The 136,176-nt window shown below is 36.5% G+C and overlaps 14 protein-coding genes and 1 non-coding gene across 17 annotated transcripts in view; 5 read left to right on the top strand and 10 right to left on the bottom strand.

Moving 5' to 3' along the window:
- The window catches only part of LOC146169272 (uncharacterized), an 8,383-nt gene extending 5,050 nt beyond the window's left edge, over nt 1-3,333 (bottom strand). The window contains exons 1-5 of the mRNA XM_083386355.1: nt 3,081-3,333; nt 2,743-2,888; nt 2,456-2,615; nt 2,232-2,334; nt 1,777-1,835 (exon numbers count right to left, since the gene is read on the bottom strand). Of these exons, the coding sequence (XP_083242481.1) occupies nt 1,777-1,835; nt 2,232-2,334; nt 2,456-2,615; nt 2,743-2,888; nt 3,081-3,333 (721 nt within the window). The remainder of the gene's footprint in view (nt 1-1,776; nt 1,836-2,231; nt 2,335-2,455; nt 2,616-2,742; nt 2,889-3,080) is intronic.
- Nucleotides 3,334-6,242: 2,909 nt separating this feature from the next.
- On the bottom strand, nt 6,243-13,718 carry LOC146169271 (uncharacterized). The gene is made up of 6 exons (XM_083389150.1): nt 12,847-13,718; nt 11,484-11,774; nt 10,740-10,876; nt 9,063-9,228; nt 7,953-8,049; nt 6,243-7,382 (listed from the first exon to the last, which is right to left on the bottom strand). The coding sequence occupies exons 1-6, from the start codon at nt 13,592-13,594 to the stop codon at nt 7,172-7,174; spliced, it is 1,650 nt and encodes a 549-aa protein (XP_083245276.1). The 5' UTR covers nt 13,595-13,718; the 3' UTR covers nt 6,243-7,171.
- A 4,951-nt stretch (nt 13,719-18,669) lies between these two features.
- Nucleotides 18,670-21,950, bottom strand: LOC146169270 (uncharacterized). Its single transcript, XM_083389209.1, has 6 exons — nt 21,439-21,950; nt 20,878-21,168; nt 20,444-20,586; nt 20,056-20,218; nt 19,499-19,601; nt 18,670-19,153 (listed from the first exon to the last, which is right to left on the bottom strand). The coding sequence occupies exons 1-6, from the start codon at nt 21,929-21,931 to the stop codon at nt 18,886-18,888; spliced, it is 1,461 nt and encodes a 486-aa protein (XP_083245335.1). The 5' UTR covers nt 21,932-21,950; the 3' UTR covers nt 18,670-18,885.
- Nucleotides 21,951-24,540: 2,590 nt separating this feature from the next.
- On the bottom strand, nt 24,541-27,970 carry LOC146169269 (melatonin receptor type 1A-like). Its single transcript, XM_083386342.1, has 6 exons — nt 27,589-27,970; nt 26,829-27,119; nt 26,387-26,520; nt 25,847-26,024; nt 25,220-25,328; nt 24,541-25,031 (listed from the first exon to the last, which is right to left on the bottom strand). Exons 1-6 carry the CDS (start codon nt 27,968-27,970, stop codon nt 24,782-24,784), a joined length of 1,344 nt encoding a protein of 447 aa, XP_083242468.1. The 3' UTR covers nt 24,541-24,781.
- Nucleotides 27,971-35,137: 7,167 nt separating this feature from the next.
- On the bottom strand, nt 35,138-38,224 carry LOC146169268 (uncharacterized). Its single transcript, XM_083390092.1, has 2 exons — nt 37,521-38,224; nt 35,138-35,854 (listed from the first exon to the last, which is right to left on the bottom strand). Exons 1-2 carry the CDS (start codon nt 38,109-38,111, stop codon nt 35,336-35,338), a joined length of 1,110 nt encoding a protein of 369 aa, XP_083246218.1. The 5' UTR covers nt 38,112-38,224; the 3' UTR covers nt 35,138-35,335.
- Nucleotides 38,225-46,466: 8,242 nt separating this feature from the next.
- Nucleotides 46,467-51,990, bottom strand: LOC146169267 (uncharacterized). The gene is made up of 3 exons (XM_083381784.1): nt 51,138-51,990; nt 49,236-49,781; nt 46,467-49,007 (listed from the first exon to the last, which is right to left on the bottom strand). The coding sequence occupies exons 1-3, from the start codon at nt 51,271-51,273 to the stop codon at nt 46,831-46,833; spliced, it is 2,859 nt and encodes a 952-aa protein (XP_083237910.1). The 5' UTR covers nt 51,274-51,990; the 3' UTR covers nt 46,467-46,830.
- A 10,523-nt stretch (nt 51,991-62,513) lies between these two features.
- LOC146169266 (beta-1,3-galactosyltransferase 5-like) lies at nt 62,514-83,019 on the top strand. Its single transcript, XM_083388883.1, has 6 exons — nt 62,514-62,567; nt 68,675-68,750; nt 69,428-69,582; nt 71,451-71,779; nt 76,807-77,032; nt 81,128-83,019. The coding sequence occupies exons 3-6, from the start codon at nt 69,464-69,466 to the stop codon at nt 81,729-81,731; spliced, it is 1,278 nt and encodes a 425-aa protein (XP_083245009.1). The 5' UTR covers nt 62,514-62,567; nt 68,675-68,750; nt 69,428-69,463; the 3' UTR covers nt 81,732-83,019.
- A 701-nt stretch (nt 83,020-83,720) lies between these two features.
- LOC146169265 (uncharacterized) lies at nt 83,721-87,923 on the bottom strand. The gene is made up of 7 exons (XM_083388922.1): nt 87,589-87,923; nt 86,747-86,934; nt 86,172-86,566; nt 85,903-86,015; nt 85,317-85,529; nt 84,881-85,150; nt 83,721-84,432 (listed from the first exon to the last, which is right to left on the bottom strand). Exons 1-7 carry the CDS (start codon nt 87,808-87,810, stop codon nt 84,115-84,117), a joined length of 1,719 nt encoding a protein of 572 aa, XP_083245048.1. The 5' UTR covers nt 87,811-87,923; the 3' UTR covers nt 83,721-84,114.
- Nucleotides 87,924-89,914: 1,991 nt separating this feature from the next.
- LOC146169264 (uncharacterized) lies at nt 89,915-93,747 on the top strand. Of its 2 annotated transcripts, XM_083388990.1 has the most exons (3): nt 89,915-92,714; nt 92,979-93,085; nt 93,195-93,747. In XM_083388990.1, exons 1-3 carry the CDS (start codon nt 89,935-89,937, stop codon nt 93,431-93,433), a joined length of 3,126 nt encoding a protein of 1,041 aa, XP_083245116.1. In that variant the 5' UTR covers nt 89,915-89,934; the 3' UTR covers nt 93,434-93,747. The 2 variants fall into 2 exon arrangements, with proteins under 2 accessions (XP_083245116.1, XP_083245115.1); XM_083388989.1 differs by having other exon boundaries at nt 89,915-93,085.
- A 2,988-nt stretch (nt 93,748-96,735) lies between these two features.
- Nucleotides 96,736-106,370, top strand: LOC146169263 (rab5 GDP/GTP exchange factor-like). Its single transcript, XM_083391350.1, has 10 exons — nt 96,736-96,936; nt 97,799-98,031; nt 98,706-98,863; nt 99,229-99,377; nt 99,927-100,142; nt 100,865-100,967; nt 101,343-101,440; nt 102,038-102,202; nt 102,705-102,907; nt 104,451-106,370. The coding sequence occupies exons 1-10, from the start codon at nt 96,835-96,837 to the stop codon at nt 104,803-104,805; spliced, it is 1,782 nt and encodes a 593-aa protein (XP_083247476.1). The 5' UTR covers nt 96,736-96,834; the 3' UTR covers nt 104,806-106,370.
- Nucleotides 106,371-107,015: 645 nt separating this feature from the next.
- Nucleotides 107,016-115,814, bottom strand: LOC146169261 (uncharacterized). The gene is made up of 13 exons (XM_083389742.1): nt 115,701-115,814; nt 114,909-115,053; nt 114,473-114,566; nt 114,063-114,190; nt 113,826-113,903; nt 113,372-113,536; nt 112,327-112,434; nt 112,085-112,178; nt 111,665-111,810; nt 111,249-111,356; nt 110,585-110,734; nt 108,965-109,223; nt 107,016-108,068 (listed from the first exon to the last, which is right to left on the bottom strand). The coding sequence occupies exons 1-13, from the start codon at nt 115,772-115,774 to the stop codon at nt 107,692-107,694; spliced, it is 1,926 nt and encodes a 641-aa protein (XP_083245868.1). The 5' UTR covers nt 115,775-115,814; the 3' UTR covers nt 107,016-107,691.
- Nucleotides 110,099-110,173, bottom strand: Trnat-ggu (transfer RNA threonine (anticodon GGU)). The gene has a single exon. It is a non-coding gene; the product is annotated as a tRNA-Thr (tRNA).
- A 2,809-nt stretch (nt 115,815-118,623) lies between the features above and the next one.
- On the top strand, nt 118,624-121,983 carry LOC146169260 (gamma-tubulin complex component 5-like). The gene has a single exon (XM_083384104.1). It carries the CDS (start codon nt 118,966-118,968, stop codon nt 121,864-121,866), a length of 2,901 nt encoding a protein of 966 aa, XP_083240230.1. The 5' UTR covers nt 118,624-118,965; the 3' UTR covers nt 121,867-121,983.
- Nucleotides 121,984-122,228: 245 nt separating this feature from the next.
- LOC146169259 (zinc finger HIT domain-containing protein 1-like) lies at nt 122,229-124,255 on the bottom strand. The gene is made up of 4 exons (XM_083389057.1): nt 124,063-124,255; nt 123,829-123,927; nt 123,603-123,748; nt 122,229-123,423 (listed from the first exon to the last, which is right to left on the bottom strand). Exons 1-4 carry the CDS (start codon nt 124,207-124,209, stop codon nt 123,288-123,290), a joined length of 528 nt encoding a protein of 175 aa, XP_083245183.1. The 5' UTR covers nt 124,210-124,255; the 3' UTR covers nt 122,229-123,287.
- A 275-nt stretch (nt 124,256-124,530) lies between these two features.
- Nucleotides 124,531-133,416, top strand: LOC146169258 (uncharacterized). Of its 2 annotated transcripts, XM_083388927.1 has the most exons (12): nt 124,531-124,708; nt 124,815-124,874; nt 126,272-126,334; nt 126,918-126,977; nt 127,403-127,496; nt 127,914-128,059; nt 128,396-128,539; nt 129,277-129,333; nt 129,421-129,508; nt 129,780-129,908; nt 130,304-130,402; nt 130,702-130,740. In XM_083388927.1, the coding sequence occupies exons 1-10, from the start codon at nt 124,595-124,597 to the stop codon at nt 129,890-129,892; spliced, it is 939 nt and encodes a 312-aa protein (XP_083245053.1). In that variant the 5' UTR covers nt 124,531-124,594; the 3' UTR covers nt 129,893-129,908; nt 130,304-130,402; nt 130,702-130,740. The 2 variants fall into 2 exon arrangements, with proteins under 2 accessions (XP_083245053.1, XP_083245051.1); XM_083388925.1 differs by lacking the exons at nt 124,531-124,708; nt 124,815-124,874; nt 126,272-126,334; ... (3 more) ...; nt 128,396-128,539; nt 129,277-129,333 and adding exons at nt 131,266-131,920; nt 132,003-133,416 and having other exon boundaries at nt 129,422-129,508; nt 130,702-130,854.
- The last annotated feature ends 2,760 nt before the right edge of the window (nt 133,417-136,176 follow it).

The following is a 136,176-nucleotide window of genomic DNA, read 5'->3' as shown; positions in this document are numbered from 1 at the left end:
TTTTTTTTTTGATAAAATAGCAATTTTGTTATCACATAAGCCTTTCGAACAACCGATTGACTTTCATTATTTTTGGTAAAATTTGTATCGTTTTACCCTTAATATCTGTTTGTAAATCAAAATAATTCCCCCGTTTTGTCGTTTACTAATTAAACAAAATAGCTTAGGATTGGGTAATTTTACCAATTTTTTTGATTTAACATTTTTGTTTTTTTTAACAATTTTTTTTTTTTTTGAATACTGACCTGTTGTTTCCTTGGTTTTCGCGTTTTACAAGAATAACTCGTTTTTATAATGGTTATGGAAATTAACCACTAAAAGAGCCTGTTAATACGTAGCAGTAATGAATACTGTTTTGGAGCTTGTTTTTATATAATGATTTTATTGATTTCATGCTACGCATAGTGGTAATTCTGCTGTCGTGCTGTACTGTACTTTGTATTAAAAATACACATGTCAAGTTTAGTAACGGCAAAAAGTGGTTTATAATTTTACAATCAACGGTTTTAAGCTAGGTGATAATGATTCAAGTTTTTGGTGTTTTGACCCCTTTGATTTATATGTGCCACTTTTCACTACTGATTTGGTGGACTATGTTTAGTCAGAAAAATTTGTTTTAGCAACTTTAAAATATGTAATTATAATTTTTCTTACTATGATATATATATTTTTAGATAAGTCTTTGTGCATATACCACTCCATGTTTTTGTCTATTAAAATACACACACACATATATATATATATATATATATTTTATTACAATTATGAAATCATGGCAAAATTAGAGAAAACACGAAGTATTCAAACTAACAACAATTGACTGAATCTTAGGTTATTAAAAACTTTACAAATTACATAGTTTTTTTTACTGTTTATTTCTTTACAGTTCAACGGTCCCCCCAAAATATCTTTGTATACTTTCTTGCGACAGAACTGATTGGGGCTAGGGTAAATAGCATTCGGGAAATAAAACCTGGCATTAAGATTTGTACTGTTTGCCTCATTTTGCGGACAAAACGTGAAACAAAATTTGCAATAAAATTGCAATGGTATTTCATAGGTTTGAACTCCGAGTGTATGGATAGTCTCATTTCCCGCTTTGGTACAACTATTAAAACTATTGGTACATCGTTTAGTTCATAAAGTTACACTTCCTTTTTTTATACGGCCGAATTACTTTGCTTCAGTGTATATATTTCGTGCTAATTCTTCAGTAATTATTGAAAAATAGCAAGTAATGAGCCTCCCGAAACACACCAGTTGCCGCCAGACTTTTTCCAAATTAGATTAGAATTAGAATTACCGAATTCTTAAAAAAACGAATTTGAACTAGAATTTAAACTAAAATTACATTTTATTATTCACAATCAATTACATTTAAATCGAGAAGCATTTTAATAGGAATGAGCATGTCAATTATGTGTCTGCTAATTTTTAAGCATTTTAGCATAGCATATGATTTTTAGTCTGTGAAAATTACGTTTTAACCAAAGAGTTTGAATTCAAATTCTTTGTTTTCACTAAGAGACTAAAAATGTCGTTGCACAAAGTACCATTTTTGGTAAAATCCGAATTAGATTAGAACGAGAATTAGAGCACACAGTCAATTCACAAATTAGATTAGAATTAGAATTAGCCGCATTAATTCATTGAACTAGAAAACTAGAACTATCTAGTTGTCCAAGTCTGGTTGCCGAGCACTGGTAGAGGTAACCAATACACAAAGAGACGAGTCTTAAGAAGAACTTTTCCGACTCGGGCAGCAACAAAACAAACTTCGTGTGGCGACTTTGAAATCATTATCTTTCAAGCTGTATATCAACACGTTTACCAAACTGAAAAAGACAATTAGACATTTTAGGCATAGTAAAATCCTATATTGCAAATAATAAGTGTTGTAACGGCCTTAGAAAAAAGATGTGACTTAAGTGTCTTCACGCTAATTTGATTAATCTTTGTTGGTTGATGCGTGAAATTATGCTGGGTTGTGGCTATCAAATATTATATTTTAGAATTATTTTTACGCCTTTGAATTTGGTATTTGAGTTGCTCCAGGAAAGAGTTCGACTGGGATTTGACTTGTTGTTTGGTAAACATCACTTTAGTCGAATTCAAGTTACTTAAAAGACTCTGTTAATATCAATACTGAATATTTGCCAAGTTTTTTAAAACCCGATTTTTTTTAATTACAAGCAACATTAACGTTTTTCGAATAACAGACGACCAATTACCTCGTAGACATGCTCATGTAAAATCCAATAACGTAGGGCTTTGAATAGTTAGTGACATTTATTTGTCCCGTGTAGAATAAGGCAACGACGATCAACAGGGGCACTGAAACGGAACATTAGATTATTTCGTATTTTTTTATTGAATGCTTAAAAATCGAACATACATGAATCATAAGTTGTACAAATGCCCTATGTTTAACACTATTTACATTACGTTGTCTTACGCAGAGCTATTGTGAATCCAACCACCATCATGACAAATGTCTTATAGACAGCCTTCTCTTTTCTTGCTGCCTGCTCACTGCAGTTTCCATGTGAGAGTGTTTTTCGTGACTTCCTGAGAGATATGCTGATAAAGATACCAGTTGCGATTGTAAGTAGAGTCTGAAAAAACAAATTGTGATACTTTTTCACAATAATAAATCTTTCATCGAATATATGTTGCTTTATCGTTAACATGCTTGTAAACGTTTTCATTTGTGAAGGATTGACAAATTATTTGGTCACTCACCATAAGAACATAAGGGATGGCGTAGAAAATCACCATTAACGTGGCGACAATAGCAAAAGAAGTGCCGGTCCCGATATAGTGAATTGTCGGATAATAAAGGTGTAATAGGTGGTTGTAGGCCAGATGGATCTGACTGGGAACCATAGCTTGTAGAGAACAAAGTCAAATCTTACGTCAAAAAGTTAGTTTTTGCTATGATCAAGAAATCAAATTTTATAGTAAAAGTGTTAAAAAGTAAAAAATATTTGTCAAGACACTATTTAAGATGTCTTGTAGCACTTATTGGGTATGAATTAAGTGATAATGACTGTAAAATATATGAGAAGGGGCGTGTTTACCTGGAACTGCTGCTGCTATAATACCCAGGAGCCAAGCGATTGCAATAAGAACATAAATGTTGCGTTTGTTTTGTATCTTGTATCTGATCGGGTATCGAACTGCATAAAAGCGCTCGATGCTCAACAGAAGGAGGTGAAATAACGAAGAGGTTATTCCAATAACGTAAAAGATTCCACCAGCCCTTGCCTTATGAGAGTTGATCGATTCGAATACTCTCTTGGTCACTTCGTATGGCGTTTTATCAAGACTCATTATTAAATTCGGAATTGCGATTGCAAATATAACAACTCCTAGAACAGAAATATATATTATCAAGTCCTTATATATTTGATTATTCATTCCAGTCGAAACATTGGTTACACATTTAAAATGGCTGTTCTAATGAGTTTCAGAAAATATGTTATCAGGATATGGAGTGTAAGTCATTGGTAGCCAATATTGAGAACCATGATAAAAATAGTAAAATGTCAGCCTTGATTACAAACGTACCTGTTGTTAAATTTGCAACTGCCAACGACACTTTCATAACGTCAAAGTTGCTGGTGCTTTCCCTTTTTCTGCTGACCGACCAGATAACAAGTAAATTGCCAAACAAGATTAAAGCGCCGACGATGGACACCAAACTTACAAACAATGTAGCTAGCGGCATGCTGCAATCTCTGCAATTTCTTAACGTCGTTTGCTGACAATTTATCTCAACACCTTTGCCACAGAAGGCTTGTATTCCAATTAGTCTGATGGGTAAAGTGTTGTTTTTTTGCGGTAACAATTCGGTAATGTTTTCAACTGTGGGTTCGGTAATCGGATCAAATGGGTCTGTCAGCTCCCTATATTCAAAATCCGGTAACACTAATTCGATTACCATGCTTGAAAGTTTTGAATATTTCTTTTGTTTGTTTCTAAGCTTTACTCAAATTAAAGAAACAAAACATTTAAGACATTAATATTTAAAAATCGTGTACAATCGAGAGATAATAATTGATACAATGGCTGGCAGCAACATTATATTCATTAACAATCTTTGTCGGAATTTTCATCGTATAGTTCAAAAGTTAAAAATAAGCCCACATGACTGAAAGACAAATCATTTAATATTGAAAGCATTATACCACCTCAAAATCTACTATTTAAAAGATGAATATTTTTATTATTAAATCACTTAGCTTATACAAATAACTTTACTAAACCTATAGATGGAAATGTGATTAATTTTTACATTTTTGTTAAAAATATTTATTTTTTGGATACATGTTTTGGTGATTGTACTACGATTTTACATTGAATTTTATCCTGGCTGATTATTTACTACAGAAATAAGGTACAGCGACCTAATAGCATGGAAATTTAGAGTCTGTTGTATATCTGGAAAAAAAAATAGGCCCACACTAAAAAGTCAATTGTCTTCTATACTTAACGTACGCATATGCTCTGATTAGCTAAGTGTCCTGCAGCAATATCATCTTTGTTTTGTTTCTGATCAGTTGTATCAACGTTGTACCGCATTAAATAGATGGTGCATTACCAATAGAAACTATTACAAAGCGCAAATATGACATTGAGCGATATTTCAACGAGTCGTAGACGAACAGCGTCATTGATGGGAAGTTCTGTAAAAAGCAAACCGCATTACAGCATATTCTCTTGGTTAAAATAATCTAGTGAAATTACCCTGTCCGCACACATCCATCAGCTGTTGCGCAAACATGGATTATTACGTGAACGAACTGAAATCGTAAAGGGACTTTTCAGATTTTATTTACATCAATTGTTAAACATATTAAAGTACTTTTTCAGTTTATGCTGTCATAAAATTACATTGTAATGTCGCAAGTGTGCATGAAACGACAAATTATGTTAACTTAAAGTGGTTAACTATCCAAAAAGAAAACGTGCCTCAATACTATACACATTTTAAAATTTATCTTGGAAGAAATGAGAAACATGTGTTTCTCAACTGGTTTGTATCATTTGGGGTCCATTTAACAAATAAAAAGTCCTAGCTCCTCGTCTGGCCTGGGAAACCGCTATTTTGGATTTTCATGTAGGTTCTACATTCCATGTCAATGCACCAGGCCATATTATTCACCCATCGTTACCAACTATCAAAATTGCTAGTAAAGTGCGCAAAACATACACTTTCTATTTGCGATGGCATGGTATTTTGTTGTAAGTTCACTGTTGTGCTCATTAAAATTAAGTGAAAATGTAAGATTTGATGTGAATAAGTCCATTTCTTACATTTCATCTGTGATGTGACTCCCAATAAGGTTAAAATAACTTGTACACCAACTCTAGGGCCTGTACGTTTAAAGTTACAGCGAAATTTGTTGTTTATTAAATTATCTAGTAACTAATTGTTAATTTGTCCAATGTTTCCAATATAGTTTACGAATCATTCAACCGGAATAATATTTTAATTATATTTTATTGTAAAACCTATATTTTAATCTACAAATTGTCTCATTTGAAAAATATATTTACACTGAGTTTGTGCAATAAAACTTAATTAGAAAGCTGTTTTTTTGCAAGAGTTTTGTTTTGGACTAATTATTACATCGAAATGATGGGTACCGGTAGCTAAACTTTGCTGGTTACACCATTAAGATTAAAAGGATTGAAGCAGAACATAACATGATGCCCATAATATAAAGCAAGGCTATAGCGACCATGATATTAGGAATAACGACATAACAAAACCAAGTGCGCCATAATATCTGTAACGAAAAAATACATAAACTCGTCACAATCCAGTGGTTAGTATAATATGACCTTAACCCTTAGCCCGAATATTCTTTTTGATTGTCGTATTGCTGTAGTACAATGCGAGACTAGAAAGTTTAAAAAATCAGGTGTGTTCGACGACAAATTAAATGATAACATTGCAATGTCTTCGCATAACTGTGCCTCGTCAGATCAAAGTAAGAGTAAAGACTAAAATAAATTCAAAATTTAATCTCAATTCTTGGATTGCAAATTGCATGGACTGGCACTTAAGAATTGAAATCTCTTGGAACATGGCTTTGTTTTCGTTTCATTGCTAGCTATGGTTATAAGGCCTTGTTTTGTCGACTGTAACTTTTTAATTTTATAAATTTTAGCAAATAATGTTTTTGTTCTGAAATATTACTGTTTTACGACATAAAAAACAATTGGATGAGGCGATTTTTATTTTACAAATGCATGATGAAAGTTATGGAGAAAAAAAAATTATCAAAAACCGAAAACTCAACCTTTTTTAGAAAAAACGATATTAGATTTTCACTTATAAAACATTATAAAGGTATATCGTCATAGCAATAAAAAACATAACTGCAATAATCGAATAATTACTTACATCCAAGTACACTTGCATTTTAAGATCTATAAGACTTTGAGTGACGTGTAAAAAATCACAAAATTGAAACTGTCTTGAGAATAGGTGTTTAAAGTATGATCGTGTTAAATTAGATCTAACAATAGGCGTTCTTCCAAAAAAGAATAAATTGAATAATATGTACAACTTTTTATGCGAAAAAGTATGATGTCAAATTGTAATCTGGTAGTTCCCAAGAAAGAAAAAAATACTAATGTTCGGTTGGTGATAGAATGGTTGGCATAAATATCTAGGAGAAGAGGATCACTTGAAATCGATTTTTGTAAAGGACAAAAACACATTTTTCGCCGTGCTTGCAATATGTCGGTTTTGTAGAATTGAGACTGAACGACCTGATTAAGAACTCTGAGTGCAATTTCAGGAATAAAACAACCGGTAACACTAGGTGTTGCAAATGAAGATTTTTGTCGCTTGTGTTACAAGGAACTCGGAATCACAAAAACGCACAAACACTAATGCAAACACCAAAGAAAAACGTCGGGTATGAAAGGTACTTTTCACAATGGATTACTGCTGGGGCTGCTGGAATGGCAAACTTTTACAATATTAGTGGCCTTTTGTCTGGGTTCAATGGCTTAATTTTTATGTAGGCAAATTGCATAAACTTCTACCAGAGTAAAAACGAATTGTACAACGATAGACAACGCTTAACAAAAAAGGAGAAGGAATAAAACACACCAAAAATAACGAAGACGAGCCGAAGCTTTTTCCGCCCTCTCATGGGGTGCTTCTGGACTGCGATCTGCCGGCGCTGCTCGTTCCTGTGTTGGTGTAACTCTCCGAAGTGCTCCGGAGCTGTTTCCTCTTGGATCGACCTCCCATGGCCTCCTCCTGGCTGCTGCAGGGACGACAGACTCCGCAGAAGATCTCGCGGACCATGACGCGAAACGACGTGTCACGAATGCTGTACACCACCACGTTGACAAGACTAGAAAACAAATTCGTTTTGTTGAATGCTGCTGGTAAGTTCCACAAATAGCGCATGGAACTTTGTAGGCCACATAACGAAAAACTATGGATGCTAAATTAGACAAAACAATCTAAATGTGCCTTATAATTTTTGCAATTTTGTACTGTTTGATTATATTATTATTGTTATAAAGAAACAGTAAAGCACCATTTCGTATGCAACATTGTTAGTCAGTATGGTTGAAACTACTTTGACCTCCGTATATTATTGCTGTGTAAAATATACGTTGGTCTGATGATACAATAAGAAACAATATTAAAAACAGTATTCTAAAAAGCGTATATTGCTATTTTAAAAGTCAGGCCGTTTCCTCTAAATTACAGGCCTAAAACCGGGCTCGCGTTATGCATATTAGCTTTTTGTCGAGAAAAGGAACTGTAATAGAAGGTTTTTAAGTCACAGTTGCATGGGCTGTGTCAGTTACGAGCGACGTCTCGGTTGGCAAGCGACATCAAAACACGCTGCAAAAATGTCGCGTCCGAGACTGATTTCCAGCCGTCTGATCCTCGACCGCCGAATTGTACATACCTGTTCGACATCGTGACGTAGAAGCATATGACGTAGGCCGAATCGACGTCGGTACTTCCCGTCGCGTATTGGAAGACCAGCACGCCGAAAAGGGGAACTGCCAAACACAAAATGGATACATTTATTTCAGTAACCTGGATATGTAGTTTTTAAAGCTACCAATGCGTCGTACCAAAACGTTGAACCTTATGCTACGATGTTTTTATCTAGAATTGTGATTACGTTTGGTCTGGTGGAGAAACTGACTTGTGTATGTTTTACACAAAAAAATAGTTTTTGTTTTTATATGAGATGCGTTTTGTTACGTTTTGTGCGATTCAAACTACATTTTAAAATCTAAGAAAACTAAACTTTACACCTAAATCTGTAAAAAAGTTTTAAAACACCAACTTTTAATAAAGTTGCAAAACACCAATAAAATGGTATTAACTTCGGATTTGTTTTATGTCTAACACCCATTTTTGTATCTCTTTAATGTATACAATCGGACTCCAATCATAAAACCGAAATAAGAACAACAACGGCCTCGGAATAAAACACAGTTTGGAATAAGCCCAAAAAAGACTGATACCTAATAATAGCTATCTTTGTATATGGCCGTAAATACAATTTGTCTTTATACAGTGCCACCTGATTTCTCTAATAATAGCTAGTGTCTTAATCGGAATAAGATCTTAATTCTAACCAACTTTATAACCCCGCACGTTACCTACCGTAACCATAAACAGTGGAAACAATGCTGTGCTAAACCATCGTTCAATCTACAGGGTACCAAAATGGCCAGCCAGACATTTCCATTTAGTCTATATTTCGATGCATGTAGGACTTATTCCGATAGGCCTGGTCTTATTTACACGATTTAAGACCTTATTCTGTGGTGGAAATTATTGCGTATTTGTCTTTATTATTTCGTTGCTTTTAATACTATAATTTTATAGATTTTTCTCTTTTAGACAGTGTTGCTTTCTAGATATTATTGTGTGTTCCCATATTGAATCGAACTAAAAATAATCTGAATGTTTTAGCGATCACAGCACACTGTCGTGACAAATATTTACACAAAAATATTGTCCAAGATTAGTCGGACTACAGCTGAGAAACACTTCTTACTTGTTGTGAGCGTAAATCCAATGACCATGACCGCGGTGGTAATGAAGAAGGGAGTTTCCCCGGCTGCTGACTGGTCGTTTTTGGGAGGTGAATAATTCGTGGCTGGTTTTGATGACTTTCTGATATGCTTGGACACGATACAGGCCGAGAGAAGAATCATTACAACCTTTGCACAATAAACAGTTTTTTACCCAATAAATCTACCGTATATTTTCAATAAAACACTTAAAAACGTTAAGAAAAAAATAACTTGCTTGTTGAATCACTAACTTTATATTCCAATAAAACAATGGTTTTTGTAAGCGTATAAGAAAGCCTTTGCAGAAAAAAAGTTAAGAAAAAGTTTGATTTGCTTGGCGAATCACTAATATATGTCCCATTTGTTTTCATTTATAACCTAAAGGGTGGTAAATAAGGACACAGCGAACTTAATTTCCATTTAGTCTGGGCATCATTTCCTGAAGAATGGGGCAATCGAATTTGGGATAAAAATAAACCGTTCTACCAAGAACAATATAATGAGAGTAGGAAAGCGCAGCCCTTGTATAGCCTATGACAAAACACGCGCAAACCGATATGACTCGTTGTTTCAGTTCATTCATTAATCAAAACCGCTACAATCGCTACATGCACTGCTTATGCGGTTCCTCGCAAATATTTTTACAGCGTTGCCTAAAATTTGCTCAAAAACGTTGGTAACGTCAGATCATATATAGATTGGTAATATTGTCTTATTTTGGGGCTGCGATGTTTACTTTTTAAGAAAACAGTCATTTAGTGTTTTTCGGTCGTTGCCGTACATTGCTGCCTTTGACGCGTGTTGGCCCAAAAATATCAAAAATCGTGCTATTAAGCCAGTAGGTTTGGATTGTTGTCCCTTTCAAGTCAGGATAAGCGACACACTGCCATCGTAAAAATATTGGTTCTTTACACGGCAACGCACGAAACGAAACGCGTGTCTTTAGATACCATTTCTGAAACTTGTATTCAAATATTATGGTAGCCATACAAGGTACGTTGCAACGCGATAGGGCCAGGGATGTTGGGTGTTCTATACTTGTCTATATCATTTTTGCTACCTTTTGTAGTTTACCATGATAAATATGTAGATAGGCCGTACCCGTATATAGAAATTCTATATAATATACAAAAAAGTTAGTTTGCGTTTTTATTTTTGTACACCTTTACGAATCCCTAATTTAAAGGCCATATTGTCATCAATATAACACATTTGTCATTTAAATGTGTAAATCTTCGCAATGGGTTTTACTGCATACCGTCTTTTGTCGATACAGCCGTCATCTTAGTCTACAGAAATGTAGTATTGCGCAAAAATTGTTGTTCATTTGATTTAATAGGGCCTCTTGGCAGCTAAGGTTACATTGCCTTTGACGTCCGGCCATATATCAGTAATGTGTACTGCGAATGTCTATGCGCACTTCAAATGCATAAATATATATTTTTTCAAACGCAAATGTAAACCCGCACCTGGAAAATTCATTGCACTGAACGGTAATTTCTTGTTCTGTAATTTCGAGAATGGTGTTGAATTGTAAGCCAGAAACTCGGGTGTGATTAAATTTTACAAATTTTATAAAAACAAACACTGCAGAGCGATCTTCGTAGCAATCAAACAATAAAGGCATAAAATAACCGAACCGTTTTGTTTAAACTTACAGTAACGAAGTAGGGAAGAACGTAGAAGATGGTGAAGAGGGTTATGCTTGCCGTCATGCCAGTCCCAGGGCGTTGCTGAGGGCTAAAGAGGAAGGTGCCGGCGAAATAATTAAATGCAATTTCGTGTGGAATCCAAGCTGAAAACAGAAAAAGGGTGTTTATTGTTTAATGGTTTACATAGAAAAATAATCCGTTCGATGCTGATTAACTTTACGTTTAACAATTTGCGATCTTACCAAAATGAGTGAGACAGTTTCACCACCATGAGAGTTGCGTGACTAAAAATTTGTTTTTTCAGCCGTTCAACAGATGGAAAACGGTTTATTCTGTAACAGTTACAGTTTGTAAACTTCTTAGACTAGTTCCTAACCATGCGATACCTTAAACTGCAACACCACACATGTGAGCTGTGTACTGTATGCAAGGTGTGAAAAAATGGTCCCTATAGCAAAAGTAACTCAAAGCATACCTTGGGCCAAAATATATTATAGCTAAGTGTTTCTAACGATTGAAACAACACAACAAATAATAACTGTGCAAAATGTAGGAAGCTATTGTTTTATTGTTTGCGTTCTAATCTAAAACAAACAATAGTATTAGGCCTACCATTATATTAAGCCAAATTATAATCCTGGAGAATTCCTATATGATCTCGCAGTACCTTTTAGCATTATAAAACTGTACGATACCAAGGTTGGACAAAGTAATTATAAAACAATTGTAATATTTCCATGACTAGTCTACCTGGGATGGTGCAGGACACCACGGCGACGAGCCAAGTAATCAACAGGCCGACGCAGACGACGCGCTTGCCCTGGAACTTGTACTGGATCGGCCTCACGAAGGCGTACAAGCGTTGCGCCGCCAAGTAGAGCAAGTTGAAGAGGGAGGCTGCGAACGTGAGCACGAAAAAGGAGCCTCCGAACTTGGCCGCCGTTGAGTCGTACAGCTCGACCGACCTCTCGGCCACCTCCAGTGACGTCGACCGCATCATCCACGCGTAGTTGTACAGTGGGACGACGACTAGTTGAATGCCTGCGTGATAGTCAATTCAAAGACGTTGAATATGGCTCGAAGTAAAACAACCAAACACTAAAACATGTACCATTGAATGGGCGCTAACCCCGAGAAAACTGTGATTTTTTACAGTTTTAGAAACTATCTCAAATCACAGAATTGGTAATTAAGCAATAATTATATAAAGAAAAAACTGTACTACATTAACAAAATGATCAGATTAAAACAGCCTTTGTGTACTATTAATAAAGGGTCATATAAATCATACCTAATTAAGATTGTCATTCTAGGACCGGTTTTAATTTATCACCTTTATTCAAATAAATTATTGGATTTGAATATCCAAATTTGAAAGTTCTTATGATAAAAAATTTATTTAGGAATTTAATTTATTATAATAAATCAAATCGTATACATTGTCGTGGGTTGTTCTTTAATAACGTCCCGAACTTAAATATGTGCTTGGGAATCAATATAAAAGGGCGTCATGGAATCAAAAGCGACAAAGGAAGTGTCGGGTTGGCAGCAGCAACTGATTGGATATCGAGGAAACCATTGACATATACACCAACAGTTAAAATTGTACAAACGGAAAATTGTCCCATACCAACAGCTATTGCAAACAGCAAAAAAATGAAATTCAAACATCAGTCTGAACAATAAATGCCTGGATAGAACGAGTCTAAGTTTAGGGCGAGTTAAACAAATCATTTTAGTATTTCACTTTCCAATCATCACCATATATATTATAACATATAATTAAAATCAATTGGCCGGGTGTTGTGATGTTGCAAATAGAGGCATTCTGGCCAATGTGTGACCGCTTTGCAAAAATATATTTAAAGGGGGATAAAGGAATAGGTCGTGGTTCAGTTAGAAGACTATTGGACAGCAAAGTGGCGATAAACTGGGAGAGATTGGGACATTAACGGTATGTCGGTAAAAAGGGAGACGTTCTAGGTTCAGACCAAGATATCAACACCATTTTCCATAATTATAGTGAATTTGAGACATTAGACGTTACTTGGCTAGCAGACCGGACACGGGTAAAGTCTCCTAAAACAATGATTCCCCCTTTACTCTGGATTACCTGTGAGCAGGTCGGCCACCGCCAGCGAGACGCGATGGAGGTCCATGTTGTCAACTTTGCCCCTCTTTCTCTTTCGCCGCACGACCTCGAGCACTGTCAGGTTGCTTAGCAGGATGAGAAATCCCAAGATCACGACCACGGCAAGGAAGGCGCTCGACGAAGCGCTGTCGCAAGCCCTACATTGGTTCAGGGGAGTATCGAAGCATTCCAGGACCGTGTTTTTGCTGCAGAAGACCGGGTACATGCGATGAGCGCCTTCTGGCAAGCCGCCGGCCTCGCCGCCGACGCCTGACGCCGAATCTGTTTGAAGTACTTCCGCGACTGACGAGCTGCTGGTAAGCAACCTTGTGGTGATGTGCGAAGTGCTTGAAAGCAAGGTTGAACTGCTGAGTTGGCTCGCTGCTGGCGTGGAAGTGCTGGCAAAACTGCTGTTCGCCTGAACTGAAAGTGGCCGCAATGAGCTTGTCGCCGCCTCTGTGCTTCTAGTGATGATCGCGCTGATAAGTTTCGAAGTCGACGACAACAAAGTGGTCGTGGTCGTTGCCGAAGGCGTTGTGGTTGGCGCTAAAGTGCTTGCGACGGTAGTTGTCAACTTTGACGTCGAGGCTACAGCTTGGGTGCTGCTGCTGATGGATTGTGTCGTTAGACTTAAAAGATACTTCAACAGATCTTTGGGATCTACTTGATTTCCTCCCAAAAGAACGAAAGCCCTGCTATCAATCGTGGGTTCCGTGTCATTGCTTGTCATCTTTCTGTCAATATTTTGTCTTATACGACAAACAAACAAGTTTCAAAAAACAAAACAACGCTTGTGTTGCTTTTAAAAACGTAAAATAGCTATAATTTATAGCCCCACACTCTAGTAAAACGTATATTACCTAACGAGAAAAAAGGAAATTTTATTAAACACTGTTTAAATATATTTACACTCAATATTAGCAAACATATCAGGTACCTTTACTTGGCCTCAGTTATTTAAACTAATATGTAACATCTTATGAGAAGGAGACATAAATGCAATGCCAGATGTGGTATAAAACCTATTTTTATGCTCATCGGTAACAACACAGCATATTTCAGGCATTGAGACGAGAAAAATCACAATTCCCTTTGTAGCGTTCCACACTTTTTGTTGTTCTACCAAAAGGCTAATCAGTTACTTTCTGAGACCAGCTTTCTCTACGTCTACGCTATGTAAGGTCTATGCAGGGTTTTTTTAAGGTTTGGTTTGGGTGACCGCTAAGTAGTTTTAAGAGACCGCAAGTGTTTTATTTAAATACCAAAAAGTTGCAAGTCCAAAATTCGGGAAACCGCTGGAGAAATTTGGGGGACCGTTTCGGGCCCCCAAAACACCTTAAAAAACACTGGGTATTAAAAATATCCTGCGTTGGCTAATTTATCGCAAACAATGGTATGAACATTAACCAGCTAACCTAGGGAAGTATAAAATGGCTGGTTGCAATTATTTTGCTCTACACTAATCGCATCGCGGAGATTATATCCAACTAGCTATAAAACTTGCAAAGGATAAAACTCAGATTGGACATAAACAAACCCAGTCAACAAAGACCACAACTCACAACTGTATGAAAAGAGCCCTTTTTAATAACCTTCCTGTCGATAATAAATGAGCAATGATTTCGTAATTAGCGACCTGCTCTACATTCAGGATAAAAACAAACTTGTTTACAAAGCACCGATAGGAGCATTTCGAGGCCACAACGCGTCTTACCGGTACTGCACACCTCACACAACAACAGCAAGACCGACTGCAAAACTGTGTTTAAATTAATTACGCCCCTTCTAACGACTTCTCGAAAGAGCTATGACGACCAAAAGCAACAGGCGAAAGAAGCGTTTTTCTTGCGACGCTGGATGACGCAACTGTTCGAGCTTGGTTCGACAAGTCCGCGAACCTGCACTGCGTATTCACTTCCCTGGCTTTTTTACTGGTTACAGATGCATTAGGGGAAGTGCTGTGTTGCGCGCTCACCGTCGCAGCTGACTACAGTTGGGCTGCGACAATATACGAGCTCACTCGAGTTGCATCCTTTTGCGGATCAAAGCAAAACAAGTCAACTTAAACTGTACGTAATGTGACTGGTAGTTCAAAATGTTTTCAAAGCTTTTAAACCGTTCAGTTAACAGTATTTTCGAAATATTTCAATAAATAAACCTATGGGCCATGTCTAAATGCAACTTTTGCTCTAGTTTGAAACTATCCCTATCGTTTTTGCTTTACCCCAAAATGCATATTGACTGCAACATTTCAACCGTTTTCCAACTCAAACCTCTCGTACGTATTTTCTGAGCAAAACCGACAACTCTTTATATATGACACTGCAATAAAAAATCACAGTGTCTTATTTGTATTTCCTTACAAGCGGTTGAGCTGTTGGATAAAAAGATGCGCAGAACGTGCATTATGTTGCCGCTTTTAAAAATGAATTTACGAACGACTTACTTAGGGTTACAATAGTTCGTAAGAGGGACACACCGTTACTTGTTTACTCAGGGGAGAGTCATAGGCAATGAACGGTTAAAACTTTTAAACTTTCGATCACATGAGCTAAACGTGCCTCAAACTTCTTGCATTTTTCGACTTTTTTTGGACGGAAGTTTTCATGTTAAACTATTTTGTTACCTTAACGTTACGCAATATTTGAGGTGACGCAAATAAAAAGGATGTTACGAACTGCGTTTTTTCATTTATTTCAAGCTATGTTATATTTTGGGATTCAAAAGTTTGCAGAACGTATTTCAATTACTTTTTTTTATAATTAGCGACGCATAGTCACGATCTTTTATTTTGACATCGGAAACTCCCTTTAGTTAATCTAATATTTTAAAACGGCAATTCTTTATAGGTTTAAAGACTTTAAGCACATGAGTTAATGTTGTGACTCCTAGACTATATTATACTTATACAAGGTTGACGGTATTTTTGACTAATATCCGATTACTCTCAACAATAGAATAAGCAATAAGCAGTAGGCCAGAGTTCTCGCACCCCTTTTAAATCACCTACCAGTTCTTCCACCCTTCTAGAATTGCTTAAATAACAAAACCATTGTGATTTTATTTTTATGCAATTAACTGATAACGCAATAACGCAATACCAAATTGTGAGTTCGTTTTACATTTAATTAAGCAAATAAATAAATTACAGTAATACATTTTCTGTGTCTCATTCAGCATCCCCACACCCCCTTTGAAGAGTTCACCCCTGGTTAAAAAACCCTGCAGTAGACTAGTAAAACACGTAATGAGAAAGGCCATATACTGTTGGTTTTACGATAAGCTAATGTTTGACATATATTAAATATCTTTGCGAAACCCCTGAATTAATTTTCTCAAACAAAAATGCACACATATGCAGCAATTTAAAAGTTAGTATTGAGCATAAGATTTCGCCAAACAACTAAGTTTAGAGCAAAAGATTTCGCCAAACAACTAAGTTTAGAGCATAAGATTTCGCCAAACAACTAAGTTTAGAGCAAAAGATTTCGTCAAACAACTAAGTTTAGAGCATAAGATTTCGCCAAACAACTAAGTTTAGAGCAAAAGATTTCGCCAAACAACTATACAAACAACAATGAAAAAGCTTAAAACCTACTAGGAGCTCACCTAAAAACCGCAAACCTACTCCACTTTGAACTTGCATGTGACGACCGCTGCAATAATCTCTAAGGTTTACAATCACATGGCTATCGAAAGAAGCCCTGTCCTTATGCCCCCGGGCTACACATTAGACGCAACATAATACACCGGTACGACTCTGTATTTGTCTACATAATTGTGTTCGCCGAATTACATAAGATTCATGGTATCAATAACAACAGCAGCCTGGCCGTTTAGCTGTCTTTTTCTTTGCCATAAAAAATAAGTTGACGGACGTAGAATTCACATTAACAGCCTGGGAGTCAGGCAATGCGGGTTATATTTATACGTTCCAAGAAAGAGAGTTGAAACACAGTTGGCGGGTCGTAATCTTATGCTTTCGGGATTTTCCAAACGACCTTGTTCAGTGTTAGGGTAATTAGTTTATTCATATAGTCTTTTAAAATAACTTTATTTTAAATTGGATTGTTGATCAACCGCCTTTGTACTGATTTTCAACAAAAATAACTCACTATTATGAAAATATATTTTTATTCTACAATGAGAAGATATATATCGTGAGCCTTTTAGATAAACAAAACAATAATATAAAGAAGGTCTTGAGAAAAATGTGACTCTGTTGTGAGGTCAGTTTGCATTTCCATTTAGTAGTCATATACTAACAAGAAATGTCAGTGTTCATCACATTGATATTGCACGCAAAAACCCAGACTAATTGCCAGCGCTTTGATCTATGGCTTGCGTACAAAACTGTTTTTTCTTCGAAATTACTCAACAGGATGGAGGGATGACGCTGAGAAGTTTTTCAACGAAAATGTGGACCAAAAACCGTGCACAATAATTCGTAATCTAGCATAAAAGTATTAAGAAACTTTTTGACCCGTACCAGATAAAACATCGAACGAAGTTTTCCTAAAAAAACGAACGACAGAAATCGAAAACCCGTTTGAATAGAGGCATGCCTCTTTGACGTCATCAACAAGAGTTCGGAGCCTATTCACAGGTTTCGCTTGTCACTTCACGAAATTTTCCGACTTCAGTTCGCATAACCTTACCCAAAGCCAACTTCATGTGTAAAGGGAAAGTTCCTACTCAACTTATACGTAACAGAAGATCCATTTTAAAATACCTTTAGGACTTGTTGCTGTAAGATATTGGTATGTTGATGTAACTCAGTTTAAAGCACTGTAAGCATATTTTTTAACATTTAAAAATAAAATTTTTAATTAGTTCGGATTAAACAGAACGCCAAATAAAAAGGCATTTTGTGGAAAAATTAAACATTTAACCTCGCCAAGACCAAACAGAACAACGCAGGGATTTCAAGGAAAACTCTCCGAGCTATAAATGTCCAAACAAGGGAACAGCGCTGACCATGTTGACCAGCATCTGGCCTAGTCACCAGTTCAGCGAAAACATGTAAACAATCTCGCTTCGAGTCGTAAACAGGGCAAGGGACACTGAATAGTGACGTGTTCTTGCCTCGCACGCAACTTTCCGGCAAGTGTCGAATTGCCGATACGGCAATACAATCAAGTCGACCCCGTGCAGTAAATTACTCAAGGCTGCGCTGGTGCGTTTGCAAGGAAGCAATACAAGTTGCGCGATGTGCGTTATTGCACGCATGCAGCGCCGCTTGAAAAGTGCTGAGACACGCTACTGCGGTTAGAACAGCCTAATACGCCCATGATACTATATTTTTGAAACAGTCTATATACGCCCATGATACTATAAGGCTAGAATTCCTGCATGCATCAGGATTATAACGCGTACCGGATAAATCTAAATCACTTTTTTTTTTCTTTTTAAATACAAAAACTGTCAGAAATGCAAAGGCAAAAATCAAAACGATTCCATTTTCACATGCGCATCAAGTGATTAATATGAAAGCAATTGTTGCCTGGACATTTGACCACTTACTAGAACAGCTATAATATACTGTATATTTTCTATTTGCGTTATCCTTGGTTGATATATCTTTGTGTTTTAGATGCTGATAACGACCTAAACTAGTAAAATACAGTAGTCTTAATAACTAAACAAAGTGATTTTTGTTTTTATACTTTGTTTGATATTATTAGTTTGAACAGTTGTCATAGAACGTCTAACAAGATAAAGTGTTTGCTAACCTCAATCTTTAAATGTATAAAATCGCCTTATTAACCGAAGATTTTTATTAGTTGCAACTGAATTGTTGTCAACCTTCTCTTTTTTCTAGAAGATAATATCTAGCTCCAGCTAGCGGACAACGAAAATTAACGCAGTAACATTTCTTGTGATATCCGTATTAAGATGCGTGTAGTACGATAATAGAAAGGTGCGATAATAAAATAATATAATATCAAACTCATTGTTTAGTTAAAAGAGCGATGTTAATTCCTTGTAAAATAAAGCGACACAACAACGAAAACAGTATATTTAAACACTGCTAACAGAAGACGGGTGCTTTTTCGTCGTAAGGTTGGTGGACACGGTTTGGTCGTGCTGTTGTCCGCTTGTACTGGCCGCTGATGAAGAATCAGTTAGTTTTTTATCCTGAACGGCGTTTTTGGTTTTGCGTGAGGATTTTTTCTTTGATGGGGGTTTATGCGGAGGTTGATCAGATTTGCAACAGAAACACAGAAGAGATTGCATCGAAGCTCTGAACTTGGAATCGCGGACGCTGTACACAATCACGTTGACCAAACTGAAAGGCCATGACGAACATTTTAGTCTCGTCGCGTTAGAAGTTATACATATCATATGTCTTAATCAAAAACAGCAGAGGACGTTAATATGTCTGGTAGCACCAGTTTATATCATATTTCTACACGTTTGTTCTGGAAAGAAAAGGCATTTTTCTGGACTTCTCCAGTAACAACGCTGTGGCCAATTCTAATTTTAATATCAATAGGTCGCCATGAAGGGAGGCTTGATTTGATTTGCACGACCAAATGTCACCTTTACTACCATATGTTGCCGGATTTCGGCGAATGTTTCGTTCGCAATATCAAGTTATGGCTTTTCTATTTGTTTCACTTAGGTTAATTACCTGTTCGTCATGCTGACGTAAAAGCAGACGACGTAGGCAACGGAAATGTCGTCGAAGGAAACGACGCTTGTGTAATACACCACAACCACCACGAACGCTGGAACTGCGAAAAACAAAACTAAGTTTTGAAGCGCAAATTAAGGCGTTAGATAAATTTCTAGCACCATTTCTCTACTACAGGTTATTAAAGCCCAGGCCAACAAGTGACCAACGATATTACTTTTTGTTGCCCGTGGAACAGTGTTGAGTTTAGCGATATCCTTACTACTTTTATTTGCGTACTATTTGCCGATTTTGAAGTATTCTTGTATCACCTATATCCCAAAAAGTTTAAAAATAAACTTTAAATAGCAACCGACTATTATCAAACGTAAACACAGAAATTCAAACACTAATATGTGCTTCCCGCATAAAATGCATAATGATCTTGCTTGGACAACTCTGTCCTCTAAAATAACTGATCCTCTAGTAAAGGTTTTCAAAGCAGTAATGTTATCCATCTTAAATTTGTTGTTCGATGTCTAAAAAGATTGACAAATGGGATACTTTATATTTACTTGAAGTAACGGTGAACCCTATCACCATGAAAAGAGTTGTGACAAAAAATGGAATTTCTTCTTTGGTAACATTGTCGTTTCTTCCCGAATAAGGGGAAACTGGCTTCGCCGATTTTTGCACGTGTTTGTGAACGAAAAATGCAGAAACAATCAGAAAAATCACCTGAAAATCAAAACAACAGTTTTTCGGCATTTATAAATTTATATGTGTAAAAAACTGTCGGACGATTACAATAGGTAACATACGCAGCACACACAAGAAATTTTCGTAAGTAGGTTTTCGGGTTGGTTTGAGTTCCTACTTTTGAATCGGTAAAAGCATATATGAACATTTGCAGTTTACGAGAATCTATCATTAATTCATGAAATACATTGGTCGTTAACTTACTGTCAGGAGATAAGGTGTGAAGTAGAGGACAAACAACAAAGTTAATCCAACAGACCATGAGAACAGTGCATTTCCCAGCTGCCCGGCGTAGTACAGAAATGTGTTTGGGAAGTAGGCAAATACGAATTGGTCCGGAATCCAAGCTACAAAAACAAAATAAAAGAAAATGGCACTGGTAAAATTAATGTTTTGTATTTAAGCCTGTGATATAATGTGTCAATATAAAACGTATTTTTATACTATGTCTAGTAGCAGTTTAAGTTTGTTTTTTGATTTAGAGCGATTTTTGATTTTCGATGAATTAAATACAAAATCGGTAAATAAACTTGCTGCTGGCCTAGTCATCCGTTTAACATTGTTATTTTACATCAAACATCCAAATTTAAATCCGTTTTATTGACAGTAATCTTACATCAAACGTAATGGCCACCAACCTGGGACGGTTGCCGAAATAAGGGCCAGCATCCAGGTTGCTACAAGGCCTAGCACAATCGTCCTGGTACGTTGTAACCTGTAGTTAATGGGTCGCACAAAAGCGTACGCCCTTTGACCAGCCAGGTACACCAGGTTGTAGAGGGACGCCGTAAAAGTCAACAGGTAGAAGATACCGCCGACCGTGGCCTGCGGACTGTTGTATGAATCTCTTGCTTCTTTTGTGACCCCGTACATCGTGGAGTTGATCGTCCAGCTAAAGTTGGCAACCACTATGACGAGAATCTGAATACCTGGGAAATGCAAATTGGTATTCTTTTGACCTTTCATTCGGAGTTAGAATCACAGTAATCACATTGAATGGTCATATAACTAAGACTAAGACATCTACAGCGGAAAATTAATAGTTCGAATTGGTTTGCAGATCTTCATTACTACACAATTATTTCCAAAACGCACCAATGCTTGATTGCATCGCATAATAATTTCTCTTGGCTATGAAATAGTATTTTTTTTCTTTGTTGCTAAACAACACCAATTTAATAAAAACATAGGCAACCTACCGTTCAGCAAATCAGCCACAGCCAGTGATCCCCTGTGCATATCCATGTTTTCAGTTTTCCTGAGTATTCTTCGACGACCCACAACCCCCAAAACTAAAGCGTTGGCAATAACTATGCATATCGCTAGTACCACCACAAGCGCTAGGAAAACAGCAGCTCCGCTCATGCTGCATTGTTCACATAATGATAAAGCTGTGTCGTTGCATTGGTAGAGCGAGTCCTTGGTACAAAATATTGGTCTTCCGAAAAACAGCTTGGAAACGTCAACAGGTAACTTCGTTGTTGATTGCAGAACCGAACTGTTACCTCCAGCTCCAGATTCATCTGACAATAACGTCGAATTGCTTGTAGTTGCTGTGGACGTTGCGGTGGGCGTTGAGGTAAACCAGGGTGGAAAAACTGGCCTTACTGGAACACCAATCACCAGAATTCGTTCAGTAATGGGTGGATAAGTTGGAATAAAAACAGTTACATTCGCAGTTAAATTAGACATCTTTGAAGATCTTTCTTGCCTAAAATCAGTAAACTTCCTATGTTCTAATTCCTGTCGCTTGGACAGGCACCTCTTTCCTTGTGTTATGATTTCGCAGAACGTCGTCTCCAAACCTGAAGCGTCTTCTTCGAAAACACTTTGCCGCGACGAATTTAGCAAAGGAAACGTGACATCACAAACTCGTGACAAAAGCGGTGGCAGAAATAATACAAACGTCCTGTTAAAGAAAACAATTTTAGGTTACTGTGTTAGACAAAATTAAAAACGTGCCGTGACATATGTTTTTAACTTCAAACTGTGCTATACATTTTTTTAGCTGAAAAAAAAACATTTAAAAAAAGGTTGAAATTAGGTTTAATCTGTTTATGTGTCTTACAATAAACCAAATTCATGTGCTAACATAATGGTAAATAGTGGCAGTTTGTTGTACATATATTGTACAGCTTAATGCATATATACAAAAAATCGCCGAGGCATTTGTATGAAACTTGCTCTAAGAAATTAACTCTAGGTTCGTAAAGTCCTGTAACGAACAAAATACCGCCCATCTGTGTGGGACCAGCTCTTATTGGTAAACCATATACGGCAAGTCCCTAAATGCCCCTCCCCGACTAGGCGTTTGGCATTTTTAATATCATGCACCTCGAAAATAGGCGCAGCGCCACACGCGTGATGTCCGAACCTTTCCTGGCATGTCACGACATTGTACCGGGCTTGAGGCCTTCTAAGTAACCTTTTCCCTACTTTTCTTGCCAGTGCGGCAGCGTGCCTTGACTACGTGGCAACTAAGAATTGTATTCAAATATAGGAAACTGCTGGCGTTTAGCAGAATTCGACAAAGTTAAGTCTAAATTAGATAACTAATTGTGGCAAGCTGTGCTGGTGGCAAGCAACCGAAACCTTACGAGTTTTGTCCTTTTCAAGGAAGAATAACTAAACAACCCGCTGAATAGTTGAGTTATTACTATGCTGATAATATATATTTTTGTGAAGATATTTTTGTTGCACTGTATTCACACGGCTGATTAGAAGTCTATTTTAACAACACAGTTGAAATGCTTTGTTATAGTGCCTGTAATCTACCTGCATACCTTGGAATAGATAATTATATATAATATCAAACAATTAGAAGAACAATTTTAAACGTAACAATGCCCTATCAAAATAATACCTATAGGCGCGACCTTGTTAAAACAAAACAAATCCATTTTTTCTTAAAGAAAATGCTGACTTCTGCTATAAATATTAAATCGTATCTAAAATACTTTCTCGTTATAACAAATCTTTTACCGCAAACAATGGTGTTAGCATATAACCAAAGGGGATAAAAGATGCAGAAAAATAAGTTAATTACTTTTTATCTGCGTCACGCCCTATGATTTAACGCTCTTGCGCAACCATTGCCAAATATTAATATTTGACGACACGTAATTTCCCATCATTAGAAAAGGTAGTCCGTGTTTAAAATTCCCGAAAATACGCACTGCTTCAAAAGTTGCACTTCCATGCTGTCTGTACTAATCGAATAAATGATGTTCCGTGCGTTCCGGAAATAATCACTCTACGTAAATGTAGGTAAATTTCCGAGATTGAAAGCGACATAGACAACTGCGTGCAATTCATGAATGCCTTGACTTCACCGTGTAGATCGGTTTGTGTTACGTCAAACATACTGCATGAGATATCAGCAACCATGATCCAGCAATACTGAGCGACCATTTTGGAACAGTTTTATGTAGCCGGAGGCTATCCCATAAAAATATTCGCCATAACCTGCCCTTAAAGGTATATTTAATAGACACTTGTAAATATTAAATGCGGCATATCTAGACATACTCTGTACGCAGAAGAACATATACAGTACTCTGTAAGTAGACAAATGTAAGAGATGCTGACAAAACACAGAAGTCAAAAGCTTGAATGAATATTTTACAAACTCAATATCCATTAACGAATTTATAAATTCTAACATGAACTTTTATCGGTAGTTGACTATTCGTTTTAAATGTGCTTGCACTCAATGGATTTTTTATTATAAACAAGTCATATACTTTTTCGATTTCGCCGTAATCAATTTGCACGCGTTTAGGAACCTTTCTGGGCGCGTTTTTAGGACGACATCATCATTCACACAGTTAAACATGTGTTACTGCCAATTGTTCAGTTGTGTGAACTATAAATTAAAGATTTTCTTCTGCATGAAACAAATATGTAGACTTTTTCGAATGGTAAAGCTTTTGGGTCCATTATCCTTAATAAATTATATCTACGGTTTGATGAAACATTTATTGAAGAGTGAAAGGTTGCGCAATAAAAAAGTAGAAAGCATGAAAGTGTAGCAAAACAATAAAACAATTTTAAACCTATAGATAGAAAAATTGAAACAAATATATATAGTAAGTAAAAGGCAATGTCAAGATGTATTCGGTTTTTTTTGTTATTACAGATGTCAATGAATTTTTGTCAGGATGTACAGATTATTATTAGTAAACAAAAATGCATCATGAATAAGTAAGGTAAAAATCATTGAATTACAGAAAAAACAGAAAGTGGCTGTAACATTTTTAGAGCACAAAATCGACTATTTTTTATAGGTTTATTTTTACATATTTGATTTTTAAAAACTTTAAAAAACTTTTACAATATTTATCAACTTTCCGATGAACAAAAAGAAGTTGACCAGAATTAGACATACCCCGATTCGCGAAAAATACACCAACACTCGTTTTTTTGTGATATTGTGTGTAAAATCACCAGGTGCCAGCCCATGAACATATAAGAACGCACAATCGCCATGACTGGTATATCGTGGTCAACCGCATTCGCAGTTTTTTTTATTTGAAATCGCTTCTAGGTCGATGAGCTATGAAACTTCTTTGCGAAGTGTCCGTCTGTTCCGGAAGTACCGGTGGTTCCTGTGCTGTTCGTTGCAGAGCTTCCATTAGGAAGAATTTTCTTCTCCGAAGCGGCTCTTAACTTCCTGATGGTGCCCTTCCCGAATTCGGAGGAGCAGCAGCAACAGAAGTAAGAGGCGACGACCTTCCTTACCTCAAAACGAAACTTGGAGTCGCGGATGCTGTAGACCAGGACGTTAACCAAGCTGCGTGGAATTAAAACAATTATGTTTAATTATTGTCAACCCTTTTACGGTGTTTCATTTTATTGACTTATTTGACTATTTTATAAGATTGGATGCCAATACAGATCTTAATATATACTACAACTACATTCTTCAATGCTGCACGTAGGCTACCTATTGTTGTAAGTTATTACAAAACTGTGTTTCACCTGTTCAGCATACTGATATAAAGGCACACAGCGTAAGCCAGGTTGCCGTCATGTGATGCCGAAAAAGTTGGGTCAGCATAGCCGAGGATAACAACCACCGCACACGGAACTAAAAAAATAAAAGAAGTCAAGCTTCGTCCTTCATAGACACACAAACTACCGACGCAAAACAATGTTGTATAGAAATATTGTGATTGTGCAGGCAATGTTTTATGATTTTTGCAGGCAATATTAGCATATAAGAAGAAGTCTCAATATTTATTGTAATTTTGTATTCGTTTAGAACGGTAATGCCCAAACGGTGTGGCACGCATTATCAAGTGTGCCGCAAAACTTAGTACTTCAAAAAATATAATAAACGATATTTGAACTGATAATATCAAGCTATCTAACTATTGCTTTTCTGTGCGTTAAGGCCGATTGCCAAGCTATGATATTTCTGTTTTGTGGAAGTGTGTCGCGATTGTTTTTTCATGGTGTGTCGCAAGCTAAAAACTTCTTTGAACCACTGGCTAACTTGTTTGTGATAAAACTGCCTACAAATTGTGTAGTACCGGGTAAAATAAGGTAAATATTGGCCAAATTTCAACCCGCCGCAAGCAATACACTGGCAATACTTCTACGTACCGACTGAGAAGGTGAACCCCACTTGCATCAGGGCAGTTGTCACGAAGAATCCCATCTCGTTACTTTTAGAGCTGTCGTCGTCCTGTCCTCCTGCCGACTGACGATAGATCTTGCGCGACATTGCGGATCTCTTCAGGTGAGCGTGGACTATTACTGCTGAGGCGATCAGAAACGAAGTCTATGACAAAAAAGTGTCAAGATCAAAGTCCGCGAATCCGAAAACCACAAAGAATTGACTTTTGATATTTGCTTTTAGATACCCGATATCGTGAGGTAAATTTAAAGCAACATACGCATATAGGGTGTAATGCGAGGAATTGATCACACTATACGTAACTGTCAAGTAGTATAATTAGAAGATTTAGAATGGTTCATGATGAGATTTAAAATATATTTGTATAAAATAATTTAATCAGGTTAAATAGTGGGTTATTAACTAAGTTATTTCTTGTAGAGTTTATAGGTTTGAAAAATGTATATTAAAAAAACTCTTACAGTAATTAGGGTTAATATAAAAGGATCACATTTTTTTAAACTTACGGTCAGAACATAAGGTAAGACCAGAGTGACTGCAAGAAGACCCAAGCTCGCTGCGGCTGAACCCGGTTGTATGTTTGGGTAGAAGAGAAATGTATTTGTCGTGTAAGTGAACGTAAAGTGGTCAGGAAACCAGGCTGTGAAATAACAAAAGACGGGGTTAGTATATTGCCTTATGTGGTATTGCGATTTAAGGAAAGCTCTTCTGAGAAATGACATCATGGCTTCTTATTTACATGTGGAAAATTTCGTCAACGGTTTTCTAGTAATCCTTTTTTTTTCAAAGAAATCAATTCAAAATAACATTGTACTTTGCTCCTTATAAAATAGTCCAAATTTCTTGACAGCCAAACAGAGCTAACAGTGGATTTTCACCTTAAAGATTATTTTTTTTATAGTTTTAATATAATTACAAAACGTTTTAATAACAAAAACTCAAGCCTACCACAAGCGGTCGACGAAACAACGGCAAGAACCCAGACGACAAAGATCCAGAGACTGATGGTTCGTTTCCTCTGTAGTTTGTAGTCGATCGGCCTCGCGAAGGCGTAAAGCCGCTGTCCGGCGAGAAAGGTGAGGTTGTAGATTGATGAGGAGAAGGTCAGGGTGAAGAAGATGCCTCCGATGAAGGCGGATGATGTGTTCTTCATTTCCTCGCTTTTCTCCGCGATTAAGCCGGAAGAGGACTGGATGCTCCAAGAGAAGTTGTACGTTGTTATGACAAGGATCTGAACTCCTGCCAAGACAATTTTCAAAATGTTGGGTTAAATTTCCATAGAACTGATTAAAGCTAAGGTTTCTAAATGTCCACTGTCTTTTCCAAATTTGTTTGGAACAATCATGGTGCGATTTTGTAATGTTAAACTTAGCAATTTTTCTGTGACCGCGGAGAAAGCTGTATGTAAAGAAGCTGTGGGCTAAAAAATTAAAAATACTACAGAACATTACAGTTCATAACAATAAAGTACTTCAGCTATCGTAACAGTAAGTGAAGGGTCATAAATGATAACGATGGTTTAACATAATAAGAATGCCCCTGTAGCGGATACCTTAAAACACAAGTCCGAATCGATCCCTATGAATGTTGTTTCAAATATCTACACCTAGTGTTGCGGATACCTATGCGTGCTATTACCTCAAAAGCTCATCTAAACGGTTTCCCAACAGCACACGCAACCTATAACAGAATATTCAATTGCACAAACCTGTGAGTATATCAGCGGCTGCCAGCGACGTGCGATGCAAGTCCATGTTCTCGAGTCTTCCCTTGACCTTCCGCTTTCGCACCACCAAAAGAACTAGCAGGTTACCGATCACTATGGCTAAGCCGAGGAAGGCCACCAAGGCCATAAAGACGCTGGCGATGCTCATATCACATTCGTCGCATTGGTTAAGAGGGGTGTCTTTGCATCTCGTGTAGGTCCGGACGGAGTCGCCGCAGAACATCGGAAATTCAGTGAACGTGATATTTCCGGGCGTTGATTCATTCACCTTTTCTTGCGTTTGTCCGTATTTACTTATGAGATCGGGCGGCAGAAAGTAACCCGGATTGGGGAAAATAAAAGTACGGTTTTCACTGTCGGCCATTTTGCTATTTTTTTTAATTATTTAACAGAAATTTCAGAACACCCTTGAAAAAAGAAAACTTGTAAAATATCAGTCCAAACTTTGAACAAAAACAGTTCATTTTAGATTAAAATAAATTTCTCAAAACGATCTATGTATATTGATTAAAATTCAACCTTTTGTACTGACTGATCATACCTAACAACAAATAAATTAACACAAAAAATTGGTATTGTTAGACTAACGTGCTTTAACAAATCACCCAACAGTGAGGAGAGGCAAATCATTAAAAATGTAAATAAAAATCTACTCAAGCGTTTCAGATTAAACATTTAATTCCCTTTTTACAACTACGTTATGTCTAAGTCTTTTTGGTTAAAAGATAAACGAACTTCATTAAATATCTCAAGATTCTTCTCTTCCCGGCCATTTAACCTTTAAGACTGATAGTAGTTTGCCACCGAACTTGCTATATATCATACCACCCGCTCGCGCGCCAAATTTGGGTCGGCCGAAAATGGTGCGACAAGCGACAACAATACGCAAGTCTCGTCCTGCGACACGTTAACACGTTCTGGATACACGCCAGGCACCGTCATATACTGTACGTAACAAAATTGTCGCCAAGAAAGGGAAAGCGACCTGACGCATACCGCGAGCGGCGTGTCGCATTTTTAGAAGCAATTTCGGGCAGATTTTGGGAAATGGGAAGGATGCATTCATTAAGCGTTGGCGTCATAACTTTCGAGCAAAGCTTATTTTCGGACTCTGTTGTTCTCTGAAAAATTGCCGTTGGACCCCGTAATGGAACTGTTTGACAGCTCTAAACATCTTATGTCGCGCAGAACTGAGGATAATGTTTATTGTAATTTGAACGATTTAATGTGCAAGATCCTATTGTTTTTAATCAACGAAATTTTTTTTTAATATGTATTTTTTTATTATAAATAACGCGACTTAGTTAAGTGTAATGCGCAAACTGGAGACTACAATAACATGATAATTCAAAGAGTAAATATATTTGAAAACTTTAAGTAAAATGCAGAAAAGTTTGTTTACCAACACGCATATGATGACAACCTTTGTCGCCTGGGGCTGCAACTTTGTGGCAAATTATATCTTTGAAATTTGCAATTCTTTAGTCGCTACCAACCCTATTTAACGATGGGCGTGTTGTTATTTATAAGCATGTAAATAGTCAAAACGTCGCGTGATTCGTGTCAAGTGATTAAGCCAACGCGTTTTAGGAGTTGCTCCTTTGGCTAAATGCTGATCCAATTAAAATGATGTTACACAGCATAAAAAATGTATTTTTAATTTTTTTATTAACGAATGGCCCCTGCTCCAAAATAGAATGGGGCAAGCTGCAAACCTCCATCGGCCAAATTATTAAATAGGCTATAATACTTTCTTTAGAAATACCTTGATAATCAATAATGCGATAAAACACTACTTCTTTTACTTACATTATGACATAGCAAATTGAATAGTAATTGTCGACTTAAATGTTTGTTACAATAGGAATATTAATACAGACGCACTTCTAATAACTCTTAGCCAATATCCGCAACCGCTTTTCCTAGATTTTGTACTTTGGAAATTGTCTCCGAAAATACAAAAAAGGTCATGCATTCTAATTATGTTTAAAATAAATTATAATAAAATGCTTTGTGGCTAAGCGAACACTAGTTATTTTCAAAGTTCGTCATAGAAACGTGTGCTTTTCTAACCTCACCTGTTATTATATTGTTTTGTTGATAACATCTTTTAAAATGCACTTTACACCGATTAAACTGTGCACTAAAGTAGCTTGTCCAGTTACAAACAATAGTCATCATAATTACAACTACTAAAAATATAAAGGTGCGACATGAGCTTAGCGAACCTGACTAAAACCACATAGTAACTATACTAAGGTACGCTAAGTTTTTAGTTAAGCCTTGTCTAGAAAACTAACGCCTAAATTTGAAAAGCCGGGAACATCGGGACTGTAGTTTAACCGCCCGGCAGGTAATCGTTAGCTAATAAATGTTCGTTATCCGGATTGCTTCTGATAACTGTAGTCTGGAAATTTCACATGTTTTATACCCCTATCATCGATACTTCCAATACACAAAACGATCTCATATACTGTAATGCTATGACACAAAAGCGCTTTTAAATCTATATGTTACATCTTATTAGTTAAGAACCACGGACCACGACATGAGTCGTGTGTCGACCGCAATCGACCACAAACTTCAACCACAAATGTCAGTCTCGAACCGCGAAAGCATATGTCACAAACCCGGATAGCAAGTGGACATTCAATTTACCGGAAGGCGTCTTCAACGTCAGAGATGCAACACCAGACAAAACGGCTAACGATTTGCCCCCGGGCTCTTCCTTGGGAGAACAAAGTGCGTCATCAGAAGCAATTGGTTTTCGGGTAATAACTGGCCAGTTATATTTGGCCGGTGATTCAGCAAAAATTTGCTAATAGGAACAAACAGAAATTTGACCACGCGCCTTCGTACCATCTCGTGAGAACAATGTTTTGTTTGCAACTGCCCCTTTCTTTGGTGTTTTGATGATCGCGAAAGGTTAGCGCAATGTGGAGAAAGTACATACAGCCTCATTTTGTGCAAACTTTCTGTATTATGCTAGAGAATTGACAGAATTGTATGCAAATGCAAAGAAACAATTATGCAAGCCTTCTATAGATTGAACCTTATGATACAGGAACCTAAATGTAAAATTTAACCTTTAATATGTGTCAAGCGCGGAAATATTGAAGTACCGCATACGACGTTCGACAGTAATCCTGCCATAACAACACTTAGTCGTGCTATTTTGTCGGCGATTAGTACAGTTTGTTCTACAACTGACACATCCAAATCGTACTATCCATCTTTGCCTTTTCCTTGGCAGCAGCAAAAGTTTTGGCGGGCTTTCTGCAAATTTGACTAAACCGACGTACGGTATATAGTATCATTACAAAAAGACGTGTTTGGTCCTTTGGGAATATGCTTAGATCAGTGTTTTTTTACTGTTTTAGTGTTGTTGTCATGATAAGGATCTGATGGATATCAATTAATGTTTTAAATAATACAAAGGTATAGCCTGCCTGCAACACTTTAATGCAGAGGTTCTCCAGCAATGTGTTGCCCTGCTGAGTCGTTTTAATTTTTACAAACGGCATCGCACAATGATTTCGTTTGGAATACGAACTCAATTGCGGTAATAAATCGAAATGTACCAATCATTATTATTTTCTGTTAAAACAAAACGAAAATATAATATTAAAAATTGATAAAATTTTGGTCGAAAGGTGGGTCGCAAATCATAACTAAAACTCTCCAATCGCGTAACAAAAAAAAAACACTGCTTTAATGAATAAACACACCAAAATGAACTACTAATTTGCATTGAAATAAACAATAAAAGTAAAAATATACGAGTCTTAAAATTGCGTTTTCCTATAGCATCTAATACCGTTAAAAATTATCTTAAAATACTGTTGAAAGTATTTATGAACCTTATTTACCGTATGGGTAACAACAATTGACACCAACCTTTTGCTAAGACAAATATGCTGTAAATGTTGTTTGGCATCAAAGTATTCTACTAAACTTACCTTAAACCCCTGGTAAAATTAACCAACCCAGGCGTTCAACTTGTCATGCACATGTCACATTTACGACGTCCACCAGCGAACTTGTATAAGACGTTAACGTCAAACAGGTTCGTCCCAACTTATACGACTGTTGCGACTCTTCCGTATAATTGCTGTTTACTCGATTCAAAACGGCGGTTCGTATAATGCGCCCAAGTAAAGTGCGTATTGTAAACCAGTGGGAGACATTTAGGTCACGTCAAGGTATTTTTCCAAGTGACTTTAGTCAAGTCAAGGGATTTACTGAATTTATTTTATGTCATACTTAAACAGTTTAGTCTTTTAAAATACATAAATTAGTTTAATTAAATCATTTTATTCACTTTAGTCTTCGTAAGCCTTTGAGTAAACTACTATTTAAATCTTTCTAAGATCAGCAGTCCACTGTTTATAGTAAATAAAGCAGAAAACCAGTTGGCTATTCGTTAGCGATTTAAAATAATTTGACATGCTCTTCAGACACTATAGCAGACGAGTACACCAACAACCAGCGCAGACTCACCGAATTTGTCGATCAATGATGGAAGGAAGGCAGGCTAGAAAAACACTTAACCTGCAGGGAGTTTTGAACTCACGACCTCCGGCCATATTGAGACCGTCACTCTACCAACTGAGCTACTGTACATAGGCTCAGAGAGGAGCGAGTCGCGAAACAACCATACGCCAATAAATGCCTTTTAGTACAAGCAACGTCACATTGAAGGCGATCTACAGTACCACATCATTATTATCAATGAACGATGCACACGCATACATGTACAACTGTGATCTAACCCTTCTGAAGAAGATTTTCGACTAGTCAATCACAGTTGTTGAACTCATAGGAATCTTTCGGTGACTAGCAAACTTCTACTGGTTAAGTTTGGTTACTTTTCAAAGCCATAGTTCTGTTAGAAAGTTGTGCGTCGATTCCTTGGGTCTATTTCTGTAACTTGGTAATACATGTAAAATAGTTTAATTTGTCTGATTCCCAACTAATTTTATGTAATATTATTCTTTTACCTACTATCTATCATATGGCCAGCAGCAGATAAAATCTATATATATATATTTTTTTTTTAAATCTAAAATTTGTACTTATTAGAAAAACAACTTTTAATTGCATTGCAGAATTACATACATTAACATAAAAAATCATTATCGTAATCAAATCATTATGATCAATTTGGAAGAATATTTAATAAAAAAGTTTTCTAAAAGTCAAGTTAAAAAACTTTAACAATAGTTTTATAACAAAACTTCTAAACACTTTAAATTTGTTGACTCATAATTTTACCTTTTAAAATTGTGTTTGGGGTGAATTTCAACTTAGGTTGGCACCTAGCGCATTTTTCTCAACAATTTTTTTTCCCAAAAACGATTGTGGGAAATGTGATTTGCCACTTGGTGATGCTAGAGAATCGGTTTTGACAACGCCAAACGAAGCCTAACTAACTCAAACAGATTTGTAGAGCCTAATTCACATGCAGTAATTTATATTGTGTGAAAGGTATTAAAAAATATTTGTATATTTTAATTGTGTTTGAATTTGTAAAATATTTTTAACACCATTATAATGGAAGACCACCGGTAATCATTTAAGAAATCAAAGAGATAAAAAAGTATAATTTTTTGCATATTTTTGGCTTTAAATGGCAATCGGTTGAACCATGGGCTTGGCAGACTGACACGATGGACATAAATGTGAACCTGTTTTGCTTAACAAACTGTATTTCAGCTTGCAGAACGTTGTTTATTCCGCTTAGTGAACCTGCAGAACCCAAAGAAAACTCGGTCTGACCCATTACACGTTTACACAGCGCCGTTAAAGCACAACAACGATGTGCGCATTTAAAGCCATTCTGACCTTAATTCTATCGAAACGATTAGCAATTCTATTTAAAAAAGTTTCTACGAATCATTATCTCTCGCGGTAAACTGATGTATATTCGACCAGACCAATAAAAATTTTACATGTTTCTTAACAGTAAGACAGGCATTCAAGGGAAGAGAGGTGCAATGGGCCATGTCAGGAACATTTTTAGCCTGCTTTTACTACATTAATGCCTTAAATGTCACGTTTTCGCGTTCAATTTATTTTAACCACATTAAAGCCGATTTTTATATTCAAAGATATTTGCTTTCTCCATATAAAAGATTTCCCAACTTAAATTAGAAAACCTTGTAGTTTTCCCAATAACCGATAATATTATTTGCAACTGGTGTATGTAATATCACGCTAGTGCTGTATAGTACACATTTATTTTTTGTTGACCATCTTACCTATGTAAAAGCAATCACCACGAACACTAAACGAGCTGTCACAAGAAAACCAACAAGCATGTAGAGGTAAAGGAAACTAATTATTCCAAGGTCGCTTATTTGCGAAATATCTTTGAAGGGTGAAACTATTCACTCGTAATTTTACGTGGTCGCTAGAAAATCTATCGAGTCAATGTAAATCAAATTAACCTCCTCTGCCACTGGTTGAATGTTGCCGACGCCGAGGGCACACCATTCGCTAGAGGTAAACAAATGGATTCAACTGGGACTATATACAGTAAGTTGTGGTATGAAAAGTAAAGAAATGCAATACGAAATGTCCTACCGATACGTTCTATTTTAGGTATAAGTTTGAATAGTTCATCGGTTACCACAAAGATACGATTGGTCGAATATAACTTTTTTATTTAAAATAAGATGTATAATAGGCTTTTGTGCCTTACTTTTTGTTTGATTCTATATATCACAGGAACATATACTGTTTTAAATAAACACAGAATATATCTACCCTTACTTTCGATTATTCCGGCACAGTGTTTTTAACATAAATAAAATTAATAAGATCCAAATAGCGCAAGTACGATTCTAGAAATACTGTTCAATGTATTACGACTTCAAAATGAAAAGACAATTTTATTGTTTTGCAATAGTCTGTGAACGAACAATCATCGAACAAAATTACTCCAGTTATAGGTATTGAAATGAAAACCTACTACCGCACTTTTAAACAGATTTTGCATATATTTTTACAGTACGTAGCGCTTAAAACTTTCCGATTTAAGTATTTAGGCTACGGTACTTTAGTTACTTGTCAAAGGACGTTCTGGATTTCATAGACGTCATGGACTCACGATTTCATGGAAGTCATCAGTCATGGTGATAATTTTTTATAAAGAACCAGCAGAAAACTGTTCTACAGGTGAAAAATATGCATCTGTCGTAGTATGCACAGCATCCAAATTTTTAGGCGTTAAACAAAGAGTTTCGCGCAAATATACCGTTATCCAGTTAGCTGGGATGATGAAAAATCAGAAACTACAGCTGGAGGCGAACTAGGGTGGATATAATAATGTACCATACAGTGTACCAGACCTGTTTAAATTTATTTGAGATTTAAACGCAATGTTCACACTTATAGTAAATTTGCCACCAGTGAAATAAAACGATGGCTTAAAAACATAAATATACCGCTAATTTTTCAACTTCCAAGGAATGTTATATGATAGTAATCTACAGCTAATAAAAAGAATCGATTTCGGTATCCTAGTTTTCACGGGTCTTTGTCGACATTGTTCATTCTTGTGGGCAACCCCAGGTGATCAAGATTTTCGTTGACATACCATTGTCTTTTCCTCAAAGAACAACCTTGTATTTTTCCTGCGACTTGTAATTTGACGATAAGCCTTTGGACGAACTATGCCCTATTCCTGGAATTATTCATGCAACCAATACAAAGTCATTGCATTGTTTTAAACCTCACATCGGCGACTGACGGCCTTGTACGGAAACAGCATTACTCTGAACTCGTTGAAGCAACCAACCGTACACAGCACGCTAATCAGCATACTGACGTCATGCCACAGGAACATGTACGTCACGAGGCTCGCCGGTGTAATAGCGAGAAGAAAAACGGCGATGATGGTGGCCGAGATGACGTCAGAGGTGACGCAGATGAGGCCGAGGAAGAGCCAGCGCCTCATGCGGCGTTCCAGGGAGCGCAGTTTGTGAGCGTGGCTGTGTTTGTCCGTGACGGCGCTGATGAACTGTTTACGGATGTTTTCTATTGTTAGCGTGCCTCGTTTCAGGTTGTCACCGCTCCAGTCCAGTTTTGATTCTCCTTCTTGTGTATGCGTGTGCGTGCCTCTCGGCAGTTGGTTGACGTCTGGCGTGTGCATGATGGGCGTTGCGGTGGCCGACAAGGGTCGCGGAGAGCTCTTGGGGATGTTGCGCTTGTGAAGAGGGTAGAAATAGAGAAAGATCAAAGCCACCTAAAAAAAATTGGTTTGGTTCTACTGCTGTGGCTGGTTTCGAATCTGGCCAGTGCATCACTATACTTTATAAAAGTAACTGTGCAATGAATTAGACAACTTTTAACAGTTGGGTTGGAATCGAATTGAAACTTGACAAATGTGTACTGGTATATAATACTTGCATAGTTAATGATCTTTCTATGTTATATTTAAATTGTTAAATTTAATTCCTCATTGTAATATTTGTAGAAATACTTTAGCGAGATTTCTAAAGTTGTATGTCACGCCTCATACGAATAGTAACAGAGTTAGACCCTACTTATCTATCAATACACTTGTGTTCGGTAAATCTTTCAATTTAAAACAAAATCTTTGTGTTTTTACTACATCTAAATTGGCATGGTAAGTAAACGAATGTAGATAACTGCAAAATTGCAACAATGTATTGTTCTAAAACACTTACCAAAAACCCACAAAGCACGTATTTAAAGCATCAATCCCCTATTAAGGCCTGTGGAAGTTTTAATTATTTATATAAAAACGTACAATAATATCGCATTTATAAAGGTCGTTGATCGTGTTTCCCCCCCTTGCGGTTTTAACTAGCTTACCACATCCTCTTATCAAAAGCCTTCGCTCTAAAATAACGTGATTATCGTGTCCTAAAACCAAGGCTTAAATGGAAATGCATTAGAACGCTGCCTTACAGAAATAATTTCTGTTTTACTTTTCCTACTTATATCATATCTCCACTTTTCTTCATATTCATTGTTTGACAGCAACATTTACCGTAATAAGAAAAAGTTAAATGCGTGACATTCTTGTAATGCGATGTATACTGGCAACTAGTTTATTTATTCGATTAAATGTCAAAAAGTCTATATAGATGTATATTTCCATCACCAATTAATCCAGAAACATTCGTTCGTTAATATTAAAAACGCTTATTAGGTGTATACATGCAAGCATCCCACATTCGTTCTCATTATCAACAACCGCTAAATTCCTGTGTCAACAACCGCTAAATTCCTGCTGTAAATCGAAAACTTTTTGGCATTAAAATTTTGTTTAGTCCTTGCAAACGTTAAATTATAGCAATTTAAGCTCACTTCGAATTGCTGAAAATTACCCAATTGAGATAAAAGCCACAACGTTTTTGATAGCCGATTCTTCGCTTGGGTCAAACGACTTATTGAACTTGATGCGAAATGAAGCCTTTGGATACAAAAACGCTATGGGGGCACCTGATTTAAGCTAGTTAAGCAGTAAAATTAATGACAAAACATAATATGTTTTAAGGAAGAAAACGTTTTGATCGCATATTTGAACCAGGTAAATTATTAATTATCGCTTGGATACATATTTAATTGTAGTGCACCCAGTAAGTATTAAATCGATAAAAGTATCATTGGGGGCAAATTTCTTATAAAATTCTGCCTGACACGAGTGTTGTTGATGGAAACCCAATCATCTTCTTTCCGTTTAATTCAAATAACGATTTTATTTTTATTGCGTCGTTTTTCGTGTTATGCGCTATATTCAATCACATTAGTGGCCACTGATAATTTCAGCGGTAATTTTGAAAAACAAATTTATTGTTCGGTTAAACATTGAAGATAGGTAGCTTTTCCCTAAAGTTTTCAATGTGTCATTTTTCGTAATACTTTCTAGATCCACCACTTACCTGTATAAACGAATAGCTGAAAGCAACCGAGATAAAGGGCAATTGATCGACGATGGGAAGTCGAAGCACGAGACAAACTCCGTCCCTGACGTCATACAGTTTGCCTTTGAACTGGAAACCGAACATGACGCACGGGTTGATGATGAGAAAGGCCAGCACGATCCAAGTGAGAATCCGCATGGTGCGAGTGCGCAAATGGCGGAGGGTCGGACTGGAGTAGAACATGTACTGTCGCAGCCAGAAGAAACCGTACGTCCAGGTTACAACAGCGTTGTAAACGGTCGATTTAGTGACCATGAGCGCATTGCACGCTTCTTGGCTGTCACCGCTGAGCACCACAATCAACTGCTGGAGACATTCGTGCAGGAAGGAAGTGGCGACGGCCAGAAGGCAAAGTACTCGCAGTTTTCGCCCGGCTTTCGGCTTTTCGGGCATCAGCAGCTCGTAGGTGACCAGCGAAACGAAGATGTAGAGCTGTACGAGGAAGAACACGCCCGCTATGACCTGGTACACCCGCTCTGTGGTGACCGGAGGCGCAAAGTTGATTGACTGATGAATCGAATCGTTGGCGCCATGCCGGGAAACGTTCATGCTGGGTGACCACGGGAAGCAGCGATTTAATTCAACTAACACACGCTGCTACAGCTCAACACCGTGTGCTTATTTGCGCCAAGGTTCAGGGCGTTCCTCCCTCACCGTGCCAACAAAATTTACTTTATCGACGTAGCGAGAGTTCTCTAGAAAAAAACGAAGATAATATGTAAAAATATTCCTGAACGAAACAAAACTGAACGTCATTTTTAACAAATAAAGGTCTATAACAAACTTAACATAAGTTAAAGGGAAACCTTAAGTGTATACTTTGTACAGCACCAATAACTCAAAAAATACATATCTAAACCAGCAGTAATTTGGTAAAAATTAGTTTCACCCGTTTAGGTCTTTAACAACCCAACAAATTAAACAGGCCAAGGTAAATATAAATTTGAGCGGTAGTGTTCAAAAGGGGTCCTCAAAAATGTTTAACGGAATCCTCGCAACGTCTCAAAAAACTAATTGAGATATTTTATGTTTTAAAAATATATGGTGTCCTTAAAAAATGTAGGCCTATAATAACGAAAACCGAAACGCAAGGTAAAATTAAAAAAAATAGCTTTAGTGTCAATAACAATTAAAATATGAAACTGTTGTATTTTAACTGCATTGGTCAATATCATATAGTGCGGGTCGTTTAACTTTTTCAAGGTCGTCCCAGAATGGTTCCGTTTCGTATATAACTCAACTGCACTAAAATATTGCTTGCAAAAATAAGATTATTATCCCGCGATATGTGCATTTGAAATCAATGTTACAAGTAACTAGAGCGATTTTTTTGATTTTCTGCAAACAAATAAATATGAATTACCGAAATTCATATCGATGGATGCTCAACAAGCCTAATATTTTTTTACAAAGGCGTAGAAAGAAAAAAAGTGACAACTACTGGTATAACCATGAATAAATATCTTGATCATACAGTTAAAATGCCTAATCAAAGTTTTATTGGCTACATTTTAACTTGGGTTTGTCTGACGAACCTTCATTTGAAGCTGACTTCACCCTATACAACATGGAGGAAAAATGATATCAATAGTAATGGTAAACCACATCAGGTGCAATTTACCGCCATTCTATTCAACTGCAGATTAAAACAAATTGGACTTGTGTCTATCTAAACATAGAATATATATTGACGAACGTCAATGTTATGACACAAGGTTCTCTAAACACTAAACAGTCAAAATTTAGACTAAGACAAAAATCTAACTATTATCGCGAAGCTTCAACACAATTTTCTTTCCGCAAATTTTACATCTATGAAATTTTATTTTCAGGACTCGTTGGTCAATTTAGAAGCACAACCTCGTTGGCCAATTTAAAAGAGCCTATTACGCTGTTTTGCCTGTTTAGACGATTCTTATCGCTGTTCTTTCTACAGTAGACTGATGCTAACGCACTTTTACAAGTGACTACCTATAGTCGAAAAACAGTCCCTAGGACATTTTCTGATCTAGGTTATTAATAGAAACTTTATTAATTCGTACTGCTGTAAGTTAAGGTCAGTTGATATTATTTTTATGCGGGCCAGCGGAAAAAAGGAAAGAATACTTGGGCTGCCAATATTCGCTTGACAGTGTTTTTACGAGGTCAGCAACCCACAATAGAGCACGCAAAAAGTGGTATCATGTCATCTAGATATGCCACGGTTATTTTCAGAGTATTGCTGATGAAAAAACGAGCTTAGGTTAAGGTTCTGACTCATCTTCCGCCCGCCAAACAGAGAGGGCACGATATCGCAGTCCTGTAAGTCACGCTAAGTATACGACCTGTCATGCCACTAGCCTACACGCGTTTTGTTCGTAAGCAGTAACATCATCTGAATCTATTGCTGCCAGTTACACTAACTGAGTGAAGGCTTCAATTCGGTTCATACTTTAAATAATCTTGTTCCACAAACGCGTGACTTGTATGTATCTCGCGGCTAAATTCGCAAGCCAAGCTGTTGGTGTTTAATGTGGGCCTTTACAATTGCACATTTCGTGCTAAACGCATCGTCGTGGCTCGAGAAAGTAACCTTAAATGGGATTTTGTAATTTTTTGGCGAATTGTTTTCTAGTTCTATAATCAACTATCGCATACATAACACCAACAATACGTTTCTCCACGCGTTTGATTAGAACCAATTTGGTCTCGCTTCCATCATGTGAAAAACTACTTAAAACGTCCAAAAGACCCCTTAAAGAAACTGACTTACTAACACTACGTACATAAGGCTGAACTATAATACTGAACAGTTAACAAACCTGAATGTTTTTCAATCTAACAGCAGCCAATGGTCAACCCGACTGGCCCTCACAACCCTTTGTTATTTGGTCTGACAAAAGCATACACACTCATGCCTTTTTTAAATAATACACTTTAAATATATTTTATCCAGTTCGTGTGATTTCATCTTTCCTAATTACTACTAGTTTTTTTCGCTAGGTGTTGAGTCTCCGAGGCCAGAGAACGAAAATACAACAGCAGAATGCGCCCTCACAGTTGCAAGATAGGCTTAACGGATTTTATTTTATATACCCAAACTTGACAGCCTAATTCATACCGCCGCCACATTGTCGCGATCAGCAACATTGTGACATTCGCGAGCTCCAATCAGAATGCAAAGCAGACTAATCGCCCTTCAGTTTGTCACGACTCCTACTACATACCGTCGCTACTGCAAATCGACACTGATGCAGCATCTGACTAGAATATATATTCGATTTCCTCCATTTTAATCGAAATAGCAGGATGCTTGGTAATGTATTTGTTTACGTCTGCTCTTGGATTTGCTATTTTAGTTAAAATACGTCAAGTTCGTATCAGAACGATTATTATTATCGAGCAGCACTGACTTATTTTATGCTCGCAATCAAGTGTGAAAAATAAAATACAATTTACAAATTGAGACAACAAATCGAATCAGGACAAAAATTAAAAAAATTTTAACATCTTCTTAAATCTAAATAATATCGTCAATTTACTCTCTTTTTTTTTGCTTTAAAGACATTTTTGTCCTTGAATCGCTTTAATGAATCTGTGCGGCATTTCAAAGGCAGATAAAAAAAGTTCTTATTATATGCAGCCTCAGAATAGTTTTCAGGTCGCATGGCTTCAGTTTGCATTTATTACAAATGTATTTTACGGTATTCATGCCTTGCTGTAGATTTAATAACTATGATGCGTGTGTATCTGGATGTGATTAAGAAAATGTCAACATCTTAACAATAATATCGAATCGGGACAGGCAAAAGTTTTTGCAACTGCGCACAGGATTGTTAAATTCTATTTCAAAATGCAGTTTAAGAGCCAAAATTGAAATTTCACTGTTATATACCTATACCTGCAGCGCGTGCCTAAAGTAATTTATTGACCTGCGTTGATATTAAAGATCAGGAAGTTAGTCTCATGTCAACTGCCATGCTTGCTCTTGACAAGCGGCGACTTGAATGTGTCAAAAAAAACACTCTTCTAAAATACCGCAATACACATTTGGATGTTTCAAACCAACTTACGAGATGTTGAGATGTTACACAGCAAGTTTTTCGTTATTGATAAAAGAATATTAAATCAGTGTCTTAAACATTTCAAGTTAATTCACTAAAAAGCAAAGATGTCATTTATTTCGTGTATAAAGAAAAGTGTATAGACTTGTTAAAAGAAAACTGTTGATGGCAAACTAGTTCAACACTTCGTAGCTAATAAACATAATGTTTTCCTTCTTTGAGGCTGCATAGGCCTGTCAAATATAGGAAAAAATATTTACCACCTTTTGTGCTGGGTTGCCCTATTTTTTACATAATTCTCTGGTGGTTTAAGGGGCATAAAAAGGCCGCAAACGTCATAACGTTTTCAAATTATTAAGAAACTTGCTGTTATCACGCGAAACAGTGCGCAAACAAGCAGCTTAAGTTAAGTGTTTTTGCGCAAAGCGCACAGATGTTTTTCTAATTGTTTGTACCATGTTCATTGTTCGTATCTAAAAAACGGATTTAGTTAATTACGCCTCAAATAGTTTTGAGGGTCTATCATCTGGTACTCATAAAGTTAAACTTCAAAACTAACATATTCGGCTTTCATCTTTAAAATTTATGTTCATTATGTTAATTGGGATTTTAGGTTCAAATTATGAGCGGGTCCGTTTTTTTCGCTATAAAATAGTGTAACGTTAAGTTATTTGAAGCTCTCTACGCCTACCTAGCGACAGTAATATCTATTAATATATCTTCCTTTAGTAGTGGTCGTCAATATGCTGTTTACGTAAATCGAATCGCTAGTAAACCTTAAAAATGATGCTACGAATCACTTGTTTGTTTTTCCGGGGAGATCAACCCAACAATCGGGTTGTTTTATGACAAATTAATACAAAAATTCATTTATAAGAAAACTGTTGGTTTTACTTGATTAGAATTTTGATATAAAAAAAGATCAGGAAGGTTGTAGATTTTTGTGGTTTGGGCCCAAGGGTTGGGGTTGTAGTTTTTTTTAAAGGGGGGTTTGAAAAAAAACAAATTTTAAAAATATTGTTTTGGTAATGAAATATTTACTCCCGGGTGGAGAATGTTTTTTTTTGTTTATCGTTTATCTATAGTTTCGGGGGAATTAAACATATTCTTTTAACTGATTTAGGTTTTTTTTATTAATAGGGGTAAAACATATATATTTTTTAGTTTGAGGGGCGGGAGAGGGGGTTTAAAACAGTAAGCGATTTTTGTGGGAAAAAAATATCTGTTTTTGCTTGCAGAAAGAAGTCAAGAGAAAGTACAACTTAGTATAAACCGTAAAACGAATATAAGTGTAATATAAAATATTACAAAAATTAACCTGGTAAATAACCCTATTTATAATGATCCAATTATTGAACCACCCACGAAAATAAGGCCCTGAAAAATAGTATAATTTCTTCTAAGCAACCGTAGAATACTAATAGAACAAAAACTGGCCAAACACACGTTTTTTTCAAGCATACTAACTTACTATACTGTTGACGGTTGTGTTCTCACACAACTTACGCATGACAGAAAAGACCTCTTTCGATTCGTATTTACCTCAAAGTACCTACAATCTCGCATTCGACCGAAGGCTAAACGAACTGACAACAAACGCCTCCTGCCGCGTGGGGTGAAAGAAGTATGACAGGATCAGCGGCTGAACGCCACAGGTGACTGTGATACGCCGAACTGGCGGTTGTTTGTCGTCGAAACAAGTTCACTGGTAGGTGGATGTTACGCGGTGGAGGTACGGCTTGACAAGCGTTACGCCGGGGCGTAATTGGGCATTGAAGTGTAATGCGAACACAGACAATACGGATAACATATTTCACCTGGTTCAATAGGGTTTGTCTTGCTTGCAAAACCAATTACCCCTAATCAGCTTCAGGTGGAACATTTTCAGAAAGACGACCAATCTTAGAAAAAGGCGCCACAAACGGTATCAACTCCCAATGATGCAGTGGTGGTCCGGTAATTCGGAACGGCTTGAAACGGCTTTCCGGTAAAAAAAATCATTGCACGTGCGCGGCACGGGTAAAAAAATGTTATTGTTTAACCAAGTGATGTGCCTTTTTCTCCAATACAGTCCGCAATTTCCTTTAATGTAGTTAGAATAAGATTTCAGTTGCATACCTGTGCGCGACATCGCTTGAAGATTACCTTTTTAAGACGTCTCGTTATGACGAAGGTTTGTGCCATCAAATGAAATAGCCTAGGTTTTACGAAAACCTTCTGCGTTTTTATAACATAGGGCTTGGTCACTCCTAACAAGATTGATATCCTATATGGTAAAGCTAGTATCTGTGAAGTTTCTGGAAACCGAATGTTTGTTGAGAATTTTATTTCCGGGAAAACGCTAACTTTGGTTGTTTTTTAGAAAGGGTAGTAGTTAAATGTTTTAAAAACTCTTTTTCCGTAGATTTTAATGATACGCTGCTGATAAATGAAAGCGCACAGTCAAAACATTTTAGACTACATAATAAAAACTCTTTCGAGACACCGAGTGGTTGTAATATTTTATTTTCTATTTAATAGAGGCATACGTGAGCTAAAACTGATTTATTCAAAGCCTGTATAATTACTGTGGAGATGTCAAGCGAACAGCGTTTGAGGCCGCTTGCGTGGTTTAACCAAGTTCTTTCACAGCGCCGCGAAACTAAAAAAAATTTCTTGCCGTAGGCTACCGCATACCGCGTGCTAACTGCCAAGTAAATAGCAAAATGTTTTAACATGTATGTTTCACCTATTTTGTATAGAAGACCGTTCTTGTTTTTTTGTGTTTAGTGCTCTCTCTTATTACAACAAAAATGCTGTTTTTGCACAGCAAGAGCTTAAGAAAAACGAGATGCCCAACATCCATATTAGAACAAAAAAACATGATATCCATGTAAAATTAGTTCTATTTTTCCCCAAACTTTGCGGTGTAGCGCAGCTCAATATTTCGAAGATATTTTGTGGTACATATTCTTAGATTGCAGAGCGGGCACCGAACACAAATTTCGTCACGCACCACCTCCAAATTGCTGCATAACCAAATCACCAATATTTTTTCAGAGGTAAAAACGAGAAACTCAAGAACACCTTGAGAGTTGTTTTCCTTGCTGCCTTATTTAAGTGATTTATATAGAGCTCAAAGTGTAAATTGTAAACAATAACGTGCACTTTAAAAAAAAGAACATTTTTTATCTTTTACTGTTAAAAGTGATGCATATTACTACAAGTGTAATCGCGATAATAATAACCACCAATGAGAATTACTTTCGCAGAACAAAAAGATAACAGAATCAACCTAGTATTAGGATGTCTGCTAACACATATTGTCTAGGGCGCATAGACATGATATAATAAGTAATTTTATTTTCGTTTCAACCCTGTCATGAACTTTCGAACACAGACCGCATTGGAAATTCACTTTTGTGTTACATTTCATAAACAACGGTCGTTTTACTCAAACCGCTCAGACACATGCGAAGGGACTTAAATAACAAAATGTTGTGACGTCATATCGGCTTCCGGCGTCCATCGTGGGCCAACGGTCGTGCGTGCTAGGCCAATGTGGCTGCTGGTTTTTCTAAAACGAACCCTTCAAAAACTATTTTACCGCTATTACGTTTGCGTCACATACGTGATAGATGTAATCCACTACGCTGCCAAATTGCGTCAACGAGGTGACACATAAAATAACGTTGATGGAAAACTTTAACATGAACGTCATTTAGGCAACAGTTATATGAAGAATGTTCCAGATTTAAACAAACGACAAGGTTTTTACGTTTGTTTCAAATTGCTATACTGCTGTATACAAACTTTGAATATATGTCAAAATTATCTTGTTAAAATGGATGCCCCCGTGGGTAACATGAGCAAAAATGTGCATTTGTTGCATATTGCTTCCATCAGCCGCAAGTTAGAGTTAAAATATCGTTTACTGCGCATACGATTTGGCATTTCACGATTACTGCGTTGCACAACCGAACGGTTTACATTCAATATACTCGGTTGTTTGTTAGCTCATTCAGGAAGAGGCCTAACGGGGTGTTGTTTATACCACTGTACTATATCATCCTCTCGCTGTTTGTTTTACCCAACTGCATTTTAGTAAATATTGACTACGGTATTTTATTAACACAAACCGGCTATTTTATTGCAGGCATGAAGTTTGTGCTTGAAAAAGTTCAAGCTAAGAAACGTTACATTGTTTTATTTAGATGTTCTATCTAATATGATATAATATGATTTTATTCGGAACATCATAAAAAAAAGTCTGAAGGACCTAAAAAACTCAATCCATATGTTTTAGTTTTATCTCAACGTTGTCGATTACCCTACTTTCGACAAAAAGTTGTTTTGCGTATAAACAAAACTAAATGTTGCCCCAAAATTTGGTTCGGTCTACACATTCAACACTATGTATGGATGTCTTAAAAAACGTATGTACTTTCAAGATTGAGTTTGTTTATACGCTATTGTCGTTGCCTTCGTCCTAGTACCTTTTTTTGAGTTCATGTTAGTTTCACATCGTTATGCCGCGGTTTGAACCAATTTAAAATATAAGCCGTTGTGACGTGCGTAAAACCACTTGGCTATTTTTAAGCCCGCCGGCAATGACGTTGGCAAGTTTACGTTAACTCAAGACTGTCATGATGTAACCAGCGGAATAACACGAATGTTAACAACATTTGCTCATACCAATTGTTCGAGTGAATCACAACTGTTTGTTGTTAATATCTTACAACACCCTTTGTACCTATCTGCTGTGTTCTGTATCTATCTTCTCTTATCGAGCTACGTCGACAATTAATTTATATTACTTTGGTTAATACATGAAGAAAACTTCAAGTACTTGAAACAGGTGGGAATTAGAATTTTAATTTATAATAACTTTGGCGTTTGGATTTTATCGTCAACACACAGAATCAGTTATAATAAATGAAGTATTTTACTTCCTGTACTGTTCCCTGGAGAAAAATGAAGCACAAGCGAGAATGAATCCTTTCTCTAGGTCAAAAATGCAAATCAAAAGAAAAACAAGCAACAAAGGATTTATGCTGTGTGCATTTTAAAGCTGCGCTTCGGTAAATGTACAAATAATAAATACAAAACCCAGGACAATATCACTACAAATGAGACATAAATAAACACATTTAGGCACGTAACATGAAGTTGCTCGTTCGGTAAAAACACACAGCTTGGCATTGAATAAAAAAATAAATAAAACGCTTATCGCCCCAATAAAACAGTCACGTAGTCGGTGCATGTCCGCTTGATCTGTTTAAAGTAAAAGACTGGGTGGTCGACGGCAGCTGTTTCCACTTCAGTTTAATTGCCAAGCGAAATTGATTGCTCTTAACGCAATAGACGAGGAATACGAAAACCCCCTGGAGTCCATTCACGAGGCCGTGGATAACCAAAAACGGGACTTCGGCTCCCGGGATGTTGACGAGAAAGGCGAGAAACCACGGAACGCCCAATACTGGGAGGAGCATTAGAATCGCGTGGAAGTTGCGCCGGATCTGTGTGAGAAGTTGCTCCTTCCTCGGAGGTCGCGGAGCTCGAGTGCTGGTTCGGGATCGCTGGGGAGCAAACGACGATGGCTGTAAGCTCGGACGCAGTCGAATTGACTCTTTTGTCATCTCGTTGATGCTGACCGCAGCTTTGACCATCAAGCAAAACGTTACAGCGAAAATAAGTGCGAGCGGAGCTATAACGGTGTAGATGTATTTCGTTCGCTGCCCCAGCCAGCAGCGGTCGTACTTTGGCCCAGCGTGCTCCTTTGATTGCTTATCGTACGACAAGCTCACGTCCATGTAAATGCCGTAATAAAGCCCAACGGTGGCACATACTAACACGTAAAGAAATGGCAGTCCCCAGGCGACAAGAAGAAGCTTTAGGAGCGACCGTTCGACGGAGAAATTCATAGCTTTGCTACCGGTTTTAAGACACAGAACAACGCCTTCGAGGAGCATCCACAGACCGGATGTGAGGACGAAATACTGGGACAATACTGTGAAGGCTTCGCACAAGCGGGGATCTTCTTCATTGGCAGCAACCGATCCCATGAGAAAGAAAAAGTGAAGTAAAAGGAGTGAGGCTGATAAGTTTATCTGAATCCATGTCCGATCGCGATTCAGTCTCTTCCGAAGCCAAAGGAGCAAGGAAACCGTCACAGCAAGAGCCACAACGCTGAGAACCTCCAGAATCGTCATAAATAAGTTTAAGTTGCTTGGTACCTTAATGCTTTCTACTACGAATATAACGCCAAACGATGTCGTGTGGTTGCACCGGCATGTAACCACCCCTCTAGAGGAGCTGAAAACGTTGCAGCCTTCCTGTAACCAGGAAGTCTGACCTAATTCATTCGTCTTCAAAAACACACACCTTTCAGATTTTGAGGTAATTTGACGATTCTGTTTAACTCTGACATTTAAAAGACTACTGTCTCCCTCCAGGTCAAATACTGTCTTCACGGGAACACTTGATTTCACAACGCCGTTATGATCTGTACTGTTGATGTTGTGAAACACTGAAACAGAGAGAACTTTTAGAGTTGTGGGAAGCAGCGACAATTCAAGTTTTGATTTTGATTGCTTTTCATCGATTAGCGACAAAGGACTCAGTTTCGATAAATTGTTCTTTCGGAGCACTGTGCTTCCAAACGATGCAGCAACCAGCGCCAACTCATTCGGCAGTGATTGTAAAACTTTAGGGTCTAGTCTGATTTCGTCCGAAGAACCGGAATTGAAAGTAACCGTAATGTCTTTGCCTTGGCTAGCGTTTCTCAAAAAGCCGGGTCTGATCTTTAACATCTTTATTGTAACATCTGGGATGACATTAAAGGTAAGGGGAGTGGAGGATTGCGACAGCATTAACCTTGCTAGCATCCTGCTGCCTTCCGATTCCCAAGAACTGATTGAAAAGTTGTCCTTCATGCTTGACAAAACGTCATCCATTTCTTTCGAAATATTCCGACTGATGGATGAGGACACTGGATTGGTCGGTAATGTCGATAACAAGGCTATGGTTTCTGTTGTTGTCGTTGGGTTCACAGTAGAAGCACTTTTTGTTCTTGCTGTTGTTATTTTTGTAGTTGTGGAAGTTGTGGTTAGCTCTTTCGTTGTTGTTGTTCTTGTTGATGTTGTAGTTGTTGGAGGAGTTGTAGTCAACTTTTCTGTTGTTTTTGTTGTTGTATTTTTTGTAGTTTTAGTTGATGTTTGGTCTTTCGTTGTTGTTGATGCGGTTGTTGTTGGGGATGTTGCTGTTGTACGAGTTGTCGTCAGTACTTTTGTTGTTGTTGTTTTTGTTGTCATAGGAGTTGTTGTTGGCTCAATTGTTGTTGTTGTTGTCGTTGTTGTTGTAGTTGTCGATGCTGTTGTTGTTTGTGTCGGGCGGGTTGAAACTTGCGTCTTTGTAGTGGTTTCTAAAGTTTAAAGGTTTTTAGCAAGTAAGTCAGGCATATTTGTTTGTACTTAACAACAGATAATATTTTCTCTATGGTAAATTCGTGGCTTTTAAACTTTTCTAGCCGTGTAACAACTATAGTAGCTTTTTGCTGTTGCTCTGTACCACCTGGTTTCAGAATAAACTATTTAATTTGCCTATTCTCACTTAGTTGCGAAAGCTTTGTCAAGAAGTATTTGGAACGTACCTGATGGTTCCGTAGTGGTAGAGAGCTCAATCGAACTGCGTTGGCACATTGGATACCACATAGACGCAGCGTGCTTGTCGAACCAAAAGCCGAGATTATTTCCAGGGCAGTTGGACATTTGCACGAAGGGAGAGTGATGGTGCCTGTAAGTCGGCGAGCACTGCATATCTCCGTTCGGCTCCCCAGAACATGCATTGCCCTGTGATGACGGCGGTTTCCAATGGGAAAAATTTAACGGGGTTTCGTCCAACCAAACCCAGGTGTTGTTCATGGGATCCTGCATAAGCGATGACGAGCCTTCTTCGGGATCTCTTGTATCGTGAAGATCCTCAAGATGCCGGAGTCCAATTATGAAGAACGACCTGTTTGTACAGTTCTCCGCCTTTGGCATATTCATGTTGACGTGGCGCAGCGTGGCTCGGTCTTTTATCATGGCCAGCGTGCCGTTCCACAGCTGACATGTACACAGGGCCGGGTAGAATGTAACTTTGTTTTTGTAGAAATACCCGAATTCTCTATTGCCGAGTCGACTCACCTTCTCTTGGCCTAAACAAGGGAAAAAAATTCAATTACTTTTGGGCGTGTTGAAATTTTCGTAAATCCCCCCCAAAAAACGTGCATAACGTAAGTCGGGCAATAATAATCTGCCCATAAAACTAATCTAAAAAGTTCGTGATTTCGAATCATGATTTCCAACAATGCGGGCACCATGCAAAATGTTTAATTATTTTTTAGGTACAAGTGAAAAAAATCGATGCCATGTCATTATTAGGGAATATGCTACAGGAATAGAAATTAAGCTTAACTTGTAGGCTTCAAATACAAAAAAAATTATAAAACACTTAGCTGTATTTCGATTTATAAAACAACAGGACTTTAATTCTAAATGATAGCCAATAAACTATAACTGAGAAATGTTAAACAATTGAGCCGTTTGCCGTCATAGGACAATGGAAACACCACGTTGTACCGCAGCGTGGAATACCACGATGTTATTTTAGGCCTTTTAAACGAGCATTGCGGTACAGAAGCCAAAATCCGTGTGCGTCATATCATTCGTCATCCGCGTATTTTATTTTCATTCGGTAATCCGAGGACACGTCAATAGGTTACTTTCTTTGTCGAAAGAACAGGGTAAAAGTAAACTAAAAATTTAACGTCGATACAGCGATGTAGAAAAACATTAAGTTAAAACGCTTGCTTTAAAAATACCGCTTTGGCTCTTAAAAGACTCATTTAATCGCAGGTACTATATTTTCTAATCTCACGAAAAAAATGGATATCGCTTGGCTATGACGTAAATCATTTCATTTTAACCCATGGCTATAACAACTCGTGTAAAACGTGATTTCTGTCATAGCTTCTATTTGCACTGAGATGCCACCCAAAATATTCAGCAAAAGTTAACGCAAACAACATATCTTAAGTCGGCAAGAAGAAAAATTGTCCAAGTTGCCAAACTGATAAACCATAAAATAAGTTTTTGTATTGATCATTTTACTAACAAAACGTAGATTTTTAGAGTTTGCCTTTTGTTCAATAAAACGGTTCCTGTAAAGATTGGCTTTACTTGACCCTTACTTACAAAACTTGTAGTAAAAAATCCTATTGATTAAAAAACTTCCTTCGCAAAGAGATGAGTTGAGGCGACCACATTTTAGATCTAAGCATTATATTGATAACAGCGGAAGAAAACTATAAGACCCGCATCGCACGAGTAAATTAGAATCGTCTTAACACCATTGTTTTGTCATAACATAAAGGGAAGAACCAAACAAATGCATAGCCAAAATTAGCAGGATTATCGGGCCCCTTCTGAGGCTTTGGCGGGCCATATGTGCCCAGCAGGTTGGACGCCCCTGGTCTATACAATAGCAACTATAAAATAATGCAGTTAATTACCGTTCTTCAATACGTCGTCTGCTTTCGATTTTTCTGTTTCTGTCGTATTTTCGCATATTTTTGGCGAAGCAGTTTGACACAGGACTGAGGATAGAAGGCTTAAAATCGACACTCCTAGTACCAGACGTGATTCCATAATTTGACGTAGAAAACTAAAAATGCAACATTGGGGCGTAATGGTGATATGCTTTGGTAAGACGTATAGCAAAAATATTAAAGCCCATTTAGAAGTGGGTAAGATTTTGAACGTATTGCATTTACCTTTTTATTCATCATCAAAAAATATTTTTCTAAAGGCAATTCATATAATTTTGTGTATTAGTTGAATATTTCACATTATACAAATATAAGTTTACATATAGTACAAAACATACAATCTCAAACACAAGTTATCTGAACCTTCTTCTCGTGAAAAACTCTTTCCACTCGTGAAAAACTCTGGTTTAAACTGATTCTGTGGATCAAATAAATATATGCTAGCATAAAAAGTCTTTTTTACAAAACATATCAAACTGGCGCAATTCGCAGAATCATCACTGACAGGTTGAAGTTCTAGGACATAGTGTCCAATCCGGGGAAGATCAATACGATTGAATAAAAGCGAAATTAGCTTGCTGCGCTAACTCAGTTTCTCCATACATATACCTTCGATGGTTTAAATTTTGGTCTAGTAAATCGGAAAAGGACATAAAAATCCTCACGAAACCAAAACTGAATCTTAAGTCTGTTGGCAAACGCTTGCAGTAAATCATCGACGAAAATTATTGTCGCAGTTTAACGTAATCCCGCTGTTTTAACAACTTTGTGGCGAGGAATGTCACATGTTAAGCCCCAAGGCAAAGCAATTCTTGCTATCCGCTACAGGCAGCGGAATTTTGCGTTACCACAGTCTATCGTTTCGCAAAAAGTTTATAAAATTGTTCAGAAAATTTATTTTCTAAATTTAAATTCCAAGGTATAGATTTAAAATTGATGGTATGCAACGAAAAAAATTGTACTATGAAACGAACTATTATTGAACGTATTTTAGCAAAGCTTCACATTTTATTAATTTTGATTTATTGTTGGTTTTTCAAATTTGTACCCAACACAATTCAAAACTTCTTTGCGATTTAATTTTATAGTAATGTGCAGCCAAGCAATCAAACATGCTAGCGTACACAAGTGTATTTCTCTCTAGGTATTTGATGGAGAAAATGCCCTTTGTTTGAGTCTAATAATACGTTACAGACATCCACAAGCTACATGTTTTTCGCTGTTGTGGCTAGATGGCTAAAATAATTATAGTCGTTTTGAACAATACTTTCGATAATGACTGACTTGAAATAAAACTCAAATTACTGACCTTAACCGTAAAATAATGCCTGGCTTATGATGCTACTTAATTTTTCATTAGTCATATCCTATTTCGCTGTTGATATTAAAGCTGCTAATAAACTCCTTCCCTGTAACACTGTATTCGACATATTAAGCAAAGACTGCTAAAAATTACCTACGTTTTGAAATGTAAGTTTAAACCTCGAAAAAATAATACAAAAACATCTTTTTAACGAATTGCCAACAACCGAATCCTGATTTTCGAGATATAACTATACTAAGCCTAAAAGCAATCGATAACGGAAGCCAAAACAAGTTTGTTAAACCTAAAGGTGACCTGCGACAATTTCAAATGCGAAATCTATATCAGCCTTCGTTGGCACGCCTGCGAAGAACGCAGGAATAGTTAGCGAAAAGTACGTTATTAGGTCGCAAGGCGGTTTTCCGACTGCAGGAAATTTCGATAAAACGTCATTATATGTCACAATTGGCCGACAACAAGTCTGAGTGCTGCTGTCTGGGCACAGGGCCTGGTTCGTACAAAGGCCTTCTGTCGCAACTGCTTGGCCGGCGCAAAATAACTACGAACGTGCTTCGGATATGGCTTTTGCGTGAGGACGCATCCTGCCTGACTTACTTGTACTGTATACGCATGTCGCATTTGTCTCACAGCGCAACGATGTGGTGTACAGCGTTACGCCATGAGCCGTGCCCGGAATACGTGGCGCACACATGTAAGAATGATCAATACTGGGATCTTTATGTTTTTAAATAACACATATTTAAATCAACACGTTTTCCAACACAAATATCTTTTCAGAACTACTTTTTGTCCTGACTAACACACATTAGTTAATGCCAAATAACTTTGTTGGTGATATGATTTTTTTATCCTGGTGCTTACATTTAGTTACAGTAACTGGATGTGGCAGGATGTTAACTATAGCCTACACTGTAAATCAGGGGTTCTTAAACTGGGGTCCATGAATCCCTTGGGGGTACTTAAACTAGTCTTAGAGGGTCCATAAAGGCCCAATTGAACTATTAGTGAATATTTAAACAATCTACTTTTTGACGAAAATAGTAGGCTATACAATAAAACGTTATGCGCTGAATATACTAAGACTCCATTTCATTTAGTGTTATCAGATGGGTCTATATTCAGGGGCAGTATTTGGTGGGGGCACAGTGGCACCAGGCCATGTAAAATTTTGTCAAAATTTTAGTACGTTTTTGAGCCCGCTTAAGGAAATCGTTTCAGCCTAAAGGCGCAGTCACACTACGACAGTACGACATGTAGTTGTACCGCGTGAAAAACAACAGTCTATAGTGGAAATTAATTTTAAAGTTAAAAATTCTTATATCGAGCAATATGCAAATCTCTATTGTGCGCCGGATACTTGACTCCTTTCTTTAAATTAAAAGTTATTCTAATTAAACCGAAATAAATGCTATATTTTCGCGCTTTAGGCGATTATACTTCACGTTATGACGCAAATTTGTGACGTCCTATATCTAAAAATCGTGATGCCCCCAAAAATCCTTGATCCCACCGTAGTCCCTAATGTATCCAAGTGATACATTATTACTTACTCTTGAGTGTTTTATAAAGTTTTTATATTCGGCTCTGTTTTGTACTGAGCCAAGCGAATGTTACAACATCTTCTAGAATCTAAATGGTTTCTTGATCTTTGTTTTTTAAGCGTTACTATCACAAATACGATATGCATAACCCAATACGATATGCAAATATTGGCCTGAAATTGACTTTGAGAAACCCTGCAGTGTACTTTATGCGTTTAACAATGCAATGTTTCTTTTGCAACTTTACGCCCTTTAAGGAAATTGCGAAATTTCTGCACCTGTCAATACACGGTATATATAGTTGCTCGCCCAATAGCATTTGACGGACACTGATTAAGCGAAGGTTATCGCTGACGCTGCACTACATGACTACATAATAAAGCAGCACAGTAATTGTTTTACCACAGTGACAGGCCTTCATCCAAACTTGCCACTCGCGTACGTACGATTGAGCGATAAAACGATTATAAATATCCAATATTCGACTTTAAACATCCCTACTGACGAATCAAAAAACATGTCAGAAAATGTGTTACAAAACATTACAAAAAAAAAGTGTACAGTGATAAATAAAAAATGTTAACTGGCTAATTTTGAAAATGTAGACACTTTGTTTTGTTACCTAGCTAGAAAGTTATGCCCGTGGCCTCCAAATAACTTCTCTGTGGCCCCCGAGGGGGCCGAGGGCCACGGTTGAGAATCCCTGTCTTAGAGCGGTAAACACCGTTTCTTTTTGACTATATTGTCTGAGGCGCGTACAACGAACGTTATTGGTGGTTTTAACCCAAAAAACTTGTTTTACGCCTTCAAAGTAAAATTATACTGCGACAGAACACCCTTCTGTACTTAAGGTTGAGACATTGAGTTGCATTTTTAGCCGAATACTAATCCTGACACGTGAAATGTTTGAGTAAACTTGATAGTGGTTTTCGCATCACTTTTGTGTATACAAGTAATATAAAAACATTCTAGATAATATTTATAATATAGATTTGTCCAGCAAAACCATGTGCCATTTAAAAGAAACATCAAACTCTATTTAAAGTCGAGCGCATTCAATTCACTAACTTCTAGTTTAAAGGATTGTCTGTGGCAAGTAAATTAAAAGCTAAGGTCAGCATGTTCTTTGGGCGCCCATAAATTACAGCGGCAGCAGCAGTTAGGATAGTTACAGCAAAAGTCGCCAAGAAATGTAATGATTTAACTACCCTATACGACACAATAAACAACGTATCAATCTATTTACCTCCCCCAAATATGGAACCTAAACAAAGTTTTCAAAGTTTGAATTTAATTAAAATCCATTATTCAAACCTTTAACTAAATGCATGTTTAGTTTTATTTTCTATTTAAAAGCACTAATTGTCATTTTTCAAAATCAAACAACCGATATGTCTTGATCAAGTGTTTGTATTAAACTTAATTTTTAATAATAAAGTTCAGTTTTGTAGGCAATATGTCAAATATTTCTGTTTTTACTTGATTTTTTGAAGTCTACAAAGCTTTAGTTTTAAATCTTATCTAAACTGAATTATCCAAACATATTTACAATGTTCACATTTTCAGGAAAAGTTGTAAGACTTTTTTTTCAAAAATATTTGTGGGCCAAATAAGCGACGTCATATATTTTTCATATTTCAGTCTTTGTACAATTTCCGAATGATGTATAATAAAAAAATCGTCCGATACCGTTGCTAACCTCTTAAGACGTAAAGTAACCCACGATTTTTACTAGCTTTTGTGTGAATGTATATCTGTATAACATATATATATTTTTTTAAATTAAAGTTTAATTTTAAGTTAGTTGCACTAACAACTGTTTTAAAAATATTCTCGATCGGTGTTAGGGTTGTCCGTTAATATTGGTTTGGAGCAGGGGTTCTTAAACTGGGGTCCATGGACCCTCAGGGGTCCGTGAACTAGTTTTAGGGGGTCCATGAAGGTCTAATTGAAATATTAGTGTATATTTGAGTAATCAATTTATTAAAGAAAACAATTTAATTAAAAATAAAACGGTTTTGCACTGAATGTATTTAACTCCATTTCACTTTCACATTTTTGGACCAAAATTAGCAGATTTATAAAGTCTATTTGTACTGTGACGTCAATTTATAACATCATTTCTTATTTTTTTGCCTACAGTGGTCCACGCGAGATGAAAGAAAATTTTAGGGGTCCGCGGAAAAAAAAGTTTAAGTAGTCCTGGTTTGGAGCGTTATGTCAAGTGGGATGTATCGGTGCCGATCCGATACCAAATTATTAATAGAATTTCAGCCATCGTTTGTGATTCAATGCAGCGATTTCCACCTTGGAAAGTAAACAATTACAAACAATATGTAGTCAAACATCATTCAGTAAAATTGTTAAAGCCTAAGCAAATTTTGGCTTAACCAGCTGAAAAAAAATTTGTATAAACTTGGAAAAAAATGTGTTAAACGGGTATCGGTATCGGAATACAATGTTAAGCAGCGTACATTCCTAGTCAGTAACTTTAAAAACTATTTGTGGGTCACGACGTCCTTGCTTTGAACTGTTTTTATTATTTGTGGCGCGCATGCATTGTTTTGTATGATTGTCGCACATTTGCATTCTCATCTAAAAAAATATGGCGCTTAAAAAACTTCATTATTTAACAGTGTGATTTTCAACGTAAACTTATTTTTATGAGCTTTTCAATGCGTGTTTCTCACGTTCAACGCCGCTTAAATTAAATTCCGATTGATTTGGTTCATTTCCTCGTTTTATATTCAATATATCAGATAGCTCGTGCAAATAATAGGACAGCCTGAAATGCAAACTTCGTTTCCTGCGTTTGTATTTTCTATTGTTCTCTGTACATGAGCTAGGTGACCACCAACGACGTGGTAGGCCTACGCAGCTTGGACCTAATAAATATCAGTTCATCAAAGAGGCCTTAGATTGACCCAAAGGTTGTTTTTATTGTAGGTTTACCATATAATCTTGTTTGGTCTAAGTGAGTTGTTTAGGAGGGCGAAAATATATGTGAAATTACAGCCGATATTTTTTTTTATTTGAAAGCGGCGCGAATTATTCATTTCTGCTTTTATTTATTCGCAAAAAACTTGTTAGGAATCAGATTATTGGGTCAGTTGAACATATAGTCAAAATATTAGCACGGACCGCATGGTATCTATTCTAAAGTTTCCTTCAATTGTTATAAAATCGAGATAAGTTTCGCTCAATGTCCATAAAAATACTGGGACGTTTACAAAAAAGGTAAAATTAAGCGCAAATTTGCCACATCACAAATTGTAGGAAATAGTAGCAATTTGGCTTAGTGTTGCTGTAGAATTGTGTAAAGCCCCTGCAAAGCACACTCTACAACTAGCACACGTGCCAAAAGTCGCACGCGAGATAATTTTTATTAGGGCACATTAAATGATTTAACGCGCACTTTGTATTACCTTGAAAGTGCAAGCATTACATCACTACCATATCATTATATGGGCCGAAAATTTATTTTCGGGACATATCTTGTTTTTGCCGTTATTCTTTTTTGGTTTCCTATGGTTTTCTATGGTTTCCTATGGTTTCCTATGGTTTCCTATGGTTTCCTATGGTTTCCTATGGTTTCCTATGGTATGTTTCAGACCGATTTTTGTCCGAAGCTTTATAGAAAAAGTAGACATCGTAGAACCTTCAAATTTTCAGACATGGCGTAGAGTATTATGTAGGTGCTTTGTAAAAGTTTATGAGGCTGCACCCCCAGGGGCCTTTGCTTGGGGGGTAAAAACCTGAAATATTGCGTTTTAGCTCTTGGTAGCTCACGACTGCCATCTAGCAGCAGAAAAACTTTCATACAGAATTCGTTCATATTCGCTTGCTTTGTCCAGCTTGTGAAGTGACGAAGCGACTCACCGCCTGCTGCGCTTTATTGTCCCGCGCGTGAGACTTTCATTGTGCGAAGTGGCACGTCCAAAACTGGGCTCGTGCGACTTTAAAAAAAAAAAGAGGCTTCTCTTTAGTAAAATTACTTAATGGTCTTAAGGAACAACTTATTTTACCGCCGCAAATTTAAATGCGAAATCTGGTGGCAACTCCAATCCAACATATCAACACCAGGCCTACACAACTTAAAATTGTGTGTTGATATGTATATATTTTGTTTTTCATTTTCCTTAACTGGTTTCTGCAAGCAAAAACAGATATGGGCCGAAAACTTCCCCACTTAACTTATGCCTTTGATGCGAAAGGGGTTCAAATATGGCGTATATTTTGGGTAATGATCGAAACATATATTTGATCAATAGAAATTACGTAGATAATGCGTATGGCCATTTTATTACATTTTGACCAGCTTACGTGTTTGAAAAGCAAATATTATCATTCTCTTAAAGACTTAAAATGGTTTAACGCCTATGGTTTGCTATACTTTTGTAAACTTTTACTCGGTAAATTTTTACCATGGCTTTGTAGCAATCACTGTTAAAACAGGCTTTAAATCTGTAGTTTCAAACAATATGAAAAACACTATTATGTGCCTAATACGCAAACTATTAAATCGAAAGTTCTGCTAGTTGTTTAGGCCTGATATTGGTATGTTGGTTGGAGCAACTTTTACAACAGGTGCTAACAGAGAGGCGTAGACTGCCTTAAAATTTCGCATTTAAATTTGAGGCAGTAAATACACCCTATTGACACTTGATAATTAGGCGAAGCTTATCGCGATGTAATTGGTCCCCCGAAAAAAAGCTGACGCCGCATTGAAAGCAAGCATTATAAATGAGTCGCCGATATTCTGCTTTGAACATTTCTACTCGCAATGCTTCCCTCCGTTAATTGTACGGTGGGTGAAACTTTATTCACAGCCTTACCTCTTTGTGTATTACCGCGACAATACGATGAAGTGCAATTTGGAGAATATTTGAAAAAATCGTATTTGGAGAATATTTGCTATTTACACCTGTTCTGGTATGTTACTCCAATCCAACATATCAACACACAATTATAAGTTGTGTATAATAATATATAACTTACGGCTTTGAAGCGAAAGGGAAAAAATATGGCGTAGATTTTGGGAATATGGCGTAGATTTTGGGAAATGATCGAAACATATATTTGATAAATAAAAATTTACGTAGATAATGCTTACGGACATGTTATTACATTTTGGTCAGCTAGCATGTTTAAAAAGCAAATCTGTTCATTCTCTCTAAATGATTTAACGTCTATGGTTTGCTATACTTTTTCCAACTTTTACTGGGTAAATTTTTACCATGCCTTGGTCTGAGCAATCACTGTTGAAACAGAGTTTAAATCTGTAATTATGAGCAATATGCAAACACGTTTATGTGCCTAAAAAGCCACCTTTTATACTGAAAGTTTTGCCAATTTAAATCCAATAAACGCAATATTTATATATTTATGATGCCATGTTATGACGTAGCTTTGTAACGTCGTCGTTAAGAATGCGTTAAACTTAAGCTTTTGTTGTTGCGGCCCTTGTATAATTATATTTGTTTAGGCCTGGTGTTGAAATGTTTAAATGGTGCAACAATTACAACAGGTGCTAACAGAAATGTGTCCACTGCCTCCAGGATTCGCATTTAAATTTGCGGTGGTAAAATATTTTGTGTTGTAAGAGCAATAGGTTTTTTTACTTAGATAGGCCTCTTTATGAAAGGCAAGTCGCGTGCGCCTAGTTTTACTAGGCAAGCCACTTCGAACAAAAACGTTGCACGCGCAGGACAATGAGGTACAGCAGGGATGCCAACGTTCATTGTTCGAACTGGCTGCGTTAGTAAAACTGGGCGCGTGCGACTTACATTTAAGAAAGAGGCTTTCCTTAGTAAAATAACTTGCTACTCTTACAAAACAACATATTTTACTGCCGCAAATATAAATGCGAAATCTGGTGGCAGTGTACACCTCTCCATTTGCACCTGTTGCGCATGTTACTGTAATCAAACATATCAACACCAGGCCTAAACAAATTAAAATTATATAAGGGCCGCAGCAAGCAAACCACAAAGTTGAATACATTATTAGGGAAGACGTTACAAAGCTACGTTATAACAATGCGTCCTACAAAAATAAATCTTAAGAACACTGCGTTTATTTGATTTAAATTGACAAAATTTTCGATTTAAAAGGTGGAGTATTAGGCTCATAAAAGAGTTTTGCATATTGCTCGAACAACAGAATTGTGCGGACCAAGCCAGGGTAAAACATTATCGAGTAAAATTGACAAAAAACCTAAAATATTGTGACGTCATCGTTTTAGCTCTCTGTAGTTATCGACTCCCATCTTGCGGTTGAAAAACGTCAGGACAGGATACGTTCATATTTGCTTGCTTTGTTGAGTTTGCGAAGCACGAAGACAGACACCATGCTGCACCTCTTATTGTCACTGGTGAAATAACTCGCGCGTGCGACTTGGCTTTCATAAAGAGGCTACATTTGGAAAATAAATTATTGCTGCTACAAAACGACATATTTTACCGCTGTAAATTTAAATGCGAAATATGGTGGTAACGTAGACCTCTTGTTAACACCTGTCGTGCATGTTGCCTTAACCAACATATCAACACCAGGCCTAAACAACTAGCAAAACTTTCAATTAAGTAGGTTGCGCATAAGGCACATGAAAGTGTTTTGCATGCTGCTCGAAACTACAGATTTAAATTGTGCTTTAACAGTGATTACACGGACCAGGGTATGGCAAAATTCTGAAGAACTTCCATTCCCGGTTTTTAGTGTTTTTTGCTCATGTGAAAAGGAGAGCGCAAGTTAATAGTTAATCTTATCCATGAGTTATTGTGCGACAGTCAAGCGCAACCCGACCTGTTCAGTCGACGCTACAATTTAAGTTGCTGAGCCTTGTGTAGCAGCCAAGCGCAGCCGCAAGCGCAGCCGCACCTTACTATAACAAAGAGGGATAATATATTTTGTATGGGCTTGTCAAGGGATATATTTTTGGGGGATATTTTGTTCCCTTCGGCAGAGAATGAAATGAGACGCTATTCTGCGGAAGACAAACTTCATATTTGTCAACCCTAACTCGCCTGTGTGCTGACTCAATTTAGGTTAATTGTGTTTCGTACTTGCAGCTTATGCAGAATAAATATTTATGATTTATGAACAACTCAGTTTAAATATACCGAATGTAGTTTGCTGTAGAATACGTTTTGTTTCTTCTTATTATTTATATTCGAAGTTTGTCTAAACTAAACAGAAATAATTTCTGTTCTTAAATTTAATTAGTACGAAATGTTTTCTAGTTACAATTAAACAGCAAACACTTTATTTGCAAACGTTAAGTCAGAACGTTGTGAGTTTCATACAATAACTATGTAAACGCTACGCTAGACATAAAAAGGCAGGTTTATAGTCTTTGGCGAAAAACAAATGATAGAACGAAAATTCGCAGACGGTGTGCAATGTCTTTGGCAAATGTTATTTTGTTTGGGTTAGTGCTGATTGGAGAACGCAAATAAGTAGGTAATATTAACCCTGGGTCAGAGGCGTAGCCAGGTATTTGGGGGCAAACTATTAAATTTTCGCCCCTCCTCCATGTTTAACCACATTTTTTATTACATTAACATAATATACCTTACTTCATAGGGGAAAAATCAAATTTTAATCGAACAATTGTTTTTAAAGAAGGAGCAGTCTTATTTTGGCATTGGTAAGACTTATTTTGGCGCCCCTATACCGTGGCGCTTGGGGATATATGTACCTAACCGACTCCGTAGCTACGCCTCTGCCATGGGTTATAGTCCGGCAGTCAACCATAATCCGACCAGTTCAGTTTTCTCAATAATTAAATGGGCGCGGTTTATGTGTGACCTTAAATCAGCCAGACGTTATTATAACATCATGTAACGTGTAAATCAGGTTGTTGTGCAGCAGCCGAGCACAGCCAAACGTGAACTTTACCGTAACAAAGAAGAATAAGCTATTTTTTATGGGCTTGTCGAGGGATATATTTTCCTCTCGCTCGACCCTCGTGATATTTTGTTTCGCTACGGCAGAGAATGAAAGGAGGAAATGTTCTGTGAAAGTTAAATTTAGTTCCGTAATTTCAGCTCAGACAGGAATGCATTTACGATTTGCTGTTAACTCGATTTAAATATACCGAATGTAGGAGACGGGGATACAAAAGTTTTTTTGTACAATGTGCGCAAAAAAGTGCACGCGAAAATCTGCAAAACAATGCGCACTTTTTTTATAATGTGTGCACATTTTTTAATTAAAATTTTTTGAAATAAAAATGTCAAAATGTGCGCACATTTTGAGATAGGTAATGCGGGCACAATTTAAAAAGAAAACTGTTGGTTGTACTTCGAATTTAGATAAAAACAATGATCAAAATGTTTGGAGATTTTGTGGTTTGGGTAGTTTTTTTTTATTAATAGGGTGAAAATAAATTGTTTTTTCATTTGGTTTGAGGGGAAGGGGAGAGGTTAAAACCATAAGCGTTTTTTGAGTTTGCGAAGCACGAAGACAAAACGATGTGGTGTACAGCGTTACGCCATGAGCCGTGCCCGGAATACGTGGCGCACACATGTAAGTATGATCAATACTGGGATCTTTATGTTTTTAAATAACACATTTTTAAATAACACGTTTTCCAACACAAATATCTTTTCAGAACTACTTTTTGTCCTGACTAACACACATTAGTTAATGCCAAATAACTTTGTTGGTGATATGATTTTTTTATCCTGGTGCTTACATTTAGTTACAGTAACTGGATGTGGCAGGATGTTAACTATAGCCTACACTGTAAATCAGGGGTTCTTAAACTGGGGTCCATGAATCCCTTGGGGGTACGTAAACTAGTCTTAGAGGGTCCATAAAGGCCCAATTGAACTATTAGTGAATATTTAAACAATCTACTTTTTGACGAAAATAGTAGGCTATACAATAAAACGTTATGCGCTGAATATACTAAGACTCCATTTCATTTAGTGTTATCAGATGGGTCTATATTCAGGGGCGGTATTTGGTGGGGGCACAGTGGCACCAGGCCATGTAAAATTTTGTCAAAATTTTAGTACGTTTTTGAGCCCGCTTAAGGAAATCGTTTCAGCCTAAAGGCGCCGTGCACACTTCGACAGTACGACATGTTGTTGTACCGCGTGAAAAACAACAGTCTATAGTGGAAATTAATTTTAAAGTTAAAAATCCTTATATCGAGCAATATGCGAATCTCTTTTGTGCGCCGGATACATCGGAATAAAACGTTAAGCATCGTATATTCCTAGTCAGCAACTTTAAGAACTATTTGTGGGTCACGACGTCCTTGCTTTGAACTGTTTTTATTATTTTTGGCGCGCATGCATTGTTTTGCATGATTGTCGCACATTTGCATTCTCATCTAAAAGAATGTGGCGCCTGTTTCCTTTGACTTATACGACTCAACTGTTTAAGACATTGGCTGGTATTAAAAATGCACATCTTTTAACTTGTTGTGCTGCAAGGCGTACGTTTTTTCTACCAAATGGTTCACTGAATAAAACAGAAAAAAGTAAGAGTATGCCGAGTAAGAGTCAATAAAAAGTCAAATTATTTTTAGGTTTATGTGCAATCAAGCAGTTTCAGAGTTGCAGAAGTTTAACATTAAACATTATTATGTACTGAACCAACGTTAAACAAGAAAAAACTAGCCTGAAAAAGAGGACTTGTTTGACAACAAATATTTTTTACAAAGTTTTCTTTTAACAAGAATCTGTTGTTGCAACTACATGTGTTATATTGTGGTAGCATTAATCGCAAAAAGACGCAAGCTACTTTAGTATGAGTCAAGGAAAAAAGATTAACAAAAATAAAAGTAACGTTTTAAAAAAAAACTCTTTTTCTGCAAAGCAGTGTTCGTCGCGTCTAAGGATTAATGGTTTCAAATAAAAAAGGCCTTGCTCAAAAGATGGAATCTTTACATTTTCTTCATCCACTTTTGATAATAGTATACGAACAAACATTTTTGTGCGTGTATTGGTAATACTATTAAAGAACTAGCCATCGCCAGGTGGTCCCCTTAAAACTACAACTATAGAAGCATTGAATAAAGCTGTTTTGCCACCGCTTCTAAACTATATCTTTTGCGAAATTTAATTGTGGATATGCATTTGTTTGCTCAGTGTTTTTTTGTGGTTAGGGAAATCATTTCAGCCCAAGTATACCGTGCATAATTATAGCACACATTGTTGGATATGAACTCATAGAAACACTACATAACCATATCTTTTAAATAGACTAGAAATGCCATTATATCGAGCAATATTTATACCCCTTTATATGACCGTTGGGTCACTTATACTTGCAATTGAAAGCTGCAAATTTAAACCAATGTAGGCATTTTTTTCCATTAGACCGCGTTTATCTGCGTATTTTCTTCCCTGTAGAACAGCATGCGTTTTTATTACTAATTGTTTTACGACTGAACATTATGACGTAAATTTGAGACGTCATGCGTAAACAAATTCATAGCGTCTCCCAAAACAATTACAGATCCGGCTCTGTATGTTGCTAAAGTATGGTCCGCTAAAAGGTTTTTAACCCAAATTTGAGCCTTTTCCCTAATGCAGTGGTCGGGAACCTTTCTCGTTTTATATTCAATATATCAGATAGCTCGTGCCAATAATAGGACAGCCTGAAATGCAAACTTCGTTTCCTGCGTTTGTATTTTCTATTGTTCTCTGTACATGAGCTAGGTGACCACCAACGACGTGGTAGGCCTACGCAGCTTAGACCTAATAAATATCAGTTCATCAAAAGAGGCCTTAGATTGACCCAAAGGTTGTTTTTATTGTAGGTTTACCATATAATCTTGTTTGGTCTAAGTGAGTTGTTTCTAACTAAATAGTTGCACACATTTTCAGTTCGTTTCACAATTAGTGTCTTAACTGTTGTACTTCACGTTATTTTTTGTGGCGTTAAATTTAACCGTTCATACTACGTCATAATGCCCTAAAGTTGGCTCATGTTTACTGCGTTAATAAAGCAGGTTATGCTACAATAAAAACAAGCGGACTACAGCCATAAGACCGAGATAAGAACAAGACCAACGTCAGAATAAAACACAATTGGAAAAAAGGCCAAAATAATGGTATTAGTACCTTCCACATCGCAACTAAAAGCATTGAATAAAGCTGTTTTGCAACCGCTACTAAACTATATCTTTTGCGAAATTTAATTGTGTATATGCATTTGTTTGCTCAGTGTTATTTCCTGGTTAGGGAAATCATTTCAAGTATACCATGCATAATTGTAGCACACATTGTTGGATATGAACTCATTTAAACACTACAAAATACTATTTCTTCCAAATTAGACTAGAAATGTCATTATATCGAGCAATATTTATATCGCTGTTATATGACCATTGAGTCACTTACCTTAAATCAAAAGCCGCAAATTTATACAGATTGGGCGCCTTAAAACCCTAGGCCTAAAGAAAGGGTGACCAACAAGGGCCAGATAACTGTGAGGGTCGGCGATTGCGGACCGAATATAAAAAATTGTGTTGAACTCTATTAACTTGATTATTATGGTTATAGGCCTACTAAGAAAATGCAACAAAAACTGTAGTAAACTTTATTAAATTGTCGTTCAGTTTTAAATTTTATTGAAATTTAGCTTGGAATTGCATGCGCCAACATTTCAACTATACTTCCTTTTTTAGGACCTATAGGTCGCGGGCCGTTAGAATTTACTTTGCGGTTGTAGTTTAGTGACCTCTGCCCTAAAGCATATTTTCAACAGCTTTGTTGAAAGTTCACGACCCACCTTAAAGAGCTATACGCGACTCACCAGTTTGCTTGTGGCTAACCGCTTGGGAAACGCTGGCCTTAATGCTATTATACCGCAAAAATGCTTGCTTTTGAAAAAGATAGTATTTTTGCGGTCGTGCACTATCTTAAATTGCAACGCAATATGATCCTAAACTTTAGTCCCCTTAATTTCAAAGAGAAGCGACGTCGCTAATCTAATACAGCCGGTTGACAAGTGAAGTGATTTAAGCTCCAAGGCATGATTTTATTCTCTGACGAAATTGCGACCACAGTCATCGAACCGGGTTATCACTGCCTGTTATATGCATTAAGTTGCAGACGACTATAGGTTGCGTCACGTCCGAATTCACAAGTTATGATAAACCCACACTGAGTTTCAGCTTTACTTAAAAGAGGTTGCCTCGTTGTTGTTGCTGTGAATTGAGTTCTATTTAACACTGAACTTTTGAACTTATATACGGACTGCTTCTGTCAATTCTATTTTTAATAATATACGGCCGCTGTCCAGGGTAAGCAGGGTATTTTTGAATAATCTGTCCGAAGTCCAGAGTTCAGAGTGTATTACTGAATAGATAGGAACAATTGCTTCCTGACTGTGTGCAGCGCTTGCTAAGCCGTTATAAAAGAATTTTTAGCAAACCGTTTTTTCAAATTGGTGATAAATAAAAGATTTTTTATAAGTCAGAAAATGATCTATGAAAATGAAAGCGTGAAGGTATTTTTTTTTCTGGCCCTTAGAGCAGAACCAGAGTATCGTGGGGTTATTGTTCTGGATTTTTTTGGTATTATCCTATAGATATCAGAGTTGCCACGGCAAATATACACGGGTATTTTGACCAAACGCAATGGAATAGTCCATGTGTACCAGGGACACTACACCTTCGCTCGAAACTTATGCAATGTCTTTGTAAACTTCACTTTCTGAATGCAAGTATAAATTTTTACTTTAAAGAGTGTTAAGTGATATGCGTTTTATATTTCCTTGCGTCAAATGTGAATGTATTTGTTACGCCAATATAGCGCGTATTTGATCCAGTGGCTATAGGTTGCTAGCTTGCGCATTATCTAGTTTAGTACCATTATGCTAGAATAGGGGTTCTCAAACTGCGGTCCATAGACCCCTCGTGGGTCTGTGAACTAATTTTAGGGGGTCCCCGAAGGCCCAATTAAAATGTTAGTGTATATTTAAGAAGTAATCAAATTAAAAAAACAAGACCTAAATATGTTCACTGGGGTTCGACGAGGCTCAACGCGAATGTCCTCTGAAACATTACCACGCAGCCTAACTATAACGATTAGTTTTTGAAAATGGGCCATGACTCTTCCCAAACTATGTGTTTTCCGCAGGAACTTTCCCTTTATACTATTTTTATCCATCATAAACAAATCTATTCATTCCATAAGCGCTATTATGGCATGTTGCGCCGTGTGACTCACAAACACTACAAAGTACGAATTTATTTAATCTGCGTAAGGCGTCACGTATCATTTGAATTGAAAGTTTTGCAAATTTAACTAATTCATTATACCGGTTTCAGATGCATTTTTTCGCCAGAAAAGAAAACAACAGGTGCTTTAACTATAGCTTTGTGACGTCACCTTTGACCTAACTTGTGAGATAATCCCTAAAAGCTGTTATGATCCACACACAAAAATCCTGTATCCGTACCGTTTTAAAGGCGAGCATTAATGAAAGAAACGGATACTGAGCGAAAAGTTAGGGTTCTAAGAAAGCTTGAAAATAACATAAGGGCTTTTACAGGTTAGCAAAAGGTAAAAACCGCTGCTTTGAACTTTTCAATATACATTGTTGCGTCATAGATATCATTAATCACATAAAATGATTCTTGTGAAGTATTAACAGTTCTTAGTTCTAAGAGATCTTTTGACAGAAATTTAGTCCATGATGCAATGGTGACAGTTTCTTTTTTTCTGACTTGGCGAGATAATACAATATAGCGTTAATCAGTCAAGTGTAGTCAGCATAAATTAAAGTCAATTCCGAACTGTGACAGACAAAAATGTTAAATGTATACCTTGGCTTTTAGCACTTTTATGAGCTTTATTGACGGGGCCATCTTTTTCTTTCTTTTGTTCTAAACTAGAGCCATTTGGTTACCTGAGGGGACGTTTTCTGCGTATTTACAATTAGAAACCACTTAATTTAAGCATGAAGATGTCATGCTCTTATTCACACGTGAATATATTGTTCTGTACAGCTTGACAAAACATCGAACTACGCAATAGGCTTATCGTATACTGCACATGAAGCCTATAGGATAAATATTGCGAACCAAAGAGGAAAAGGCTAAATGATTTCCATTCGATGTGCCAAGCATGATGAAAACAAAATACTGTTTTATTATGATAGTGTGCCATTGGTTCAGTCTGTCTTGTTTCAAATTAGCAGCAGTCTTTCACATCTTCCAAAGCTGCACATAAAACCAGCTGTCATTTTTGCGTAAAACAGAGTTCACAACGATTTAAGTGAAACTAGAAACGAGAACAGAATAACTTCAGGTTCAAATATTTAAATTCCGTTCCAGTCGATGCGTCGAAACTCTGACGTCTGTTTCAGATTTTTTTAGTCCAGACGTTTGCGTTTAAATGGTACCATACATTAGTTATGCAGGTAGAAGTAAGTTTAGCAATTAGATGAACTTAAATTACCTCGATAGATCACGACTGCGCGCCATTGTCTACGTAAGGGGTACAAGTGACTTGTTTTGTTCTTACCGACATTGACACGGATTGTAAAACGCAGTGGTGTTTGAACATTTTCAATAATCCAAATGTTTTAAATAGTTCGAAAAAAAAACAGTAATACTTGTGTCGATCTGAGTATAAAAAGGTAACATATTTTTTTGTTTATAATTGCAGGTCTTATTGAAATTTGTTGCAACGACTAACTTGCGGTTTAAAACACTGGCATTTTCCGAATTCGACGCACTCCATGGTAACGGTTTTTTTTCATTGCAATATTTTTAAAAGCACGAGAAATGGTTGTGCAGACCACTTGTGATCTTTAGGCGAGATTTATTAAACTAACTTAAATATACTGAAAAATAAATATGTTACGAATATTTGAAGCCACAAAACCAAAATCTTACCGCGAATTTTATTCCTATGTTATGGAAAGTTAATCAATGATTTGTCCTATCGCCTATATCCGCCCACTTTTTCACTCAACGCAGCATTTTCAGTATAGTGAGTAATGTCGAATGACAAACCAGAAACGGCATCATCCATTAGTGGTCTCAACCAAAACGCAACGTCCTGTTTTGTTTCACAAAATGTGTTAAACTATTACTGTTTTGATTGGTTTCGCCCGAAATTTACCTGATCAATTCTTTGTTCGCTGCACATTTGAGTTTTTGGCTGTTACACAATAACTAAAAGACTAAACATAATTGTATCAGTAAATAAAATTGGTATAAATTTGTTTGTCTATACACGCCAGGGCGTAAAATACTATCAATGTTTAATTTTGTCATAGAGAATTGTCCCCAATGGGCAAAATATGAAACTTTCTTTGACACCCCCCTGGTTTAGGATTAAGGGAAGCTGTTGAACTTTTAGTAAAAAAATTTCTGAACATTCGTCCCACTAACTGACTTGGCTTTTGTTTTATAGAAAACTTGCATTTGAAGTCAAACTAAAGCCGGTTTGATGCGCTGCAAGCGAGGCAAGGTGTTTTGGGTGATTGTGCTGGTACTTGCTGGACACGGCCTAGCGATGCTGGTCTGGCAATATAGTCTCACTAAATACCACAACAGCTTCAGCAGAAGGTTAGTACAATATTATAACAGTGTTGCAAAACTATTGTTCTCGTATCCTGTATGCGAAGGCCTGAATGTGGGCTCCTTGGCTGAATGGCATATTCTGTTTATTGAAAAATGATAGTACAATTTTCGTTTTGGCGACATTTTTTAACAGGCCAAAAAAATAAAGAACTTTTTGTTTTTTGAATATGCATTTGTGTTTGTTTAAGTATTTAATTGTAACCGAACTGTATCAAAGTTTAAAGTTTTGCGGGATGGAGAGGGGGAAGGGGATTTGCAGCCAAATTAACAAAATGTTTGTAATTATTTGCTCACAATTAAGTAAATTCAATAACCCATTCAAAAGTTGTTTGCCTGTTCTATAAGCCTAAGGGCCTATCCACAACGCCTACGCTTCCGTCGCTGAACGAACCTTGTTTTTTACCGTTTTTTAAACTTTTTGGTGTTAAGCTCATTTATTTTGAAGTGTAAATCAAACGAGAAACAAATGTTGCTTTAAAGTTGGCGTCGCGTTAGCGAACGGTGCGAAATACATTTTGTGTTTAATCTGTTTGACAAAAATGGCACACGTTGTTGTAGATCGATTCATCGTCTGGCGCCCATTACGCCTATATGTGTACGTCCTGTCGTCCATGTTAACATGCTATTTTCTATTTCCAACGAGACCTGTTCTTCCGATTGTCAACAAGCAACGAATTATTATATTCATTAAAGACAAACATTGACCGCCCGTACCGCATGGCTTCCAGATGCAAACCAAACAGCGCCTTATCAACGATGGATTGATAGTTTATATTTATGCTGTGTATGTTAATACTAGGCTTGCGTTTCATATAAATAAAAGTCCGCAACATTATTCTTTAAATAACTTCATTTTGTACATGGATTCTATGTTGCAGCGGTCAAGCCCGTTTTTCAAATAGCGTTCAAGGTCCACTGGTTCAAGAACGCGTTTAACCACATTTGTCGTCAAATCTCTTGCTTTTCCGATTTGCTCTGTTTTTGCGGCTTTGTCATACGCGGGAAATCAGCACACCCAAAAAGAGCACAGACGCATGTTTCTTGACCGATGTATTTTGACTACGCTACACGTGTAATACGATTTGCACCGCGCTGTGTTGTGGTTGTTGAATAGCCAACCTGGTTTTCATTTTTCTTTTGGGCGAACAGCATTATACAACGGGACGCACTGTGATTTTGGAAATGTTATGAATTCAGGCACACTTTTTTGGATTACACAATTTCCAATCATTAAACTTAACATTTTGCAAGTAAACAATAATGCTTAATAAATGCTGACTGTTAATATACGTTTACTCAATAGCTACATAAAAACATACAAAATTAATGAGTCGGATTAGGAAAAATTTTTTGATATTTTATTTTATTTTATTCCAAAAGTCGATTCATTTAACTGTAAACAACTGCCTAAACCTAAATGGTTAGAGTTTAATCGGTAAATGTCTGAAAAAGACAACACAAACACCCGTTTCAACATTTTCATTACTCGGTCGGTTAAAGGGCCATAATATAGTTAAACAAGTACTCCTCAAGTAAACAATATAAGACGCTTACTGCAAGGAATGTCTAATATGTTTCATCCAACTTATACGTTTGTCAAAGTGTTCACTATTTTCTTGGTGTGGTTCATTTTCAAAGTCAAGACAGTTTTGAAACTGAAATAAAATTCGTATCAGATCGGTACCGATACCTAACATGTGTCAGACAAGTAGATAGAACAACCTGGTATTGGGTACAGGGTACGATCTGATTATATTCACTATAGTCTCTATACTTGACCACAAATCAAAGTGAAAGGTTTATTTAAAAAACTCTCAATACAAACATAACGTTTGTTTTGCATTTGTTCGCAGTTCTATGGGTGAAGCGGTACACTCCCATTTCGCTAAACCGAACGCAACTTCGCCCAAAACGACAGCTAACTCGAACGGAACCAGCAACGGCACCGCAGGAAAACAAATTGGAAATAGTTCTGAGATCTCCAGTATCGCTGAGAAACCCGAAGCAGGCAAGATAACTTCGTCCTCCGTTACCAGCGACGACAACGCCTTCGTAAAAAACTCCACCTTCAAGCGCAAGGAAGTTACATTCTTGATTGAGCCGCAAATGGATCGTCCTGGAGGCGCGCTGATCTACTCCGACGCCGACTTTAATTGCCGAAATATACAGCCTGGCAAACACGGTAAGCGGCGACTTTTCTTCGAACGTTTATGCTAGGTTTGATAGCTATGAGTTTACCACTTCTTAGTTTAATAGTAAAGATCATTTGTTGGTAAAAAAGTCATTTTTTGGTAAAAAACAACAACATTTTTTAGAATGTTGGAATTTGACTGATATCTAAACGGGGAAAACCTACAGGAAAAGAAACAAAATTAAAAAAACACTATGGAAAACTGCAATAGGCCCATCAAGACAATTTTAATGAGCTAATTGTCTGAAAGTTGAGTTTGTTTATACCATGTGGTTATCAAACTGGGGTCCGATGTCCTTTTGGAGTCCGCGATTTTTCGGGACCGCGAAGTACGTAACAAAAAATCAACACGAAAAAAATGTTTGTGCAATAAAATTTTCAGGCAACTTACTTTTCCAAACCAAGCCTAACAAACACAGTAATAATAACTATGCCGTACATAGGCCTACTTGTGGGAGAAAAGAAGGAAAGCCAAACTTCGGCTCGACCCATACGCGCAAAGTGACATTACGCTAACGTAATTCCACTCGTCATCACAAGCTACGATTAGTTGTTCATTCACGTGATTGCATACTTTCAGTTTGTGCATTGCGACATCATAGTGTTGCGTTGTGATAATGAGATTTGTGTTTTTACAGCTTGCTGTGCTGCCACTTTGGGCTCACTGGGCTGTACGGTTACGGTTTTAAAACTGTTCGTGATTACTTCTTTCAAATAAAGTGATTGAGTTAACGTTACAATACTAAATACGGTATCAACGAGCCTATTGATACCATTAAAATAACGTGTTATTTTGTAGTTATTTGTGTATATTTTAAGGGGACCGTGAGCAGTTTAAAAATTGTTAGGGGACCGTTGCGTAATTTTTTTTAAAAGTTTGAGAACTACTGGTTTATACTATAACGTACATATTAATTGTATACCTACGAAAACATTCCTGGATTGGCGTATATTTCTTAAATGACTGTAACAGTGAAGAAACAATAGACTTAGATTATGGGCCCAATAGACTCTTTACCATACCAATCATCACAGTTAAATAAGCTTTTTTTTGTATATAACCGATAAGTACTCTTTTATCCATTTTTGTTCACCAATTCCTCCCTGGAACAAATTTCCCTCCCAAATTTAAAAATTTCACCCTAAGGAATACAAGTGGCTCCCTTTGAAAATCACTGGTAACCGCTTACAACAGCTCACATTGGAAATGTTTTTTTTTTGGTTTTAAATGGCTCATGCCCATCTAGTTTGACAAAGCTGTTTTCGAGAATAGCTTGTGTAACTGTAAAGTGTATGAAAATATTACACCGTTACAATTACAATTAGTTTGCGGTATAAAAGTCTTGGTTCTTAAAATTCCCACTAAAATGTGTGATTTCCCGTATTCGGCATTTAAAGAACATGTTGATACGTAAGCCCCGTTGTAAAAAGTTACTTGTTAATTTATGCCGAATTTATAGGAAACTAGCGCCCACTGTTTTTGTGTGGTAATTGGATCTCATAAGGCGTTTTCTTTTGTTTCACTGGTAACGGCTCAACGGTTGGTTACCATTCTATACCGTAATCAAAAGCCAACTCCGGATTTACCTCATTATACGTTTTCCTTTTTGCGGCTGATATATGCCAACCAACCAACGTACCTATATGCGAAATTATATACCCACGGTTGCACGCAACAAATACGATGGTGACACCATGATGCATCAAAAAGGATTTAAATCCGCAAACGATATATTAAATAAAAAAATCGTTATTGCATAAAATGACATTCTATACGTAGAATACATTTGTCAACCTGTCGATATTCATTACGCTCTAAGTGAGACAGAGACCAGATGGTTTTTAAATTTTTTAATTTAGGAAAATTAAATGTGAAAAAATCATTGGGATATTCCCGGTTTTACAAGGAGCACTAAACATTCGCCGTTGGCTATTCTCCCTTGAAAGCCGTCTTGGGCGCGTAACAGCACCTATAGGCTGGCGTCGACAATCGATCGCAATCTTCATGCATTTCGTACAGCGGGAAGGAAAAAAAATTACGTGGGCCGTTTAACCCGTAATGCAGTCACAAACCGACACAGTGGAAATGCGTAGGATAACTAGACCGAGCTAAATATTTAAAAACTGGCCTTTGTTCAATTCACTTTATTCATCTCATCATTTCTTCCAAAACAAAATAAAGTTTTGCTTTATTCTAAACCAGTGGTTGTTAACATGTGGGTAATTACCGCCAAAGGGGTAATTTGACATTTTTTGGTGGTAATGTAGATTATTGTTTTCGGATTAAATTCCGTTACATTCCAAAAAATACAGTATTTTTAACCATATAATAAATTAAACAGAGACTAGTATAGAATATAGATACATTTTGTGTGCGCTTGCCGTTTGTATTTTGTTCCGCTTAAGACCATGCTATTTGTGACATCATTGTAAGAAACAAAGCTACAAAGAAACTTTTCTGAAGCTTGGTTTACCAAGTGTTGCTGACCGATCCATTTAAAAAAACACAATGTGTAAAAATCTTGTCATATCGAATTAGTTGGAAAAATTCAGAGCTTTCGAAAAGGCTTTACGTTGATTATACCATTAATGGACATTCGGATGTAAAAAATGACATCATTTTTGCGCGTGTGTAGGTTTTTATTATCAATTGATTGCAAGCTGTAATGTTTTTAACCTATTTTTCAAAATGGGCGTAATTTAAATTTATCATGTATTTCTCAGGAGTAACATTAAAAAGATCAAGAACCACTGTTCTAAACCAAACAAAAGTTGTGAGTAAAATTAGGGGTAGAGCGGTGTATTTTCTTACAAACTGAATAGATGGTTTAAGCGTGACCAACCAATAGCATTGCAGCCCTGTGTAAGCCATTTGATTTGCTATGTCTATGAAGACGAGTTTTGTGAAATTGTTGCTTAGGTTAAAAAACTGCTCTGTGTTGGCTGCTTATTTTGCTATAACCCTAACTTGTGACATTAACATAATGATTTGCGCTTTGACAAGATAATGGTGTTCATGTAAGTTAAGCCTAACACAAACAAAAATTGCACTGTTTTTTACATTTGTGAGATAAATAGGTTATTACTGTACTAAAAAGCGACGTAAAACCTGGTTGGTCAAACGTTTTACTCACTGTTCCATGTTGGTAAACTGTAGAAAACCGCCGTGACGAATTTGAAAACACAAAGATCCTACAATTTGCCGAAAAATATTCTGACGCTTCACACTAATGATAGGGCGCCTTTTATACGACAGGATGTGGTTTAAGATATACATAAACAGTTGAACAATAATTAAATCTTTATATACATGGTCGCTTATGGCCACTGGACTGACAAATTGCGTTATGCTCTATTCTTCCGCATAAAAAATCATGAATTTTCTGGTGACCATGCGTTAGCAAGCAGCTGTTGTGCAATTATACTTTGCATTGCTCGTATTCACAGACTTGGCCATTGTGACTTAAATTAGAATCAACGAAGAAGCAAATTATACTTTGTTATACTTCTTAACTTCAGCCTTTTGAACAGAACAGCTGACCTGTTTATACTTTCAAACAAATGACTATTGCAACGAAAAAATATACCTTTAATCATTCCTTCTCGATGATAATAACTTATGTTATACTAATAAAAAATTCTTTGGGGGGGGGGGGGGAATCTCAGCACTCAAGTGAACGACTGGTACAACCTGAAGTTGTACAAAAAGGTTAAACTTACACAAATTTAATAAGTCGTTGAACTGAATCGGTATAAGTTGATCAAACAAGAAACGCAATTCACTGTATTGGCGTTTTTGAGCTGTTTAACACACTGGTTCTCAATGGGAGAACACTGGATAAAAAACTTTTTAATTGATTATTTGCAATAAAAGCTTATTTATTTGTAATCATTAGTATTATAAAACAGAGTCTATTAGGCCCATAATTTAAATGATTTGTTTCTTCACAGTCACGAAATATACACCAATGTAAATATTTTTACGTAGGTATAAATATAATACCTATACGTAATACGTTCAAACGAACTCAACTTTCAGACTAGCGCAGTAGCGCATTCCAATTATGGAACAAATCTGTTTTTTGGCGCAGATGTGTCTAGTGCAGTTTTACATTTTGTTGTCTCCTTTCATATAGGTTTGTTTTTCTGTTCCGACGTAAATCGAAGAAATAAATAAAAAAGGAAGAACACATTGTGTTTTTTCTGGGGAGGAATTGGCAGTGGTTTGCACTTGTATAGGAAGGAATCTTAAAAAAATATTTTGAAAACCACTGGTCTAACACTTGTGGTCGGCCAACTTTATTTGTCGCTGCCCGAAATAATCTTTTAAGAGCGATTTAACCCCTCTACGTCCAACAGGGGCTGATCCAATATTTTGCGTTAGGGGGAGCTAGGAAATGTTTAGAAATACGTCACTAACATCATAAAACAAATATTTCTAAAAAACCTGTTGTTCTCGAGCGAACTTGTGCAAAAATGTAGCTGAAATCCAGTCTAATCGAGCGATAACGCCAAAAACAAACCGTTTATTTTTTTAAATCAGCAAAACGCCAATTGAAAGGATGCGTAACGCGTGCACATAAAAGCCATTCGACTGCTGCTCCAAATACCGGCATTTAGTCTAGTTTAAAATAAATTGGACTTTGTAGCGTTTATAAGTCACACGACGCATCATGTCATTGTCATTGTAAGTATAGTGATGTGGGGCTAAGTAGATTTTATTAAAAAATTGACAATAGTTTGCGCAAAGCGTGAAAAAACATTAAGTTTTGTTTTTACAGTGTTAAACTTGGCTAAAAGGAGAACCTAAGGGTTTCTGGTAGACATATGATAAAAAACGAGCCTGAATTAAACTTTTAGACGCTTTCACCGTTTTTGAAACGAATTACTATCAATGTGCTGTGCGGCTATCACGGTAAAACTAAAATAATAAAAAATCGACCGCGTAAAAAAAATTGCCGACCACAGGTCTAACAGTTTGAATTAGCTTTTACGGCCTACACTTCTACCACGCACAGAGACTCGCTGGAGTTTGGTGATCTTCGTAAAATCCAAGGCGTCCTACAGTGATCGGAGGAAAACGATCCGGACCACGTGGGGCAAGTACCTTATCATCGACGGAGTCCGGATGGAAAAAATCTTCGTGTTGGGTGTGACCGACGACCAGGAGCAAATGAGCAAGGTTGCAGAGGAGAGCACAAAATACGGCGACATTTTGCAGTTCGACGGGCCCGACGACTACAGGTGAACTTCTATACCAGTGATTACCAAACTGTGTGTGGCCCATTACAAATTATTCATATTGAGACATTTAAATATAGTTTGTCGTGTGTTAAGGGCGATTGTAAAATGGCTCTATGGTTGTTCTGTTAAAAGTGTGCCGCGAAATATTAAGGATATTTTAAGTGTGCCGCGAGCCAAAAAAGTTTGGGAACTACTGGTGAATACCGCACTACAGTTTTTCGGGGGGTCCTTGGCCCGGTATTTTGTTTGTGTTCAGGAATTTTCTTCAATGAAGTTGGTCCATCGCCTGCCCTTGTATCAGTTTATCGTGATGCTGGTTCGATTATATCTATGGTTTTCGTTGTTCTTGAAATGATACTTCTCCCATCAGCAAGATCATTCGTTTGCGCAGGATTATCTCGTATATGTGGTTCAATTTAAATTTGAATAAATATTAAAAATAAAAGAATAAAAATGGACAAACCGTAAAATCCCCACAACCTAAGCTGGTGCAATAGCGGTAAACACTGAGAAATATGCGTAATATACTTCCGGTAAGACTAAAAACCTTGTAAAGGCTGTGAGAACGACCTGAAAACAATGAACAAAATTGAGTACATTAATGATAAGCCTTTATATCAGCAACCTTTCGTATATAGTGTGCCAGTTTATGAATAATTTCAAAACATCAACAAATCGCGTGCCAAAAATTTTTCTATGTTTGGTTTTGCACTGGCAACCAGGGCTGCGGAGTCTGTTAAAAACAACCCGAGACCGACTCCGGCTCCATGTGCAATTTCATGGAGTCCCGAGTCCGGCTGAGACTCTACAGCCTGCAACCAATTTACGTAACTAAAATAAGATGGATATTCAGCAATCCACTCATAGAGGTCATGGGAAATATGCTATTCCACCTTAACAATTTACAGAAACACATGTGCTTACTTTTAGTGTAGAATGCCCTGCTTTCACGCAGTAAACACCACGCCAATTTTAGGGCATTGTGACGTAATACCAACGGTTAGTCTTAAACAGCAAGTTTGACGCCCACAAAAAATAATGTTAAATTCAACAGTTAAGACACTAACTTTAGGCATACCATATGTCATCTTTTCGGAGAATTTGTCTTCTTTTTACAAGAAAACTGAATGGTCCTCCGAGGATGCCCAAAAAGGTCCAAATGTCCTATTTTTTTCGCATTTCGAGTTACTTACTTATACTTTTAACAAGACTTTTAGGCGAGACGTTGTATTTAATTTAACGTATACTGTAGCCATGAAACATGCTGAATTGCTGGTTTAAAACAGGTTTTCCAGCAAATTGCCCTACCAGCCCTATCTTCTTAATTGTCATTGCATACATTGCGCCAGAAAAAAGGCAACAGAACCTCACACCTAAAAAGAATAAAGAAAATTTACCGTACTGTATGAGTTTTGTAGGCCTAGCCTATACCATCAGTGTTACTGTATGGTAGGCTCTGTTCTTATTTATTACAGAAGCTTGTCTAGTTAGTCTATAACAGCAGTTCTTAACTGGGGACGCGAGCTTTAAGTTAATTTTAATTTTTTGCAATGATTCCAATGGTTTCGTTTGAATTGTATACCACTCCTAGAGCGCTGTGCAAGCCCTTTTTTTGCCAACTTTAATATTGAAACTGCAAAAAGTTTCGCGCTCCGCGCGAATCTTGTTGTTTTCTACGTTTGTTAACTTATTTAGTACAACGTCTCTTTAAGTGTATAACGGCCATATTTAATTACAATTTTGCTAACTTTTAGATAAACGCTAAATCTCATCCACCGTTCGAACTATTTGATCCACATTTTATTAACAGGCTCGCAACGGGGGGACTTAAACTTTTTGCGCGAATCGATAATGTTTTTGCAATATTGTCGTTGTGTTGTGTGTCGTCACTCGTCACTGTGGAGTAAATAGTTTAGCGCCAATTCAACCAATTAAACTCTATTTTTTTCGCGCTTCGCGCGACCGACGACAAACTTTACTGTTCGCAGGGCATATGAAAATTACCAAAGGGGGACGCGGCTGATAAAAGGTTATAGCATACAGGTGGTTTTCAGCAGATGCTTTCATTTTTCTTTATTATATCTTTAAATTTAGACACCCATAAGCCAAAATAAGCTATAAATTATAATGCCGAAGAGGAAAACTCTATTTACTGATGAGCTACGCCAGAAGTAGGCTATCCTTGTTTCAGAAAGGGACGTATTAATTTCGAAGCTGAATGCATTACTTGTGGATATGGCACGTCCTTCTTAAACGTAACAATTCTACTTTCGTTTTACTTGCAGGCAAAAAAATGTCCTCTTTTTGGGTGCTGAAAATATGGTAGCCCTAACTAACTTATAAGTTATAACACGAACTGGAAATGTTTGCAACCATTTAATTAGCGCTATAGTGTTAGTGGTGTATTAATAATGTTATTGATGATGTAATGGTTGTACTTTCTTAAGGTGATATAACATGCGTGTTAAATCATTTGGAGTGCCCTGAATAATCATCTTGTCAGGGGTTGCCGACCCCCTGTTATATAGTGTTTAAATGAGCTAAACTATTCAGTTATCATCTTAACGCCATCTAACACGTCACTTTAACTTACATACAGCTTTAAACCATCAGAATAAAACAATCGCGCTACTTGTTTTGAGTTGGTATTGTTACAGCCCCTTATTAACAATCGATTTTTGGACGACGGTATACGCTGGCAAACGGCAGAAATTCGCTGGAATTGTCAATTTCCGTTGTTTTGCAGTAAGTCGTTAAATGACAGACCCGATGCTAAAGCGAGTTTTCTCTATAGTGGCTGCTGTACTTATTTAAAAACGAGTGCGTATTGATCGAACTGATATTTAAAAACGAGTGCGTATTGATCCAACTGATCGTCAGGAATGTCCAACTATATTTTTCTGGCTATACCGTTTTATTTTAAACCTAATTTGAATGCGTTTGCCACTAAGTTGTTGTTCAACAGTTCATAACACAGACGAATAACGACTATTAACTTGTGCGTAAAGGCAATTGATTCACTCAAGCACAGTGTTTAATTAACATCATATTTAAGGCTGTTTCGCTCAGTACCTAAATGCCTTGTATTAACGTTCAGCCGACATACCTTGTATCTTTGTACATTGCTCGGCAGCATTTGTTTACCTGCGGTACACTAAACTTGATTTATTTTATTTTTTTGTGGCACACCGTACAAATTTACCTAAAATGACAAATAAACTTCGTAGCAGCATTTTAATGCAATGGAGGCTCAATGATTTGTACGTTTATATTATAACTGTGCGCTTTTATGGACTTTATGGAAAGTTACTAGCAGCTTAAATTGTACAACTTGCATTCGTTAGCCTCCGCTTTTACAATGGCGAATGAAATGTCACTACAGGCTTCTCCCTAAAAAAAAAAAAACCCAAAAACGTTTTTTTATTTTTCTGCCTTAACTTTATTTTGGAACGACAGTTTTACACAGTGAATCAACAAAGCATGCTTATAAATATAAAATGCCTATATTTTACACTAATAATGCATTGTCTTCTATTGGTTCCGTATCCACTGGTTATTTTTGTGATAGTTCTTTAATATTAACAGTTTCTTAAAAAAATACGTGTAGATAACACGGTTACACCGCGGCACATCTCAAGCATAGTCTCGAGGCCCGCCGGTTGCTGAGCACTGAGTTCGCAGCTGCATTAGTTATTATCCGCTGCATGAAGCCAACGCTCTATTTATAGGGTTCTTAAACTGGGGTACATGGACCCCTTGGGGGTACGCCAACTATCGTTTTAGGGGATCCATGAAGCCCTAATTAAAATATTAGTGTATATTTGAAAAGTAATCATGTTTTTTTTAAAAGTGTTCAATTTGGAACAAAAAAAAATTACATTAAATGTATATTCAGACTCCAGTGTGTTTTCACATTTTTCGGAGGGAAAACAGCAGAATTTAGAAGTCTATTTGTATTGTCAAATCAGTTCATGACGTTATCTCTGAAATTCCTTGCTTATATACACTGGTCCACGCTAAGCAAAAATACTTTTAAGGGGTCTCCATTAAAAAAGATTAAGAACCCCTGCTCTATGCTATCCTTTCGTGCTTTAGACATATACCGGTGAAGACCACGAGCGCCATGCAGTGGGCGTCGCGCAACCTCCCGCCTGACGTCATCTACGCTTCGACAGACGACGACTTCGTGGTGAACTACGAACAAGCGCTGGCGCTCATCGAGGCCAAGATGAGATCGCTGGACAAATCGGACGGCCGCAACTTCACCCGAACGCTCATAAGCTCGCCGATATTTTGCATTTACGAGTTTGGGGGAAAAGGAAAGCCGCAACGAAACCCGCGCAACAAGTACTACGTGTCGGCGGACGAGTACCCGGGAAGCAAGTATCCACTGTACTGCGGCGGCGGTTTTTATACCATGCCCGTTGCGCTGCTCAGCGAACTGTTTGAGCTGTCGCGCGTGACGCACCCAATTCCCATGGATGACGTATGGATCACCGGGCTGTTGCGATCGAAGCTGGGCAGGGGCGACACGAACATCGACGTCGTGCAGCCACAGCCGGTGCCCCGAGCGAAGATATTGTGGGTGCATATGTGGGGCGATTACGGGAAGGTGGCGAAAAACATTCCGGCGATGGTGCACAGTTCTTGGAAACAGTGGGAGGCGAACCTTTTAAAAAGCCCCTTCTGTATAAGATAGAAAACGTCGCAAAGCTTGACCTTACATATGTCTCGTATACGCTTTTCGCTTGAGGAACAAGTGATAAGTAGTCGTGCATCTATTAGATCAGTGGTCGGCAACCGCCGGTCCGCGAGTAGCTCGTTACCGGTCCGTAGCAAGGGTTGCCAGATTAAGGTCATGTGCATAGCAACAACATTTGGTATTTTCTGATACAAAGGTTTTGTTTCGTCTTGGAACGCTAAATTCATGTTAAATCCATCGTGAGATTTATCTTTTGCCATTGGCTCTCGTAGTATTTCTGTGAATAAACTCTAAATGGGCCCAAAATTGGCATTTGTTCGTTTATAACAGCCTTTTTTAACCAGGGGTAAATTTAAATTTCGCGTAAATTTATTTGTTTTAGGGGCTAAATGAGCTATAAATTAAAACAACCACATCAGTTGGCCGGACAGAAAAATTCTGTCAGCTTTAGGTATTGGTGGCCTACTTTCCTAGTTCAGATAAGAGCCTATTGATTCTTTATCGTCTAATTGTCGGTAACGTTTTGCTTCGCTAATTAATACTTTTTATCTCTTAGTTACTTTACTGATACGTCATGTATAAGCACCATTTTATATATTGGGGTAAATCTGATTTTTATCTTTGCTAAACGAGTAAAACATACAAACAGGTTAAGAACCCCTGGTTTATAACGTTGTGCTAATAAAAATAAGGCTTCCATTACCATTAAAAAATGATTTGACTATGGACTATTGTACTAACTGAACTGTTAAATAATAACGTGTAAGCAATAAACAAGGGTAAAACCAGTAAAAGTACATGGAGTTAAGATAGTAATTATTTTTAATATCGTATAAGGAAGTTATCAAGCGTTTTTAAAACAATGCGTCTCAAAATTAGAAGAAAATGGCAGACACCCCCAATAGTCTTAATTCTTGTGAAAAATATCTACAAAATGTCGCTAGCGAGTCGCAAAAAGGCCTAGTTTAAATTTATTATTTTGTTCTTTACTTTCATTATGTTTAAAAGGTAGGCCTAAGCTTATTCTTGATTTTTATCGTGTTACTATTGTTGTGCTTTACGCCTTACGGGATTCTTATATTCTGTTTAACACAAAAGAAACTTGCCATTCCACAAATCCAAATTTGAAAAGGCTTTAAGAAATTAAAACAAAATTTTCAACACCAAAATTGTTGTCACTACACATTACATAGTTGATCTTGCAGAAAAAATGGTTCAAGTCAATATTTCTATATCGCGATTGATTGCATCTTGAAAAGCGATTTGTGCAGGCCTACCTTTATTGATGGCCTACATGTTTCATTTTTTATGCGTATTTCGTATAAACTTATATCCTTGAATATGCAAAGAGATTTAAACATGCAGTTTACAATAACTAGGCTATTTCCAAGATATTTGCTCAAAGATAAAATGCGCGGCAAAAGCATTCAGCGTTTAGAAAATTTGTATTTGAACTTATTCTTTTCTTCATCCCTTTTTTTAAAAAGGCCCATTAACGGTAACTAATCCATAGAAAGATCCCCTAACAACATAGTTGTAGTTTAGCCCAAGTGTACATTCAATCCAACACGACAAAATTACGTAATAGATTATACAAGTATTTTTCCCAACTCGCCGTCATTTTTAAAAGGGGCGAGAATTAGGCTTCAGCCCACGCTGCTTGATTGCTGTTCTCCTACCCGGCCTGGACTTTAAACTTTGTTTGGCAACTCGAGTTCCTTTGGCGTAAACAAACGAGGTTGTACGGTTTATACAGCTAAGTTTTGGTAAAATTGTCGGGACTGTAGCTGTGGCAAACACTAAATCAGGGGTGTGCAACCCAGAAAAATATGTGGTCCGCGCCTGAGACATGTTAATCACACATTCAATTTGTCAAGATTTTTTGGCAAATCTTTAAGAATAATAGCAGTAACTTTATTTTTCCGCACACCAGCAATTCCCCCGTGACTGTAAAATTGGCATTTGTTTAGTCGAAACTAAGAAATAACACCTCGTATAAATTTTATTGGTCATTGCTCCTCAACATCCGAGGAAACTTCGCGCAACACAATAAGAAAGAAAAAGGGGTTTGACGGAAATGTGTACAGTGCAAAAATATAAATTCGGAAAAAAAGCAAAGCGTGGCTCTGATTGCAACCGACATAGTCAGTAGCACGAGCCTAATTACTGTAAAACTTTTTCATTTTGCCAAAATCATGCTTTTAATCAAATGCCGATGGCAGCAGTTCTACAGACGAGTTAGGTTCAGAGAAGAGAAGAAACTGAAAGTGGCAAACTGCAATGGCGCGACGATGCTTCAACAACGATTAAAAAGAGAAGAGAACGAGAAAGTCAACGTCAACTGCAAAGTTTCGCCTGGAAAGGCATCGAAAAAAATCCTTTACAGGTCATCTTGGCGCAGCATCTTCCGAGGCGGAGGCGGCGTCACATCCGGCCTTAACGGCACGTGAACGATAACCGGGTTCCTTTGAGTGGGCGGAGAAGGGGCGCGGTTTTCGTCCTGGGGAACAACGTCCGCAGGAAAGCCGCGCTTCCGCGAGCCGTACGTGTGGTCGTGCTGGACACTGCTGTTCAGATCTTCTTGCGTGGCCGGCGGGGCAGCTCTCAGGTCGCCGTCCTCTACCGACTTGACACTGTCGTTGCTGGCGACCTTTTCGCCGTTCAGTTTCACGGCGTTCGGGGGCAGGTTGCTGAAATCCTGGGCAAGGAAGAGATCGTTAGTTAGACGAAGTTATAAGAGATCTGCTTTAAAGTGGTAACCGCACGGATTGTCGGGAAACACAAGTGACAAGACATTTAACGAACAGCAAAGACTACAAAAGGGTTCCATTTTCAGAAATTGTTCCATTTCAGCATTTCAAAATGTAAATGTCAAAACTAATGTAAAAAGCAACTGCTGTTTAGGAAATGCGTTGAGATGCAGACAACGAAGTGTTCTTTGTTAAAATGTAAAGGTTCGCAAACGTTTTAAATAATTCAAGGGGTGGTACTGGTGGCAGACTGAATAGTTTTAATGATAAGAGAGATAACCTCGCATCAACAACTTAAAAGTCACCAGTAAGTACGTATAGGCAGTCCGCACATTGCATTCTTGCAAATAAGACCGACTGTATTTTACTCTATAAAAAATCAACAAAAACACTTACGTCGATGGTCGTTAGCGTCCGGTCATCTCTGGTTGTGAAAGTGCGTCCAAGCTTGGGAAGTGACTTGAAGTCGTTAACGGCGTTGTTCTCGTCGACTGGCCCAATGCTGGCAACCTGGTGGCCAAGTACTTTGCGATTTACGTGACCAACATTGTCGGCTGGGTTGTCCAGTATGGCGGTGCGCTCTGTAATTAACTTCTTCTCTTTCGAGTCGATACTGAATGGGCCGTAATTGGGAGCAACAAACAGCCCGATGGAAAGGAGAAGGACCTGAAAGAAGGGTCAAAGTTACAATTTGGTCCAAAATAAGCATTTGTAGTCTGAATGACATGTTAGATACATATAGAAGTGTGTCTGTTTCAGTTATCAAGGAGAGATCAAGTTAAAAACAACGGTTCTCTTTAGAGGTGGTTTTACGTGCTGTACAACAACTTACCATGACACAAGTTGTGGCCTGTGTGGTTTTACTGCTGGTGTGCTTCACCATGTCGTGGACCCTCTTTAGTTGTTCCATCAAGGTGAGGTTTTGGTTCTCCAGTTGCTTGACTTTTTTGGCCAGGGTTTCATTAAGGTTTGTGCATTGCTTCACCCTGGCTTCCAACCCATCAATGTAGGTCTTCTTTTTTTGTCTGCTTGCCAGCGCGGATTTCTAAAATAAAATATTACATGTTAGTTTTGATAGTATGAGAATGAAGAGTCACTATGTGATGAGGAAGTTTATTATCCAATCAGGAAGCAATATAAAATGCTTCCTGAGAGGTATATACTTTTTAATGCCATATGGTTGTGTACCAGCTTTATCTACCCACTGAAGATGTAATAGCATATTTAAAAACTCATATTGGGAGGAAACACAAACAAATAAATTTTATAAACAAATATAATTTAATTTTTAACCAGCCTAAAACTGTTATAAAATTTTAAGGTGTTTTCAAACATATATTTATATACAAGTTAATTTCACAATAAAAAAGTTTTTATTGCCAAGCAATAAGATTTTTTTTCATCATTAGTAAAATTACTTTATTTCTGATTTTCCTCCGGACTTTCTTTAGCACTCTCTCTTCATACTTTGTAAGTGGAAGATCAGTTGGAAGGTTAACTCCTTCCTCCGAAAGTAAGCGCTTTTCTTCATCTAATAAAAACACATATTTATATAAACAGCTTGCAATAACACAGTTTTAACAGTTATTAACAATCAATTGATCAAAATGTAGTTCTGAAATAAGGTAGTGAAAACTCCAATATAATCTATCAAAAGAAGTTTGATTGTAGAAAATGTTATGCTTACCATTGAGAATAAGTGGAGTAAAATTGGGCAATCCGGAAATGATAGTTGAATGAGATTTGTGTCTTTTAGTGTCTCTGATGCTCTCCTCGCCTGAAGAAGAAGTGGAATGTGTGTCGCAATCAAAGGATTTGATCTGGAATAAGGTGTCATCATCGAGAACACTGTCAATGTCAAAGGCCACTTGCTGCTTTTGGTCGTACTGTTGTGGTTCTTGCTGTTGCTCTGGCAGTGGACTGCTCAGAATGTTGCTGAAATCCACATCGGAGAAATCAAACACCATGTCTTTTTGGCGGATTTGGGAGGCGTTGTTCTGCGGACTGGGTGTATCGAAAGCCGACGGTTGCACTTGGAAATTAGGGGGCGATTGCAGGTCAAATCTGTCTGATTGTGGTGACCTAAGGGTAAAACACTCTTATTATCTACAACACAATACATTGGTCAACAAAAAATGTACAGATCGTAAAGTTTAAGCTCAATACACGTTTATCGAAGGACTTTGAAGGCAGATGTTTATAGTGTAAACAACAATTGAAGTCATATTTATTCTTTGGTTTACAAAATGGCAATATGCTTACCCAGAAACAGAAGAGATTCCACTATCGCTGAGGTCACAGGGTGATTGCCCAGTTAATTCGCTTTCATAGATATTTGTCTCTGGAAGTTTCTCAGTAACTTGAGTGTGATTTTCTGTGTTGCAGGCATAGTCATGGTCAGCCTTAATTGCCTGTACTTTTTGACTCTTGTTTGGTGCTGGATTAAAGTTCTGGAAAATAAAAATGTATAAAGAATAGTCAAAACTCATGTCATAATTATAATAATAAAATTTGTTGCTTATTTAAATTTTTAAACCAGTTTATCTTCTGAGAAGTTTGGGCGCTCTTTCACTATTGTACGTAAAAATTAATAAAAAATTTTTTTTCTTTAAATGCAGCATACCACAACACATATATATTGTTTGGGTTAGGGTGTGGATTAGAGTTTGGTTGAGGGTGGGTCAAGTTATTATTAATAATGAACATAATATTACTTGACCCACCCTCACCCAAACAATATGCGTTGTGGTATGCGGTATAACTTTTCACGTACAATAGTGAAAGAGCGCCGAAGTTTGTATAAGGAACTCTAAAACAAACTAAATTGCATTGCTAACTAAACAATTTAGCCGATGAAAAGAATCCTACACAGTCATCCGGGGTTTATATTGCTAACATTATTTGGGTTGAGATATGAAATATAATACAGTTTGAATTCGGATGGGTCAAGTATTATTATTATACTTATTCTCATTTATTTATTCTACCTTGGAATTTCAATTTTGACCGCTCGCTTCGTTACTGTAAAAAAGGTGGTGGGATTGTAGACCACGCTCATAATTGTGTTATCCGTTTAAACAACAATATTTTGTTTTAAGTCTTACCTCTACAGCAATAACTGGGTCAACAAAAATGCCTCCATTTGAGTCTGCATCCATGTTAAGAAATTCGTCAATGAAATCGTATTCCCCAGATGTTGTTTTTCCGGCAATTGGATCGTTCGGAAGCCGTGAAAATAAGTCCACTGTGTCGTCCATGAAATCGTTCATGCTCGTATCGCAGTCAAAAATTCCCAGGTAGGAGTTAATATCTTCTACGTTAGCCATTTTAAAATGCTAACTTGGTTGTAAAACAATACCCTGAAAATATTCTTTGTGTCCAAATAAAATCCTAGAAATTGTAACTCAAATTTTAGGAGTGCAAAATTTTCTAATGCTGACGTTGCCCAAAGTACTGTATTTGAAAAAGAAAAAAGGCAATAATCATGTGACGAGTTGCGTTGAAGCTCCAGCGAAGCACTTTTGACGTCACGCGAGCAATGATGCAATCTTTATGATCAGTCTTATATGTAGTAACGATGGCAAGGTAACTACTGAACTTTCAAGTTGGTGTACTACCGCCACCATTTTTCCGTGATACAAACTACCAAAAAATAGCGCAAAATATGGTTTACTCGAAAATGCATTTTTTTTTAAATTAACGTTTTTTATTTTAGGTCTAACCTTCATTTGCGTTAATATGCCTTTTTAATTAACACCTTTGTCTATATATGGTATCACATTCATTTTTTTATTTAGAATATAACTTTATTACAATATAATTGATTCAAAGATAAATAATCCAATAGTTTATCTACTTGTCTTTGTTTAGGGGATTTTGAGCTTATATTAAAACGTAATAATATGGTAAGTGTAGAATGATATAATCGTAGTTTAGAAATAACATTCCAAAAACTAGTAGACGTTTCAATTTCAAACAACTTACCAAAAATATTTTAATGGCACTGATTACTTATTTGTAAGACTCATTATGACAGTATAAAAATCGAAATACAACTCTTGTTTGAAAAATGCCATAACTAAAACACCTCTCGCACTTCGCATATTGTTTTACCTTTACTTTATTTTGAACATCTGCCAGTATACCAGTTTGCACTTTGTAGTGAAATGTGCACAATCAAGATATTGTCAAAGCAAATAGTGTGCACACGTCAATTACTATATTACACTTGAAAATTTCAAAAATGTTAAATTGTGGTAGGATTATTAGACTCAGATGTGCAAAAAACACAATTGCACACCGGCACACGTCAAAATTTTGGGCGCTCTTTCACTTATGTACGTGAAAAGTTATGCAAAAAACGAAACTAAATAATACCGCATACCACAACGCATATTGTTTGGGTGAGGGTGGGTCAAGTAATATTATGTTTATTATTAATAATGACCCACCCTCAACCAAACGCTAACCTGCACCCTAACCCAAACAATATGTGTTGTGGTATGCGGTATTATTAATTTTTTTTTGCATAACTTTTCACATACAATAGTGAAAGAGCGCCGTATTATTATATATATTACTTTATAATAAATGCTTAACCCCCGGATTCTCATAACCTAAAATGCACCAAACGCTAAAGCTTTTTTTGCTGCCGCTTATAAGACTCGATTGTTTACTTTGCTTGTATTGTAAATTAAAAGCTACTGGTTTTCAGTATAGTACTCCATTTTCAGCCGTGCAAAATTTGCAAATAACATTACAGCAGCGCAAATTTGGGCGGAAATGTCATTACAGCTGCGTAATTTCAAGCTGCAAATTTGTTTCCCCCGCGCAAAATCTAAAGTTTCCAATCTGGCCAGCCTACAAGTGTATGACCCATTTTTTTCAAATGTATATACTTAAATGTTATACAGTTATATCACATTATGACATGGTTGCCACTAAGTCTTTGAATCGATTTACTTATTATAACGAAAAAATGTTTTTTCAAGTCTTTAAATTATATCATGTCCAACTGAAGTTATGTGATTTGAAAGTGCCGTTATTTGTTGTATTGTGTTGTTTTCAAATTATTAAAAAAAAAAAAGCGATCGCCAGCGATCCGACTTTAAGAAGCGATTGCGAGTGATCCGATTTTGGTCTTTTCAATTGTACAATATTTTTTAAAGTCTGAATTGTTTTCCTGTATGATGACTGGGCATTTTTAAACAAGAAAGTTTGGGTTTGGCTGTACAAGATGTTAAATTACAATTCGTTTTTTGCCCTTTTTTAATTGGTAATCTGTATAAAAAAGCAAAAGGCATGCTGCTGTTAAACAGGAAAAGTTTTCAATAGACCTGCTTTGCAAACTTAATTTAACTATCACTTTATGCCTACTTTAAAATTTAAAAGTTTAAATCCTTGATTTTTCTTTTTTCACAGAACTTTTTCTGTACGGAAAATAGAAAAGTATGGATAATGAAATAGACAATAATATTTTGGCGACGACCAAAATCCTTCTTCAGGCCCTAAACGAGCATGCAAATGTCCATGATGAAGTTTTCTGTATTCTGATGCACCTTTCTCCATATATTGGAAAATATCTGCCCTTTGATCATGAATTTTCACATGCAGACAGTCAAGTTCAATTTAACAATGGTAGTGGCGATGGCCAGGAACACCAACAGACAATAAACTTTATGAAATCAATAACTTGGATTTTAGCAAATCATTATGTTGGGACCATCACCGACATTTTCTCGAAAAGTGTGGCTGTCCGAAATGATGATGTTACAGGTCTTGGAACACCATTAAGCCTGGGTAATAAAATGCTTCATTTAGTTAGTAACTGCATACAAAGAATTCAGGTTCTTGTCGGTGAAAAGCATGCTGAGGAACGGTTTAGGAGTGTTGTGTCCAGACACATGGATTACATCCGACAACTACGTCTGACCTATGACGCCAATCTCATTTCTGACTTTCCACAAACTAAAAAAGACTTCATCCAACTGTCACTTGAAGTAAAAATTCTTATAGAGGACGTTGTCCTGATCTTATCATCAGCAAAAGTGTTCAAAGAACTTTCCCTTATGAGAGAGTTCATTTTGGACACAATGCTGGAGAAAATGTCGATTGGCTTGCTCTCTGTTTGTGACTCTATTGCACACCTTCGCAACCAATATATTAAAGCCAAATCATCTCACTTAACTGATAAAAAGGTGGAGCATTTTTCCTCTGCAATAAGTCACGATGATACGTTCTTGGCCAGTTCTCAGCTTGCAGATTTTTCTGAAATCATTGGTTGCTTCTTAAATATTGAAAACCATCTCAGCAACTCAGAAACCCTCTGTATTCTTGAATACGGAAGTGGCGGAAAGCACAAGAAAAGTGTTTTAAAACGCCCACCATTCAACCTCCCTGATCTTATACAATCAAGTCAGCACTCATCAGTACAGCGATCACCTTCCTCTATTAGGCAATGGAGTTGGTATGAAGCTTTAAGAGATATTGTTCCTTTTTTGTCAGCAAGCTGTGGCCATTTTTTGCAGGAAGTCACCCAGGCAGAATTAGAGGAGGCTAGAGAACTGTATAAGACCTCACATGACTTTAAAATGACTGCTTCTGCTTCAAGTACACTTTCACTGTTCTGTAATCCATTGATGTCTATAAAATGCATTAATGTTACTTTAAGTCAAATCATAAACTTACTTCCCTTTGCAGTTTTGGGTGCACAAAATAAACATATGGTGAAGCTTCAGTCTGACTTCTTGGATTCAGTAAACCAAAGTTTAAAAAAATTTAAACTATTTTTAACCACTGTTATTGAGGATGTGCCGGAAAGAGTTCCTCCAGACGGCCTTGTCTCCGTTCTTGCTTCGGTAAGTGACATAGTAAATGTTCTCAGCTACTGTGCAACGCAGATGCAACGAGACAACCGCCTTCCCTTTCATGGAGTTTTGCAGCTTTACAGTTCTCTTTATAACCAGGTGCTTGAAACTGTAATACAATACCACAAATCAAAAATATGTACCCAAGTGCTCCATGATGCTGACAGCCATCATTGGGCTGATCTGCGAGCCTTTTCAGAGGGTGAGCGCTGTTCATTTTCCATTGAACTGTGGAACAACTACCTTGTGGGTTTAGCTGATGATCTGTGCTTAAAACTACAATCTCACCTTGTAAGGGATATCATGCTTCAAGTTGTTTGTGATTCAGTCAGTGTTCTTTCTGATCGATATTGCAATTGTAAGCCATCATACAACCGCAGCAAGCAAATTTGGCAGGATGTGTATTGTTTGTTACTCTCTTATTACAACATCATGTGGCTGCTCACTTCCAAACCAGCTGAGCTATGTCCTATTTCAAGTAGTGACTTCTACATTAAACCAAATAAAAAGTTTATGAAGATACATGCTGCTTTAAGAGATTTGTTCTTAAGTGGTCTGTTTTTATCTGCACCTCTTGAGGAACTTTACAATACAGTAGAGCAATATGACGTGGATGACTTAGGAAGAATGAAAGGTATACAGTGGATGTCTCAGTTAAACCCCAGTTTCTTTCCCTATGAGTGGGATGGAACAATAAACTCACTTTCAGACAAAATTGAAACTCTAATGTGTATAAAAAGCATGAAGTATCACAAAGATGATTTACCGTCTACAACAATGCATGTCCTCTTAAATAGAGGAGGTTTCTTTATTCAGCAGTTAGTATCTGGAAAAATTAAATTGAAAACTGAGAACATTTGTTTTCTCCAAAAGAAATTATTAGAAATTATATCGCACACGCCTATTCTTCCCACTGTTCTACTTGAATGTGTGAAATCCAGCCATTCATACACAGTTTCATCCTTTAGTGACCTGTCTTTTTTAAATCATGATTACAATCAGGATTTGCTGCCTTGGCAAAGTTACCTTAAACAGGAATTGCAGTCTCCTATCATCTATGCATTAAAATCTTTTTTTGAGTTCTTGACTTCTCATGCATGGACCAGTTTGGGACATGCTATTATTCTTGAATTGCCACCGGAGTTTAGATCAATGATTCCCAACAGCCAGGTTGATGACAAAGGGGCTCTTCAGCATATTGGGTTATGTATGGTTTTGAAGTCTCTTCAAGCAATGGCATACATTATACCAATGAATCTGATTCAGTTCTTTATTAGTGCAAAGGAGTTAATTGCGTCTTCTGAGGAAAGCCAGGCACTGCAGTGCAATTCATATTTTGCACATTTTCTTCTTCATTTTGCCAGGTCAGCTATGTTAGATTTTAAGTATTGGTCAGACCAGATGAATGTTGAAATTGCTGATAATATTGGAGATGAACTCACTCACCTAGCAAACTTACTGATCAATATCAACCAATTTGAAAGAATGATCAATGATGAATACACTATAGCTGGAATCTGTATATCAGACGCAATAACTTCATTTAAGCAAACCTTACTTGACATTTCTGCATCAAAGAACTTAGTTCAAGACTCTTTTGAAAAACTTAAACCAGATTTTGATTTTAGCTTCTATGACATCAGCAAGGATTCTGTCAGTGGCCTGGGTGAATTGCTGTCTCTAAACTATGAACACATTGCTCACCAATGGAATATCAATTTAAACATGCCTAAAGGTTAGTGGAATTTTCCCATTATATTGTAGTACTATGCTAAGTAATTAAAAGTCTATGATAATCGAGTTGGACAAAACTAAAAATGTTTTTATATTTATTTGTTTTCTAGAAAGTTGTTCCAGTTCTCAGGGTCCCGGTCTGGAACTGTCTATTCAATTTAATCATTCTGCAATTGCAAATTTGAAAGTTGACTGGGAAGGTCTTTTAATGCACTGTTTCATGACTTTGAATAGACAGACCATAAGGTGCTTCATAAAAAACCGATGTGATATGCAGGAAAATGCCCACCTAAATGATGAAGAAAAAGATTGGGTTGATTTTATTGCCTCAAATTTTCAGAAAATCTGAAACAAAACTTTAGATTTTACTTCAGTGCTTTTTTGTAAGTTAATCTTTAAACTGGTTTTGTTTAGAGTAAACACTGTTTATGTGTATTTTTTCCATTCAATTATGTCTGTATTTTCAGCAAATGGATTTACTTGTAACTGTTTTATATGTATTTTTTTATGTTTATAATTTTTATTTTTTATACTTTACAGTTCATATTTATAGATTTGGGTTTCATTTATATTTTGTATTTATACTGCAAATGTTGTATTATTATTATTGTGCATAATCACAGCTTATTTTCTTGCACTTATTGCCGTTGTAATAACTACACATAGCACACTGTTTTAGATTTATTTTAATACAACTGTCTGTAATCTATATATAAATGAGGAGCTAACTTAGTCGTTCAGTCCAGGTTTTTGCTTCTGGAGTGCTTCAATGAACTTGCCTGTGACTTGGAGTCAATCGCTTACCGAACAAAAGGAGGCAACATCTGTTTTACGCCCTTTTTTCCACGAGCGCGCGAGACTTCAGCGACTTCCCTGTCTGTAAGCGTTGGATCTTAAACAGCACCAAAAATGAACACACAGTCAGACCTACAAAGCAATATTTAATGCAGAATATAATCTGTATTAACATAACAGTAAGACCAACCACGCAACGAAGCCACACACGTAGTAGTAATATTTACGATAAGACATAAAATCGTATGAATAAAACTGTCAGGAAGTTCTAACTTCTTCGGAAAACGGCCTAAATGGACAAAACAACGCCATCAACGAAAAGGAGAGCCGCTGGGGCACTGCTGTTTTAAAAAAGAATTATTTGACCCTGTTTGGATTAAAAGGCCAGATTGGAAATTTTGGAATTTACGCGGGTGAAACGATTTTGCAGCTTGAAATTGCGCGGCTGTAATAACCTTTCCACCCAAATTTGCGCAGCTGTAATAACAGTATTTGTAAAATCTGTATAGCTGAAAATGGAGTAGGCTATCGTACTATGCTGAAAAACCTTAGGTTTTGCGCGTTTGAGCGATTTTTTGCGGCTGGCCGCATTTTGCGCTGATTTTACATAAAATGCGCGGCCGAGCGTGATACTCCAATAAATCCCCCGCGCTGACCTTACCTTGGATAATGGGTGGGGTTAGGATAAGAATTATACGAAGAGTTGGTGTGGAATTATAAGCTTCGATTGTATAAGCCCTTTTTTGTCAATTTAGGTATTTTTTTCGACGGGTTCAAGACCAGGGAGTCGATCCGTTTGACTTTTCCGGTTCAGGTTCGCTTCGGGTTTAAGGATTTTTTCGGAATCCGGTTTCGGTTTCGGTTTCGAGCATTTTAAAAGTTCCGGTTCAGCTCCGGTTCAACCATCGTTATTTCAAAACCGGTTCATAAAGTTCCGGTTCGGATACAATATAATTTGCGTTAAATCTTAAAACGTAGGTCGACAAATGTAGAGAATAATCTTTTAATTGTAAGTAATTTAATCTAAGTTACGTGTCGTATTAAATAAACAGCAACTTATTATAGAAATAACTTGAAAATAAAAAAATCAACGTTTTATTTATTCAATATTTACATTTTTTTCATAAAATTTCAAACATGGCGTAAGTTAATGTAAAATATAAAGTTGTGACGTCATGCTGGAGCGAACCGTTATATTTACATGTTCGGGTTAAGGTTCAGGGACTTTTAAAATATTCGGTTCAGTTCCGGTTCGGCTCCTTATGATCTTACAAAAACCGGTTCAGGTTTGGTTACGGTTCGGAAAAAATTGACCCAAAACCGGTTCATAAAGTTCCGGTTCGGTTCCGGTTCGACTGCCTGTTCAAGACTTAGCCTACTCCTAATTAGACGTTATTACGATTATTAGGTATTATTCCTATTTTGGTCTTATTGCGCAAAAAATTTCCAAACATAGTTAGCACAATTATCCGCGTGGCCGTAAAAATCAATTTATTTCGGCGATGATCGCGTTTATTGCAGCGGTTTTAACATAAAGCAGTTTTTAAACGGATTACGTTTTTTTACGTTGGACATAGTTTTGCTTGACCTTAATCAAATGGTCGCGAAGTCAAGACTTGTATGCATATTTTTTTAAAAACGTTGAATTATCAAACAGTGATGACAATATTTTCGGATTACTTTAGAAAAAAGAATATTTTTTACGCTGAAATGCTGCATACTTGCGGCTAGCAAACTACTCTGAAATTATCTTGAATTTCTATTTACTAAACTTTCTATTTTTAGTATATACCCTATATACGTGCATGAACGTTTTCGTGAGCGCCTGTTATTAAACCTAACTGAGAGCACGGAAACCTAGAATTAGATAAATTTCAAAAAAATAGATCTAGGAGAATAAACCTATAGCACTGGAAGCCCTGTATTGCATTCCAGCTTCTTCCCGCCAAAGTTCTTTAGCGTGTAATAGCTTACTTACCCAAAACGACGCCAGTGACACTTGGCTTTCGATATATCGCCGTGTTACAATGAAAAAAAACGACTGGTTTCGATAATGTACATAAACAGCAAGGCATATCATAAATGTAGATAGCAGAATACGAAGTGCTATTATAGCTTTTATTGTTTATTTTATCGCAGAAGGTAGAGTAGAGGGGACGCAAGTAAGACCAGTGAAAATTAGGTCTAGTCAAAGCGGTCTCATTTGAAGACAGTAGATACAGAGCATATAAGCAGACACAAAAAGACGGCGATATATAGAATACCACAGGAATATCGTTTGGCAGATAAAGTTACCGCAAGGTAGAGGCAAAGAGTCGATACAGTAGGATTATAGACCAGCGCCTTTTTGGCATATATATCGCAGAATTTTCGTCAACACAAAGCGTTTGGCGGGATTCTTTCGGGATGTATATAGAATGCAGTCGGCCTGCAGTGAACATTAGCGATCATGCCCTCTTCGTACAAGACCTATGTTTTTTGCGCTTATGTTGGTTGATCACTTGGGGAAATTGAGCTAGCTTTCTACAATGGTATTGGTGAACAGAACTTAAAAAGAAGATGCACTGATCTAACATAGACAAACCTGTTTATTTATTAGAAAGACAATTAAATATTGGCAATAACGTCGCCTTTAACACAATGGGCGTTTTAAATTGTCATATGCCGTTAGTTGCGTATTCATTATGGACATGGATGAGTGATTCCGTTCAACCTCTTTCGGCCTTGTGACTTTGCTTTACTAACAAAACAAACCAGTCGCTGAAATGATGACTTGACAGTTGAGAAGGTTTTCAGATACGCTTACTTGGTGTAACTGACACTAATGTGTTTATATTTTTTTACGCTAGTTATGAACAACAAATCAATGTTTTCATAATATAATTATGGGTTATCTTGACCTAATGTTAAATTGGTAATAATTAGTTTGCCTAGAAGATTTTACGTTTGCATGCCATGGAAAATGCGGCTGGAAACCCGCGCCGCGGAATTCACGTCACTGCCTCAGATTTGCTGTGCAAAAATGGTTGTGGATTTTATGGAAACTCACAGTGGAAGGTAATGTCTTAAAACCCAGCAGGACAATGCAGGGATGTTGTGTTTGGTTTTTACTTATCAAATAATAAACGAGTTTTGTTTCATGTGGATATATTTGGGCGCTCTTTCACTATTGTACGTGAAAAGTTATGCAAAACTTTTCGAAAAGCTATGCAAAAAAAATAATAATACCGCATACCACAACGCATATTGTTTGGGTTAGGGTGCGCGTTAGCGTTTGGGTGAGGGTGGGTCAAGTAATATTATGTTTATTATTAATAATAACTTGACCCACCCTCAACCAAACGCCAACCCGCACCCTAACCCAAACAATATGTGTTGTGGTATGCGGCATTTGAAGAAAAAAAAAATTTTATTAATTTTTACGTACAATAGTGAAAGAGCGCCTATATTTGTCCGGATTGCTCTTTAATACTTAAGAGTTAGGGTTAGCCTTGGGTTCGGGTGGTTTTAGTTTTAAATTTAATTTCCTGAGATTTGCATAATTTCCATGCATTATTCCAAAACCGACTTAAATCACTTTATCCTTTAAATAGCCTTTACCTATTTGGCTTTTTCTGGATCATTGTTTTAGACTTGCACCATGTCATTGATTATATGTCCATTTGAACTTCTTGATCAAGGTAAATAGCCCCTTACTTTATAATATATTGGATATTTAAGCCAATATTTTCAATTTTGCCATAATACCCTAGTCTGCATTTCATGGAAACTTTTTGGCAGATATTATGGGTGTAAAGCCTTATTTTTTTAGGTGTGCAATTAAACAATCAAGGTTATTTGGACATATGAGTTTGACAGACTGGCTTATGTCAGGTAGTATCTATTGAACTGGTGATAATTAATGATTTAAATTTTGTAGGGCTACTGTTCTAAATGTTGGCGGGATGTCTATCAGCAAGAGCTGCAGCAGCAAATCGACTTGGATCACGAGTATGCCAAAAAGCTTCAGGAACAGGAAAACAAAGCGGCCCATGTAACTCCCAGCCTATCATCACCCACTGTACAACATCACCCACAAACACCTCAACACCCTCGCCCTCAACACAATGTTGAATCGACACCACCAGTTGCTAGTTCATCTGGACTTTCACGGTAGAAATATGTTATGCACTAATTGCAAAGCAAGATATGTGTATGCATGAGTTGACAAAAATCCTACAGGATTCACATTATCCAGTGCTGGGTAAAACAAAACAACATGCATTTAAATTTACAAACAATATTTTTTTATTTTTGCCTGTTCCTTTAATTAGCTTACTTCGGTGTATTTAATAGTGTGGAAATTTTTTAATGGTGCTTACAGTTCCTCTTTGCGACGACCGAAAAATCTGCAGTTCTGTAAACAAGTCGTTTTGAATAACTTAAGTCCCAGTCAAGTCGTTTGAGAAATAACTTTAGTCCAAGTCAAGTATTTGGCAAAAATAACAAGTTAAGTCCCAGTCAAGTCATTATAAGTACAACTCAATTTCAAGTCATGTCATTGACATAAAAGTTAACTGTTAAACTATTAAAATTGGTAAACTTGTTCAATTATAAGCAACAATTTAACTAAAAAATGACACAACTGCAATATACAGCAATAAAAGTGTTTAATGTACAAAACCTGAGATAAATTTTAATGAAAAATCTTATTTAATCCAAAGTTATTTGACAAAATGACTCCAGTCCAAGTCAAGTCATTTATCCAAAAGACCTAAGTCAAGTCAAGTTATTTGAAAACAGTAACTTAATGGCACTTAAGTCAAGTATTGACTTTCTGTTTTCAGCTCATTTACCAGATTTGAGGAGAAACGCGGGGTAACAAAGGGATTTCGCAGTCGGACTTTAAAGAATTTTTTTTCACCCACACAAGACTCCAATTCCTCACCCACTGCATCACAGCCCACAAAGTCACCAATTTCTTCCAAATCAAGCAATGACTTAAGTAAGCCATATTTAATTCTCTTCTTAAAGTAAAATGTTATTTTTAAAAAATTGCAGGTTTGCTGTAATATGTGAGGTGAAGTGAGGTTTTTTTACTTGTTCATGCAGTGGTTTGAAGTAGAAGAGTTCTGGTTATTTTGAGTTTGATAGTGTTAGTATTGTTGTATAATTTTGACAAACAAACCTACTTTATCTATGTCCCCTACTAAAACATTTAGATTAATCCAAGGGTTTTAGAATATTAAAACTAAACTTAAGAAGTGGTTTTCCCTCAATTGCTTTCACACCTGCGCTGCTACCATTTATAAAATTGAATTTGGTATATATTGCTTGATTGTCTACTATCTTTTTCACACACATTGACAGAGCCCCAAGTGGCATATCGGCAGCAAAGCTACGAAAGTAAAAGAGCTCATACAGATTTCCTGGAATTCATCAGAGCATTCAAAGAACCGGCTGCAAAGGATGTGTGGAAGCAATGCAAGAATTTTATTGAAAAAATTTCAGACAGTGAGGTATGTTTTACGCCTCGCTACACACTTTATGCAAATTGGTTTGTATTTTTTGCATACAAGAAATATGTTTGACCCGGGAGTTTAAGTAATGTGGCGGCATTAAATTAATCACAACACTTAATATTTGTCATATTTTTAAACTTATATATATACTTTGTCATTGTGCCATAACAAGATATAATTTTAATAATGAAATTTTATATACAAAATTATCCTTTTTTTTGCAATCGCTATTTTTTTCCCTTTTTTAACCTTCTTTTGCTCATAAATGTACTGTATTTTATGTTTTAGTATGGCAACTTAACTTTGTTTTTAGGTGCTACGGAACAGCAATAGATGCGAACTGTTGCTGTTATATAGACCTAGACTTTTTTACTTTTCCCTGAAAATTTTATTATGCACCTTTATACCTCTGTGACAATAAATTGTACTTGAGCATGTATCTAAGTTTATCCTCAAGCTCAAGCAAATTTAAAAAATTGTTTGATAGTTTTAGCCGAAATTGTCACAGCTTGGTTTCATAGTAAAATGCTTGTACCTTCTGTTTAGAACGGTTCAATTGATGATCAATCAGTGATGGTGCAAGACTTCTACCAGGCAATGAGCGACCGACTAATATCCCACCCAGTTTTTAAATCCTACACTTCAGAGGTGGACCAAGAGAGGATCATGGACAACATCGAAAAGTTTCTCATGACTAGGCTCTACCGCAAAGTGTTTTGCAGCGATCAGACAGACGATGAGACTGAAGATCTCAAAGTTCAGGTAGAATCTTATGTTTAGATTTTTTAAGCGAAGGATTATGATCCATTAATATAATGACAATTAGAGTTTTGTTAACATTTAAAATTCTTGAAAAAATGGTTATAGACTTCAAATTTATAAATACTATACACAACAAAAACCGTACTTGGAATAAATAAAGCCCTACTTTTTTTTTCTGTAATGTTGTGGTAAAGTTACTTAGCAAAGCTGGTGTTTATCAGTTTAAGTTCTGTTTGGTGTTGGTAATCAATTTGTGGCAACCTGTGACTAACCCCATAAGGCCACTTGGCACAAAATTACCTATTGCCATGGTCGTTATCTGCCTACTAAAATAGTTTTATGTTGATGCACATCTGTCTGTGTTATTTGTAGTCAGAGTGAAACTAGTTGCGTTTACCACCTGAATACATTTATAAATATTAGCATTGGTACATAGGATATTATGCTGATGTTAGATTTCAACTGCGACCAAAAACACATTGATTTTATGAAAAAATTAAAGATTAAACAAAATTCTGCCTATTTATAAAACTGACTTTACAAAAATCATTGTATGATAATTAATATGGCCATTACATTGGTGATGTCTGCTTTAAACATAGTAAGCAATTTGGGTTCACAGAGTACATACCACATTTAGTTAAATAAATACCTTATTTCTTTAGGTCAAATTGGTGGATCTGAATTCAATGCTTTTGTATTACAACATTGTTTTTTTGTAGACTCGAATTCGAAACTTGCACTGGATCACTGCTGCAATGCTAGATGCAAATATAAATGAAGACAAGCCCATGGTTACTGAATGCACCGATGTGGCCATAACAGGTTCGTACAACATCATAATTAATTGTCGCATCCTTTTGACAATTGTGGGAAGTTGTGACGTGCACTTAGTTAATGTAGTAATGCCTTTGCTGCTTAAAATGTGTAATTTGTATCCACTATAATAATTATAACATGAAAGCCAATTGTGATTGAAATCTCATAGCTTGTAATAGTATGCTAAACTTGTTTATTATGATAGAAATAAGTTTTTTAAAGTAACAAAATATAAACGAATACAAATCTCAACTTACTAATATGTACGTTTTTGCCGTGCCAGCTGTCTGGAATAAATATATATATAATTTAGGTGGTGTTAACTGTTAACCAAATTTCTGTCATTCTAAACACAGGCGAGAATATGCTTTTATTTTTCAGCTATAATTGAAATGGATTCCAAGCGTGCACCGCAGGACAAATTGGCCTGTATTACACGCTGCAGTAAAAGTATATTTGAGGCAATTAAACACACTCAGGTATGTTCCCATGGATTTTATGAACTCACATTTGCACAAAACATTTATTACTGATGTGTATGTATGGTTTTATTGTACTAAATATTATACACACCCTGAATACTAAGAAGTTAATACATATACTTCAAACAGCTTGTTTTTTATTGGATACCGACTGTAAATCATTTGTGAGACTTTCAACGTTCTTCCATCAGCATTTTTAATATTTTTCTATAAAAAAAAATTAAGGCATGTCTTGCTAACTGAGGGGAATCTCAGTTCACAAAAGTGAAACTAATATACAGAGTCCAAACTTACAATGTTTGTTTAAACAATGAATCTCAAGCTGTGTACCAATCGCTTATACCTTGGTGATTTCTGCTGCGGAAAGCACATTCGCTATAATTTTGTATGATTGATTACCAAAACCAACAAATTCAAATATATTGTGATATACAGTCCCTGATCTAGTCTTCGTGATATTTAACCTTAAGATCTTAGCCGTTGGGGTTTCTCATGTTAACTGACCTATGGTTGATGTTTTGGCGTAAAAGTTTAACCAATTGCTAGCCATGCTATTCGCTGTGCGCTATTCAAGATGGCTTCCAATTGTTTAAGGGTGATGGGTCGGCCGCGAGTGCCGATGACTTCCTGCCTGCTCTTATATACATCACCCTGAAAGCAAATCCACCTCTACTCAAGTCCAACATTCGTTACATCACCAGGTTTTCGAATCCGACCCGGATTATGTCCGGCGAGGACGCATACTATTTCACCAACCTTGTAAGTTGTTTGCTTGCCCCAGGAAATGTACAACTTACCTTTATCTTTTTTGTTAAGATTTGCGTTCACATAAGGAATACTTGAACTAGCTTCTAAACTAAATAGTTATTCTTTTCGGCTACTGTGTTTAATTACCTGAATCAACAAAACATTCGGATGGAGAACTTAAAAGCCTATTTCTTGCCAAAATATACCATATTTATGATTGAAATAATATTCAAAACGGTACGCTCTATATGTTACAACACTCCTTTCCTTGACATATATTTTGCAAAAGTAACTGAAAAGCCACGAAAGATACCTTAAGGTACGCCAATGAAAATCTGCAATGACTGTCAGAATAAATGGTTGTAAAAAAACGTCAATCCAAATTCGTTTCCAATTAATTTGAAAATCCAGCTTTTTACATCAAACGCCAGCAGAGATAATTTATAAACATAAACAAATCTTCTTTGACCATACAAGTACGGTGAACACAAACATATTTTCGCATTGTTTCCAGTGTTGCGCGGTTTCGTTCATCGAGAACAGCGAAAACGGTCTGAACGCCTCGAGTCTTTCGCTCACCCAAACCCAGTTCGACGCCTACATGAACGGGGAAGTCCCGGCTGGGAGCGCGGACCCCGAACCCATGGAAAAGAAGATGTGCCCCGGCTTGAAACTGATGTACCAGAACCTTAATGACCTGGCTTCGCTGCACGAAAGGTAACCGATGACACGGTGTAAAACAGGCCTTACAGGCAATTAAATTATATATTATGTATAAAATTACTTACCTTGCGTTAGGTGTTATTTGCCACGCACACGGATTAGCACAAATAAACAAACTGTCGAACGCAAAACAACTTGCAGCCCCAACTTGTCTGGCATAGCGGGGGGCCCTTCAAGGCAGCTGTGCTGTTAAGACTTTTTGCATTTACGGGTAGATAAGATACAGTGTAATAACCAAAATTAAATATCGTATTGAAAAAGATAACACGCTTCAGTGAATAACAATGTTTTTAAAAAAGAATAAGAACCAAAATTACCTTTCGAATAAACAATCTGCCTAAGATATTAATAGGAAAAGCGAAAATTTAATTAGTTATAAACAGTTACTTATGTCACATAGCCGAAACGCAATAATTAGTTACTCATGGTGGGTGATTTTTTGCTAACATTTCGGTAATCCACAATTGCTAGAAGGACGGATTATAGCGTTTCGGCTTTGTTTGTTTACTGCAAATGTATACTCTTAAGGTATTTCATTTATAACTTATATAGAACTAGGGCTAGCGAAGGGGTGCCAACCAGGCAGACCAGGAGCCGCATTTTTTACTTTGTTCACCACAAAATGACTCCGTTTCTTACTCACACACAGAGGTGGATCTAGATTTCAATTTTCTGAAAACACGTCACAATGTGTCATGCTTTCTGATCCCGATTTAACTGGTGGGCGAATGTGGAACTGATATTAGGTCGAAATACATTCAAGTAGATGGGTCAATGCGAATTAGATTTACAAAACTTTTTTTAGAATTAACATTCCCAAAATAGTGGCATATAAATGTTTGATTTGCCGCATGACTAAACTCAGCACAGCAATAACGTAAAAGAATCGCGAAGCGCAAGATAGCATACAGACGTTGGGCCGTATTAGTTACAAATACTGTACATAGTTTCATACTGCGCTATATGGCCACATAAAAAATTTAAACATTTTTTTTCCTTTCGGGCTTGGCTTATCGATACCACAGTATTTTCAATAGAATTATTATAAAATGTGTTTAAGATCCTTTAAAGGCAAATGAGGCGCTAATAGTTTTCATTTACGTAGTAAAAATATTTATTCCACAATGCACATAACTTTCTAAAATGTAGCCTTGATTTTACAAACAGTTTTACGATCTCACTTGAAACCGATAGTAAAAATTAGTTCATAACTTAGGGCTTAGGCAAACGAAATAGACACTGTAGTGTACAGTGTACACGTGCATTTTAAAAACGTAAATACAAGATTAACGCAAGACACAGGTCGACCACACGTGCTAGGGTGTAAACGTTTGTCGAAAAATAGCAAAATAAAGTTCTGTAAATGTACTATTTATTGTTTTTTTTTACAAAAATATATTTACTACTTCTTGGTTTTATTTTTAATTGGATGGAAACGATGCGAAATAGCACCGCTAATGCGTCGCTTATATTTACCATAAAGCTGTTAGCCCTCGTCTTGGTAAACCAGACGCCTAATCTACATATCTTGTCCAAGAACGGATCGTCTTTACAAAGAGGCAATGGAGATGCGACAAGGGATCGAACGCCACTCGGATCACATCAAAAACCAAGTCGACAAAGTGCTCAGCCGAAAGATACCCGACTTCGAGTACCCGCTCCTCAGCGACGGTGGGTCTGTGACGTCACAATCCTCCTCCTCCTCGTTGGAACAACGAGAGATGGAGGACTTTGCTCCTTCCTCCAAACACCATAGCAACCAGTCCGTAAAGCGCGAAAGCCCGAGAAAACGCGCGGACAGCAATGGACAGTCGGCGTTGGACGATGACCTTTCACCTAATGAGATGCTACCAGCCCCACTCTTGCCAACGGTGCTTCCCCACGATCAGTGATAGATAGATTTGTAGCTGGATGCAGGAGCTTTAGACTATAGGTCGCCAGCGGTATAAAGGGCGCTTTTCGACGAGTAGAAAATTACAACATGGATGGGTAAAAGTAATTTTAAAAACCGTTACAACGCATTAGTAACATCTGCTTAATTCCCTTGGGTGTCGTGCTCCGAGGCGAAATTATAACGTTCTGAGGATTGTCTTTCTGTTAAGTTGGTACTACTCTTTCTTTTTGATTTGAATCTCAACTTGTTTTATTTAATTTTAAAGGACTTTATTACCTATTCGTTTTCTTGATATTTTGTTCTTCTTAGGGTGTTAAGAAAACATTATGTTAGGTAATTAGATGGACATAGCGCATTTGTGTTGTGGAAAACTGATTGCGAAGAAATATTATTTCCGTTTTTTTTTTTGTTCACAATTTAGCACTTTTCCATGCAACATCCTCAAAACAAAAACCTTTTATTTAAGTTTCTTTTATTTGTTTGCATTAAAGTCTACAGTACAGTCTACCAGCACCAGGTGCACCAAGTTGCGTCAATTCAGGCAATCGCGATTAGGTTTCAAGTTGTAGTTAGTTTCATTTATTTTGTGCTTTCTGTTTAATTTCCCGTTCAGGTCATTCGTTGGTCAGAATGGACGCGCTTTTACAGCACTTGTCGTCAATAACTGATTACCACTGCGCCCGAAGCGCAATTGAAATGCAGATGGGCAAAGGAGAAAGATCACAAGGCATTTTTCATATAGGGTTACTCTAAGCTCATTGGTAACTTACGGAAAACATTACACATAGTTTTCTTTCAAACAGTTTATACATTTTCAAACTTTTGTTAAGTTTATATGCGCATAAATATCATTGGTACAAACGTTTTAAAATTTTAGTATGGCATAATTAAAAAGCCCAAGAAGACTAAAATAATGAATTAAGTTGTTATTCCTTTGATTGCATAACAACATATATATAAAATCCAGGTAACCGTCATAATTTATTGCTGGTGCTTCCAACTTTCTACTAGTCTATATACTGCATGGAAAATTTTCTAATCGTCAACTTTCTTAAATTAAACTACCCTGACAAAAGTAGACCGTCCAAGGCTAAAATAGGTCTAGTAACCTTTGGTTTTGCGTTAAACATCAGTGTCGGGTTTGTGTTTACAATTGTTAGCCTTCTCGCATATTTTCGTTTTATTGATATTAACTAACGTATTTTGCTGATTTGTTCAACTTGGTGCTGTGAACGTTAAAATGTCGCGTATTTCATCGAATGACGCGTATATTTGGCTTGAACCAATCTGACATACAGCAAAACTAATTTTGTTGTTTCTCTAACAGTCGCGTGTTCAATGCACTGCAAAAAGTGGATAACGTAGAATCAGTTACAGTTCCCGAACACACTTGTCTAAATATACCTATGATTCTGTGAGTTTGGGCGCATTTAACTTGTTATGACAGACAAAACTCGTTTTAATCGCGCTTTTATGGTTTAGGTTCGTAACTGATAACTTCTACTACTGTATTGCTATTCATTTTTCTAATATGTTTTAAGTTTGTGTGGCCACATCTATCCGTTATTAATGTATGCATTTTGCATCAGCCAGTTTAATCTACTTTAACAATTTGTTCAAGGCCGCCACATGAGTGTATTTAAAATGTAGACGTTCCATTTAGTTATCTAGACTTACGATAATTTGCATATATGCAATGCGCTGACATATTTCACAACAGATTGTAGCTTTGGTCTTGTTGCTTCTGCTGCGTCATGTAACTTGATACGTTAATGATTTTTGTTCGTATAATACAATCGTTTCCTACTGTGCTTCCTAGATGGTTTTATGCAAATGTTAAAGTCTAACGAAGTGAATCTCAAACTATGTTCAAGTATCGACTGTCCGCGAAACTTGTTGTAATATTGGGAAACAATCTATTTGTGTTTAAAATAGACATGCAGACTAGTATGCGAGATTTAAATGCACATCATCTTTTGGAAACTAATATTATGGCCGTGACCTGGGCGAAAAACATTGTTTCGCAGAAGTGTATCGGAAAGTTTATAATTTTCTTGACATGCGGCAAGCTGGAAAAAGTTTAGGAAACAAAAACACTGGTCTAACGATAGGCGTGTTTAACACAGGAGTAAAGAGATAGAAATAAAGTACCGAGATTTTTCATTGAAGGAACGTTCAACGAGTTTGTATGCACATTTCCGCATGGAAAGTAAAAACCGTAAAAAGTCTATACGTTCAACTGAAAAGTTTATTGTTAAAGCAAATTTGCCCCAGGTCTGCTGTTGCGAAATTCCACACGTACTGTAAATTTATGTCACGCCGAAGTTTGGCCACATAACAAACAAAATTACCTCGGTGTTAGTTTTACAGCTTTTAATTCTGCTACAAAAGATAAGGGAATATTAGCAACGGTGATAGTTTGGGGTCGCCAACTACAGTCATGCAAATTTTGGACACACTGCATGGAAGTAAACGAATACCAATTTCACAAACGGCAGAAACATAAACTTTGATTTATTAGCAAGGGCGGCTTTGGTGTCGTTCCAACTTCGAATATTGCTTTTTTAGTCTTTTTAAAGCCAAATAAACTTCACATTTTGTTTATCAATTATTATTTAAGCTTGATGCGATGTCACCAATTTTGCACTCCCAACTTCGGCGCGATGGCGATAACCGCAAACTTACGCAGAAGTTGTGAACGCTTTGTTTTTCGTCATTTCCACTTGGCATCGAAATGCGACGTTCGCTCGGCGTTCGAAGCGAGCGTTCTTAAACAATAGACACCGTATGCATTTCCAGAACCTGCCACAAACAACCTCCACGGCCCGCTCTTACGCGACGGGTTGATGCCCACACACAGCCGTACATCGACCTAGGGGCGAATTCACTTCGGACGCTTGGGCGGGGGTTGGTCTTGGCAAATGGCAGCAAGACGTTTGCCGTGATCAATGCACTCCACGTTCTGGTAGGACGATGCGTTGGACAGATTGGCGATGATGTTCGCCAGATCGCGTTCGGTCTGGGCCAGGGCGGGTTGCGATTGAACGCCGTAGGATATGTGGCGCACCGTGTTAAGAAGGTCTCCGATCTTGTGTATGTCCCCTTCCTCATCCCCTGGCTGCTCCTCGCCGTCGTGCTCTAGCGTTACTCCGATGTCGAAGTCGGTCCCCTCCACCACCACAACTTCCACCTGTTCTTCGAGGTTCTCTTGTACGACGTCATCGCTTTCTTCCTCTTGGTGACGAATCTTGGTAACGACGCCTTCGAACAAATGTCGGAGTGTTTTGTTTTTTATAAAATGAACTGCCTGGCGTGAACGGAACGTGCAAACGATGGAAAAAAGGAAGAACCCGTGAAAAAAATCATAGAGCCATGAGAAAAAGGTGTACTTGGGAGATTAACAGTGTTGTAATGACGAAGTCACTGTTTTTAAATGACTTTTCTGGCCTCATTCAAGTAGTTTGAACTAATGACTTGACTTGGACTTTAATCCTCGAGTTAAGTGAATTGGATTGAAATTTAGTGTTTACATTCAACATTTTTTTTTAAATTGGGTGATTTATCTCTTTTTTTCTTGTTAATTAATAATTTGCACGCTATATGTTGCGTTTTGGGTTATTTTTTAAATGATTTATTGCTCATAGTCGGGCGACTTGAACAATTTTAATAGTTAACGTTTTACTATTTGTTAAAGACTTGACTTGGACAAAATTACTTGTTTACATGACTGACAGAAAAACTAGGACTAGATTTACAAATATTTAGGCCGGACATTACCAGAAAGTGAGCGTGTGAACTACGCCGGAGATTACTTGGTTTAAAAAACGCGACTTACAGACATACATAAACGAAAAATGAAAATAAGTGTATCAGTTTAAAGATGACAATAAAAAACTTTTTTTAACTTGATCCTTATGTCTACAAAAAATGCAAAAGGTCTGATTGTGCAAATAAACCGGTTTGTATACAGCACGGGTTTGGAGCAGCTTACAAGCTCTCATAGTGAAATACAAATGTAGATATCTTTACTTTGGGCTCTGTATTTTAGTTTTAAAGGTAATAAATTTATCGACCAGTGTAAAGATAAAATTCAGGCCAACTACAATTGGGACATAACAAAAAGCGTACCACGCCCTAAAAATAGCTCGTGGTCCCACCTTCGGCGTATTCAATTCGATGCTGTAGGTTTTTTCCAAGTCGCATAATGGCCTTGTACAAGTGGTTCCTGATGTCTTTGGCGTTCGGGAAAAACCTACGATTCGTGTCGCTGGGTGGCGCCTGTCCCTCGAAGAGCTCGTGAACGACAAATTGGCGCAGACCGGTCTGGATGCCTTCAAGTTTGTCCACTCCATTGCCCACCATCTCGTAGATTTTTGAGATAATTCGAGGATCGACAGCTTGTAAAACGCCGGCCGCCTGGTTATAGTGGTATCGCAATAATTTAGAACTTTTTAGGAAAGTGCATTCTTTAACTTTTTATGGTTGACTTTCCTAAAAAACTATATACCAAAATACAAAAGGCCGAATAATCTAAACCAGGGGTCGGCAACCTTTTTTGCTTTGCGGATCGGTTGAAAACTAAAATTTTGTCGCGGACCGTCCATAAAAACAACAAATGTTCAGTAAAGGATAACATTACATATGGCCTTTTTTCGATATTGTACTTACTATAAGTTGAATTTACAGTAAAAAATGCATTTTTTGATGTTGTGAACATGCTGTAACTCACATGGCTATACACACGCCGGTTTGTTTTGACCCTCACGGGTGCTTGATACTAATTGTGATTGTTTTTATCATACAAATCAACCATGTAGTATATTTAAACGGGAGTTACTGTGTTTTCACTATAAAAATACATTTAATTGTTTTTGACTTTTTGTGGCTTTTTACGAACGGTTTGGGTTTAAATCAAAATTTTATTCTGGCAACCCTGCTACGGACCGGTAACAAACTCCTCGCGGACCGGCGGTTGCGGACCGGCGGTTGCCGACCACATCTAAACGTTACCACAAGTTCGGACAATATAAGCTAAAAAAAGAAAAAAAGGAATGCGGAAAATACAAAAGGAATGCGGTGTCGGCGTTTCTTTTATACAAAGTATTACACCTTACCCCAATGAAAGACACACACAAACATATGTGTTTAATAACATCTGTGATCTAGCCCCTCGGAAGTTGCTTTATGACCAACGATTACGGCTTCCGTATCAATAGTACACCGAAAAGCCATCGCAGACTCGCCGAATCTGTCGATCTATGATGCAAGCAGAGCAAGCCAGAAAAACAACTGGCCTGCAGTGAGGTTCGAACTCACGACCTCCGGTCAAACCGGGACCGTCGCTCTACCAACTGAGCTATGCAGGCTCAGAGAGGAGCGAGTCGAGAAACAACCATGCGCCAATACTTGCACATTTTGTTAGTACAAGCAACTTCACACTGGGGAGTTTTTTTCACACTGGCCAGTTGTTTTTCTGGCTTGCTCTGCTTGCATCATAGATCGACAGATTCGGCGAGTCTGCGATGGATTTTCGGTACCTTACCCCAAGTTCTACTTTACTTGGTTTTGTGGCTTTATTTTAACCTTCGACTTTATTTTAACCTTTCGTTTACGTGCTAACGCACTTCGATAAGAATCTAGTTTAGAAACAAACAAAAAACGGATGAGAAATACGGGACTAAAATCTGAAGTACAACATTCCTGCTTGGGAGTCAAACAACAGATGTTATTAACAGGACTCGACCAGAAATTGGCACTTAGCAGAGCAAGGATTTTACCTCTCCGATCACGTGACCAGTGTGGTCGACGTTGGCGGGAAATCGAACCTGGCAGAAATCTTCCTTAACGAGGTCGATGCCGCCTTCAGACAGCGCCTTGCGAATGGCGCGACTGGCTTTGGTCTTGAGGTAGTCGCTCATCGTGTAAATCTGCGAGCAGAAGTCAAACCAGCATCAGGACAAGTATTTGAATGCCAATTTTTAGGCTAGGCCGCGATTAAATTAAGCCCCGCACACCATGTAAGTAAATGTCAAGTTGGGGGACACTCCAGTGGTCTAGTCGGGACATGTAACCCACACATAAAGGGCGTGTAACTTGATAAAAGGTCTTTGTTAAATTAATGAATTTATAAATAGCCTCGAACCCATGTTTGCGAATTATAGCACAAGGCAAATAAAACTACCTGGAATGACTTCACTAACGCGATAATTTAATATTGGCGTGACAACGTCTCAAAAAATCATTTTGTAGGTTAAAGACTGCTACAAACTAGAATCAGATATTGGCCTCAAACCGATATTATCGAACGTCCCTATATGCAACATCGTGCAGACCCAAAGGCGATAGCTTAGACCTTAGGAAGTGCAGTGCCACGTAAAGTCAGCAATGACAATGACGCACAAAACAGAGGTGTATAAAGTAGCATCTCGAAAATCGCCTTACCCGATGCTGGGGAAACTTCCAGACTTGAAAAATGGTTATGAACGCTTTGCAGTCCATTTTTTTCGAAATTTGCTTCTTCTTTTGTGGCAGTTCGGAAAAGTCGCCGTACTGCAAAAAAAATAGGTTAGTCACTTTAGTGTAACATTCAACTGGGTTTTGTCTTACATTTTGCAGAAGGTTAACACAAATGAATTAAAATTTTAGCAAATTGCTGTTTAATTTGGTGTTGACGTTGCAAAACCCACGAACAGTGACTTTTCAGGGAAATTTTAGATTACATTTTAAATCTTTAAACTTTCGGAGACAATGTTTTAAAGTGGGCATTATCTGCTCTATTGCATTATAGGCCGTTTGAAACTGAACCTTTAGCGTGGTGTAAATGACCCGGTATGGAACTAGTGTAATATTTTGCTTACCTTAAGTGCAAGCGTAGACTGCCTTCGTCTCTCGTTGCTGGCCTTGTTCCTGTCTTTGCCGTGCTGACATTCCAGTTGTTTGCTCTGGGTGATAATGTAGGGGGTGTGGGTGATCTCATCCCAGTGCACACGACTTTTTCGCACGTCTGAACGCAAAAAATGCGGAACTTTAAGGTCAGGAAAATACTGGGGATGCTACTACTTCAATTAATTGCCCATTAAAGTCAACAAGTTTCCTTCAATTTAAATACTAAGGTACCACATTACTGGTGCACTTTTTGAACTGCTACACTCATATAAGAAGACTGGCTTTAATTGTTATTGTTTTTAAATTATGATGGTGGAGACTTACAAACCTATCAATTCAATATTTTCTGTAGTCCTACTTTAAATAAATAATGACGCCATGATGACAATTACCGCAAGTGTGTTTTCTCCTAAAGATAAACTTGGTTAGTGTGGTTATCTCAAATTGTTCAACAGCCATGAAGGCTTCTTCAGCTGTATTCGTCCACTGAAAGAACAAATGTGATTTCAACATACATGAAAAACAATGAAAAAAGTAAACTATTTTATTTAGTGAGAGACAATTTGTTCTACCATTATGGTAAACACACACATTTAAGTTTAGAAAATATTTTTTTAGGTATAACAAAACTAACCAGTATAACACTTGAATCTGTAGGAATTTCACCATTTGTGCAATTTATATTGACTTGAGTAACACCATTAGCGGTTTTAAAGGAATGTGACACACCGTTTTCTGGAATCTAGAAAGGAAGATAAACTTGTTTCTTAAACAAACAGTACACAATATAATTTAGTTTGGACCTGTAAAATGATCTATTTCTGCAGCCTAGCGATAAATTAAATTTAGGGACAAACAGGTATAATATGTGCATGTTTGGTAGGGATGCTCATGTTGCCTTCAATACCAGGTGGTAGTATTAGTAGCAATACAATGCGAGTGCAGCCAATGCCATTTTTTATTAGGGTACTCAGAATTGGGGTAAATTAAAATTTGCACTCGCCAGTTAGGTGAGTGTCTACCATTCAGCATTTGCCCAGAAGAAATAAACCCTGCCAAAAATGCTGGCACGCCGGTTGCGTATTTCCGTCCTACCAAATAGTTTTTCAAAAATTAACCTGCCTAAATACTCAAAAAGATGCTCAGGAAATAACTGTTTTCTACTCCACAAAATGGTTTTGATTGTCCATCCAAATGAAAGAGTAGCACTTTTTACCATGTGCGATGTGTTTGGTCAATTTCTTGTTATAGTTTGGCAAAAGTATATCGTAAGCGATTAAACAAATTTTTTGGCATCTAGTCGTCGTCGAAATTAAACAGAATTTGTTACGGATAAAATAAATTAAGACCGTCGTTGGGTCTGGAAACAACAACCAATCTTTGCTAAAGGGCACTCGCCAGTTGAGCGAGTGGGTGTCAACCAGCTTTGCCGGGAGTGAATTGTACTCGCATTTGCGAGCGGGCAAGTACAAAGTGCCAACCATGGTACTTCATTTTAACAGAAAGTAACAAGTTAATTATATAAGTATATATAGGTAACACAAATTGAATCAAAAAGTTAATAATCTTTCCATTTCGACCTTCAACTGGCTTATCTAACCAACAAAACAATATAAAATTCATACAATTGAATAAACTAAACCAAAGTACACCGATAAATAACAACAGATACTAATTACCTCACAGCCAGCCAAATGACAGGTGTGTGAATTTTCTGCGGGTATTTTTACACAGTAAGAAAGTAGTTTCACTAGATCTTTACTACCCATGTGAAGGTTATGGCGAATAGTTTCACTTGCTTTTTTCTTTGCATCAGAAAATCCTTTTTTCATATTGGAGTCCAACTAGAATTAAATTTGAAGCAATATTGAAAATATAAAATTAATTGATTTTTATGGTTCAATGTCATGGTACAGTGAATGACAAACAACAAAGAATAGGGTTACAGGGTCAATAAATCAATGTATGTAATGCAAAACAAAAAACAAATTTGACTAAACAAAGTTCATACATTCATGAAAAAAACATGTTGAATGTAAAATGTAGTATTACAATCAAAACTTTTCAGGATTACCAACCACAAAAAACGATTATATATATATATTTATAATATATATTGAAAAACTTTGGTACCTTATACTGTGGAAAAGTAAAAACTTCAAGCAAAGTTATTGAAGCATTGCACTCCATAGATGTTGTTTCATTGAGTTGCTGATAAAAATACAGAACTGTTTTATTACCTCACACAACCTCAGTTTGCTTTGTCATGCCAGAAAAACATGCTTACTATTAAAAAGTCCTATGCTGAATAATTAGCATATCAAAGGTTTTAGGGACAGTGATGCAGAATCTTGCAATATTGATACTTACATTTTGTTTGCCCTGGGAAATTATTTTTCTGTTCTTTCTTCCAAATTTACAAAGAAAAAAGATGTTGCGATTAATGACATATGGAGTGTTTGAAGTCTCAATCCATTTTACTCTGCCTTTTGAAATGTCTGAAACAATGTGATGGTTTCAATCAACATTTAACATTACCGGACAAAATTTCAATAGGTTTACCAAGTTAACAATATTACAAAACTATACTCAAAATTCAAGCATGAGCTTGTTACATTCTACCACAGCACTTCATGATTTGTCCTTAACACATAAAACAGGGGAAGAAATCTACTTTCAGTTAAAATTAATACTCTCATTAACAGAATTTAAAAAAAAGTTTTTGCATATGACGTTTTATTTAATATTAGTAAGTTAATAGGGACAATTCGTTTACACACCATAGGCTTGATTGCGAGTGCATGTAAATCTAGATAGGGTTGATGATTCATATTCCTGGATTGACCTCTTTGCATCTTTCTCTAATAAAAACCACTACAAAGAAAAAAACAAGCACAATCAAAAAAATATTTATATATAAACATCTACTGATTTCTGAAGTTTAGGAGACCAAAATTGAAACAATTTAAAAAAAAAATTAAATTTTAAATTAAATATTTTTAATTTGTGCATAAAATAAGTGTTAGAAACTCTCTCTATATATACAATCCAATTAGTAAATATATAATTATATAGATACAAGAAGAAACAGTGTGGGAAATAGCATTTATAATTTTATGAAATAGCTTTTAAACTACGTTTCTTGTCCAAATTGATGCATTTATATGGGTTATAAATCTTATTGAAGCATATTTTAAAACAACAACTTTACATTACCTTTTCAATAGGATTTGGGCCAACTTTAGCATTTTTCTTGTATTTCACCGCTTTCAAAACATCATTATCTTCATCAGTTACATGCTCAGCAAGGTCAGTGACAGTTTTTAATTGCTTGTTCAGATCTGAAGTCAGTCCATCCTCCCTTAAAAAAATTATTGTGGAATAATATATTTTTTAAACTACTTGGTGATGGTTGTATAAATTAAATATCTTTTTTTATACATGGTTGCAAGATAATTAGTCCATGACCGCATATCATAGTTCAGAGTAGTCTAACTCTACTGTTACCTGCTATAATGACCACACTATCATTCAAATGTTTTTTCTAAGCAACAAAAAGCAATCCATTTGCTTTAAGACCCAAATGACATAACAGCGAAACTTTACCCCTTAAATTTGCACAGCCCTTGTAAAATTACGACTAAAATTAGGGTAACTGTAAATTAGTATAAAAACTGAAATGTTATGCGTTTAATCGATTTTTTCATGGATATACAAATTTCACCCTGATACTAACAGATATATACACTGCAGGTCAAAACTTTCCATCCTGGCACAGAGTATAAATATAAAAAGTGTTGGAATCAATGAACAATGAAGATGTTCCGAGATCCACAAATAATAATGTCCTGAATGCCACATTTGGCCAATGAACACAGATTTAAACCAGCTTGCCGTAGTTAAATGAGTTTGAGATGAAACTAAATTTTGATGATTTTTCCACCGCCTGAGAGTGCAACTATATGCCGTAAAAGAAAAAAAGAAAAACCTTAGTAAAACAATACTAACCCCAAAAAGTTGTGTTTCTTGAGTGGCAGGCAACTTCTAACATGTTTGAATTCACGAGCATCTTCAGGGTCCATATTAACATATTTTTTTACAAATTACAGTAAAATTGCTCTTCAGTTACAAATTTGAAGGAATTCAGTAAAAAAAAGCACAAAGAAGATTAAAAGTTACAACAATATTTGGCACTGGTCTAGAATCCTACCACAGCGTTGAAACAATTTCTAATATAGCTTACAACATTTGGGTTAGGATGTCGGTTAGTGTTTGGGTGAGAGTAGTAATATTGCCTAACTTAACCCAACCCTAACCCAAATAATGTTCAGTGTGGCTGGGATTCTAGACCAGCGCTCAATATTTTGATACTACAAAACGGGGCGCTGGTCTAGAATCTTACACATTTACTTTAGCAGTAACAAAACGAGTTGTCAAAGTTTAAATTGCAAGGAAGGCATAAATATGTAAGAATAAATATAACTATAATACTTGACTCACCCAAACACAAACGCTAACTCTCACCCTAACCCAAATAATGTTAGCAATATAACCCCCAGCCGAAAATGTGGTAGGATTCTAAACCAGTGACCAAATTGCAATATACAGAATTTTCTGAAGAATATAAGTTTTTGCCTGAACTCGATGGTGAAACTGAAAAGAAACGATTCTGGTTGCACATAAACGATAAAAAACTTAAGTACAGAATTTATAGTAAACCGAAAATCAGTTTGGAATTGGATGTTACATGATAAATATATTTCGCTCCTTGCTTAAAAACGCCTCTTGAAAATAAAATTTATATTTATATGTTTTAACATTCGCATGTGTGGGGAATCATTAATGCTGTACAGTGTTATTGTCAACAAACTAGAAATGCTGCTCATTCTACTATCCAAGTCTGTGTAAAAATAAGCCATCCTGATTATGTCCTGATGGAGAGTGGAGACTTTCATTGAAGCGCCATTTCTTCCCTATTCATATATTTAATATTAAATTATAATGTTTGAAAAACTTTTTTTTTAGAAAATAAAGTATAGGGTTGATCTATAATACATATAATTATGCCCTCAGTTGTTATGATTGTGATTTTGAGAACTATTTAACTTTCGTATGACACAAGATGGAGATTTTAGTAACAGTTGGTGTTTGTGAAGTTGGTATCGATTAGAGATTAAAAATAAATCACACATTACTCGCAAAAATTACACAAGGGTTAATTCAGAAATATAATTATAACATAGACTGTAGATACCATTAGCAGGTAGGTTTCATAAAGATTGTAGTTTAACGACATTTTATGGCAGTAAGTCATACCAAAGAGATTATAATCTCTTTGGTCAAACAAACCAAATAATTTTATTCTATGATTTACATCAGCGTAAGTTCACGCATGAGTGGTGACCACAAAAACAACAATGTTTGCCGTAATTTTAAACTTCTACGAAATAAAATTTTTGGATGATGCTAACTGAGTTCGTTATTAAGACCCATAAAGGTGTTATTCAGGGCGGTTAATAGGCATCTTATCATTTGGAACTGCGCACCCAATACCTCGGGGAAAAGTGCAATAAAATGCAGACTGCTTAACAACTACATTTTGACCCAACTGCATTAGGGTTCGTCTTTTTGCCAATTTTTTTCACTCCTGGGAAACGGGATTGAAAAATGAAAATTCCCGGGAATCCCGACGAAAAATTATACCGAATAACGTCATTATGATGTTTAAAGTTATTAAATATTAGCTCCAAACATTTAATTTAGCTCATTTATGTTCTGTATTTCTTATGTAGTCTTACAAGACCTTGTCGTATTAAAGGCTGCACCCTTATTTGTTTTTATTTTAAAAAAGTGCATGTATGGCACATTTTTATTGGTAGAATAACTTTAATTAAGTTTCTCCGCTGGCAAGCGCAATTTAAGCAACTCTGGCAATGACTTCAATATAGGTTTGGTAATATTTTTTCTTTATATCTGTCAAAAACGACAAGTTTTTTTGCTATGTTGCCGAATAACTGGGATTATAAAAATATTCCCGACATTCGGGATTGTTAATTCGTGGGAAACCCCGGGTATTTTTTATCAAAACATTTCTGGAGAGGAACCCTAAACTGCATTCCATAATTTGTGGACACTAAAGATTCACGCTAACATTTTTCCCCAAAACCTACGGCAAAAGTCTGTCACATACTCTAAAAATAGCTACCTTACCTTTATAGCCGGGTAAATTTCACATCAAATTAAAGAATAAAAAGTCACTGGCCGGGTTCTGGCAGACAGTGAATCGTGATTATGTAGGTTGTCATTATTAATAAATACCTCAGTTTAGTGCACATTCTGTCAATAAATATTTGTTGCACTAATATTTTATATGACTCATAGCGCAACAATATTTACAGTAGAATATTGGGGAGTACTCAGCTTCAGTGTAATAAAACTTGTGTGATAATAAAATTAAATTGCGTTATATCCACAACAGAATAAGATAGTGGTTGGCTTGATTTAAAACTCATTTTAGCAGTTTTACTCTTGTTTGGGTTGTAATCCTAAGCCTGACTGCATTCTATAATTTGTGGCGGTCAAAGATTTAGGCCAATTTTTTTTTCGGTTAATATCCTACGCCAAAATAGGACAATATATACGCCAAAAAAAACACGACTATTAGTTTTGGTAAATTCACTAGTTATTCCACGCCAAATGACGTCCCTGGCGTGGTTTTTGGCTAGCATTCCACGCAAAAGATCTCTGGCGGAAAGGCAGTGGAATTCAATCAGGATCCTAAGGATTATAGGTCTTGTTTCAGTTTTGAGGGCCCACAGTTTATGCTTGTAATAATAAATGTACTGGTCTGATTCCATTTGGAACTTCAGCAATATTTCTACTTTTAATTTCATAACTAATATAGTATCTTTTCCAAAGTAGTAATTATTACAAAGTTATTCTATTATTTTTCTTATTCCTAAATTCATTATTCTACAGGTTTGGTGTTTCAATTTAAGTTGTATTGTTTGGATGTACATTAGGAGAACAAAGTGTTAGTAGGGCTTTAAAATATAAGTTTTAACCTTAGTGGCCTTAGGTTATAACCTTAGTGAAAAAACTAGCTTTTTGGGTCAAAAGTAATTAAAACATTGATTAAATGTTAAAATGCATCTTTGTATTGTACATTGGTGATTTAGACTAATTTAACAGACTCAAGTTTGTTAACCACTGTCATATTTGGCGTAAAAATGTTTATTTAATAAAATGACCTTAATTCATATTTTCCCATTAAATGTATTTTTTTTGTATATGTATGCATTACATTAAAAGACAGTTTTTTGTATTTACAGTTTTCAAAATGCATAACCAGAAATTTAACAAGAATCTTAAGAAACTTACTGCACTATTGATATCCTCTTTGACCAACTTCAAGGAAGGGAGTGAAAACCATGAATCATGTATGGAGTTTTCGCTTTCAAACTTCCTTCACCATCGCTTTCTAGAGGCTGACAGCCACAAGATCACCAAACAACTAAGCGGAATGTGTGAAAAGTTCAATGTTCATGCTCAACCAATTAAATCAACAGAACTACAACAACTGTTAAAGAAATTTCTTGAAAATGATTTGAGCAAAATCAGTTATTCAAACAGCCAGGTCCACTATAGTTTGCTAGAAATTCTGCTACAAATGTCTGTTAGCCCGGTAAACGCAACATACTCGAGGCCCATGCCAAAAGCAATTCAATACAAAAGAAGGAATTTTGACTGGGGCGCTTATCTGTTATCTGGAGAGGATAAACCTAGTCTTTTTACCTGGGATGAATCACCCATGCATTCTGAAGACGAAGATGAAGACTTCATAGACACTAAACAACAGGTAGATCCTCAAACTGAGCAAAAATCACCTGACAAACTGCAGGTTTCTGTTACCGACAAACATGGAAAAGAGGTTAATCTAGTCACTGCCTACTGGAAAGCTAACACTATACTGTTGACAGAGCAAAGCGTTTTAAAAAACATTTGCTCACTGTGCAGTCCCACAAGTGGCAAAAGTGATGTTCAACTGACCGAATGGAACATCATGAGGGAAGTGATATGGCTGCTGTCAGGTCGAAAGAGCCTTTTTGTGTTTCCTGAAGATAATAACAAGCACTGTGTTTCCAGTGATCTCTTGCTGTCACATCAAACAAAAGAAAGTGTCCAACAGATGTTGCAGGTTTTTAACACAGCAGGAAATCAAATCACTAAACTTAAAGCATTCATATTTTCCTCCAAATCCAGAGAAACACTGACGTATGAAGCATATGCAGCATCATTACTTAAGTATTTTAAAGTTATGAGCTCAAAACTGCTTAAATTGGAAAGCTCAGTTGTAGGTTTGGAAGATACTTTGTTGCTTGATGACCTTAAAGAATCTGTTGCTGGACACATTGCAATTATTGATACTCTGAGCAGAATCTACGATTGCTCCATTAGCATGGACAATAATGCTGAAAGCCCAGCTCTTCATGCAAGTAGATTACTGAATGTACTCTACGCTTCGATATTGGATGAAATTAACTGCCACAATTTAGACTCGAGAAGCTCTGAGCAGCCAGTTGATGTTTTAGTATTTCTATGGCTTGGAGCTGTTGAGCCTTATATTGACATTATTGACAAGTGGATTGGTTGCGGTGAGTTAGATGACCCGAGGCAGGAATTTGTTCTCCGACGTTCACCCAACTTTGTTAACTGTCAGGAGGAAGATTTCTGGAAAGATGGAGTTTCACTAGTTACTGAAGATTGTGAAAAGTTGCCTTGGCTACATGCAATGTGGGAACTCATTATTACTGGAGGAAAGTCAATGGAAATTGTTAAAACCCTGGTGCTATTAACAGAAAAGCTGGATGTCAAAATATTAAAGCTGACTTTGCTATCTGAATCTGTTCATAAGGAACGGATTTATAACTGTTTCTTTAAACAAATGCTTAGTATAATGTGCAACCAACCTGTTACTAATGAGGTTGAAGAAGCCACCTTAACCAAGAAAGTTCATAACAAAAACAAAGATGGAGATATTTTACTGTGTTCTAATTTCAATTTGCTGTGCCCCGAAACATTGCCATTTAAACCAAAGGAACCCAAAATAGATAAAATAGTAAATATATCCACTCCATTTACTGTTGCGGTACACCGCTCTTTACATCAATACATTGAATTAAAATGCAATTTTGCCAGCACGCGACTTTTAGAAATCTTCAGAAAGAATTATGGACTGCAAGAAACACTAGATATTTTTCACAACTTCCATTTCATGGGCTGGGGTGATGTGATGCACGATTTTTGCACTACCCTGTTTTTGGACATCAGCCAAAATGGCAAGATAAGTTATGATATTGTCACCCTCAACATTTTCCTGCACGAGGCAATTGGCAAAAAAATCTCTGATAGTGTTGATATTTATATGACCCTTAAGAGTGCAAATGAGAAGAAAATTGACAAGGAAGGATTGTTTCCCAGTAAAGCAAAGGAAGAATCGCCTGTTCAAGACGTCCTCAAAGTAACAGATGATTTGCAAATTGAGTATGAAGTAAAATGGCCACTGACTCTTGTCCTCACAAAAGACACTGTTAAACGCTATCAGGCGATTTTTAGTTATTTGTTGCAAATTAAAAGAGCAGTCACTTGTGTTGAATTACTTAAACTGTCCACCCTTACCCTATTTAGTGATGAAACAGCTGAACCAAGTGAAAAAGCTTTAGTTAAAAAAAAGTGTCATCATCTTGCCGTTTTACGTTCCAAAATACTACATGTACTGAAGCATTGGCATAGTTTTGTTATGACAAGTGTCATTCAATCTGAGAGACATTCGTTTACCTTAAGAATGCAAGAGGCAAAGTCATTGGATGACATTTTGCTTTTCCATCACCATTTTTTAAGTCGAATTTGCACATTGTGTTTATTGGACAATAAAGTAATGGCGGAGAAACTTGTTAGCGGAACTCTGAAAAAGCTAATGACCCAAGCAATAAATTTCTGTCAAATTTGGAAAAGAGGTGCAACCAGAATAAACATGAATTTAATCAAGAAGCATGAATTGGACTTTGACGAATGTAGTGAGTTTCTTGGACGAATTCTTAAAACTATAGCAGAACGAGGGGCTGTGCCAATTTTGGATTCTTTAGCATATTCAATTTTACCCCCTTCCAAATAAATTCATCTTTATCTTATTTAACTTTGACCATAGCCTAAACACAAATATTGTATGAATTTGGACTGTGAGTTGAAGATGAACAATTAATGTGTCATATTTTTTGTTACAATAAACAACCCTGTGAATCAAAAGTACTTTTTGTATCTCAATCATTCTAAGAAGGTAAAGATATTCCTGACATTCTGCAATCTGCAGACTTATCATACTTTTTGCAGATATACAACTGAAAGGATAAAATATTTTCAACTTTGATTAGATGATATGTATAAAGTCACAGCATTCAGAGATAATATATACATTTACCAAATAACATTAAAAACAGACACTGTAGAACTGCTAGTTTAATTTCATGTGGTTTCAAAATACATTTGACCATCCATTTATAACTTTTAAGTTTGTATCTAGCACATGTGAAAAAAAGCTTGACAATAACAGTTGTATCTCCCTGTACTGTTATCAATGAGAATTGTCATAAAAAATTTGTGGAAAAGCTCTTGATTCAGAATATATAACATTAGAGGTTGACTGATCACTAGGGATATTCAAAGTAGAATACCAAATCCAAATAAGATTTGTATCCATTTCTACCGTTTATTTCGGGTAATTGGAACCGATATAATTACAATTTTTATATGCATGGTTCCCCAAACTAAATCGAGGTTAACTAACCTAATAAAAATATACTAGGATTCAATATTCTGGATTCGTTATTCTAGATTCGAAACATAAACTTCTAGAATCCCCTGGGATTCTACTTTAAACATCCCTACTGATCACTCATTTGGACCACTACAGATAACCAAATTCTTACCATTTTGACTTATATACCATACCTTTAATTAAGGGGACATATAATTCAAACTACAGTTAATTATTCTACCTATTTAATTGAACAACTCTTGTTTTGCATATTCCCTCTGCATGATGCTGAACAATATAAACAAAACACTTTTTAAAGTCAGTCAAACATGAATATGAAAGCTAATTACAAACTAGAATATTCAAAAAATATCAAATTTGTTTTGGTTTTGAAGGAAATTTATATAAAAATTTTACAGTAAAACATGGCAAATATATCGGCCAAAATTTACTAATACCAATATAGTTGTAAGAGCGGAATAACAGGAGATATTATAAGTAAATCGATCTATAAGTCAACAAATTTCTCAGCAAATAATTATTACTTTGAAACTTGCATTTCTGATTTCTACGATCACCATCAAAACAACTTTCAGCATCTAATTCCATGAAAATATATTGCAAAACAGTGTGTTTCATACATGCAACAGGGTACAAATATTCATCTTGTAGGCTACAGGTTTAGGAACTGATTTTCCTAACCAGTTGAGGTCAACATATCCCATGCATTTTCTTGCAACTTCATGGAGTATTTTCCAAAATGTCCCAGGGATGGCATTTACTCATACAGTCCATTTTAAACACCTGGTATCCTGGTGTGTTCCAAGACATTTGATAGTACAATATCTTGCCCCACAAGACACACATGTGTAATTTGACAGGGACCCACATACAGCACAGAAGTGTCTTGCAGGAAATCTGTGAGTATTGGAGGATATATTTGTCAGGTAATTTACACTGAAATATATTAAAAAGTTTATATAGTAAAAAACGCAGACAAATAATTTTAAAACCCTAAAAGTTGGAACCGTTCAGGAACAGGTCAAAAATAATAGAAAACTACTTGTAAAGGTTTTAAAATTATTCTGTTTAGTTACCTTGAAGGAGGCACAGAAGCAGTGAAGTAACTCGGTCTTTCACTGTTTCCAATTGCAATTCTTTCTTCCTCCAAAACGGCAGTAAAAGTCTTTCTGAAGCGCCGCTTGAAATGGTCACCTCTTGTGCGTTTCTTTTTTTTGGATGGCTAAATAAAATACTTGATTATTTACAGTTATTAAATATATTGCTATTGTCAATTGATCAAGTTGGCTTAAGAAAACTTACCTGGGTTGGAAGATCGCCATCTACGTCTTCTTGGTCTGAGGGGATTCCAAACTTCGGTCTTTTTTTTTTGCTGGTGTCAACATTTTCAAGAGGATCTTCCTATTTATCGTATTATAAGATTGTAGGGTTTAAGTAAAACTCTATCTTGTCCAGGCCCTCATAACGAAACAACTAAATTAAAATACGAAAAGTATATAAAACAAGAAAGCAAAGGCTATGTTTTAAACATGTGACCTGGAAATTGTCCTTTTCTAATGCTTCCAGTTGCTTATTTAAGCGTCGCTTGCGTGTTGCAAGATCCAATACGCGCCGTGAGTTCGCATCATGTAATCTGGAAGACTCTCGTCTTGCCGCTGTGTTGGATTCGGTACCTGGAGGCATTATCTTGTTGCAAACACGGTCTTTGTTCGATAATCGTACATACACACTCGACTCAAACAAAAACAACCGTGTAAGATTTCCATTAAAGCAGGCATTTTTCACGGTTGATAGCCCGCTTTTACTACGCAACCAAGCGAGCAATCACCGGACTTCCCCGGAATGCGGTATTACATGAAAGAGTAGCATAGCATTTAATGTTTTTCTTGGGATTTGTTATTTTCAGGATAGTTGTATATACTTCTGACAAAACAATTTAGTCAAAACTGTAACTCGTTATTATAATGGATCAATTTAACCCTGTTGTTTTTTTTACAAGAAAAACAAATGTTTGTGTGCAGAAAAGGTTGTTAATTTTACTGTAATTAATTGCTATTTTTTTGAAATAATGTTTGGATTGAATTCAATTCTTGATACCTTTGATTCAAGGGAAAAGCGCAGATGCCGAATGTGCATACCTAAACCAAGAAGGTTGTTATCAGAAGAAAATCTAGTACATAGAGTATGTATTATTTTAATTTTTTGCACCATTAAAAACTAAGCTAATCACTTAGTAATATTTGCAATTAAACCTTTCTAGCAATATTTTAATCTTGGTATGTGTTTAGTATGAAAAGAAACCTTGCATGATAACTGTATTGTTACCGGAACCCAAGAAATACAAAACAGTAAGTTTTAAAAGCTGAGTAGCAATTTTTTTAAAGTTTGTAAATATGTATGTATTATTTTGTTAAAGAGATTTGGGTCTCTGAAGCCATTTATTTGAATATGTGTTGGATTATGTTTCTTTTACTATACATGAAGTCCCTGAATAAAAATTATTGTTGTTATATCCAGTTATATGCATAATTTAGTTCCTGTTTTTTTATTATTTTTGGTTTCTTGTTATTATTTAATACCATGTTCCCCAAAATTTTGATAATATCCTTGTCCCATTAGCTTGGTACAACTAGGGATGTTCAAAGTATAATATCCGTTAATTAGAGATACAAATCGAATTTTGCCGTTTATGTAAGGGTATCATTTTTTCATGTTACAACATTTTGGCATGTTGTGGCCAATAGTACATATGCAATAAAAAGTTTTAATCATGGCCTTTAGCGGCTGCAACTCATTTATAGGTCTTCTAGCCATGTAGTGTGACATTTTTTCAAGCGACCAATTACTTACTGATAAACTTACTTCACCTAATCATTAAGTGTGTCAACCAACTTTTATTGTGCAAGCGGCTAATGTGTAATGTCAGGTGGAGATACTTTACAATTTCCTTATATAGATGTAAAGTTGCAAAAGTAAAATTCTATTGTAAAACGTGCGAAGTACGCTGCGGGCTTACTTAAGGTCAATCAACTTCGGGACAATATTCAGCAAGGTTTTGTAACAGCTTAATTGTCGAGTAACAATAATGCATTGTTGGCAAATGTATAATTTTGTATTTGACTGCCTAACTAATTTAGATTTATTTGTTTTATAGTGAAACTAAAGCACAACAATATATTTTAAAGCAGACTGATTTTTTGAGAGTTTATTGTGTTGCATTGCACTCTCTATATGGGCGTTTAGGTTTGGCCCTTTAGGCTACAACTTGGTGTTTCTACTGTAGTTTCTGCTTTTGTTTTGTTTTTCATTTAATTATCAATCGCCTTTTAAACAACTATATATATACTTTAAATGTCAGTGTGCGGTATGTATATATTAAAAAACATTTTGCAACCAACACAAAAATGTAAGCTTATTGTTTAAAGCCACATTAGGATTCAATATTAAGGTTAATCTAAATTTAAAACCTATTATTCTGGAATACCTTGGGATTCTACTTTGAACATTCCTAGTTTTGACCTACATCAGGTCAGGGTACTAGTAAAAAATAACCTTTACCAGTTTAAAACCTGGGAAAATTTATTTAAACCAATGGACAATTTCAAGGTTATTAGTTTTTAGATAAATTCCTTTAAATAGTTTTATTTCATTGCCTGAAAAAGTAGCATGTATACTTCCCATTGTTTATAATTTATACATTTCCAGGTTGCTTATTGATTCTCTTTCGTAATCTGGGTATTTTTAGGTTAAAAAAAATACATTCAAAACAACAGAATTGGTGAACACCTTACCCAAACCACACACAGAGGTAATGTTTTAAATATTTTATAATGAATAAGGAAGTATATGGAGGTCACCAAAATTTATTTTAATTGACAGAATCTGCTAGTTTAATTTTTTTTTTAGCATTTTAACACTTTGAGCTGTGCTCTCAATTTGTTGTGTGCACTATGCGGAAAGCCTCCTGAATTACAGTTTGTAGCCTATTCAAGCAAAAAAGCTCAAATTTTTTTGCGTTTTACCGATCCACTATACTCTTTAATATGTTTTATGTAGGGGGCACAAGGCACAGGACAATTACCAAATGGAGTCATGTTTAATTGAATGTTATGAACCACCTGCCCTAAATTTAAATTATTTGGATTTCTTGTGTATTAAATTCATTTACTTACATAAATTTTGGCATTTCAAATAATATATTAATATATATATTAGTAGTTTTTGTATTATATGTATTTTAATATCCTGACAACTTGATTTAGTTTACCACTTCATAAAATTGTCAGATTTCCTCATCATATTTACAGTAAAGTATGTGGTACTCAATCATCCAAACTCTTGTATATGCTTTCCCAGCTAACATTTTTTTAATGACTAAGTATTTTTTATAGATTTTGAAATGCTTGTCCTCAACAAAAAAATGGTTAGGCACAGATGAATTACACATAGAGGTAACTATTTTAGTTGTATATAATATATAAGATGCTAGATTTTTCACTGTAATATATTTTGGCTTTCAAATTCCAATAATTACATATAGCAAATCCCTTGTGCATGAACAAACAGCAAAATCGGAAAATAAAGGAATGTAATCTGTGATTTTTTGGCGCCCATGGCATGTTTTATCGTTGCTCACTTTTCTCCTGGCTACCTGGGTTATTCGCTGATGTTGTCTATTGATGTTCGACATATGTTTTGTAGCTTCGTCAACCAATTGTGGTAGCTTTTTTTGTGTGCCGCAATGGGAAAAATGTTGGGGATGCATGGTAGATTTTAACTTTTGATATAAATATCTTAATGTTTAAAAAGCATACAAACCTAATCGCAACTGTCAAAATCCAGTCAACTTAGTAAGTTTAAGTTAATTTTGTTTTAGTGGTTTAGGACAGACAAGGAAGCAAGACTTGCCTTGGCCAACCTGGAAAAACTAACAAACACAACTTTGAAGATTTCCTCCTTGTCAACAAATGGTAGGAAAAATTATTTTAATTTTTACATAATCCAATATGCCATACACCTTTAGTTTGGTACACACTCCCTGTTGTTGTTGTTGTTGTTGTTGTATTACACTTAATGATATCAAAAACGGTCTCTCGACTTGAAAAGATGACTGTCTCTACTAACTTAAATCTTAACAAAACAATGCCTTAAATTATTAGATTATAACAATCTAGTAATAAAATATGGAATCATAAATCATATTATATTATATCATGTATACCACCACCAGGTAGTTTCTAAATGGTTAAAACAGGTAGAAAGGTCATTGCGGTGAAGTAAGGTCGTTAGTTAAAGGGCAACCATCCCGCCCTTCCGGTTCACAGCACTGCAGTAGCGATATATCTATAATTTCTAGACAAAAAATAAATTTATTTTAAAATTTTCAGATCTTAAAAAGTCAAGAGTTAATTGGGATACAACCTGTGTTCCATATGTTGTGCCTGAAAAAGAATTTTTCACCTTGCACTTAAAAGGTGCTAATTGTGGAGCAATTGTTTCATTAGCCAAAGTGACAAGATTTCCAACTTTTCAAGTATAGTCTCTAGTTTTTGTTGGTGTAACTAGTGTTTTATGGCGTTTGTACAGTATCTTTAGATACTTCTTATTTTACTTTTTTCAAATAGTGTATTTTTTGCAAATGTACAATATCCACTCTGAAAAAAACTTTTGCTTGTAAACATTCTAATGTCAAACTGAAATCTCACAACATCAAATGGATGTAAAATAAAATGGTAAAAAGTAAGTACTAATGCTCGAAATAAATTACACTTCCGATGATTTTAAGTTTTGCCACCCTGCCTTAAACATGATTATTTTAAATATGTCATATAAACTTTTTTTAGCAGTTCTTTTGTAATCAAATATATAGTATTTTGATAATGGGAAAGATAGAAGTAAAAGAAAGTCAAGTATTACCATCAGAAGAATGTTTCATTCGGGCAATCCAAGTTTAGTTCAAGAGGATGCATACATTGTCAAATTTCCAAACATTCCACTTGAACAACCAACAACAGTAAGTCAAAGTTGTCGTTTCCATAGCCTATCTACTTTTGAGCAGAACTGTTTATTTACTACATTTTTACTGTAATGCTTAATGATGTTTTCTGTGGTGTTAAAAAGAAATATATTTTTAAAATGCTGAAATTTAACATTTAAAGCAGTGGTTCTCAAACTTTTTTAAGCGCGACCCAAATCTTGAGTTTTATGAGCATCTCACGACCCAAGCCTCAAACATCAAAAAATGTACTTTTTCTGATATGCATGAAATAGAAAAAGACACAGACAACCAGATGTAGTACATAGTCCTATTAAACAATGATTGATTACAAACAAATGCTTGATTTATTTTAGTGTGATTGGAAAACTGATTTTTTTTCCTTTTTAATATCAGCGTGGCTTGTTTGGTGGCTAAAATCTTACAACAGTCCTAGCAGCTAGTCCGCTACTGTAGTTGGCTATGGCTATACTGTAGATGACTGCCATCAAAACGTTCATAAAACCAATTATGATGAAATAATCCAGGTTACAGATTTGAAGCCACGTTAAAAGCTTATCATGCATTAATTCAGTTATGATTGAATTGAAAATATTTGAAAAATGAAATAAAAAAGTTTGTTTGCACAGGATCGAATTACCATAGAGCGACCCATTTTTTTACCCTGCGCGACCCATGCTTTAAGAACCACTGATTTAAAGGGACATGCTTGAAATTATGGTTTTTACCTGCACTGTTTTACATTTAATTTTCAGGACCATGATTATGGTAAAAATCCTAATTGCGATGCACCAAAAGATGCGAACTTGAAGGTATGGTCACCATCATGTTAACCTAAATAATTATTGCTTACAGTTTTAGCAGTGCCAAAATCTTGTAATGATTAAGTACTATTTCAGTGGTTTTCATCATGGGAACAAGCATATCAGGGTATTAAAGATTTTTCATCTTTAACCGGAACAAGCTATATCAGTTATCTATCCAGACGTGAGTATTTCATTTATTCTAGCATTTAGAAAGCATTTTTTTTATTTTAAAGTTTCATATATGCCAGTAATGGATGTCAGAGAGTATATTGTTTCAAAAAAGATAACATACAGTATTCTAGATAGTTTTAATATCCCTCTCTTATTTTATGTTGTAGTTGTACTAGTAACATGAGTTTATTTATTTACCGTTTCTTAACCTTTATTTGCATCGAATCATTTGTTTGGTTTCTGTGGATTCCTTTTTTTAATATTTAAAACACTTTTTGTAGGTACTGCAAAGTTTTTTGTGCGATTGGAAGAAAATTCACTGCCATATGTCCTTTTGAGAACAGCGACACTGAAATGTGAACATGGAAAAGATTACAACAATATCAACAAATGAGAGAAAATCAAGATTGGTTGGATACTGTTTTTAATGTCAACTTAGTAAATGTTAATTTTTAGCAATTTAAAGAAAGTTAAAATATATATTTTTTAATTTATATAATTATTTACAACATTATTACATGAATCATCCGCACTCTATATTTTTTTAAATACAACTGCACTGTTTTTATATAAATTACACGAGTGTTACATCATAACATGTAAAAAACAATATATTTTTTTATAGCAATAAAAATTTTATACTCTTTCTAGTAGAAGCTTATGCCTCCACTACCTTATGAAACATTAATTTAAGACACAATAAAAAGTGTAGGGTCAAATAGATTATTTATTTGAATAATATATTATATTTAGTCTGTCAAATGTTCGTGTCCAGTTGAAAAAATAACTGTGTTTATTATAAAAGGCAAATCGACTTACAAGGCCTCGAGCAACCAAATCAAAGAAAAATAATTGCAAGGCTTTCTTGAAAGTAGATGAATTACTAAGCTTTCCCGATCTTAAGGTGAAGTTCTGTGACACTGATTTAAACTTGTCTTGCCAAGTTACATGTTTTAAATTGAAGTAAATATTTTCAGTATATTTACCCTTTCTTGGAAATAGTAGTGAAATACTGGGGCACAAAATTAAATTTAGCTTTGTTGGATATAAAATAGTTAGTTTACTCGTACTTTATTAATTATTTTTTAATCTAGAGCATTTTTTCAATATTTTTAAACAAAATAACCCAAAATTCATTTTTTTAAACTGTAATTTTTTCTATATCTTTATTAATTTTCTTTCATTTATATTTTCTTGTTTAAGCTTGATGTTCCATACTCCGCAAGGCAGTATTACAAAACAAAAAAAGTAATTATAAAGGCTCTTAGCGAAAACGATCAAACGCTGCCGAGGAAGCTTTTGTGCCGAGTGCGATTTCCCGCCATGGAAGACCATTCCGGACATATCTTCGGAGAGGTATTATAGGGGTGTATGTTGAGAAATGCGAATATAACCAATATGTGTCCTGACAACAACAGTGCTGAGGCAACAGTGCTATGGTCATTACTCGACCTGCTTTCTAGCTTGGGCTTGCTTGTACGAAAATCCTGATCAGGCCGACTTTGGATAAGTGTTTTCGAAGACATCATGTTTTCTGCCCTGATAGTTTAAAATTATTTTATTAGCATTTTTTATTGTATAGTATACTATAACCGGATTGGATTGGTTAAATCCTACAAGTTTCTTAGTCCCTTTCTAAAACAGATGTTAACACCTGTGTTCTAAAACTCGATATATTCTTTAAAAATATTGTTTAAATCTCTGCAATGGGCTTGTTATCCACGTCTTTTGCAACGACCTAATAAAATTGCCTTTTTTGTCATTTAGTGTAAAGAAATTGATCAGAAAAGAATGGATCGTCGTTTGGTTGCAAAGATCGCGGAGTTATGCGACAGTGGAATATACGACGTAGACGAACACCGTGCGCATCTCCGGTCTTACGTTGTGGACAATCTTTTTAAGGACTCTTTGCATCCGCCGCTAACCAACCGACGGTATTTCCCTAGAAGACGCGATATATCGAACCACTACTACTTGTCTTACGCCAAACGAATTCACGCGCATGTCGGACGGGATCTGTTGGAAACTCTGATCCCCCAAAAGCAACCAGATGACGACATGCTTTACCGGCCGACTGGCAGGGTTCATGGAGAAGCAGTAGACAACAGCGAGCAACCCTTGCTCTTCGTCCATCGCCACGATTGGCAAAGAAAGCTGTTCAAGACATTCTGGCGAACTGCCTGTTTGGTGGAGGCAAAGTACGACGTTTTAGAGCACACACGACACCCTCTGTTTTTTATTGTCGTCAAATCACACAACGGATACCAGCTAGTTGGTAGTTTTATCACGCAAAGTAGAACATCTTTCGGCGTAGAAGAGGCTGTTCAGGTGCTCCAGCAGTGGTCCCCTTATTGGAATTCGTCCGATGTGTTGGTCAACAAATCAAAAGAACAAATAGAAGCCATTGAAAAAATTATTCCAGGTTTGTTAAGTTTTACATTCGATATTTCTTTTATTACGTTTCTGGCTGGCGTAAATAGTAAAATAATCCAATGCTTTTTTAGATTGTCGTGTGTTAACTCACAGTGATGAAGAAGAATCTAATGAAGACAATGATTATAGTTTGCCCGAAGTAACTTGGAACTTTACGCCCATTGATGAGCCTCAAACTGTCAAGCCGGATAAAGAATCGCTAACACGAGTTACGAACATTCTGGAAGAGATAGGCAAAGTTTCGCTTGGAGTTCAAACCAAAAATGCCTTGTTCGAGGTAGAGCTTGAATTAAATAAGGTCCTTGAAACACTGAAAAACATTTGTATTGGTGGAGCACAGGAGATTGGCAACAAAATAACGAAAATCAAAAGGAAAGCTACGGAGCAAATTGGCGACCCACTTTCACCGAAACGTTCAAAGGCTAATAATAATTATTCTTTGAAAGTTCCTTCTCAGCCAATGGCACCCGAATCAATTACACACGAATCTCCAAACGTATTACTCTCGCAAAACGTGGAGAGTGTCGCCCCTGAAGTCTCGTCATATGCTTATAACTTTGAAACGTACAGCACTTCATTAAATGAAACTATTCTTAAAAATGGACCTCATAATTTGTCTTTGCTGCAGTTAAAGTCCCTTGAGCCGACAATGTCAATAGAGGAAAATACCCTTTTAGTCTCCCAGGATCCTGATTTTAAAGTTGGTTGGCTTTACGACGAAGTCATAAACAGTTACTTATGGTCGTTGAGCAAAAGTCACGAACATGTTATGTATGCGTCGTCAACAGTTGCCCAAATTATGCAAAAAAGGGGTTCTCTTAAGCGTTTTTGGCAAAATGTTACCTTAGCCAATAAGAAATACATTTTTATCCCATGGAATCCGACGGAAAGACATTGGGTTCTGTTGGTTGTCGATTTAAGCAGGAAATGCCTAATTTATTTAGACCCACAAAAAATGGTTAATGTGAAAACAGATTTCGCCGTGACTAAGGCTCGCGATTTTATTGATAATGCTTTCTTTACCAAGTTCAAGTTTCATATTCGTTTTGCCGAAAGCAGTCCGAGAACTCTTCAGACGGATTCTTCGAGTTGTGGTGTTTTAGCTTGCATGTACGCCAAATGGTTAGCCTGCAATGAATCTCTGGTTCGAACTAGTTTCGCAAATTATCGACAAAACATTGTAGACGAGATTGCTGGTGGCTGCCTCAACCGATTTCTCTCGAAAAAAGACCTCTGTAAAATTTGTGATGACCAGTTCAAACTTAATTGGATTCAATGTACGCGATGTCAGCATTGGCTTCATGTTGAATGTGTTGGTTTAACGCCAAAACAAGCAAATTTTGTTCAATATTTTGTTTGTCCTTAATACCGTGTGTTTTTATATAAAATTAATTATTTTTTTCTTGGTCGGTTGTAACTTGGCATCTTGTTCCAAGTGTTTGGCGTTTTTTATTGCAAGAGTTTAATTAAACACTATGTGCTATTTGCAAAGCAGTTTGTGTTATCCTTTAAAGTTTTAGTACAATGGCTTGGCCTGTTTTCTGCTTCACCAAAACCTTACTACAATCCGTTTTTTTCCTATAAATTTTTACATTTTGTAGGTTTGAACGTTGTGAAAAGTGTTATTAAATTTTTATGCCCCATTACAATATTTTTTGGTACGTTAATTACATTTTACGTTGTATTCTTAATGCATGTAAAATAGATTACCTCGACATTGGTAGAAATATTAGTTAGCATGTATCAATACCGAATGGATTTAAGCCATAAGGTTATGCGCCATTGTAGCTGAAGTAGACTTTTACTAAGTTAACCGCTACGTCTATCAGATATAGAAATAAATTTTTTGTGGGGCATGGAAATTGTTTTAAAAACAACGTCACAAAGTTATGTTTTCACGTGATGTCATAGCACAAGAACCTTAAACAAAATGCTGTTTTCAGTCCAACTCGTGCGCACATTATGCAAACAAAATTGAGTCTAAACAATTAATAAGGCAAGACGCTCAATCGAAGTAGGCTAAGTTAAATTTGACAAGAAGGAGTGAGTTCTTTACACGACAGCCGATTGTGTTGTTAATTACCATTTAAGATTATCAAGAAGCGACAAAAAATACATTAACTATAAATAGTTTGAGTCCACGCAGCTAGTACAATAAGTTAGAAAACATGTATTTTAATTCAGCCTTAAGCTGCGATTTAAATTAGACTTACCCTACTCAAAGTTATGTTTATATTTCGAAGAAAACATTTTCACGAAGCCGAAAAAAGAATTACTTAAGTTGGAAGGATGAGACAAGGCATTTTTAAGAGCTTTTTTTAATTTTTTTAACGAAATTGGTTTTCCATCTTGTAAGAATTTTAACGTGACGGGTCTTGCTAACTTTTCAGATGATTCGCGGTCTAGTCTTTATATGTATAAAAGAGTAGATTTATGAATTGTGTGTGTGGCAATATGTTCGCCCGGTCGGTCGCTGGCAAAGCAACGTCGTCGTTGACTAACATAAGGACCGGTGACTCCCCGTCGTATGCTCGATTCTCCACGGGCTCGCGCGCGACATGTCATAAACCCCTTAACGTAACCGCGCAAAACCTTTTTTTCAAGGGCAATTACCTACGTTGACATAAAAAATCAAATTAGGTATATTGCCCTAATAAAAATTAAATTTTAATGTTTTAAACTTTAAAGATGTTTGACGTGCTTAGCCTTTTTGTATTTAGTCCCGGTTTTAATAGTAACCAATTTTCAGTTTCAAGCGAGATTTTACTTATGTTCGAAGAACTATGGTACCTGGATTACGTAAAAAACACATCACATGGTATAATTCATGTTAACGATCGTGTGCAACGTTCCAATTAAAGACTTGTTCAACCAAAATTTAGGCAGAGTTCGCAAAATATCGCGTTTGTTGTCGCAGTTTGAACTGTAAACAATTTATATTTTTCAACCGGTTATATGTGTGTCTCACATTAAACGCAGCTTGGCGTTTAGGCTAGTGCAAATGTTAGGCAAGTTTCACTTTTTTTAAACTTACTTTGAATAAACATCAGGAAAACCTACACAGGCATCGACTAACACACCGTGTTTAACCTTGCAATACTTGGCAGAGTGCGCAAAATATTGCGTTTTTGCAGCAGTTTAACAGTAGGCCCCCTAAGCATTTTTCTATTTTAATGGGTATTTTTCTCACGTTTGACGCAGTTTAGCACCGGGATTACGTATTTGCTTAAATATCACGCTATCAAGAAGGTCTAAACAATTGCTGCTATAACCTAAAGTTTTACGTCTGAGAGTTATTCACAATGACAAATGTTACGGGGTTTCGTAACTTGATGTATGACAAGCTTACCCAAGTGATGTATTGCTCTGTGTTTGCATGTTAAATAGAACGGGCGGGCGTGCGACTTCTCGCAAAACTTCTTGGCGTCTAGGGGTTAATCGTTGCAAGCATTTATAGGGCAATAACCTGCGCAAATCAAGGTACATTGCTTTGGTAAAAATAAAATTTCATGTGGCAAAATTTCTACTTTTATGTTTAATAGCATTATTAAACACGAAATAAAGTATATTATTCAGCTGGGGAGGAAGTCTGCTGTTTTAGATTGTGACCGGTCCTGTTGTAAACGACTGGTGCAACATTTGGGTTTGTGTTTAACATTAATTTGCAAGTCTCTTTTGCCTTGTAGAAATAAATGTAAAACAAGGACTGTTTAGGGAATTACTAATCGCCTAGGAATAGGAAAGGATTTTGACCAAATGTTAGGTTGGCCGCTCGATAAGGTATGACGACTTGACGTGTTGGTCGTTATGCTTATGGCAACTATTTATTTGGGTTAGTGTGCCAGTTAGGGTTGGGGTTGAGGTTGGTCAAGAATTACTTAGTTTATTTTTCTAGGTCAAGAGATGACTGAAAAGTACATATTATTATTTAAAATAGGTTTTATCGTTGCGAGTAGCTGCATTACGCATACGTCATACCTTATCCTTTGTTGGAGTCAACATTTGGTCAAAAGTATTTCCAATCACTATACAGTTTAAGACCACAGCCGTTCAGCAAAACAGGGAAGCTTAAAATAAGAGCTTTGTTAATGTTATGTTCAGAACAGGCGTTTTTTGGCACCGGTCTAGATTCCTACCACATGGTTTAAATTATCATTTAACGCACATTATTTAGGTTTGGGTATGGGCCAAGTTTTAATAAATTTATTCGGCGCTGGTCTAGAATCCTTCCACAACGAAACACCA

This window comes from Ascidiella aspersa, chromosome 1, assembly GCF_963924565.1.
Source record: "Ascidiella aspersa chromosome 1, kaAscAspe10.2, whole genome shotgun sequence".
Taxonomy (NCBI): domain Eukaryota; kingdom Metazoa; phylum Chordata; class Ascidiacea; order Phlebobranchia; family Ascidiidae; genus Ascidiella; species Ascidiella aspersa.
This window is presented reverse-complemented; position numbering and strand designations above follow the sequence as displayed.

What these genes read in the sequence shown, in the direction of transcription:
- LOC146169271 (XM_083389150.1), bottom strand. Translation starts at nt 13,594, where the DNA reads ATGACAAGCAATGACACGGAACCCACGATTGATAGCAGGGCTTTCGTT. An exon ending in GGTGGCCGACCTGCTCACAG is followed by an intron (nt 11,775 to 12,846) that starts GTAATCCAGAGT and finishes ACTATCACGCAG; the next exon opens with GCATTCAACTAGTCGTCGTC. An exon ending in GGTGTCCTGCACCATCCCAG is followed by an intron (nt 10,877 to 11,483) that starts GTAGACTAGTCA and finishes TTCTGTTTTCAG; the next exon opens with CTTGGATTCCACACGAAATT.
- LOC146169270 (XM_083389209.1), bottom strand. Translation starts at nt 21,931, where the DNA reads ATGTCTAATTTAACTGCGAATGTAACTGTTTTTATTCCAACTTATCCA. An exon ending in TGTGGCTGATTTGCTGAACG is followed by an intron (nt 21,169 to 21,438) that starts GTAGGTTGCCTA and finishes TGCATTTCCCAG; the next exon opens with GTATTCAGATTCTCGTCATA. An exon ending in TATTTCGGCAACCGTCCCAG is followed by an intron (nt 20,587 to 20,877) that starts GTTGGTGGCCAT and finishes TTGTTTTTGTAG; the next exon opens with CTTGGATTCCGGACCAATTC.
- LOC146169269 (XM_083386342.1), bottom strand. Translation starts at nt 27,970, where the DNA reads ATGGCCGACAGTGAAAACCGTACTTTTATTTTCCCCAATCCGGGTTAC. An exon ending in TGTTTCGTCGACCGCTTGTG is followed by an intron (nt 26,521 to 26,828) that starts GTAGGCTTGAGT and finishes GTTATTTCACAG; the next exon opens with CCTGGTTTCCTGACCACTTT. An exon ending in TATATCAGTATGCTGAACAG is followed by an intron (nt 25,032 to 25,219) that starts GTGAAACACAGT and finishes AATTCCACGCAG; the next exon opens with CTTGGTTAACGTCCTGGTCT.
- LOC146169268 (XM_083390092.1), bottom strand. Translation starts at nt 38,111, where the DNA reads ATGAACGTTTCCCGGCATGGCGCCAACGATTCGATTCATCAGTCAATC. An exon ending in TCAGCTATTCGTTTATACAG is followed by an intron (nt 35,855 to 37,520) that starts GTAAGTGGTGGA and finishes AATTTTTTTTAG; the next exon opens with GTGGCTTTGATCTTTCTCTA.
- LOC146169267 (XM_083381784.1), bottom strand. Translation starts at nt 51,273, where the DNA reads ATGGAATCACGTCTGGTACTAGGAGTGTCGATTTTAAGCCTTCTATCC. An exon ending in AGACGACGTATTGAAGAACG is followed by an intron (nt 49,782 to 51,137) that starts GTAATTAACTGC and finishes TCCCTTGTTTAG; the next exon opens with GCCAAGAGAAGGTGAGTCGA. An exon ending in TACCACTACGGAACCATCAG is followed by an intron (nt 49,008 to 49,235) that starts GTACGTTCCAAA and finishes TTTAAACTTTAG; the next exon opens with AAACCACTACAAAGACGCAA.
- LOC146169266 (XM_083388883.1), top strand. Translation starts at nt 69,464, where the DNA reads ATGCGCTGCAAGCGAGGCAAGGTGTTTTGGGTGATTGTGCTGGTACTT. An exon ending in TATACAGCCTGGCAAACACG is followed by an intron (nt 71,780 to 76,806) that starts GTAAGCGGCGAC and finishes TACCACGCACAG; the next exon opens with AGACTCGCTGGAGTTTGGTG. An exon ending in GACGGGCCCGACGACTACAG is followed by an intron (nt 77,033 to 81,127) that starts GTGAACTTCTAT and finishes TTCGTGCTTTAG; the next exon opens with ACATATACCGGTGAAGACCA.
- LOC146169265 (XM_083388922.1), bottom strand. Translation starts at nt 87,810, where the DNA reads ATGGCTAACGTAGAAGATATTAACTCCTACCTGGGAATTTTTGACTGC. An exon ending in GGAATCTCTTCTGTTTCTGG is followed by an intron (nt 86,567 to 86,746) that starts GTAAGCATATTG and finishes TTTTACCCTTAG; the next exon opens with GTCACCACAATCAGACAGAT. An exon ending in TACTCCACTTATTCTCAATG is followed by an intron (nt 86,016 to 86,171) that starts GTAAGCATAACA and finishes TGTTTTTATTAG; the next exon opens with ATGAAGAAAAGCGCTTACTT.
- LOC146169264 (XM_083388989.1), top strand. Translation starts at nt 89,935, where the DNA reads ATGGATAATGAAATAGACAATAATATTTTGGCGACGACCAAAATCCTT. An exon ending in CAATTTAAACATGCCTAAAG is followed by an intron (nt 93,086 to 93,194) that starts GTTAGTGGAATT and finishes TTTGTTTTCTAG; the next exon opens with AAAGTTGTTCCAGTTCTCAG.
- LOC146169263 (XM_083391350.1), top strand. Translation starts at nt 96,835, where the DNA reads ATGGAAAATGCGGCTGGAAACCCGCGCCGCGGAATTCACGTCACTGCC. An exon ending in ATGGAAACTCACAGTGGAAG is followed by an intron (nt 96,937 to 97,798) that starts GTAATGTCTTAA and finishes TAAATTTTGTAG; the next exon opens with GGCTACTGTTCTAAATGTTG. An exon ending in CTGAAGATCTCAAAGTTCAG is followed by an intron (nt 100,143 to 100,864) that starts GTAGAATCTTAT and finishes GTTTTTTTGTAG; the next exon opens with ACTCGAATTCGAAACTTGCA.
- LOC146169261 (XM_083389742.1), bottom strand. Translation starts at nt 115,774, where the DNA reads ATGGACCCTGAAGATGCTCGTGAATTCAAACATGTTAGAAGTTGCCTG. An exon ending in AAGAAACACAACTTTTTGGG is followed by an intron (nt 115,054 to 115,700) that starts GTTAGTATTGTT and finishes AATTTTTTTAAG; the next exon opens with GGAGGATGGACTGACTTCAG. An exon ending in TTACTTTTCCACAGTATAAG is followed by an intron (nt 113,537 to 113,825) that starts GTACCAAAGTTT and finishes ATTTAATTCTAG; the next exon opens with TTGGACTCCAATATGAAAAA.
- LOC146169260 (XM_083384104.1), top strand. Translation starts at nt 118,966, where the DNA reads ATGTATTTTTTTTGTATATGTATGCATTACATTAAAAGACAGTTTTTT.
- LOC146169259 (XM_083389057.1), bottom strand. Translation starts at nt 124,209, where the DNA reads ATGCCTCCAGGTACCGAATCCAACACAGCGGCAAGACGAGAGTCTTCC. An exon ending in TAGAAAAGGACAATTTCCAG is followed by an intron (nt 123,928 to 124,062) that starts GTCACATGTTTA and finishes TACGATAAATAG; the next exon opens with GAAGATCCTCTTGAAAATGT. An exon ending in ATGGCGATCTTCCAACCCAG is followed by an intron (nt 123,749 to 123,828) that starts GTAAGTTTTCTT and finishes TATTTTATTTAG; the next exon opens with CCATCCAAAAAAAAGAAACG.
- LOC146169258 (XM_083388925.1), top strand. Translation starts at nt 129,861, where the DNA reads ATGGAAAAGATTACAACAATATCAACAAATGAGAGAAAATCAAGATTG. An exon ending in TAAGCTTTCCCGATCTTAAG is followed by an intron (nt 130,403 to 130,701) that starts GTGAAGTTCTGT and finishes TTCTTGTTTAAG; the next exon opens with CTTGATGTTCCATACTCCGC. An exon ending in CCGGACATATCTTCGGAGAG is followed by an intron (nt 130,855 to 131,265) that starts GTATTATAGGGG and finishes TTTGTCATTTAG; the next exon opens with TGTAAAGAAATTGATCAGAA.